Source organism: Oppia nitens, unplaced genomic scaffold (assembly GCF_028296485.1).
Source record: "Oppia nitens isolate AA-2021 unplaced genomic scaffold, nextdenovo-longstitch-racon4-pilon3 scaffold1_pilon_pilon_pilon, whole genome shotgun sequence".
NCBI classification, from domain to species: Eukaryota; Metazoa; Arthropoda; class Arachnida; order Sarcoptiformes; family Oppiidae; genus Oppia; species Oppia nitens.
In genome coordinates this window covers 11,310,194-11,454,372 of record NW_026533199.1, presented here as the reverse complement: position 1 = coordinate 11,454,372, position 144,179 = coordinate 11,310,194, and the positions used below count along the sequence as shown (strand labels likewise).

Below are 144,179 nucleotides of genomic sequence, written 5' to 3'. Positions count from 1 at the left end.
ACGATATTTACATATATAAACAACGTTCACTTAAGAATAATAATCTAATTAAAAAATGAATTTAATTGTTGTAAAACTTAACAATATTTAGTAATAAACATTAAATGTTACTTATATCAAAATTAGTTATATGAGGTATTATATAATTTCAATAAAACTTAATTTTTGTATTTAGAAATTGTGCTAAAGTAATTTATCTGTAAACTACAAAATTTTAAACAAATTTTAGAATTAAAATTGTTTTGATATTCTGTAGCATATATTGTCAGCAATTATTTTAAATTTAAAGTGTTTATTTTAGATTTTTTGCATTTTAAATCGATTTAGATATTTTTAATTTTTTTTAATTACGTCCTAACAATTCTAATTTTTTCAGCTATCCAGTGCATGAAAATAATAAAATTTGCTCAACTACAAAACTAAAATTTTAACAATATTCTTAAGAGATTTAAATTTTATGTTTGGGTGTCTTTAAAACCGTCTTTATTATTGAACACTCTTATATTTTATAATGAAATTTGTTAGTGTAAGTAATAGACTGATAATTAAGCTAATAAAAATTGTGTAGTTTGAATTTTTAATAATTTGATAGAATAATAAAAAATAATGTTAAACATTGATTTTCTAATACGAAAAAACCATTTTAACTTTGCCAATATATATATATATATATAGTATTCTTACATATAATTGCTAATTACTTGATGCATATAATTTATATATATATTATTGCATATAATTTTATAATCATATAATTGCTAACCTTATAATAGAAACACTACTATACTCTGTATATAAAGTAATAATAATAATAATAATAATATTTATTAGGATAGATAGTTTAGAAAACGATATGTAATATATAGTACGGTACACTACAATATACTTATAATATGATATGATATGACTTACCAAATCAGATCGGTAGCTGTAAGGGGTGAATTAGGATCGGCCACATGCAGGTAAACATTTTTGGCCTTATCAGACATTTTCATCAATTGCGGCAAAAAATTGTTGAGCAATCGAAATACTATTGCCACACCATGTAATAGTTTAGGTTGACTGCACAGTTTGCTAATATCGTGTATGCTTTTCAGTGTACTTAAACGCATAAATGTAACCAGGCCATAGTTGCGGGCAAATGCACGCTCAAGTAGGTCCAGTACGTACAGGTGATCGGATAGAAAGTTACTAATTAAGAAAATATATAGATGTTTATTATTATTGTTATCGTATGTATGTGTCTGTGTGTAGGTGTGTGAATGGATGCTGGAGTTTAGTGGTAATAATGAGATGGGTGGGTATGATTGTTTTAGTAATACATGTGTGATACTGTATTAATAAATTTGTGGGTGCGTGAGTGTGTGTGTGTATGTGTGTGGATAAGTGGGTGAGTAGTGTATTAGTGTATAGACTGTATGATAGCTAATGGCTTGTTGTTTATTGCATAGTCGATTTTATATAATATATATATTAATATTATTAATTAATTAAATACAGTATATATCTAATAATTAATAAGAAAATAGTAGTTTTTTGTGAATTATTTTTTTAACTAAAAATCCATATATTGTTTTCATTGTATAACACTTACTGACACCACGATTGTTGAACTTCGTCGACAGTGGACGGCAATCGGCCATCGGATGTAAAAAAACTTGTCATCGCGTAGTTGTCAAACTCGAGTAGGGCATCGACATCCAAGTCATTACCACCAAAACCTTGACCACTGTACTCCTCTATCTGACCCAAAACCAACTGTCCGATACATACTGAGACAACAACAAAAATAAGACAAAACAAAATGTTTAAATTAAAAAATATTAACTTTTTTTATAATTAATAAAATACAATATATTACATATATATTATTATAATTACATGATAAAATTATCAATGATAATTTAGACATTATTGTTTTTAAATGTTATATTAATATATTAAACAAACAAAAAATATATACTGTGTGTATATATATATATTGATATATAATTTAAACAATAATCAACTATTAAACTACTAACTAAAGAGTACTACACTTTCTAATTATTAATCACTATTTAACTGTAAATACTGTATAAAATAAAAATTTTATATTTAAAAAAAATGCAATTTAATACTAAAATTACTTAATAATTTAATTAAATTAAAAAAAACATATTATATATAAATACTTAATTTTTCTAATAGTTTAGATCGTATTACGGTCAGTCTAACCTTAAAATACTACAATTTTAAGTACATATAAATCAGGGTTAGGCAAGGTTTTGGATTTTAGGGGGGGGGTAGACCGGGGTAAAATTTACAAAATTCTCGAAAAATCTTGGGGTGGGGTATTGGGTATTGGGTATTGGGTGGGGTAAGATTTTTATTGCATTTTTTAACGGCAATTTTTTCAAAAATCCAAATTCAAGGGAGGGAGTCAAGAGAAAATTCCCGAATATTCTCATGTAAATTCGATAAAGTTCACATAAGTTCCAGTATAAATTTCCAGGAAAATAGGTAAAATTTCCAAAAATACAAAAAAATACTTAAAAATTAACAAAAACTTAAATTTTAACAAAAAATAAAATAATAATGTATTATTAATACTTAAAAATACTTGATAAAAGCATTAATGATACACTATGGTTTTTTTAAAATTAAAAACTTAAAAAAATTTCGCTGAAATTTTAGGGGGGATCAAAAAGTCTGGGTGGTAAAATCCCAAAATCTCGATATAGGGGGGGGTATTTTGTCCTTACCCCCTACCCCCTTACTTAACCCTGATATAAATGTAATATATTATATATATATAATATGTATATTATACCAAAAGTTAAATAATCTAATTTTTAGTTAAATATATTATTTAAATTAATTAACCGGAACATGAATTTTAGACTACATCTACATTAGAGGCAACTGTTGTAAAAAATTAATTAAAAAATTAATTAAAAAATTAATAATTATACATTTTTTTAATTAATTTGACTAAAAATTAGATTATTTAACTTTTGGTATAATATACATATTATATAAATTATATTTATTTGTACTTAAAATTGTTGTATTTTAAGGTTAAACTGACTGTAATACGATCTAAACTATTAGAAAAATTAAGTATTTATATATAATATGTTTTATTTATTATGTATTATTTATTTAAATTATTAATTATATATATTAAAAATAATAAAACAATCCAATACACACAACAGTATTTATAAATAAAATTTTAATAATAATAATCTTATTTTTAAAAATAATAATAATATATATTTATGTCTTTAATTAGCAATGTTTATTAAATGTAACAAAATTATATTTTTAAAATAATTTTTATTTAGATAGAGTTACTTATAGGTTAGTATTTTTTTGTTTGTTTGTTTATAAATTATTTTTCCTAAAAATTATTTAATATATTTATATATTAAATATGTCATAAAATGTTATTATTTTATACCTAAACAACCAAATATTTTATATGCTTTATCTAAAAAAAATAATTAATTTATATAATTAATAAATAAATATAGTTTATTTTATTTTTAAAAAATTATTTATTAAATTATTTAATTAGCAAACAATTTTAATCTATATCATACAATGTCATACAACCAACAAAATAATAATAATAATAAATCCAAGTTTTTTTTAATTAATTTAATGCCTATAAGTGGACACCTTATCAAAGGCCATAAGCAATGCCGTTATGTCGCTCCTGATTCCCAATGGATTGTCTGCCCGACGGCGCGGTAGTGGACAGTCGTTAAAGTTGGTGTCGATATGAAGTAAATGAACAATCAATTTGATGATGGGTAATTTTTGTTTGAACTTTCTTAACTGATCCAGCATAAATGCTTTTTGTATTGTTGGCGGCAATACGCCAAATATTTGAGCCATAAATTTTTTCATAAAGCTAAAATTATATAGATAAATATATTTAGTATATATATTTAAGAAAACTAATAGTTTGTTATTTTTAAGTGGGGGGGGGGGTTGGTTGGTGGGGGTATGTTGATTAGTAGATTAAAAAAGTTATTATAATATTTCAAACACCTAATACTGTAGATATCTCTAAATATAGTTTTTTAAAATTATTGTATATTAATTAAATTTTATTAAATTATATTAATATATTGTAATTACTATAAATGTTGAGCGTGTATATTGAGTTACTAGTGATGATAAAGTTTATGTAGGATAGAGATAGATATGATAGATAGATAGATAGAGATTTAATTATGGGACAGGTATGTACAGTAGATTTTATTTTTTTTACCAAACTAAATGTGTAGCCGTTAGTCCCGATCTGGGATCGACTACATGCAGGTAAGTGTTTTTGGCAATCGGACATATGGTCATCAATTGTGGTAAATACTTGTTGACAACCCGTAACACCATTGCTATCACTGGCAAAATCTGGCGATTGCGACACATGCGATGAACGTCACGTATTTTGCTAAACGATGACAACCGGAAAATATTGACCAGTGCTATGTTATGTTCAAATGCACGCTCCAGTAGGCCCAGTAGGTATAGATGTTTGGATAGGGCATTACTATATTTAGATGTTTTGAATATATACATATTTAAAAGCTGTATATATATTGAGTGTATGTGTGTGTGTGTTACACACTATAGCAAAAAGTTTATAATTATTATAGTATATAACTATTATTTTTTTTAAAAATACCAATATTTGTTATGACAATCACTTACCGACACCAATACTCTACAATTTCATCGGCAGTGTCCGGCAACTGGCCATCAGGTGTTAGACATGAATCAATAATATAGTCGTCAAACTCTCGCAGGGCTTTGACATCGTATTGTAGTTCATGGTATCCTCCCTGACCACAAACTAACTGTACGATACAAACTGCAAAAAATAATAATATTTATATATTTATATTTAATTAATTAAATTATGATTAAGTTAATATTTTCAATATATAATACATGTTAATATCAACAATGATAACTTGATAATCATTTTAGAATATTATTATTAATGTAATAGAAATTTTTTAAAGTATAATATAATAAATATAATAATATAAACACTATTGTACTTTTAAATTGAAAATTATTATCTTATCAATTATTATTTATATTTAAAAAAAATCAAATATGTTTTTTTTTGTTTGTGAATTATTTAATCAATTTTATTATGATATGTAATTTGTATTTAATTAAAATTGTTTTTGAAAAATGGCTGCTTCTTACATATGAAAATTACAATATAATTTATATATATATATTATTTTATTTTTTTAGATACAGTATTTATAATAATAAAAAATAATTAATAGAAAATTTATATATAGATTTTTTTTGTTTTAATTAATAACAACTAAAAATTAAATATTTATGATAAAAAATAAACTATATATACATATCAATCTTCGATACTATTATAATAAAGTATTTAATAAATTTTAGTTAATTTATTATTAGGATACAAACATTTAAAAATATAAAAAAATAGTTAATTAAATGTAAATTTAGTGCACTACTATTATTATTATTAAGTAGTACCTAACAATGTAGAATATTAATAATGATTAAAAAAATTAAAATAATAAGTCACGTAGTTTATAATAGTCGCAATGTATAGTATAAATAATTTGATCAAGTACAAGTAAAATATTTTTAACTATTTAGTTTATTAGTAATTTCAAAAAATTAAGCTACGTGATATATTAATTTTGATTAATATAATCCATATATTAATCTATGTGGACATTCAAGTATTATTATTATTAAAGTATTAACTGTAAAGTAAATAAATTGACTTCAATATACAGTATATATAATACATAAATATATATATTTAATTTTTCACGTATTTTATAAATACAGTAGAATTAGCTAATAATTTAATAAATATATTTTATGCATAATATTTATAATAACAAATTATTGTTAATATTCAGAGATTATAATACTTATCCTTATCTTAATTTCATTTTTAAGTACAAAATCAAATTATTAGATCAAAAGTGTTATCTAATTATTATTATTAGTATTATTAAACAACTTATTTAATAAACCAAAACTAAACTGTACACAAATTCTATAGTTTAGTATTTCAATATATTGTAAATTTATATATAAATTATAGTTTATTATAATTACCGACAATTTTAATTATATACATAGTATTTACATTATATATTTATAACAAACTGTGAATAATTTTTTAAACAAAAAATTTAATAATTATTTTATTTTTAAAAATTAATAATTAGATTTAGGATTGTATTTTCGTCTAAATTTAGTTTTTTTATCTAAAATAATTTAATATTGTTATTAAATGAGTATTTTAAGTTTATTTAGCAATGTTTATTAAATTGTAAAAAGTTTCACTTTTATTAACTTTATTAATCTAATGATAACAACAATATTATTTAGAAAAATAAATATTTAATATACAAATAAAATTGACATTATTTAGGGGAGTTTAAATTTTTGTAAACAGTAAACCTAATAATCCATAAAATATTTATTTAATCAATTAAACAAATATTTATAAAAATCTAAAGTTTTAAAGTAATAAATACAGATGAAATCATATGAAAACATTTAAATATTAAATTTTTAAATATTATAGATTATAAAGCATTACTATAAATAATAAACAACTGTATAAATAGATAATCACTTAATTAATCTTTTTTTTAAATACAAAATCTAACAAATAATTGATATTTATTTAAAATAGTTTTAAAATTATTATCATTTTCTAGACAATATTATTTTTATAAATAAATAAATATAAAAATTATTAATAATGCACACACCTGTGCACTTTTATTATTACACTATTATTATTATTATTTATTATCATTAATATTATTATTCTATGAGTATTATAATTTTATCTAACAATGATAATTGAAAAAAAATTACAGTAAACTTTAATTATTACACATATTGTGTAGTTATAAAATATCTGTAATAATTATAATATAGTTTACTTTCATATTATCAAATAATAATTTTTTTTATTGTTTTCTAAAAAATAACAATAATAATAATAACGCCATATTTTTTATGAAACCTATTTTTTTGACAATTAAATAAATTAGTTGTGAAATGCGTTATCTAAAAAATGTAGACATTTTTTCTGTACTAACTGTTCTGTTTGTTTTGATGCCATCGATGATGATGGCCAGTATGGACAGCGGCTCCGGTACCCGTTTGTGGAACTTTTTTCGTAAGGCATCGTTGAATTTTGTTAGAAATAATTTCAATCTGGACATGACATTTCCCAATACTAAATGGTGTGGCCCAGGCAATACTGCCCGATCCTATCACGATCTGGGTGAGGACAGGGAGACCGATAAGTGCTGCCGAGAGCACGATCACTGCGATATCAATGTCGATGCACTGGACACTGGTTGCGGCGGTGTAGCCAATAACGGACTGTTCACAATGTTAGTACAATTTATAAAAGTTTTTTTTTATTATATGTGTGTGTATTTAATTATTTAGAAAAATATAATAATAATATTATATTTCAATATTTTTTTTTGTGTAATCAGTTAAATAGCATTCATATTAATTATACTTAAGTATTATTAAATAATTATTAAATATTCTAATTTTATTTAGTATGCTATCCAATAATGATTTCAATAATAATAATATTCTTTATTTATTATATGATAATATTAATTATTATTATTATCATTTTATTTTTTCTGATAATTAAATCTTATATAACTATTATTACTATAGTTTTTTTATAAATAATCATAAAAAATATTAATTATTGTTTTTTACCTATTATTAAAATTATTTTTAAAAATCAATATTATAGAAGTGGTTGTCATTGCGATCGTAAGTTTCGCGACTGTCTGTCCCGAGTAAAGCCCATGGAGTCGCCGGCAGCCATTGCCATATTGCACCTGTATACTAGATTTGTACCAAGGTGCATACTAGTTCATCATGATAAATCAAAATGTACTATTGTTAATAGAAGTTTCTGATTGGTCATAATTGTACTACTAGTAGTGTATTATATGTTATTTATTTTTTAATTAATTTATTGTTTTTTTTAATTATGAAATTATTGTTTTTTTACTAAAATATATTATTAGTATGACTTTGTATGTTAAGGTGAAAGCGCGGCACAAATAAAACTGTAATAAAATTTAATTTGAATATTATTTTATTTTTATTTTAACTTTTTTAAAAAATACTATAAGTTTATTTGATATACCAGTAATATATCATATAAATCAATAGTTATAATATAATAGATTATTATTATTTTTAATAAACTTTTAATAATCAATTATTATTATTACTAAAATTGTATTATTATTTTAAAAACATATAATTAAACAATTGTATAATAATAAGAGTTAATTATTTGAAGATTTATTAGAAAAGTTTATTTTAATTATTATGATGTGACTTACTTTTATAAATTAATTTAAATTCAATTAACTTAATTATTATTATATATTTAATTATGTCAATTAGTTTAAGCATATGTTAGTTTATACTGTTTTGCATATTATTTAATTTGTTAAACTTATTATACTTTTAATTAAATTTTCTGGTTATACTAGTTCTTGATTGCATAAAAAAATTATAGTAAATTATATTAATTTTAAAAATTATTACAATTATTATTATTATTATTAATACAAGTGAAAAGTTTATGTGATTTTATCTCACTTCCTACTAATTTATTTATTTTATTAAATTAAATACATATATAATTTATTTATTATTTGCTTTTTATGAAAAAAAATCTAAATAATATACTATTATAAATATAAATACAGTAATTAATAAATAAAAAAATACAATATTATTTTCTTTTATATTTATTGACTATTGACATTATTATCTATTTTATCAATAAAAAAAATATATATATAATTTTATTTGAAATATTTGTTCACAAAAAAATAAACTTTTACTTTTTATTTGATTTGCAATACTATAGCATCAAATGTTTATAATATCGTAACATAATTTCAACATTGCCCTTGGGGCATTATATTAAACATACATAGAAAATGTATAGTTTTTTTTTTAAAAATTATTTATTTAAATATATATGAAAATTTTTAACGGGAACTTTGTGGTTAATTTTATTTTTTATATGTTTTTTTGTTTCAATGTGTACTTTCCAAACATTTATATTATTATAATTATATTTTCAAAATATTTTAATGTTTGAGTTTAAAGTGTGTGTGTATTTATGTGTAAATGAAAATATACTTTTTTTCCAACTAAATAATGATAACTAGCCCTCATATATAGTGTCATCAAGGCCAGTCTATCATCAAATATTTTTTTTTGTTTAAATTGATATCATAATATAATAATAATATATTATTGTTATTTAAATGATTATTTCAAACAATTACTATTGTAATTTATATATATATATATTGAATATCTATCAATAGTTTAAATATAAATTTCAATAGATATTTAAATAACAAAATAGTTTTTTTATATATATAAATATAAATGAATTATTATAATAACTAATAATATAATGTAGTATTTAATATTGTTTCAGTACTAAACTTCTATTAAATATAAAATAAAATTTTAATAAAAAATTATTTGACTATTATTTGATAGTTAATGTGTTATTTTTATAATAAACTGTAAATTTTGATTTTAAATATTACATTTACAATAAAAATTAAATATTTTATTAATAAGTTAATTAGTTAATAAAAATTAATATTTCTTAAAAATTATTTGTATTATTTTTCTGTAATGTCAAAAACATTAATAATAATATTTTTGCTTAATTTACTATTAATAATATTGCAAATTAATCAATGTGTTAGTGAAAATACTAGTAATAATGTTAATAATAATAATAATAATTTAGTAGTTAATAGTCCAACAATTAGTCGTGCAAAACGTTTTATCGGTTTTCCTACACGTGTTATGTTTCCCAATACCAAATGGTGCGGTCCGGGCAATACTGCCCGCAATTACAATGATTTGGGCTCAGATGCGGCTACCGATGCTTGTTGTCGTCAACACGACAACTGTAACCCTCCCGGTGTCCGATCCGGTCATCTCCAGTATTTGTGTCAATTGCCTAACACTCAGTTTCAGATGTAAGTTATATATAATTAACTTTTTATTTAATCAAATAATATTTATTTATTAATATTTTATAAAATATAAAACTATTTTTTTAGCTCTATTAAAAATTGTTAGAAAAAACTACTTAATTATTGTGATAACTAAATTACAAATTATATATATATAATAATTTGTAATAATTTTTTATATCATATAACTTTAGTTTATAAAGAAAATATTATATTTGTGTTTTTTCAAAATTTTCAAAATTTTTTTTGTGTTACTATCAAATAAGTAAAACTATTAGATTTTCGAAAAATTATAACAAATAATTATAATTTATTTTCATTAAACAAAAGTTGTTATTATAAAATAATATTTTAAATAAACATTTATATATTTTTATAATATTTATTATTAAATTTTCCAATAAATTAACATTTAAAACATTTAAAAAACATTTTTTGATTTTTTTTTGTAATAATAATTATAAAAATAATTTTTAAAATCAAATTTGTTTTATTAAACAGAAGCAGTTGTGACTGCGACCGTCAGTTTGGTCACTGTTTGTCCCGATTGGGCTCAAAATCGCTGACCGCAACACTTGTGGCCAAAATATACCGAACTTTTGTTACCAATTGTATCGCTTATAATCCATATACACAACAATGTCGGCTAATTGATAGAGTTTTTTAAAAATATAATTTTTAGAAAATAATTATTAAATTAATTTAAATCAGTAATTGTTTTTCATTATTTTAAAATATAAGTTAATCGAGTTTAATTAAAAATTTAGTTAAATTTATTAATCTACTTAATTAGTATATTAATTAAATAATGTAAAATTTAATTTAAAAAATTATAAATTATAAACTATTTTATAAAATCAAAAAGTGATATAATCTAATAATTTTGTAAATTAAAAATTAAATAAATAAATTTTAATAATAAAGTGTATTAGGTTACCTAATTTAGGTATTATGTAAATAATACAGTATAATATATATATATTTATTATATAATAAATTTAAAAAATAACTTTAATATTTTACTAAAATATTTATATGAAAACTAATAAACTATTAACAATAAAATTAATGCTTAAACATTAAGTAATATTTAATAAAATATCTAATATTAATAAAAGTCAAAATTAATTAATAATAACAATAATATACTAAACATTTTCCATATATTTTACATATAAGTTATTGGACTTTCTATTTTATAATTGAGCAATGTTAATTTATCGAAAACTATTTAAATTACTACTTACAATTTGCTAGTCATATTATTTAATAAATTGTGAAATAATAGACTATAAATTTTATTTTTTTAATAATCATTTTGTTAAAATTAATTTTTATTTGTAATTAAAATAGTCATAAAATATGTCTAAACTTTTTTTATATATATGTAAATATTTTTCTTTAATATTTTTTTTATTAATTTATTAACATTAATTTTGTAATTAAATTCAATCAAAAATCTTATTAAAATCATTTAATACAATACTATTAATACTTTATAATGTTTGTTACTGTTAGCCTAATTATATAGTATAACATAATAATTTAATTCAACTTAAAAACTAAAATAATATTTAATATAATTGATTCATTTTAATAAAAAATATTTTTTTTATATAAAACATTTATTAAATAAGATATTAATGCAAAATTATATTAATTACTTTTTAATTACTGTTATATTTTTAGCAAATACTATAAACTTAATGTTTATAATTAATATTTAATAAAGCCGATTTATTATTTTTAAAGTTTAGTTTTTTAAAATAATAAATCGGTTTTATTAGAATTTTGAAATAAATCAAATAATTTATAAGAAAAATTTCTATAAAAACATCTAAAATATATAGAATATATTGAATTTATTGTCAATATTTATTTCTTTAATTTATAATTATTTAATTATTATTATAGTACAACAAAAATAAATCTAATTAGATTTTAAATATAATATTTAAATTTTAATTAATTTTATTTAGTTATAATTACTGTACACATTTAAAATATTTACTAAATACTGTAAATTATAATATAAAATATTATTGTTAATCACTATATCTTAACAATAATTTAATTTAGTCAAAAAATATATGGCATATAATAATTATATAATATATAAAAGTTATCAACACTTATTAATCTAATGTATTTTTTTAATTAACTTTCTATTACTATTTTACATAAGTTATAAAATTATAACTATTTATTTTTATATTATTATAAAAATTAAATGTTTTTTTCATAAAATAAATAAACTGTACATTGTGACTTTAAATACAATTTTTATTAAATATATGTTTTATTATTTTTTTAAAACTAGACACAGCGCCGATTTTTATTTATATTAATAATATTATTAACTAAAATTAAAATTAGTACTAATAATTAGGCAATGCTTTTGTAATTTTAATATTTTTTGTTTTTAATAAATTTCAATAATTTACTATTAACCAATTGTATTCCTTATCATCAATAATAAAACCTATTTAATAAACATAATTTATACGTTATTTACATTAATTAACATATTATACAATTAATATTTATATATATATATATCAAAATAGATAAATACTTTTAATTAAAAACCATATAGTTATCATTTTGTTAATTGACTTATTAGTGTAAATTTGTAAACAAAAATATTACTATTATATAATTCATTACTTTTAAATTATAATTATATTATTTAAATATTTTATATTGAATTTTAAAAATAACTGTATAATTATAGCAATACTATTAAGTATGTAATAAGTATAATTATAATAAATTTAAATAAAAAATAACATTATTATAAGCTTTACATATTTTTTTCAGTAACAAACTGTAAACTTTGCTTTAAATATTATATTCATTAAATTTAACGTTTTATAATAATTTTAATACTTTTTATTAATTTTTTTTAATTGTACTAATAAAATACTGAAATAAAATTATTAATTTATAATTTATAATTGTATTAATGAAAATTGTACAAATAATGCTAATTACAATAGAAATATAATTGTTTATTTTTTAATGAAAAATTAAATAAGTTTGTGGTAATTATTATTAAATATTAGTTATTAGAAATATTTACTTTAAAAAATGTAAATTATATTACATACAAAAAAGTAAACTCGGTATTTATATTTTATTGATATTTAACATTGATATTTAACATTGATATTTAACATTGATATTTAACACTGATATATTACACTGATATCTAATAATTCAGTTATTGTCCTATATATAAGATAAAGTGATAATGCTAAATTGAAAATATTTGATTTAATTGTTTTTAATGTATAGTAAATGTTAACAAAATTATAAATTAAAATAAATTATTAATTGCTATGACTATATATTCTGTTAAATTAATTTTTATTTAGTTAATAATGGTATTTAGCTTACTATTAAGCTAAAAACAAATAAATTTTTTATAATTTAATTAATATTTACAAACTAATAATAAAAAATTATCAATATTAATAATTTCATTATACTTAAAGAATTGTATTTTTATTTCAAAAACAAATATTGTAAAAGTTTTTTCTTTAATATAAAATATTTATTAAAATGTTATTAAAAAACAATATATTATACGGAAATTCAATTCCTGTAATCAATTATAAAACTGTTGGACAATTGTGTTGGCATTGGCTTCAAAAATGGGATCCAAATCATGTTTGTTTGGTAAAAGTTTTAATTAATTAATTTTTATTTTAAAGTTATTTAAGCTATGAATGTCAAATAATTTTACTAACTAATTTAACTAATTAAACTAACTAAATAAAACTTAAACTAAAATTAAGAATTAATAAAAAAATTAATTCTATAAATATTAGATGAAAACTTTAAAGATTAAACCATACAATAGTTAACTATTAAAATACTTAATAAATATATAATAAATATTTATAATTATTAGATTATCATAAATATAAAAAATTAGTTTATATTATATTTATTTGTATAGTATAATAGAGCAAAAATATTTTTATTATTGTATTAATATAAATATTTTAATCAACAATATTATTAAAATTATTTTTTTTGTGTGTATATTATGTTAGACTATTAGGTCTAACAAAATATGTTTACATATAAATAAAAAATTTATCATAACTAATAATATCATATTTGTTACAATGAATTAATTTATTTAATTAATAATTTAGATACAATCTGATACTGATAAACAATTGACTATTAGACAACTAATTAAACAATCACAGAGTATAGCTGCAGCACTGGTACATGATATGGTTGGTCTCAATAGACACGATATTATTGCCATCAGTGGCACCAATACTATACAGCACTCTATAATGAGATTTGCCATACAATGGTTGGGCAATACGTTTGTGCCGTTAAGACAGGAATTCAATGATCAGAATGTTGTGGATGCCATCCGAACAGTAGGTGTTACTGTAATTATGACATCACTGGAAGATTTACATAAATTTCAACAATTATTTGACAATAATAATAATAATAATAATAATAATTATCAAAATGTTAGACATATTATTATATTTGATAACAATGAAGAAGAAAAATCAATAATAAATTTTGAATACAATAATTACATAACGTTTGAACAGTTACTTAGTAAAGGTAGTAGAAATCAAACACTGGCCCCACGTATACCATACTTTCCAATCGATCCTGAACTAGATATGTATTGTCTGATTTATACATCGGGTACAACTGGCCCACCGAAAATTGTTAGACTACCGCACCGGGAGTTTATCTATACAGGCAATGGTTGGGTAGAATGGGGTGTATTGTCCGATGAGTTTAAATATCCAACATTTTCCAGCAATATTACCGTATTGTTTACATTGCAATTTGGACACAAATCGGGTACCAGATCTATACTTTCAATGATAATGACTGGCGCCAAATGTGTATTGTTTAATAAACTGGATATCCATTTATTATGCAAATCTATTGCTAAATACCAGATAAACGTATTGCGTTTGAATCCACATTTGGCCGCACAGTTAGTCAATTATGATGATTGTTTGTTTGACAATTATGACTTGTCTAGTATTAAATTAATAATATCAACTAGTGCAAAACTAGATCCAAATGTTGTACAAACATTTTTCGATAAAATTGCCAATGTCAAATTAATTGAAAGTAATTTTTTTAAATAATTTTTATTTAATTTTATAATTATTATTTTTTTATAATTATTATTTTTATTTTTTTATAATTATTATTATTTTTATAATTATTTATTTTTATAGTCATCTTTTAATTTTTTTTATAACTATCTTTTTATTTATTTTTATAATTATCTAATTATCTATTTAATTATAATTATTAAACAATATAAAAATAACAATTGAATATAAAATATATGTGTTTTTTTGGTGATATTGTAACCAGGATACGGTTTGTCGGAATACGGTCCGATAACCATAAAGATAATACATTTTGGACAACAATACGAATCGGGTAATGTTGGCCAACCAGTACCGGGAACAGTACTCAAGATTGTTGGCATAGATGATACCAGTAAACCATTGGGACCCGAACAGGAGGGACAGATTTGTGTCAAAGGTCAACGATTATTTTGCGGCTATCTTAAGGATAAGGATCGGGAAAATGATGTTTTACCCGATAATGTTGGCGGCAATAATAAATGGTTTTGTACAGGCGATATTGGCTACTATACCGAAACGGGACAGTTATACCTGACGGGACGTTTAGCTGACTATTACCCTATTTATCATAACAACGTATTGTACAGAATTAGCGCCCAGACTATTGAATCATATTTGATAAGACATCCGACTATTGGCGCTGCGGTAGTAACCGGTGATGTCGACACCGACAGTGGTATTTGTAAACTATGGGTTTATATTCAACTAATTGATGAAAATGATAATCAATGTCAAAATCATGGTACCAGTGCTGCTGCTGTGGAAATTTGCCAATACATTAACGGTTAGTATACTATATATACATATCTTGAATCTATTATATTTTGTTTTAGTAGTTTGCAATAAATTTTTTTAAAATAACTATTTTATAATTTTTATTTTCGATATTATATTTTTCAGAAAAATTTTCGGCAATTAAATTGTCGACCAATGATATAATATTTGTTACGGATATCCGGCGTTCATGTGTCGGCAAAATTAACCGAAACTATTATAGACAACTAGCAAAACAAGTTTAACAATATATATATATATATATAATAACATTACTTATTATTAATTTGATTAAAAAAACAATAATGTTTAGTTCAGTTAAAGTTAAAATTTAGATATTTTTTAATAAAACCGCTAATTTATTATTTGCTTATATTTACAGTTTTTAAATACAAAATTATTTAATAATAATAAATTTAATAAAATATATTTTATTTGATTGCAACAAAAATATGCATAAAAATTCCATGTTAATTTTGATTTATAATACTGATTTACAATATTAAATTAATAATTAATATGCATGATAATAAAAAAAAGTTAACTTATTATTAAATATTATTATTGTCTAAATATTTATTCAAAAAATTAAAATTAATTATATTAAAAATTAATTAAGTTTGTGATAGATTTGTGATTATTAAACATTAGTTATTAGAAATATTCACTAAAAATAGTTAAAAATAGTACTAAAAAATATAAATTATATTACAAAAAAAAGTAAACTTGGTTTTTATATTTTATTGATATTTAACATTGATATTTAATTATAATGTTTTTGCCTTGTTATAAGATAAAATGGTAATGTTAAATTGACATATTTTATTTAATTATTTTTTTTAGTGTAATGTATAGTAAATGTATACAAACTTATAAATTAAAATAAATAATTTATTGCTATTTGAATGACTAGAGATATTTTATGTTAAATTAACAATTTTTATTTATACTGGTATTTAGCTTACTATTGAGCTAAAAACAAATAAATTTTAATAAATTTAATTAGTAATTACAAACTAAAAATTAAAAAATAAATATTAATAAATATTAAATAAATAATATTATTTTAATTTCAAAAAACAAATATTATAAAAGTTTTTTTTAATATAAAATATTTATTGAAATGTTAGTAAAAAACAATATATTATACGGAAATTTAATTCCTGAAATCAATTATAAAACTGTTGGACAATTGTGTTGGCATTGGCTTCAAAAATGGGATCCAAATCATGTTTGTTTGGTAAATATTTTAATTAATTAGTTAATTAATTAATTTTTATTTTTCAAAGTTATAAAATCTATGAATGTTAAATAATTACTAACTCAATAAAACTAAAATTAATAATAAAAAATTAATTCTATAAATATTAGATTAAAACTTTAATTAGATTAAACCATACAATAGTTTAACTATTAGAATAAAATAATAATTATTAGATTATCATAAATATAAAAATTTTTAATTTATATTTTAGTTATTTGTATAGTATTATAGAGTTAAATATTTTTTTTATATTATTGTATTGATATAATTATTTTAATAAACAATATTATTTTTTTTTAAATTTCCTGTTTATTATGTTAGACTATTAGGTCTAAAAAATATGTTTTTATTACAATTAATTAATTAAATTAATTAATTTAGATACAATCTGAAACTGGTAAACAGTTGACTATTGGACAACTAATTAAACAATCACAGAGTATAGCTGCAGCACTGGTAGATGATATGGTTGGTCTCATTAGACACGACATTATTGCCATCATTGGCAACAATACTATACAACATTCTGTAATGAGATTTGCCATACAATGGTTGGGCAATACGTTTGTGCCGTTAAAACAGGATTTCAATGATCAGGATATTGTTGATGCCATCCGATCAGTAGGTGTTACTGTAATTATGACATCACTGGAAGATTTACATAAATTTCATCTATTATTTGACACTAATATTAAGGCAAATTCAATTACCAGTGATAATAATAATAATAATAATAATAATAATCAAAATGTTAGACATATTATTATATTTGATAACAATGAAGAAAAATCAATAATAAACTTTGAATGCAATAATTACATAACGTTTGAACAGTTACTTAGTAAAGGTAGTAGAGATCAAACACTGGCCCCGAGTATACCATACTTTCCAATCGATCCTGAAATCGATATGTATTGTTTGGTTTATACATCGGGTACAACTGATCGACCGAAAATTATTAGACTACCGCACCGGGAGTTTATTTATACAGGCAATGGTTGGGTAGAATGGGGTGTATTGGATGATGAATTCAAATATCCAACATTTTCCAACAATATTACCGTATCGTTTACAATGCAATTTGGACACAAATCGGGTACCAGATCTATACTATCAATGGTAATGACTGGTGCCAAATGTGTATTGTATGACAAACTGGATATCCATTTATTGTGCAAATCTATTGGTAAATATCAGATAAACGTATTGCGTTTGTTTCCACATTTGGCCGCACAGTTAGCCAATGGTGACAATGATTGCGATGATTTGTTTAACAAATATGACTTGTCTAGTATTAAATTAATAATATCAACTAGTGCAAAACTAGATCCAAATGTTGTACAAACATTTTTCGATAAAATTACCAATGTCAAATTAATTGAAAGTAATTTTGTAATAATTTTATTTATTTTTATAATTATTATTTTTTTATAATTATTATTTTTTTATAATTATTATTTTTTATAATTATTATTTTTTATAGTTATTATTTTTTTATAATTATTATTTTTTTATAATTATTATTTTTTATAATTATCTTTTTATATATTTAATTATAATTATTAAACAATTCAATATAATAGATAAATGTATTTTTTTTTGTTATATTGTAATATAGGATACGGTATGTCGGAATACGGTCCAATAACATCAAAGACAACACATTGTGGACAACAATACGAATCGGGTAATGTTGGCCAACCAGTACCGGGAACAGTACTCAAGATTGTTGGTATAGATGATAACCGTAAACCATTGGGTCCCGAACAGGAGGGACAGATTTGTGTCAAAGGTCAACGACTGTTTGCCGGCTATCTTAAGGATGAGGATCGGGAAAATTGTTTACCGATTAATACCGGCGTCAATAATAAATGGTTTTGTACGGGAGATATTGGCTACTATACCGAAACGGGACAGTTATTTCTAACGGGACGTATAGCTGATTTTATCCCTATTTATCATAACAATGTATTGAACAGAATTAGCGCACAGACTATTGAATCATATTTGATAAGACATCCGACTATTGGCGCTGCAGTAGTAACCGGTGGTGATGTCGACACCAGTGGTATTTGTAAACTATGTGTTTATATTCAACTAATTGAGTCTAAACTACGTTATGATAATCAATGTCAAAATCATGGTATCAGTGCTGCTGCTGATGAAATTTGCCAATACATTAACGGTTAGTATAATATCTATCTATATATATATATATATATATGATATCTTGAATCTATTATATTTTGTTTTTAGTAGTTTACAATAATTTTTTTTAAATAACTATTTTATAATTTTTATTTTTTTTATATATATATAATTTTATGATATTATATTTTTCAGAAAAATTTTCGGCAATTAAATTGTCGACCAATAATATAGTATTTGTTACGAATATCCGGCGTACATGTGTCGGCAAAATTAACCGAAACTATTATAAACAACTAGCAAAACAAGTCTAACAATATATATATATATATATAATAACATTATTTTTAATTAATTTGATTAAAAAACTATCCTGCTAAAATCGTCTAAATTTAAAAGTTAGATATTTTTCAAAAAACCGCTAATTTATTATTTGCTTATATTTACAGTTTTAAATAAATAATTATTTAATAAAATATATATTTATTTGTTTGTGACAAAAATATGCATAAAAATTCAATGTTAATAATTTTGATTTGTAATAAATGATTTACAATATTAAATTAATTATTAATATGCTTAATAATAATAATAATTAACATTATTATTAAATATTGTTATTGTCTAATTATTTATTTAAATAAATAAAATTTATTAAAATAAAAATGTATTTTACTTTTTTGTTAATTTGTTAAAGATAAAATAATGTTATAATTTATCTTTTTTCTAAATAATTATTTCTTATATTGTTTTATTGACTAACTCAAATAAAAACTAAGATAAAAACTATAATAAATTACTTTATAAAACTTAACATTAATAAAATATTTATATAAAATAATTAGTTAAAATGCAATTCATGTTTTATAAAGTGATTATTTTTTTTAGACAATTTGTTTGAATATAAAATTTATTAATAATAACATTTAAACAAAAAAATATTTTCCAACTTTAATTTCTAAAGTGATTGAATAATTATCATTTTAAAAATAATCAATGTCATTTTTTATTCAAATATTTATTCAATTAAAGAATTTATTCAATAATTATTTTTTCTAAATGACAAAATAATCATTTCATAATAATTTTCAATTTAGTTTAATTTAGATTTCAAATATCTTATATGTATTTATACCATATGTTATATACTAATTTCTAATATAGATATCGTATAATAACTTTACTTAAAAACATGAGCTTATAGTTTACATTAAAATAACTTAAAAATCAATGTATACGTCATATAAAAAAATATATTTCCAAATATACTTACAAAAATTCATATTAAACATTAAATGCTAACTAAAAAAAACTTAAGTAATATCTAAATTAATAAATACGAGTTAGTGTGAAATAATAAAACTAATCAACAAAAATAATGCTAATTATAAATAAAATATTTTAGTTAATTTTATTAATTTTTTAATAATAATTTTTATGATATTAAAGCTGTTTTGAGTAAGTAAAAAAAATAATTTGTGTGAAAACTAATTATTATTAACGAAAAATTTTTAATATTAATATATTATTTATATAATATAATATTAATATAATACAGTTTAGTAACTATGAATATTTACATTATTATTAACAATACTATACAATGTTTTATAATATGATATAATTAGTAAATTTAAAAAATAAACCTAATTTTAAATTATCAATAGAATATAAATCTATATAAATATGATTTTATAGATTAAAATATTAATTTTAAGTAATTTTAATTTAAGTATATTATAAAACATATTATTTTAAAAAATTACTAAAAAGTGTAATTTTTATAAATGCTTATATTATAAGATAAAAATCTTCACAACTTTGAATATACAAACTATTTTAAAACAGTATATTATTTTTTACTAAATTGAGATACTTTTAAAATAAGAAAAATTATTAGTTATAATTTTTTTTAATTTGCATATCTTTTTCATTTAATTAATATGTTTTATTAATTGGTTTTTAAAAAAAATTATATATCAGTTAAAAAACATATTTTTATTTTAAATTCTTCTAATATTTTACGTCAATATAATCAACAACAAAAAAAAATAAAAACATATTTTACATAAAACATATAGATATTGGGTACTTATTTTTTTATTAGTTAGTTAGTGTTATATCCGACTTTTAAACAGTTAAACAAACCAACAATAAGGTATTACATAATAATACTGTTTAAGCATAAGTTTTAAAAAATCATATTTAAAAAAAAAGATTTATTTATAAATGTTTTTTATCAGATAATAATTGATAATACAGTCTATGTTTTCAATAATGATGACAAGCAATAGTAGTTCAATGTCTACTACTGGTGCTACTAATCATCAGCGTTTGTTTATATTGTGGGCACTGGTAGTCATAATTATCTATCTGAGCTGTTTGACTACTATGTGTTCAACTAAACCCGACTGTTCTGAATGTATTGGAGTTGACTAGTATTTTAATAATAATTTGTTTGTTTGTTTGTTTGTTAATTGTTTGCCAAATTATATATATATAGATGTTTAGTATACGATATTTATAATTATATACTGTTTTAATATATATATATATATATATATATATAAATTTATATAATTAAAAATTAAAATTGTGCAAAAATATTAAATTTAATTATTAAAAAAATTGTATATTTTGTTTATAAATTAAATTTAAAGTTTTTTGAATTGATTAATTTTCAGAAATGTTTTAATTTTAATTAATAATAATTTGTTTTTTTCTATTCACAAATATATAATTTGTAGAAAATTGTAATTCACAGCAATATTGTCACAATTATCACTTATAAACTATTATGTATATATAAATTTATATATTCAATAACAATATTGATAAAATGATTAAATATTTTAATTATAATAATTTTTAAATACTAATTAGCATTATTATTTTAAATAAAAAACATTTAATATTGCAAATATAATTTAAATAATTCTTTGAATTTTCGCATTAATTTATACCAAAAAAATAAAAATAATAATTTTATTTTTCAATTTTTTAATAATAAAAATAAATTAAACACTATTATTGTAAAAATATATATAATTAGTTGAAAAATATATAAAGAGAAACTAAAATATAAAAATATAAGTACAAATAATAAAATATTTAAAATAATTTTTAAAAAAAATTAAAATATTACTAATTAAAAGTTATTTTGTCATCTGATGTTCACTATTACAATATAACTTAGCATTGAAATAAATTTCACACTAAATAAGTTTAACATAATTATTTAACCATAAATATTTATTTAATATATACATAAAGTTTTCAAAAAACAATTTTTTGTATAATATTGTTATCTAATGTATTTCTATAGTAAAATATAACTATAATAACATAATAAGTTTAACTATAATTTTCAGTGTTAACAATAACAATTTGATTTAAAGCCAACATTTTCATATTAATATATTAATTTATAATTGCAAAGATATTATGAAAAAATAATTTATAAATAGTTTAAACTGTGTCATTAAAATAGTATTAAATTTTGATAAATATTTTACCAAAATACTGTATACATTATACAGTAAATATATATATATATATATATATATATAAATTACACAATTTTTAAATTTATTACATAATAAACATTTAAATTTATGAAATATTTGTATTAATATATATATATAATATCGGAAGCATTATAAATAAAAACTTTTATTATTAGTAATACTATAGTTGTGTTTATAAAAAAAATAATAATAACCTACTAATCACATTAACAATAAAATAATTATAATAATGATTTTTTGACATGTAGTGATTTATTTATTGTACAAAAATATTAATAGTAAAAGTTATTATTATTATTATTATGGTTTCCTGTCTAATATATGTTTTAGCATTATTGTTAAAAAATATTTTAAATAATAGGTAAGATTTTTTTTAGTGATATATTATGCTAAATATTTTATGTGTATTTTGTTGTCAAAATAAAAAGGGAAGGGATGTTATGGTTTGTATAGTTTGAGAGAGAAATCTATTGAAACAAACTTTTGAATAAAATAAAATATTTATATATATATATATACTGTATATATTAGTGGAACTAATTTTTATTTTTTTTATTTGAATACAATATAATTTTTAGAAAACTTATGTATATATATACAGTATAGTATATATATAATAATAGCAAAAAAATAATAATATAACAGTTAGCTATTAACATCATTAACAATAATAATATATTTAATACTTTATCATAGTATCACAAAATATTATTTTTTTGTCACACAATTTTCATTTCTAACAGTTTATTAATAATAATAATAACTAAAAATAGTAATAATTATGTGCTATATGTGTGGGGGAGTTGTTAACTTCACTATTAATTTACATACCAATCAAACTGATTAACTGTTCAAATATTTTAACATAACAGCAATCTATAGTTTTATAAAAAAAACCATAAATCAAAGTAAAATAATTTATTATTTTTTATTAACAACTTTTTCTATCAATTAATTAATAAAAATTAGTTTTTTATTTAAAATAAAATTATATAATATCCTAAATAAATTGAATAACAATAATATTATACTAATTATAACGTAATATATATATATATATATATTCATATTTATTGTGATTTTACTTAATGTGATATAAACTTAAAGTTTTATTTTTTATATACTTTTAAAAAAAATAAAATTTATATAGATTAAATAAATAAAACTTTTAAATTTAATAATAATAATGTGCAAAATGTTAAAACTATTTAACACATTATCAACAACAACGACAACAACAATGAGCACCTGTATTATGACCACATCAATGTTGGCTATTATAACTATATCGTTGTTAATCCATACCACCGAAACTCAGGTAGCACTGGATCCAGGTGCTCAATTTTTCAATCCCGGTCCAGCCGGTGCAGCCATGTTTAACCGATTTCCCGGCTCACCAGTCGGCAGTCAACTGTATAGCGGCCACCAGTTGTCACCGCTCGGTTCGCTGGCATTCAGTGTTGGCCGCGGCTGTGATTTCCGTTTGGAAAACGACGGCGACTATCAAAAGTGTCGTCAGGAAGCCATTGTCGACTGGGGCGGCACTACCTATACGGACAGGCAGATCAAATATTTGTGCTGTTATACCTGGGATGTTCTAGACTGTATGGAAACGGCTGTCCAGTACAGGTGCGCTCCCGGTGCCGACTACGACATGGAAGACCATTTCCGTAACTTTGCCATACGTAAGACAGAGTTGCGCAACTCTCTGGAAAGATACCAGTGTGTCGACTATCCCTATCGGTCCATATACTGTCACTTTTATTGGTGGGTAATCCTAATTATTTGTATCGTCGTATTGCTGGTAATGTTGGCCGTAGCAGCCATTTGCTATCGATTGGTTAGGAAATCTAGGGGACAGTCAGCCCAGTCGATGAAGACAACCGATGTTAAGGTTCACAGATAATTAGATTATTATGTTTTTAAACTATATTATGTTTGTTTGTATTAAATATATATATACTGTATATATATTGCTAGATGTTTTCTAACACAAAAAAACCTAGATGATTAACAGTCACATTTTCAAAAAAATAAATATTTAAGTTTATTTAATATATTAAATAATAGATTAACAAGTTATAGTAAAATTGTTAGTATAAAAAATTAGTCTGTCTATACTATAGACTCTATACTATTGAATTAGCAATTTTATTATACAATTAGTATATTATTGATATTAATTTTAAAATTTTATCGCTTTTTCATACAATAATATTCACAAAAAACTGTAAAAATAATTATTTTTTATAATTTCAATTCTTTATTTTTAATATATATATATTATTTAGTAACTAATAGTCACTCATAACTTTAATTTTTATTTATCTGCTAGTTTATATTCATATATAAAATTAATCATATTTTATCATTGATAATTAATTATATATTATTTTACTCTACATTTATTTAATTATTAATTAATTGATTTTATAATAACATTTTTTTTGTTTATTTGTTTAATTAATTCACTAATCAATATAATTATTACTATTAATGCCATTCATTACTACCTCTAGCTCTTAATCTCTATCTATTTGATTAATTAGTTTTTATTTGTGTATCAATTAGTAATAAATATATTATTTTGTTTCATTTTTTTGATGGATGACTTTGATAGTCAAAAAATATGTTTTGTTTTTTATATTATTTAATTAATAATATATATAAAATAACAAAATATATTTAATTAAATAATATTATATCTGCATATTATTTACTATATTATTAATTATGATGATCTGGATAATTTTATTATGATACTACTATTACTCCAATATTTACTAATAACCTATTTAATTATTTATTTTATTTAATCAGCATGATAATTTTTAATTATTATTAATATAGCTAACATATCACATTTAATTTACATATTAATCCTATTATATTTTAGTAGCATTATATCAGCCGGCCTTCAATCTAGAGATAAACCATTTAAAAACAATTTCTATAAAAACAAAATTTTAAAAAAATGTTTCACAGCTAAAAAAAATGGGCCTCAAAATTATCCAGGTCAGATATAATTAAAAATTTTATTCATTTTATTTCATTTATTATTATTATTATTATATTTTTTAATTGTTATATTAAGATTTTTAAATATTATTTTTTTAGTTAATGTTTTTTTTGTATTTTTCTCTTTTTTTTATCTATTTTTATGTAAACCATTATCTAAACCGTAATACCAACAAACAAAAATCACCTTGTTGTTTTTGTTGAAATAAAAATTATTATAATGCTAATTCATTATATTTATATAAAAAAAACCTAAAGGAGCAAGCACAGTTAAATGACGCCTTCGATGAGTTTAGATATAAAGATATATTTTGCTATTCAATACATTCATATCATCATTAAAAATAAAATATCTATTTTTTTATTAAAAAAAATAACTAGCCTGTTAAATTTATTTATAATATTAATTTAAATTGTTTGTATATGCTGAAAAATTAATTAAAAATTATTGTTATAGATTTTTTTTTATTAATCTAATAATAAAATGTTATTATACTCTGTATACATACACTAACTTGTAAAACAATCTTAATTTTTCTGTTTTATATTATTATTATTATTATATAAATATATTGAATTTTTTTGTAATATTAAAATTTTAATAAAGTTTATTAAAATAAACTCATTTATATGTGTTTTTATTTAATTTTAAAAATCAACTTTATTTATTATTATTATAATAGAAAAAATCAATAAATAATTTAATAATATATTTTTGATTATTATTACCATAATTTGCAATTTTAAAAAAACTATTTATTAAATAAATAAATTTTTAAAGACAATAAGTGACATTAAATTTTATATAAAAAAAAGTATTTTTGTTTTGTTTTTTCTCTAAATTTTTTAAATAAAAAAAATATTAATAATAACATATGTAGGCAATAATAATAAAAAACTACTTAAATTTTTAAATAAATTAAATAATCATTATAATAATAATATACTTAATTATCAATTTACTTTATTACATAGTACTACTATACTACTTATAATTATAATAATAAAAAAACAACAACAAATAAACATTTTGTTGTATAATATAGTAATCAATCGATTAATTACTTTATTTTTAATAATCAATTTATAAAAACAAAATCAACTAATTATTGTATTTGCCGTATGTATATGTGAGTGTGTGTGTATGTCTAATGTTGTTATATTTGGGGGGCGGGAGGGCGCATATTTGGGTGGGTAGGCTTATGTAGATATATATATATATATATTTTAATTCATTAACTAACTCATTAACAAATTTTTTTTTTCAAAGCGCCCACAGAGAGTAGGGATCTTAGATAAGCTCTCAAAAAAACAACATTAACAACAACACAGCAAATATATAACAACAACAACAAGAATATCAATATCAACAACAAATTTAATAATAGCAATGATTTTTCCATTTTCATGTCTGTGTAGTAAATCTATAGACCAGACACTGGTAGAGAGGGAGTGGGAGAAGTTGGGTGTGAGTGTAGGCCAGGTATGATGTGTGTGTGTGTGTGTGTGTGTGTGTGTGATATATGAAGCGATGTTTTTTTGTTGTTGTTTTTGAATGCAATGATAATATTAATAATGGCTTATGAAATGATGAGATATATATATGTAATCATTAACTATCATTGGATCCATTGTTGTTGGTATCGTCCATAACATTGTGAAGGTGTTGTTGTTGTTGTTGAAGTAGTAGTAGAGGTGACGATACCACCTGTGCTGCCGATACAGCTAAGGTCGGCGGTGTTGACGGCGACGACAATGAGGTGATGGCAGTCTCGCTATTACTGTTGTTGTTGTTGTTTACCATCGAATGCTTAACCACTGATGGCTGAGGCGATAGTGTTGTGGGTGTCGTCGATGTCGTCGTAGACAATGAGTTGTTAGTATTATTACTACTATTTGAGTTGTTGTTACTATTGTTGTTGTTGTTGTTGATGATGGCGGCGGCGGTATTAATCTCAATGATACTGTTGCTATCATCGCACGAGTATTGATCAGTACTACAACCACTACCACTACCGCCGCTACTACTAGTGTTGTTGGTGTCATACTTTTGGCGTTTGGTTATCTCCCGTAACCTATACTCGCAAGCGCTGTTCAATTGGTCAATATCTTTGGGTGCACCCTATCATTGATTATTTAAAAAAAAACAAATAGATATTAATTAATTAAAAAACTTAAGGGAACCGGCAGTAGTGTTCAAACTAGTCATACTTTTATGAGATAAATGCCATCGACATTAGTAAATCGTAAGCACTGTTCGTTGGACATATCAAATCGCATACCAGAGACCAGGTGTGCATTTAGTATGACCCGCAGCGCACCGGATGTTCGCATAACTATTGATAATAAAAGAAAATAAATTTATAAAAAATATATTTTTTTAAAAAATGGTCGACTAATCGATTAGATACCGATCCGCGAGCACAGGCGTTCATCTTTGATAGTGTCGTTCAGCCGCAAACAACCGCGTCCTCGTTCGCGCCACTGGTCAGTAGCGGTCTCCCAGGCGTACAATCGACAGTGCATTTGTAGTACGTTTTGTTCATCTGAATTGTTGATAATTTTTGAAAATACCATTTAAACTATCTGTTAATAACCACTCATATATATATACATACCTTCCTCTCCGGTTTTTACTTCAAATTTACGTTTATTATCGCCACTATTATCGGAACTATTACTGGCAGCCGTAGCCGACAAATCAAGTGCTCCATCACTAGTGGTCTTAATAACTGTAAAAGCACTGTTGGTTGCGAGACCACCGGCTGCACCGCCACCAATGTCACCGTTAAGTTCATTTGAGTCGGATTTAAGACGTTTGGTATCACTTTCAGAGCCGGTATTATCGTCAGCCTTATCATCACTCTTGTGCTTTCTATCACTACTTGAAGCGGCGTTATTGTTGGCCACAAAAACGGCCCGTTCGGCCAAATTCTCACCGAATATAAAGCCTCCCTGACTATTACTGTTATTACTGTTACTGTCGTCGACATCAATACCACTGCTGCTACTACCGGCAGCTGCAACGGCAACTGTTGCGATCACCGCAGCGGCCGTACCGCTAACTCCCGGTGAGGCAGCGGCTGATACCATATCACTACTACTGGAGCTGACAAACGATGATATCGTTGTTGTTGTTGTGCTAGCCGTAGACGCTGTCGAAGCTGCCGCCGCCGCTGCATTGGCTAATGCCGTAGCGGCCAATGATGAAAAAGATGCCGGTTCGTCGCCGCCATTGTGCGACGTAGTATCGGCACCGCATCTGACAATTGACTCGTTGGTCAACAATCGTGTTGACGGACGGAGTATATCCTCTTTCGATAGCGAAACAAACGAAATCGACGCTTTGGTCGGCTCTTTGGCCGAACCTTCTTTGGCTTCGTTGCGATTGGTTGATGAGTCAGCAAAACGCAGCACCGATGGCCTCAACACTGACTTCGACAATGTTGTTGTTGTCGATGACGTCGTCGATGTCGTTATTTTAGTTGTCAATGACTGGAAGGCACTCGTTGTCGAAGACAGTGTACTGTTAGCAGTGGCCCCAAATCGGCTCTCGGCTAATATACTGCCGCCGCCACCATTGTTGCCGCCACTACTACTAGTACTACTACCGATACCGACTGTACCGCCTGTAGAGGCCGTAGTCTGCGAACTGGTGCAAAATGTAGCGCTAAAATAGTTGTTAGCATTGGTTGCCGACGACGATGACGACGACGACGAAGTCGATAGACTACTGGTCACTGACGGTATAGCCGTTGGCGGCAACGATATTGTCGGCACTGGCGGTGTTGTTATTATAGTCGGTGTCGTCGTAGCCGATGATGAGGAACCACTGTTACTAATACTACTACTGCTACTACTCGATAGTCCCAGTCTGGCCGGCGCTAAAATCACCGACGTTGTCCTGCTGTCCTGCGATTGTTGGCCACCATCACTGGTCATAGTATTACTACTCTCCGAACTGTTCGATGATGTAGTACTGACCACTAGCGCTGCTGATGATGACGACGAGTCGCGAGTAGCCGACGATACCGGCGACGTTTGTATAACACTGGCCGCTACCGAACCGCTTGATACTGGACTTGTCGCATGAATACTAAACGGATTGTCCGGTGGCCTTTGCGGGAACGGGTGCTGCTGCTGTTGTCCAACCGGTGACGATGTTGTTGTCGTTGTACTACTATTACCGGTGGCCACCAAAGCCTGTTGTGTTGATGTTGTAGTACTGCTGTTGTTATTGTTGGCGTCCATCGCTACTCCCGTCGGTGTTTAGATATGTTGTCACTTATCTTGTTATGTGTTTTGCTATTTTGTTTGTCAATCAATCAATCAATTGGCGACCACTTTGTGTGTCCACTCATATACAGTATATATCCAAATGTTTTTAGCGGTGTTTTGTAATGTTTGTGTTGTTTTGTTATTATTATTATTATTATTAATATTATTGTTTGTTGTGTTATATAAAATGTGCGACAAAATGGCGGACAATATATATATACAGTAGAGTACAGTGTGTTGTGTTTATCGCTTATAATATACTGTATTAAATAATAGTGTATTTGAATGCAAAATATACTGTAATAATACTAATAAAAAACAATTGACTAGTGATTATGCAGTAAAATATTGAGTCATAAATTACGTCCAGAAAAAAAGTTTTATTTTATTAATTATTATTATTATTATCTTTAAAAAAAATTAAAAAATTATTAAATATTATATATAAAACAAAAATTTTTTGGTATATTTTTTGTTAAAAGTTTTTTTTTTTAATTTATACAATTAGTACACAAATTTTATATACAAATTACTAATCATACAAACTAATTATAATTTGTAATTTAATTAAATAATAATATTGTTATAACATTTTAATTACAGTATATTTAATATTTTGTAAAATTATTATATTATAATAGTTAGATTAAAGTTTAGTTAAGATAATAATCATTTTTTAAAAAACTGTAAATTACTATTAATATTTGATAATTTATATATAAATTAAAATTATAATTATAAAATTAGCATTTACAAGATAAAAAATTTTAATACTATTTAATAATAATTATTATTTAATTAAATACAACTTTAATATTAAAAAAATAAAAAAAATATTCTAATATAAATTGTAAAATAAAATAATAAAATTTATTAAATAAAAATAAACAAAAATAAAATACTAATTAATTAAAACTACTAATTTATAAGTAATGAAATAATTTATTCATTAAATTAATTATTAATTATTTTATTTAAAAAACAGGTAAATATTTTAAATATATATACAAAAAAATACATTAATAAATTTGATACAAATAAACATGTACACTTTTTAATTATATACAATGTATAATTAAATTAATTAAAAACTTTGAACGTAGGCACTATTCTAATTGATGTTGATTTTTTATTATGTTTTTTATTATTTTCCATTGCACAACAATTACCAAGATTATTATTATTATTATCAACATTATCATAATGTAGTAATTTACTTGAATTATTATTAACTAGACGTTCGCAAATTTCCGGTAACTTTCCGATACTATTTTCCTGTTGAATTCGTTCAGATATTTTGCCCAACTTTTTCTGTAATTGTTTATCATTGATTAGACACTCGATAGCATTGAACAGTTCATATTCGTTGCACAGGTAGGCATCCAATTTGATACCATAGCCTTTCTCGTGAACCCGCTGTGCATTATCGTACTGATCGCCAAACAGTGGCAATACTATCATTGGTTTACCAAAATAAAATGTTTCCGTTACGGTATTATTGCCGCCGTGCGTAATGACCAAATCGACCAATGGTAGTACTTGGGTTTGCGGTACCGATGACTGACCCCACATATTTCCCGGTAGATCGTAGTCGTCATGTTTGGGTCCTTTCGATACGATATACCGGTGTCGAGTACGGCCCAGTATAGCCAATAGACGTTTCATGTTTTCAACATCGGCTGCACCCATAGATCCCATAGAAAAGTATATCAATTTTCCCGATTTGTTTTTCATCAGTTGCTCCGGTATTTCAAACTTGTTGTTAGAGTCCACCGATTGTTCGGTGCGCTTAAGATTGTCAAATCTGTACCATTTCGGTGGCAATTCCCGGGCCAATAGATAGTCTAACTCTACGGGATAGCCATAAATGTTCAAATAGGGTGATCCGCGCATAAACTTATATTTTTGTAGTGGCGGTAAACCATGGGATATAATATAGTCGTTGTAGTCGCTCCACGATTCGTATATTATATCGCAAATGGCCTGTCTATGTGTCTCCCATTCCCTACGTATAGAGACACTAGTGGCAATAGATGGTAAACCTAATTAATAAATAACAAAAAATTTATTATTATTAAATAGTTAATTATATATAAGTTACAGTACATACCTAAGCCGGGTGGCGGTAGCCGCTGTTCATCCAGGGCTGCCATCAGCGGATTAAAACTACACGTATGTATCCACGGTATACCTGACTTGACTACTGCCGGCATTTCCAGCACCTGATCCAGTATTATAAGATCCGGTTCAAGAGTTGGCAATAGTTTTTCAATAATGGGATTCAATTGACGCATTTGGCTCATGATTGTTGGGTAGAGAGCTTTTGACAAGTTTTTCAATGTCTCAATAGCATCGGTAGCCGCAATACCACCGGAGCCGACAAATATCGACGACCAGTACTTAGCCGGGTCTTCATCGGCAGGTTTTTCCTGTTGTTGTTGTTGTTGTAATATAATCTCTTCGATGCCATAGTTGACAAGTCGACCCGTCCATTGGCTACCGATGGCAAACAGTGCCCGATGTCCGGCACCGATAAGTACCTGTGCAATGCCTACGGCAGCGTTTACGTGGCCGACGGCCTCCACGGGTATGAATAACACTTTAAGTGATTGCTTTGTCATTGCTTTACAATTAATTTTTAAAAATAACTTTTAAGTAAATAAAATGTTAGAGAAATAAAATCACTTTTTTTTATTGTTGTTGAATAGTATTGAAAATTTATTTATAAATCTTAAGTTAATATTTCTTAGTTTAATTACATTCAAAATATTTGATTGTGATTTTTTCATAAAAATTTTTAAGAGCCGACTGTCCTTTAAATATAAGGTTTTTTCTCCCCTTCAATGATAAATATCTGCATTGATTACAATGTCATTAAGCAATAATTGAATTGTTGTATTATATTTGCTGATAAAAACTTTTTTTAAAAACTAAGACTAAAGTGACGTAATATTAACATTGGATATGATATGATTGACTTTTTAATAAAAAATAAAAATTAATATTAATATATACAGTATATTAGGTTCATTTACAGTATAATGTTGATAAAAAATAGGCCTAAATTGATCATAAGTTAACTAATGTGTGTAAATGTACTTTTAATTATATATCTAATATGATCAAGTACACTTTATACCATATATATATATACCAGTTTTTATCCCCAATGCACTTAAAGATAATAAATTATTTTCAGTTTATTTTAATATAGTTTGCATTTTTTGGGAACATTTTTGCATCATTCATACAATACTGTATTTAAGTTAATCTAACAAAAAAATTGTCTATACAAAATGTACAAGATAAAATATGAAAGTAGCAGGCGCGGTTAAGGAAATTTTTGAAATTAATATTTTAATTGATATATTTTAATATATAATACAATTTTACACATATATATTAAATTTTAGATCAATCGGATCAATATTTTTATAGTTATTAAATAAAATAATTTTTGATTATAATGGGAGGTATACAAGAAAAATCAAACTTTGAACCCCCAAAAAACACCCGTCCCTGGGATCAATTGTCATGAAATTTTTTTTGGTGACATTATAATTATCAATAGATGTTTTTAGGAAAGTGTGGATCTGCTCCGCAAACATAATCTTAAAATTATCAATAATTAAATTATATATATTGAGCCGGTCGGGGAGTTTAAAATTTATAAAAATTATGTAACATCACATGACAAATTAAATGATACAAAAATTAGTTTAAAATATGTGATTTAACTGCAATATGTCAATAATAATTACCAAAATATAAATTATTAATTTTATTAATTATTTTTTTGATAAAAATGATTTTTAATAATTTAATGTTATATTTTTAAAAATTATTATACTTATATATTAATTATTTTTAAATTAGTTTTTAATTGTACAAAGGTGAGCCATATTAAATTATCAAAAATCATTTTTATCAAAAAAATAATTAATAAAATTAATAATTTATATTTTGGTAATTATTATTGATATATTGCAGTTAAATCACATATCTTAAACTAATTTTTGTATCATTTAATTTGTCATGTGATGTTACATAATTTTTATAAATTTTAAACTCCCCGACCGGCTCAATATATATAATTTAATTATTGATAATTTTAAGATTATGTTTGCGGAGCAGATCCACACTTTCCTAAAAACATCTATTGATAATTATAATGTCACCAAAAAAATTTCATGACAATTGATCCCAGGGACGGGTGTTTTTTGGGGGTTCAAAGTTTGATTTTTCTTGTATACCTCCCATTATAATCAAAAATTATTTTATTTAATAACTATAAAAATATTGATCCGATTGATCTAAAATTTAATATATACTGTATGTGTAAAATTGTATTATATATTAAAATATATCAATTAAAATATTAATTTCAAAAATTTCCTTAACCGCGCCTGCTACTTTGTTTTAATTAAATAAAAATAAATTTATTGATAAAATTTGTCATCTAATAAACTTATTATTATTAGTATTATTGAAAAAATCATTTTTTATGCATTTATACTATCAATATATAGTATGTTTAAGATAATATTAATACTAATAACTTTTTATTTGATTAAATTAAATATGGTCAATTATCAAGGACAGTTAGTTGCTTAGAAAAAACTAAAAAAATAAAATAAAACTGCACTTATTATTAGGACAGTGCGTTTTTTTGAAAAATAAATATCAGTGTTGCACTAAATGTTTATATTGTAAATAATTATTGAGTGTAGTTTATTTTTGGTGTTTTTTTTTATTAATAATAAATCAATTAAGTAATTATTATTTATTTTATATTTTAATTGATAAATGTTAAGTGCTTTAATAAAGTGCACATTTCTAAATAAACAATAATTAATATTAAAAAAAACTTGAAAAGTTTTGTTTATTGAAATCTATAATGGCTTTTTGAGTCTGTCTGTGTGTGTGTGTAGCATTTCATTTTGCGAATTTTGAAATTCTGACTTCAGATTCGGTTAGAGGACTACTAATAATGTATTGAAAAGTTACATCAAAATTTTGATATCTCTTCGGGAACATAGACAAAATGGCGGCCAAAGTAAAGAAAATTTTAAGAAATTTTTTTTTAAGTATAGATTTGAATAAAGCATCAAAAACAAGCATAAAAATATACAATAAAATTTTGATATCTCTTTGGGAACATAGAGAAAATGGCGGCCTAATTAAAAAAAAAATAGGTGAAAATTTTAACGTTTAGAATTGTATAGAGCATCAAAAATAATAAATTATTGATCAAAATTATTTTTTTTCAAAAATGGCGGCAAAAGTATAAAAAATTTTAGGTAAAAATTTTAACGTTTAGAATTGAATAGATTATCAAAAATAAGATATTATAAATCAAAATTATTAATTTTTAAAAAGTAAGATTATAGTCAAAGATATTTTGTCATACTGAGTCACTTGATATCCTGAATGACTATAGTTGAGTATATTTTGTTATACCGAGTCATTTGATGCCGTACATGACTAAAGTTGAGTTTATTTTGTCACACTGAGTTATTTGATATCAAACATGACATTTAATTTATGTATATTTGACGTTTTTAGATTTTTATATGTTACTTTATAGCCGCTATAATTATACAAACTAATGGTTTTCAATGATATTCAAGTTTTTTTCTGAAAATGCTTTCTAGCATTCTTAACTGGTTTTTTATGTAATTATAAACAATTCAATATAAACTTAAAATTATTTTTTTGTTAAAAATAATTAATTTTATTTATTCTAATGGATAATGAATTATATTATAGAAAAAACATTTAAAAATTACAATTTATAATAATAAAAAAGCGCAATAAATATTTTAATAAAATTTAAAATAAGAATAAATAAAATTTTATTAAAAAAGTTAATATTAAATATATAAATGAATCAATTAGAGAAAATAAAACATAATTATAAATATTATTATTATTAAACAATATTAAATAATATTAAACAAAATAAAAATTATTAATAATTTAAAATATTAATTTTGTTTTTTAGTTACTGTCTTTTAAAAAATTAATTAAAGTAATTTAGTCTAAAAATAATCTATTATAAATTTTTATTATAAATAATTATTTTGTTAAGTATTTATTACAAATGTACATTAATACAAATATGTATAAAATGCTTAAACTGTATTTTAATTTATTTATTTTAATAAAATATTTTGATTAAATAGATAATTTAGAAACTGTAATCTATACTTATCTTAATTAATTTTTGTATTACTTATAAACTAACTAATATAATTATTTTAATATATTTAATTTAAAATTTAGTATAAACAACTATATGTATTTTATTATTTGTTTATTAAAATAATATAAAAATCTAAATTTATAAATTCATTAATTGCAATTAGCTATAGAATAATTATACCTTAGTTAATTTTAATTAATAAAATTAAAATTAATTATAAAATAATATTATTAAAAATTTTGTAGAAAGTATAGATAATTATTATTAATACAATAAATTAATATTTTTTCATAATAATTGTGTAACTTTTAAGCGCATATAATACTATCAATTTCAGCATAAGTATTTCACTTGTATTAATTAATTTTTATTATAATTTTATCTAAATTTATTAAACTGAATAAATAATAGATATGATTATAATTCTATAAATAAATAAAATAATACTAAAACAATTATATTCTATAATTATTATTATTTAATAACCAAAAAATTAGTTAAAAATTAAGAAATAGCTATAAAATTTCTTTTGAAATTAAAAATTAATTAGAGTTATATATTAATAAAATATGCAATATAAAAATAATTAAAATATATATATATTATAGAAATAATTAAATCAAATATTTGATAACAAAAAATATCTATATTACTTTACAAGATTATATGAGTATTTATAATATATATATATATATAAAACATATATTATTAGTATTAAATAATAGTGAGATTTTATAATCACTAAATGTCAATAAAAAAAAGATTAATTCAAGTGCTATGTTTACAATTATAATTGTTAAAACATACTGTATTAAATTTGTGTATAAAATAAAAGAAAAATTTTACTAAAATTATAAAATCAGAAATTGTATAAATGGCTGAAAAAAACTATTGGGACGATAATGATGTTAAGGCAAGTAATGACAGTTCCATTAGTCAACCGATTGATTCTGAATGGATTATAATGATTTATCGCCGGAGCAAATGGCCGCTTATGAAAGTGAATATGAATTGGCAATTGAAAAGCAAACACTTTTGTTTGGTCAACAGTTACAACAATGCGAGGTTATTGTGGATGCTGTCTATCAAGTGGCCGATTATGTACCAGAATTTAAAACTAAAGAACAAAGCGATTTCTGGAAGAACATAGTAATTATATTTTTTGAAATATTTTAATTTTAAAATTTATTTATAAAGAATTTAATTTTATATATTTAATATTATTCATTTAAAATATATATTTCTGCATAGGTAATACCTAACCTTACTGATATATTAAAAGATGAATTGTTTGCACGATCAACAATTCAAACAAGTTTTTTGGCAATTAATAAATTGATTGGTAACATACAAAATGGATATGCTATTGTTAAGGCTAGTAAAGGTAAAAAATAAGTTATTTTTATTATATAAATATAATATTTTAAATTAATTTTACTGAATAAAATTATAGGTAGCAAACCAGCTATAAATATAGCTAAAAAATATATTATGGAAGCGTTAAAACAATTGGAAGAGTGTATAGATAATGTAAAAAATTTAAAATCAAATGCTATAATTGCTTTTGGCAAACAAACAACAGAAATATTTAATATTATTGGACCCGAAGCAGCAAAATTCATGAAACAAAAAGCTACTAAAATAAAAGCAATTAAGAAACTTTTTGAAGAAAAAAATAAGCTAATTGATAATATTGCTCAATTAAGAGGTAAAAAGTCTATATATTTAAAATTTAATATATTAATACATTAATTTACATAAATCATTTAATATATTATTTATAATAGGAAATATGTATAAATATAAACAACTTATCGATGCTACAGATAATTATGTAAAAAATTTGAAATTAGAACAACAAGAGATTAAAAGTAACTTAAAAGATATTAATAAATTAAAAGATTTAATCGAAACTACTATTAAAAATATACCAGAAACAATTGATGCTCCCACAGAAATGACAAATTATGTAAATATTTTTGGTTTAAAATTGTGGGAAAGAAAATTCAAAACTTTTATTAAGGTATAAAAAATTTTATTGAAATATATTTTTTGCTTAATTAATTTAATATAATTATTTTATTTAAAAAATATATTTATAAATAAATAATTTTTTTTAAATCAATCAGGAAGCAAATCCACATAAAGATTCTGATAAACAATATTATCAAAATGTTATAAGCGTATTGGCTGATCAAATTAAAGACAATAAAAAAAAAGATTACAATCATATAGTTAATGAATTAGAAAATAAAAAGGCTGATTATAGCAAACAATTGGAGACTACTGAATTTAATCTAGATAAATTGTCAGTAGATTTACCGGGACAAGTTGAAAAAATTAACATTGAAATTAATAAATTGTACAATGAAATTGAAGATTTAGAAAAAGATTCACTGGAAGCCTATACTAAGTATGGTCTAAAGGGAAGTGCATTTGTAGAATGCTTGATTAAAGTACGTACAGTTAGCAAATGTATTAACGAGGAAGCGTCAATTTATTTGCCATTGGAAAACATTTTAACAAGTAATTATTTTTTATAATTTTAAATTATATGCAGTAAACTGTCTAATAGATCTAATAGTTAAATTGTTAATTATTCATATACATAATTCAAACGTATAGATAATTTTTAGTAATAAGTATTATTTAAAATTTTAATATAAATTCAATTATTTTATACTTTTTTAATTATTAAGGAATACAATTGTTTGTCAAAATGCACATTGATTATTTATGTGAAAGCGAAACAAAATATGATATCTTTATTGCCGGACAAATGTTGATACGAAAGGTTGAGTTTCTGTCTCATTATAATGTAATGGCTGTCGAATCGTTTTCGCCGTCGCATAAAAAATATAAACAACAATTGGATAATAAATTACAAAAACAATTAACTAATTAATTAGAATATTATTAAAAAAGTTATTTTTATTATTTTGTAAAATTTTAAAATAACTTAAAAATTAATTATATATTAATTCTATAAGAATTGATTGTTATTTCTATTTTTTTAAGTATTAAGACATTTATAATTTTAAACACACATTTAACTAAGTATTTGTTAAATTTTACTGTATTTATATTATATCTTTTAAAAAGCTTATTTCATATGTTAATATAATAAAAATGTTAACAAATAATTTAGAAATATTTTCTATATAATTTTGATTTATAAATATTTCATTTAATATTAAATAAGACTTTAATAATTTATTAATATTGAATTACTTTGTTAATTTAACTAGTAAACTTTATAAATTTGAACCGCCATACATAATACCGTCATCGATGACCAAATTATCAACTATTTGAACGCTTCAATAATAACCGGATCTAAAACATCGGTCATTATTTTTTGTGTCGTCTATCAAACCGGGACTACAAAAAATATATAGATAGTTTTTACATCAAAAATCATACTATTAATATCAAAAATATTAATAATAAATGATTTAAATATATTGTAAAAAATGTTTAACTACTTAATTGTATTGACGTGAACATTGGGTGCCAACTTCAGTGCCAATTCCCGGGTCATCATATCTATGCCTATTTTTGAGACATCGTAGGCCAATGAGTTTTGTTGATAAATAACAATTTTTAAAAAATAATTTATTTGAAAATGGTTGAGTCTTATCCGCCTACCCCTGCCTACCCTGCCTACCCCTAACTTTTTTGCCTACTATTAACATTTCTGCCTACCCCTGCCTACCCCTGCCTACCCCTAACTTTTTTGCCTACCATTAACATTTCTGCCTACCCCTGCCTACCCCTAACTTTTTTGCCTACCATTAACATTTCTGCCTACCCCTGCCTACCCCTAACTTTTTTGCCTACCATTAACATTTCTGCCTACCCCTGCCTACCCCTAACTTTTTTGCCTACCATTAACATTTCTGCCTACCACTGCCTACCCCTAACTTTTTTGCCTACCCCTGCATACCCTTAACATATTTTGCCTACACTTGCCTACCTTTTCCTACTAATAATATTTTTGTTTAACTTAAACTTACTATTAATACTTAAAATAATATAATAGAAAATATTTTTATTTTATGCATAATTTAATAATATTAGTTTATAATTAAATATAAATAAATAATAATAAAAATATATAATTACTTAATTAAAATTACTTGTTTATTATTAAAATAATTATATATTTTTTTATTATTTTATGTTTAATTATATTTATTATAATTATATAAACTTATATTATTAAAAATTTTGCATAAAATAAAAATATTTTCTATTATATTATTTTAAGTATTAATAGTAAGTTTAAGTTAAACAAAAATATTATTAGTAGGAAAAGGTAGGCAAGTGTAGGCAAAATATGTTAAGGGTATGCAGGGGTAGGCAAGAAAGTTAGGGGTAGGCAAGAGTAGGCAGGGGTAGGCAGAAATGTTAGGGGTAGGCAGGGGTAGGCAAAATATGTTAGGGGTAGGCAGGGGTAGGCAAAAATATTTGGGGTAGGCAGGGGTAGGCAAAAATATTTGGGGTAGGCAAGGGTAGGCAAGGCAAGCAGGGGTAGGCGGATAAGACCCAACCTTTGAAAATATTTTCTATATTATTATTCTGTCACAACAGTTAAACTTAAATTATTATTATTTTATTAATACTTTAAAATATAATATTTAATAATTTAAGACAATTTTATTTAATAATTACCGTAACCATTGATGCAATACTGGAAATATTAATAATAGTTTTTTGTAGATACTGTGCCGACAAATGATTAACTGGACATATAATACCCGCATTGTTAACCAAACCATTTGTTTGTTATAAATATATTATATAATATCTATATTACTATATAAATAAATAAGAAATATTTTTATAAACTGTTTTAGTTTTAATATTAGTTTGAATAAATTTTTTTTTTATATTTCAATATATTATAATATAAATTATTAAGTAATTGAATATCATTGCCGATTGTAGAAAATAGTCAAAAAACATAATACAACAATTAAGTCGACAATTGATAGCTGTTTTGATTGAATTCGTGATTATTTTTATTTTTATCAATTATCTTGTTTAACAACTTGAGATAAGCAAAGATAAGAAAGTTTATAGTAAATTTCTCATGAATAAATTTCAATAGAACTTTAACTTTGTTGTTGTTGTTATACTATATATCTATTGTTATTTTATAATTATATTAAAGATATATAACACTATACATACAATATAATGTTATTTAATGCACAATAAACTATTATACAAATATTATATAATAATTCATCTTTTTATTATATCATAGTTTAATCTAATTAAATTAATTAATTTTTTAGTTTTTTTTAAATTAAAATACTAATACTAATATTTAATTATTATTTGTAATACCAGTGCATATACTCCCTTTGCAATTACTTAATTAAAAATGTTAACATTATATATTATTCATTAATAATAGAATTTTGTTTCATTTTAAAAAAAATATTACAAATAATAAAAACAATAAATAAATAAAATATTTTATTATTTTTTATTTTAGTTAAAACATATTTATATTATTGATAAGATAATTTTCTATGTAAATGAAAAAAGACAATAAATTATTAGGAAATATATTTTATTTGGGTATTATTATATTAAATTTAGACTGATTAGTTTTTTTTAGTTAAATAATAAATTGATAAAATTTGACATATTAAAATAACTGATTGTGTGAAATGTTTTTAAATAAAATCTTAATAATTTGTTTAATAACTTTGAAATACAAATAAAATTTTAATATAACAAAATATAAATTTTAAAAGATTTAAATAAAATCTATAAAATTTTTAACTTTTTTTACTTATTAATTCATCAAATAATTAATAAAAATTCAAAATTTATAGTAATCTATAGAATAGTTTTTTTTTTAAAATAATTATTACTTTTGTGAAACTAATAAAAAATATTATTTTTATTGAAGTAATAGAAACGTAAAAATTTATTTAAGTTAATTTACTGATAATTAATTTAGTTATTTAATTAATTAATAAAGAAATTTTTTCGTTTCTATGTAATATTAGATTATATAATAATTGTTTTAAAAAAAAACAGCAAATAATAGGCTGTAAATCAAGTTATATTTGTATTTTATTTATTAAGTTTTTAAATTTTATTATTTTGCTTGTAATATAAAAACACTATGCATGTATAATTGAATTATCAGTAAACATTTTTAAAAATTATAATTTATAAAGTTTTTTCTTTTATTATTATATAAAGAAATATATTTAGATTACTTAACATTTCAAAAAAAACTATATTCTCATTATATAATATAATTTATACTAAAAAAATAAAAAAAAATAAAATTAATTAAAAAATAATGTCTGATGACTTTGACTATTGGGATGACAATGACGATGAAGATTCTGGATCTACTAATAATGATAACTCAGTTATACTGCAACCTATGTCTGGCAAAGAGCTACAGGAGTTGTCTCCCGACAAAATGGCCGCCTATGAGGGCAACTACGAGTCGGCTATTATGAAAGAGACCGTTAATTTTGGTCGTCAACTAAAACAATGCGAATCTATTGTTACCGCTGCCTATCAAGTGGCCGATTATGTGCCGGAAATTAAAAATGAAGAACAAACCAAATTCTGGAAACAAACTGTAATTATTAAAAAAAACAATTTTTTCCTATTTATTATTAATTTCATTATATAACAATTTTTTCTATTTATAAGTCTAATAATTAATATATCTATAATTTTTTAATTAATTAATTAATTTACAAAAAATTATTGTAATAACTATTTTTTTAAATATAAATATATACCGTAAGTTGACAAAACTAATTTAAGTAGTTTGCAAACTATTACTCTATTAGTGTAATATATAGTAAATTAATAAAGAATTTATAGGTAAGTAATAGGGATTTAATAGTGAATTTATAGGGAATTTACAGGGAATTTACTTAAGTTTGAAAAAATAGTCGGTTAAAATTCCAATTAAAAATTGTTCACCCCACCCTACACTCCAATCAAACTTTTTCGAGATTTTTGCTATTTATCCCCCCCTATACCGCCCCTGAAATCAAAACCTTTTGAATAAAATATATATATAAATTTATAAATTATTATTAAAAATAATTAATAATATTTTATTTGACACCCTTTTTTTGTTGCTTACAGATTATTCCCATTTTGGTGGACAGCCTTAAACAGGATGTATTGGCCCGATCGGCAATAACAACCAGTTTTGCAGCCGTACGCGATCTGTCTATTACTATACAAAAGGCCTACGAGATTGTTAAGTCTAGCAAAGGTATGAACAATATATATATTTATAACAAAGTTTTTTTTTATAATTTTAAATAATAATTTTTATTCTATTTAATCATAAAATTAAAAAAACTTTAGTTAACATATAATTTTAATTATATTTATAATAAAAGGCAGTCAGACAGCCATAACAATTGCCCAGAAAAACATACCGAAAGCATTGAACCGTTTGAACGATTGTATAGAAAGGGCCCAACAGTTGGACTCGAGTGCTATCACTATATTCGGTGAACAGACAACTGAAATCTTTAATATCATTGGTCCGGAAGCGGCAAAGTTTGCGGAAGAAAAAGCTAAAAAACAACATCAGATTAATAAGTATTTTGAGGAAAAAAATAATTTGATTCATCCGATTGCACAGTTAAATGGTTAGTACGATATTTTTAAGTTTTTTTTCTTGATTTTAGTAAATAATTCTATAGTACTGTATTATTATTATTATTATTATTTCATATTAATTTTCATTAAAAACTTTGTTGTTGTTATTGTTTATGATTTAAAAATCAGGTGATATTGAAAAATATAATCATCTAATCAATGCAACCAACAAATACTTGGGTCGGGTTGAGTCGGAATTGGTTGAAACTAAACGCCGTACTGAGGAAATGTATCGATTGAAAAGGGATGCCCAGGAGTCCATCAAAAATATACCGGACACTTATAAAGTAGCCAAAGAACACACTAAATCAACTAGTTTTTTAAACATTAATATTTGTTCACAAACATCAATGATTCTTGTTGATGTAAGTTTTTTACTTTAATTTTTTTTAATAAAAAAAGAGACTATTATTTAATAAGAAGATTATATTAGAGCTTAGAATAAGTTAGTTTACATTTATTTTGTTTATTTTTTTTGAATTATTTTTTGAATTATTTTTTGAATTATTTTTTGAATTATTTTTTGAATTATATTTTGAATTATTTTTTGAATTATTTTTTGAATTATTATTTTGAACTATAGGAACATTATCCGCATAAAGAATCCGATTTGAAACACTATGAAAATGCTATCCGCGTTCACGCCGACCAACTAAAAGTTAATCAGGACATCGAAACGGGTAAACAGTTAGCTATGGAAAAACTATCCAAATATAAGGCCGACTATGAAAAACAATTGAATGAAGCGGTTATACAATTGCAACAATTGAACGCAGATTTGCCAAATCAAGCGGAAAAAATTGATAAACAAATTAATAAGTTGTACGAAGAAATTGATGACATAGATAGGGATGCATTGGAAGCGTACAGTAAGTATGGACTACAGGGCAATACATTAGTAGACTGTCTGATAAGTGTCCGAACATTTGCAAAATCTATTAAACCGGGAGCGTCGGCATATTCGCCCCTATACTCTATATTAACTGGTAATTTATATTATATATTTTATACTATTTATAAAATTATATATATATATATATTTATATATAATTTATATCTAAATTATATATTATTTTTTTAAATTTTTAAAAATACAATTAGATTCTAATACTTAATATTCTAAATTAAAATATTAGTATAAATAATATTATTATTATTATTGTACATTAGCTATTCAGTAGTTTTAATTTAAAAAAAAAATTAAAATAAAAATAAGCATTTTATTATCAGTAATTAAATCTATTGTATATATATATCTAAATTAGTACTAATATTTTAAATTAAAATATTAGTATAAATCTTATTATTATGTATATTAGTTATTCAGTAGTATTAATTATTTTAAAAAATAAAAATAAAATAAAAATAACCCCCCCCCCTTACTTAACCGTGATCTAAATTATATATTATTTTTTAGATTTTTAAAAATATAATTAGATTTTAATACTTAATATTCTAAATTAAAGTAATACTATAAATATCATTATTATTGTACATTAGTTATTCAGTAGTATTAATTTAAAAAAACATAAAATAAAAATAAGCATTTTATTATTTAGGAATTAAATCAATAGTTGAATCGTATGTTGACTATTTGAGCATGGGCACAAAAAAATATGAAATATTTATGGCTGGCGAAATGTTGATGCGCCAGGTTGAATTTCTATCAGAATATAATGTTATGGCTATCGACACGTTTGCACCGTCCGATCAATACAAGGAACAATCAAAAGGTTTGGATGACAAAATGAACCTGGCTATTACTGAAACCTAGATAATTAATCTAAATATATATATCTATGGTTTAAACCTAAAAATTAGAGTATACTTATACTTATATTATAATTATTCAAGTTTTTAACTTTATATAATAAAGTAAAAATAATATATTGTGTAATTTTATTATATACAAATTACAATAAAATATAATTTTGATATTTATTTTATTATTCAAATGTCCAATGTAACTATATATATATATTCTATATAAATAATTTAAATGACAATTAAAAAATTTGCTAGCTAACATTTAATGGACAAGGCTAATTTTTGACATATTAAAATTAATTTGTTTCCAAAAATATCAATTAATTTGCAACAATTATAAATTATTAGCAGTTAATATTAACTTTAAATTGGTGTTTTAATTAGTCATTTGTAATATTTAACAATAAGACTTAAACTAAGTAATTTACAACTTAAAAAATATTTTTTAGGGTTTTATTTTATTACATAATTAGTTAAATGAACAAAATTTTAGTTTTAATTAAATATCTTTTTAAATATTATATATTTATTTAATATAAATATATATATATATAATTATTGTCTATTCACATTGTTCAATTTGCCAACAACGTTTTTTTTGTGATACACTGTAATTGATTTTCGTACATTGTTTGAATAATTTAGCAAATATTGTGCATGGTCAATTAACATTTTTTGACCAATCAAAACATCAGATAACAATTGACTGGTTAACATTTCGACTGGACATTTGATTTCGTATCTAATTTCTTAATAAGCAACAAAAAAAATAATTAAAAAAAGATTATTAAAAATTAATATATTGATCTAAATACTGATATTTTAAATATATATATATAAAATTAATTAATCAAAAAATAATTGACAAGTATACAGTAATCTATAAATATATATATTAATTTTTGTTTTATTAATTAATCTAAAATTTTACAATTATAAAAATTACAGTTTTCAAAAATAAAATTGCAAATTAACTATGCAGTTAATATTATGTATGTTTATATATTGTGCAAATAGTTTGGCAATACCGGCACCGATACCACTACTGGAACCGGTAGTCGAAAATTTCGATCACATTGTCCATAGTTTGTGGCAATTATTGAAATAAATGTGTAGACAATAACTTTGGACAACATTTTTAATATTATTATTATTGATATTTAAATAATTTTAAAATAGTATTAGAATATAAGTTTTAATTATATTTTGTATTTATATTTTAGTAGTTAACTAATATAATAACTTGTTTAGCTTTTATACAAGTTTATTTTGCTTTATAACCTTGAACAATTATTTTAGTATAATTGCGCTTGATAACTTACTGTTAACAATAATATAATGTTAATCTAACTTTTTACTATAGTTTTTAATAATTCAATTTAGTACAGCTGGACTTGATAATAACTAAGTATCCAATTTGTAATTTATTAAATTAAATAAATAACAATAGTTATTATTTTGAAAAATTAGTTATTTAATTCAAATTTTAGAAATGTTTTGATAAAATGTTATAATAATTACAAAAACAGAATAAAAATATGTTTTTAATTTAAAAAATAACTAATATATCTATTTTTTATTATTTAATAATAAATATAAAACTTTTGTTTTAATTACTAATTTATAACATAATTGTTAATGTAATTACAGTAATTAAAAACATTCATAACTTTAGATATTTATTTTTTATTCACTAATATCTAATATGATACGTTGTATTTAAAAAAAAATAATAAAATTTATAAAACTAAATAAGTAATTTAAAAGTGTAAATAAATAAATTATTTTATTTTAAATAAATATATTGATCTAGATTTATTATTTTTTAATTAAATAATAAGTATAATCTAATATTTATAAAATCAATATTATTATTTAATACAAAGTTTAATAATCTAGTTTTCATAACAATATCAATAATAATATTCTAATCAATTATGCAATTGTTAGATATTAGCATAAATTAGGTTTTTCATTAATTAAAATTTAATTTGGTATTAATTTAAAAAAATAGTTTTTTATATAAAATTCCTATTTTGACTATTAAAATATTACTACATAAATAATGTAATTAATTATTTTTAGTATATTTTTTGCAAAACAAAATTAAAACGATTTCACTGTTTAATTGCATTATAAATAAATATTAATAAAATATATTAGTAATTGATAATTATTTGATATTTTTTTTTAAAAAAAATTACGCATCTATTACGCAAACATATACATTACATTATATAAAAATATAAATCAATTTATAACTATAACTATTTTTTATTAGATTAAAATTAAAACAAAATTTTTTATCAATAATAGTTAATTCTTTGATAATTATTATTATTTTTAAATTTTAATGAAATTATTTATTTTAATGAATTATTATACAAAATAATAAGATTAAATAATACTATAAATCACAAGTCTATTATTATTTTATAAAATATCTAAAATTGTGATATTTTATTTAAACTAAAAAAATTTTAAAATAACTTTTTATTTTATTTAATAAACAGTTTTAAAATAATATGAATATTAATAATTTATTTTTTTTAAAACTACAAGGTCATAAATTATTAGAAAAAATTAATAATTTATACATAGATTAGAGTAGTTTGTATAAATTGATTAGTTTTTTTATATTTTAGGATTTGTCAGGAAATAACAAATAAGAAAGTTATATAACATTTTATATTTTAACTATAAATGAGCATAACTTTTAAACGGATAATTATATGTAAACTTTTATTTTACAAAAATATTAATAATACCAAAATTGTTAATATGATATATAAATTACAATTCAATAACATTTAATAAAAATATAAAATTGAAATATAAGATTATAAATTCATTTTTATAAATGTTACCCTTGAGTTACCAATAATATTATTTATCAAATAGTATGCTCTCAGTCCAAGAAATAAACATATAGTGAGATACTAATGGTAACTTTGAGGGTAAAAATGTAAAAAAAAATAATATTTATTATTGATTTAGTGTTTTTATTTAAAAAATGTCTGATTCTACATATCTTTCTAACAAAAATTGCAATATATGTAATGTATTATAAGACTAGATAATGTTAAAAAATATAAATATTAGACGTGTCAATAATAATTTATTGTAAGTAATTCAAGATATTTATCAAACAATAAACAACATATTAATATATTGATAATATATTTCCTGATACATTCAGTTTATTTTAATTGTATTTATATTTAATAATTAATTATTTTATCACTTATATTTATGTATTTCTATTTTAATTTTTGTAAATAAATGATTTTAGATTTTATGTAAAATAATTTTAAGTAATAATTTGTTACATCACAAAATAATCTCAATTTCTTTTCTTGACAAAACCAAAGGTTTATTTAAGTTATGATATTATACTAAAATAATTTATTATTATTATTAAATAATATTTTAACAATATAAATTTATAATACTTTTAATAATAGTTACTAAGTAGTATTATCAATATTTATCTATTTATTTTATAAATGAAAAAACTAATATATTATTATTAAATATCTATTAAGTATATTAAGTAGTTTATATAAATGATTATTATTATTTTCTAATTTAAGTGTTTAACATTAAGTCATTGCAATTTACTAAATATATAACAAATTATCAAAAGATTATATTATCAATAAATTATAATAAAAACCAGTTAAGAATGCTAGAAAGCATTATTAGAAAAAAAAACTTTGACGACATAAATTATTATCTTCGCAAATTAATTGTCAGTTGACTTTAGTCATTTAGTAAAATGACAAAATAAACTTAACTTTAGTCATGTAGGGTATCAAATGATTCAGTATGACAAAATATACTCAACTTTAATCATGTAGGGTATCGAATGACTCGGTATGACATAATAAACCAAACTTTAGTCATGTGCGGTATTAAATGATTAAGTATAACAAAATAAACAGCTAAAATCATACTTTGCCGCCATTTTTGAAAAAATAAAATAATAATTCTGATATATTATATCTTATTTTTGATGCTCTAAACAATTCTAAACGTTAAAATTGTTACCTAAAATTTTTTACTTTGGCCGCCATTTTCTCTGTTTCTGAAGAGATATCAAAATTTTAAGGCATATTTCTTATGCTTATTTTTGATGCTTTATTCAAATCTATTCTTAAAATTTTTTGTACTTTGGCCGCCATTTTGTCTATGTTCCCGAAGATATATCAAAATTTTAATACAACTTTTCAATAGATTATTAGTAGTCCTCTAACCGAATCTGAAGTCAGAATTTCAAAATTCGCAAAATGAAATGCTACACACAGACAGACAGACTCAAAAAGCCATTATAGATTTCAGTAAACAAAACTTTTCAAGTTTTTTTTGAACAAAACTTTTCAAGTTTTTTTTGAAAATAATTGATATAAAAGTTATAGTATCTTAAAAACACAAAATTATTTCTTAACATTTCAAGTGTAAAATGTTAAAAACGATTTAAAACAATATACTATTATAAGTAACTTAAAAACTAACAAAAAAAAATATTATAAATTATAAAGTATTATACGGTATATAATAACAATAAAAATAGATAAAAAATGTCCGATGACTATGACTATTATGGCGACAACGATAACGATAGTACTGGCGATTTAGCCATCGATACTATATCAGAGGTACCGATGCCTATGTCTGGCAAAGAACTACAAGAGCTGACTCCCGACAAAATGGCCGCCTATGAAGACAACTACGAGTTGGCCATTAGGAAACAGACTGTAAATTTTGGTCATCAACTGCAACATTGCGAAACTATTGTTACCGCTGCCTATAAAGTGGCCGATTATGTGCCGGAAATTAAAAATGCCGAACAAAGCAAGTTCTGGAAAGAAACTGTAATTATTATTAATTAAAACAATTTGCTATTTATTATTAATTAATTTATAGTTATAATTAGTTATATAGTTAGTTATTTATAGTTATAGTTAGTTATATAGTTAGTTATTTGTAATAATAGTTTGTTATATAGTTAGTTATATTGTTAGTTATTTATAGTTATAGTTAGTTATATAGTTAATTATTTATAGTTAGTTATTTATAGTTTTAAATTTAATTTAAAAAAATGTATAATAAAATACTTACTATTATTATTTGATTAGCTTATTCCTATTTTGGTGGACAGCCTAAAACAGGATGTATTGGCCCGATCGACAATAACGGCTAGTTTTGCAGCCGTACGCGACTTAACTATTACTATACAGAAAGCCTACGAGATTGTTAAGGCTAGCAAAGGTATTATAATTATATTAATATATATGAAACTATTATAATATATATTTATATATAACTGTTATATATTAACAGGCAGTCAGACAGCCATAGCAATTGCCCAGAAAAACATACCGAAAGCATTGAACCGTTTGGACGATTGTATCGAAAGGGCTAATAAATTAGATTCAAATGCTATCACTATATTCGGTGAACAGACAACTGAAATCTTTAAGATCATTGGTCCGGAAGCGGCAAAGTTTATGGAAAATAAGGTCATAAAACAACAACAAATTAAAAAATATTTTGAAGATAAAAATAATTTAATTTATCCAATCGCACAGTTAAATGGTAAGTGTCTATAAAAGTTATATATATGTGTTTATATAGGTGTGTGTGTGTGTGTGTGACTGGGTATTTAATTTTTTTATCAAATAATTCGATGATAAACTTAAAATATTGATTAAATGTTTTAATTATATTAAAAAGTTTTAAATATAATAATCGTAATATTTACTGTTAATCAAGTTAATTATTTACAGTATGAACATATAGTACTTGAATAATTAAAAAAAATATATTAATCTATTTTAACATAACAGGCGTTTCATTCAATCAATCATTTAATCAATGCTAACAACAAATACTTATAATAATTAAATTTTTATTTAATTGTTACTGTAATTATACATTATATAAAAGTAATCAAATTAATAGTTAATACAGTATTTTATTTAAATTTTTTTTTTTAAATAAACTTTTAGGCGATATTGAAAAATATAATCATCTAATCAATGCAACCAACAAATACTTGGGTCGGGTTGAGTCGGAATTGGATGAAACTAAACGCCGTACTGAGGAAATGTATCGATTGAAAAGGGATGCCCAGGAGTCCATCAAAAATATACCGGACACTATTAAAGTTGCTAAACAACAAACTGAATCATTTAGTTTTTGGGGTATAAGATGGTGGTCAGAAACTAAAACTAAATATGTTGATGTATGTTTTCAAAATAGGTTTTTATGAAATTAAAATTTAATTGTTAATTTTTTTTTGCTTTTTATAAAACTTCTTTAAAAACTATTATTATATATTTTGTTTTATAGTTTTATTATTAAGTTTAGTATAAATTAGTTTACAATTATGTTGTTTTTTGTTGAATTATTAGAATTTACATTCAAAAAAAAATCTTCAATATAAGTATTATAAGTTTTATTATTTTGAATTTGAATATAATTATTACTATAAATTATTATAAATATTAATAATAATAAAATATTATAATTAATTATTATTTTGAACTATAGGAACATAATCCGCATAAAGAGTCCGATTTGAAACACTATGAAAATGCTGTCCGCGTTCACGCCGATCAAGTAAAGGCTAACCAGTCCGTAGAAACCGGTAAACAGTTGGCAATGGAAAAACTGTCCGCAGATAAGGCCAACTATGAGAGACAATTAAAGGAAACAGTTATAAAATTGCAAGATTTGAATAAACAATTACCAATTCAAGTGGAAAATATTGATAAACAAATTAATAAATTGTATAAAGAGATCGATGATATAGATAGGGATGCGTTGGAAGCGTACAGTAAGTATGGACTACAGGGCAATACATTAGTAGACTGTTTGATAAGTGTCCGAACATTTGCTAAAGCTATTAAACCTGGAGCGTCGGCATATTCGCCCCTATACTCTATATTAACCGGTAATTTATATTATAATATTTAAATAATATTAAATATAATTTATATCTACATTATATATTATTTTTTAGATTTTGAAAAAATATAATTAGATTCTAATATTTAATATTCTAAATTAAAGTAGTACTATAAATATTATTATTATTATTATTGTATATTAGTTATTCAGTAGTATTATTTTTTTCAAAAAAAAATAATACAAAAATAAGCATTTTATTTTCAGGAATTAAATCGATTGTATATATATATCTAAATTATATACTATTTTTTTAGATTTTTAAAAATATAATTAGATTTTAATAATTAACATATAAACTAAACTATTACTATAAATATTATTATTATTATGTATATTAGTTATTCAGTAGTATTAATTTTTTTAAAAAAAACATAAAATAAAAATAAGTATTTTATTTTTTTAGGAATTAAATCGATAGTTGAATCCTATGTTGACTATTTGAGCATGGGCACAAAAAAATATGAAATATTTATGGCTGGCGAAATGTTGATGCGCCAGGTTGAATTTCTATCACAATATAATGTTATGGCTATTGATATATTTGCACCGTCCGATCAATACAAGGAACAATCAAAAGGTTTGGACAGCAAAATGAATCTGGCTATTACTGAAACCTAGATGATTTATCAATATATATATATATATATGGTTTAAAACTAAAAATTAGAGTATACTTATATTACAATTATTCAAGTTTTAATTTTATGTAATAAAATAAAAATAATATATTGTGTAATTTTATTATATATAAATACCAATAAAATATTTTTAGATATTTTGATTTGATATTTATTTTATTATTCAAATGTCCAATGTAACTGTATATATCATATATATATATATATATATTCAATATATAGTTATATTATAGATTCAATATAATATATAGTCTATATAAATAATTTAAAAGATGATTGAAAAAATTGCTGGCTAATATTTAATGAACTAGGCTAATTTTTTTGACATATTAAAATTTATTTGTTTTCAAAATACTCCATTAGTTTGCAACAATTATAAATTATTAGCAGTTAATATCAAAAATAACTTGAAATTAATGTTTCAATTAGTTATTTATAACAATTGAGAAGATACTAACTAAATAATTTACAACTAATAAATTATAAACTATTTTTGGGGGGTTTAATGTATTACATAATTAGTTAAATGAACAAAATTTTTAGTTTTAATTAAATATCTTTTTAAATATTATATATTTATTTAATATAAGTATATATATATATATATATAATTATAAGTATTGTTTATTGACATTGTTCAATTTGCCAACAACGTTTTTTATGATACACTGTAATTGATTTTCGTACATTGTTTGAATAATTTAGCAAATATGGTGCATGGTCAATTAACATTTTTTGACCAATCAAAACATCAGATAACAATAGACTGGTTAACATTTCGACTGGACATTCAATTTCGGATCTAATTTCTTAATAATCAACAAAAAAAATATTTAAAAATCTATTATATTTTAATATTTTTAAAAATATATATATACTGTATTACCTGACAATATTGATCTGATTGTTGCATAAACTGGTGTAGTGTTGTGTATTGTTCGGCAAAATAAACGTAAAGCTACTAAAAAATCAATCAATAATTTCCCGTTTAGTCCAATATGTGTTTCAATATAATTGCTTCGATGTCTAATTTTAGCTAGTTCATTTTGTGCCAATTGTATTTGTTCCGTATTTATACAAATATTATTGTCAATAGATTTGACCATGGTATCCAATTGTGCCAATGTTCTATTATAATCAGATTTATCATGTTCAATTTCTAATAAACAATTAGCTAGACTATCTAGTATGTTATTGCGATCACATTTTTTGTTAGTCAAAATCATTTCATTAATTTGCATACGAATTTGTAGTCTATTATTATTATTATTTGTGAAACATTTCTGTAAATTTCTTTGTAAGTTTCTGTTCAACAATGATTTCGTACGACAAAGTTCTCGAATATTTTGCTTATTAAAAATTAGCTGAGCATTTAAATTGTCAATTTGATTAGTTAACTTTTTAATATTTTTATCTAATAAAATTAGCTTATCTATAGAAAAATATAAAATAATAAATTAACATATTATTTATTTTTTAAAAAAAAATTTATGATAATAACTAAATTATTTAAATCAAAATTACCTTGTTGATTTTGTAAATCTAATGCTAACTGATGCTGTTTAAATTGACATTGTTCAATTTCAATTTCTAGCTGCGCTTTTCGATCAATATACAGTGCAGCATCGGGACCGATAATTTCAAATAAACTTTCCGTAAATTCCGTAAACATTACAAACGCTTTAGATTCTAATTTTTCTGTATCATCTAGCAACATTATAAGTCTATGTAAATCATCGGGTATAATATTACGAACAATTTTAATATTTTCTACAAAAATTTCAATAAAAAAATAATAATAATATCTAAAATTTTGTAATTTTTTAAAATAATAAATACCTTGATTGTATTGTAAAATACTATTAGCTTTAATGATATTAGTTGATAGTTTACTAACAATAGTAAAACCTTTACGTATTATTTGTCTAGCTTGAGCTTCATGATATAATGTTTGATTTACCATGTTTATTATCTAGTAATTAGAAAAAAAATTATTAATTAAATTTAGTATTTTAAAAAATCATTTTATAATTTTTTTCAATGTATACTAACATTGTTCCAAAATATTGTTTGTTGATGATTTTGAAATTTAGCTGGCACATAATTTGCAATATTATTAGCACATTGGACAACAGTGTTTAAATATTTAATTGAATTGTTTAAATTTTTTTCATCATTACTTAAACTATATTTATTATTTAATGACATATTTAAAAAATAAATAAATCTAAATTTTATTAATTTATAATACAAAATATCTAAAAAAATACAATATATTTTATAATTTATAAATAATTATATTTATTAAATTAATGAATTTAGTACAAAATTAATTAAAAATAAAATATTTCAATTTAATTTATTTGACTGAGTATTTTATTATTTTTAACATTAACTGATAATTAAGTATAATATTACTGTACATATAATATAATTATGAACATAACAACATTTGATAATAACTATGGTTATTAAAAAACAATTTTTTATTTACAGTTAAATAATATTTTTTAATGTCAATAGTGTAATGCATAATATTGTTTACAATAATTTATTATTTTAAGTACAATGTTTGAAAAATATGATATAGTATTACTGTATATTTATTTTACTATTAATTTGGTGTATATTTTGAAATACATTTGACATTTTATTATAAACAGTACATTAATATTAATTAATAATATTAAAAGTAATTGTAATAATAATATTGTTAGCAAAAAATGTCAGTTAAATTATAAGTTAAAGTTTTGTTTCCATATAAATTTAAATACTACTTAAATATATACACAAAGATTATTAAATTAAACAAAAATAAATAATTAAAAAATATGCTAGTTTATGAATTAGTAAAAAATACATAATATAATAATATAAGATATTATTAAAAAAATAAATTTTTGACTAAAAATATTTAATTATTTAAAAACTGATAGTTTTTAAAAAAAGACATTTGTTTAAAATCATTGTCCATTTTTTGTTAATTATTTATCTCATTAATAGTAATTGGATTGCATTATTATTATTTATTTATAAAATATAGAAATATAAACTATCAGTTATGTTATTATATAAAATAATAAATTTATATTTAAAAAAATAGACAATATTAAGTTACAATAATATATATATACTGTATTGACGTGAAATGAGTTTCAATTTAGTTATTAGAAAGAAAGAAAGAGAGAGAGAGAGAATTAAAATTAAAATATGAGAATATCATGTAAAACAATATTTTCTAATTTAAAATAGTATAAAAACATTTTTTTGAAAATAACAATAATAAACAATATTAATATAATTAAACCGACAAAACTTTATATAAATAAAATAATAATACATATAAATACTGTAGTATTAATATAGAGTAGAAAAATAATTTTTATTAAAATTTCAAACGTTAGTTGGATATCATATAATACTGTAATTGTATTATAAGTCATATTGATATTTGATAAAATTCATTATATATACAGTATATTCTAAATTTATAGATAAATTATTAAAAATATATTTTAATATAAATTATTAGAATTGTTTTTTATTATTATAAACTAATGGCCGATAAAAGCTATGACTATTGGGATGATAATGATGACGATAGCACTTATAGTTTGGACGATAGCTCAGAGATACCGCAGCCAATGTCCAGCAAAGAGCTACATGAGCTGTCACCCGATAAAATGGCCGCCAATGAGAAGAACAACGAGTCGGCTATTATCAAACAGACCATTAATTTTGGTCATCAACTGAAACAATGTGAGGCCATTGTTAGTGCCGCCTATCGAGTGGCCGATTATGTGCCGGAAATCAAAAATGCCGAACAAAGCAAGTTCTGGAAAGAAACTGTAATTATTATTATTAAAAAAAAACAATTTGCTATTTATTATTAGTTTTAATTAAGAAGTATTTTTATTTATTTAAAGTATTAATAAGTATATAAAATATTTCTATTAATTAATTTAATATAAATTTTTTAAAAAAAATACCGTAATATTAATGATAAACTATTATTTTTTTTATATAAAAATAGATTATTCCTATTTTGGTGGACAGTTTGAAACAGGATGTATTGGCCCGATCGGTAATAACATCTAGTTTTGCAGCCGTACGCGATCTAACCATTACTATACAAAAAGTGTACGAAATTGTTAAGTTTAGCAAAGGTATGTACAGTATATATATATATGATATATATATATATGTATATGTATATGTATATACAGTATATATATATTAAACTCAATCAACTGTATAATTAATAATTATAGGCAGTCAGGCAGCCATAGCGGTCGCCAAGAAAAATATACCGCAAGCCTTAAGCCGATTGAACCAATGTATCGAAAGGGCTAAACAATTGGACTCAAATGCCATCAATATATTCGGTGAACAGACAACTAAAATCTTTCATATCATTGGTCCGGAAGCGGCAAAGTTTGCGGAAGAAAAGGCCAAAAAACAACATGAAATTAATAAATATTTTGACGATAAAAACAAATTAATTTATCCAATCGCACAGTTAACTGGTAAGTCTATGTTTTTTTTGTTGATTAAATTTTTAATTTATAACTAATAGTATACTTAATAAATTATAATAATTAAATTTTTATTAATTGTTACTGTAAATTATAAATTTTATAAAAGTAATCAAATTAATAACTAGATATACTATACAATATATATAAATTTGATACTCTATAAAATTTACATACAGTATTTTATATAAATTTTTAAAAAAAAAATAAACTATTAGGTGATATTGAAAAATATAATCATCTAATCAATGCAACCAACAAATACTTGGGTCGGGTTGAGTCGGAATTGGATGAAACTAAACGCCGTACTGAGGAAATGTATCGATTGAAAAGGGAGGCCCAGGAGTCCATACAAAACATACCGGACACTATTATTGTGCCCGAACAACAAACTGAATCAAAAAGTTTTTTGGGTATAAAATGGTGGTCAAAAACATCAACAATATATGTTGAAGTAATTAATTTTTTTAAAAAAAATTTTAAACTAAAATAACTTAATAAAATAGCTGTATTAAAATAGTTTTGAAAATATATATATATATTTTAATTTATATAATTACATGTTGTAGTTAACTTTTAGTATACGTATAAATTATGATAAAATTGTCAAATTAATGAAATTTTTTAATTTTTTTATAAATATTTTTATCTAAATTAACACAAGGATTCAAATCCTCACAAACATTCAGATTTAAGACACTATGAAAATGCTGTCCGCGTTCACGCCGACCAACTAAAGGCTAACCAATCCGTAGAAACCGGTAAACAATTAGCTATGGAAAGACTGTCCGCAGATAAAGCCAATTATGAGAAGCAATTGATGGCAAGTTGTAAACAATTGCAACAATTGAACGCAGATTTACCAAAACAAACGGATAGTATTAACAAACAAATCAATAAGTTATACGAAGAAATCGATGATTTAGATAGAGATGCGTTTGAAGCGTACAGTAAGTATGGACTACAGGGCAACACATTAGTAGACTGTTTGATAAATGTGCGAACATTTGCCAAATCTATTAAACCGGGAGCGACAGCATATTCACCGCTACACTCCATACTAACCGGTAAAATATCATATTATTAGTAATATTAATAAATAATAAAATAATATTTTTAAAAAAAGTTATTAAACAGTGTAGAATATACATCATATAAATGTTATGTATTTATTATTAATCTGAAATTATTTTTAATATCTTATTATTCAACTACATATCACCCACTGTATAGCAACTAATGACTATAGTAATTATATTATGCTTAAATTATATTTTTAAAATTTTTTATAATTAAATTATAGTAATAATAATAATAATATATGAAATTTTTTTAGCAATACTGTATTAATTAACTAATAATTAAAAAAAAATTATTTTATATTTTTTTCAGCAATTAAGGCGATTGTCGAAACTTATGTCGATTTTTTAGGGTCGGGTGAAGAAAAATATGAAATATTTATGGCAGGTCAATTATTGATGCGCCAGGTCGAATTTCTATCCAATTATAATTTATTGGCTATCGATACGTTTGCACCGTCCGATCAATACAATAGACAGTCGCAAGGTTTAGATGGTAAAATAACCATGGCCATTATGGCACCTCCCAAATAATAATTATTATTAATTAAATAATAATATGTCTATAAAAAAATGTATTTAAACTGTATAACAACAATTATACAGTTTATTTTCAACAACAAAAAAACTAACTACTTAATAATATTGTTAATTATAAAATTAAGTATTGTAACTTTTTATTAAAAAAAATTTATCATAAAATATTCAAGTATTAATTAAATAATAATTAAGTATTTTTCTATAAATAAAAATTTTGATCTACATCCTATTTTCTATTATTTGAATTATAAAGCAATTAATTTAAATTAATAATAAAATTATATATAATAATAAATTATCAATTTACAATTATACTAAAAAAACTAATGCTTATAAATGTTTTGATAATAAAATTAATTGATTACGAATTGATTTTATTAGAATATTTAATTTGAAATTTATTTATTTATTTGAAAAATAATTTAAAAATAGAATTTATTTTTTATATATTATAAATCAATTGTCAATGTGTATGTTGACTAATTGATTGTAGGCAAACATAAACATGAATTAGTAAATACCAATTAAATATATATCAATTACAAATTTAAAATTTTGCAAATTATTATTTGTTTTTATAATCAAATATATAAGATTTTTTTACAATATATTTTTCAAAAAAATAATTATTATATTTATTGTATTAAATTGAAAATAACTTTAAACAAATATATTGTTAATAAAAATCTTATTCGTTTATTTTAATTATTGATTTAAATAATATGAAAGTTTATGAATTAATAAGAAAAATCGAAACAAAAATACATATATCTATAAAAAAATATGAAATTATGAAAAAAACATTTAATTATATTTATTTTTTAGAAAAAAATTTAAATATTTATTTATTGTAAACATACTTTAAATGCATTTATCGGAGTCATAGCAAATAGGTTTCCACACATGAAGCCAATTATTTGTCTATTATTTTCAATACTTTCTATAAATAATTCTAACTATAATTTTAAAAAAAATATATGTTAAATATAAATATATAGATTAAATAATTAAATAAAATACTAATGAAAAGTATAATTTTTATAAACAATAAATTATTCAATATTTATAAATAAAAAACAATTTAGAAATTTGGAAATAAAAATCAATAAATTAATAATGAAAAAAATTATTAGCTATATTAATATTACCTTAATTTTATTATTAATACTAATATGATTGCTAAACATTATCTTGATCATTAATCTATTAAATAGCAACTGGGACAGTTTTACTTGATTGATAACTGATTTGGACATTGTATTGATCATAATTAAAAAACTTATGGCCGTAAATGCAATCATACTAATAGGTATTATTGAAAAATCTAGTTTACTATACATTACTTCGTGAAATGAAAACAATAGGAACGGTATATAAGTAAAGATTAACGAAACGAATATTTGTTTCCAAAATTTATTATAATTGTTAATCATATGAAATAATTGAAAATATTTTCGGTAAACTTTCCAAATATTTTTTTCCGATTTAAATAATGAATTATTTTTGGATAAATATTTTGCAAATTTTTTATTTAAATAAGACACACATATTCTACTATATAGACATATAATAATAAAATAAACTGATGTATAATGTGTTATAATTATCATATAATAAATAAAATGATTGAACACTAAAGCGGATAATATTTCAGATATAATTACAAAATTTTTCCAATCAAAAAATATAATCATTATTATCAAAGTTATAATTAGAAAACTATATTTAATATAATAGGTTGATAGTTGCATAAATTTATATGATAATCTAGCACGATTAAATAGATTATTTATAGCATGGTTGTTTTTCATAAATAAATTATTAGTAGTTAGATCACCATGCAGCACATCAATCACCTGGAGCCATTTGCAAATGGATACAGGTGCTCGTAGAAATACTAGACAATAACCAGCTGAGCATAGGGTGCATACAAATGCAACAATTTCTAAATATATAGTTATGCCACCAATATATGGTATTAAATCCAAATAGTACCATGGTATATAGCCAAGTTTATTTATGGTATAAATATTTACTAAATATCTAGTTGTTAAAATTAATATATAGATAAATGTTCGGGTACATTTTGATCTAGCTAATTTGTTGTCATCATAATTATTGCGATGTCGATATAAATAAAATTTATTGAATGGATTTAAAATATTTTTAATAATCATTTTCAACTGATAATATTTTAATTTTTGTTATAAGTTATCGTTTTTAATATGATATATTTTTATTAAACTTTATGAGTAAAAAATATATTTTCAATATAATTATTTACTTACGTAGATCATATAGTATTTTAAATAACTATTTTAAATAAAATATAAGTTAATTATTCATCAAATAATACTTGCAATGCCTGTAAATTATCTGATAGTATAATTAATATAATATTAGTTAAATAGTATAAATATGAGTTCAATAATAATAATATTAAATAATATAACAATTATATTTTATTAAGTATATTAATATAATTTTAATTGTATTTATTTTGCACCTACTTTAATTATCATTATCATTATTAATAGTGCAATATATTTATTGTAAATAATTAACTAATTAATAAGCTAAAAATAATAATTTTTTCTATTAATTATTTTTTAATTTTAATATAATATTAATTGAAATTCCTAATTTAACCTAATTGTATAACAATTTATTTATGTGATATTATTCAGTTAATATTATTTATAAATAATACTAACATTTATTATAATTATTTTTATTTTAAAACTTATTTTTCATAATAACAAATATGTTTATTAAAAATTTATTAAATGGATTTCAAAAATATTATTTATATAGACAATATGATACTATTGATAATTATAATAAAACTTTAGCTAAACAAAAATGTACTAGAACATTTATTTATGTCATATTAAGTTTACTTAGATATTTAGTCAATATATATCAAATAAATAAACTAGGTTATGTACCATGGTACTATTTTGATTTGGTCCAATACATTGGCGGCATAATTATACATTTACAAGTTTGTGCATTTGTTATCAGTTTAGGTGCCAGCGGTTATTGTCTAGTATTTTTACAAGCACCTGTAGCTAGTTGTAAATGGCTCCGGGTTATTGATGTACTACACGGCAATTTAGGTGTTAATTATTTATCTATAAAAAATCACCAAGCTATTGACAAATTATTTCGACACGCTAATCTGGCTTATAAATTTATCAGGCTATCCCATTATTATATTAAATATAGTTTTCTAGCAATTACCATGTTGATTTTACTAATATTTTTTGATTGGAAAAATTTACTAATATCTGGTTTATTATCCGCACTATTGTTCAATCATTTTGTTCAGTATATGATAAATATAACACACTATACGACACTGTATTTTCTAATTATATGTCTATACAGTAGAATATCTATACAGTATTTAAATCGGAAATTTATAAAATATTTGATCAATAATTCAGAGTTAATGTCGACTAAAAATGTTTGTAAAATTTATCGAAAATATTCACAATTATTTCATATGATTAACAATTATAATTTATTTTGGAAACAAATATTTCTATCGTTAATCTATACATACATACCGTTTCTATTGTTTGCATTTCATGAAGTAATGTATAGTAAACTAGATTTTTCAATAGTACCCATTACTATGATTGCATTTACGGCCATATCATTTTTGATCATGATCAATTCAGTATCCAAATCGGTAATCAATCAAGTTAAATTATCTGAACTATTATTTCATAGATTAATGGCTAAAATTGTCTTGCTCAATTTTAGTATTAATACTCAAATTAAGGTAAGTGTTGCTAAATAATTATTTGTATAATTTTTTTGTGTGTATTTATATATATATATATATATTTAGTAAATTGTTTGCAAAAGTATTTATTAGTTAAATAAAAATAAGTGTTATGATTTTATTTTTATAAATTATGATTTATTTGTATTGTTATATATATATTTATAGTTACAAACAATTATTGAACGCATCAAAAATAATAAACAAGTTATTGGCTATACGTGTGGTAATCTGTTTGCAATGACACCAATCAATGCGTTTAAAGTAATTTTATTAAAATAAAAAAATTGCATTTAAAAAATCTAATTTTATATAATTTATTTTATATATTTTTATTTTATATTAATTAGATATATGTATTTTTGGTCAGATTTTTCTTGTTGATACATAAGTTTTCACATATTTGGATTGAAAATCATAATTAATATTTTTAAGTAATATTAATTTACAAAAATTAACTTATTCATATTTTTTAAAAATCAAATTAATTAATTTTTTATTAATAAAACTTTTTATATAAATTAAATAAATAAATTTAATAAGCTAAAAATTCTATAGTTTAACATGTATTCCATTGCATTAAATTAATGTACAATTTTAATTACTTTTTTAATATTATAATACAATTTATTTTATAATATGATTAAAATTTAAAGCATACTATCAATAAACTATTGTTTATATTTTATATAACAATATATTAATAGAAATAATAATAATTTAATCGTTTTTTTATTTTAGTTTTTAATTGACAAAATAATTTAAAATTAATATATTATAAAAAATATATAACTAATTTTTTAACAAACTGTAAACTATGTATTTTAGAAATACTAAGTTTAAATTATTTTTATAAAATATTTTAATTAGAAATTGAAAGAATACTATAAAATAATTTATAGAAATTGTTACAAATTAATTATTATTAAAAAAATTAATCAATTAAACTTATTTTATTTTTAGTAAAATTATTATTAGTAAAATATATTAAAAGTTATTTTTTAACTATCTAATTAATTATATAAACAATAATTTTTACAAATATATATATATATATATTATTAAATTTATGAATGATTACCATAAATTTTATTAAAGTCAAAATTACTATTACGTGATATTTATATAAAATAGTTAAATTAACTAAATTAATTTTTGACAGTTTTCATAAAAATAATAGCTATTTTATTTAAGCCCAATTAAATTTATAACAATAACATAATTTATTAAACTTGAAAATTATTACAAAAACAGTATATCTAACAATATTTAAAATTCGTAAAATTAATTGTTCGTAAAAAAATTATTAAATATTTTATTAAATCCGATGCATAGTTATTTTATTTGTCATATTTGTTATTAGATTTTTAGTATTAACAATAATAAATATATTTATTTGTTGTAACTATCATTAAAATTATTTTTTTTTAAATTATGTATGAAATTATACGGCAAGTTGTTTACAACACAATCATTATATCATTGACTATATCACTGACCAGTTGTCACTATTTGGGATTTACTGATCCAAAAATACCGGTCAGTATCGGTCTCGACGACGACTGTCTACGAGACCTAACCAACAGTTCCGACTACACGGCCTCTATGGATGAACTACAGTTGGATTGGCTTACAGATGATCAGTCGGCCCATCATAAGTACGAGTGTTGTTACAATTGGGAGGCACTGGACATACAGGAAAAGTTTGTCAAAGATATTTGTGGTATATATTTATTATTATAATTAAAAAAAAAATTATTATTTAAATGTATTTTAAAAATTATTATAATAGAAAACCTAAGTCAATAATGTATAGTAAAATATATATATATTTAATTTTAATAATTAATTAAAATATATTATATGCTATTAGGATAACATTATGAAATTATATTTAATATTATTAATAAACAATCATAAATACAATAGTAATAATAATAATTACAATTATAATATAAATAATTTTTTTAAAGTACATATTTTACTACAGTATAATAAATAAATTAATATTTAAAAAATTAAAATAGATGGTAACTCTACTAGTACATTTGGTGAGCTGAAAATCAAGTGGATTGAAAAAGTTGAACAGGATCATTGTGGCAATTTGAAATACAGCCAGGTTATGTGTCGACTACCTTGGTGGTTGTATGCAATGTTGGCAGTTATTATTACTATTATTGTTGCAGTTGTCGGACTAATTATCTATTTTCGTGTTATTGCCAAAAATAAATAATCAATTTAGCCAGATATTATTGTTTAGAAATACATTTTAATTTAAATGTTTTTATCTAGATTAATTTTTTTTAATAAATAATTATATTGATAACAAAAATATTATAGTTAGAAATTAAATATTTAAAACAATTAATAAAATATAACGTAAAACTATATTATATATTTAAATTTTTATTATAAACTTAATTATAATAATTTTTTTTAAGTTAGAGTTTTTCAATTATTGTATTTTTTGTTTTATCATTGTAAATTTTATAAATAAAAATTAAAAATATATAATGAGTAATACTAAAAATTTATTAATTAAAAAACAATAATTTCAAAAAAAATATTTATATTAATATTAATAAAATATTATTTACTTTACAATAACTTTTAAGCACCACAATTATTTTTGTATATTTTAAAATACAATACAATATATAGTGTATAATATATATTATATACTTTATATCATATAAATTATATAATATTGTTTGTTGTTATCAAAACTAATTAAATTTAATATACATAGAAATAATTAATTTTATCATAAAATGACATGAGTTTGAAACAAACTATATCATAGATTAGTTTAATTAACTTTAAGTTTAAGTGCAAAAATATTATATTTTTAAATAGATGTTAACAATTACAATATACAGGTATATACTGTACTGTATTGTATATGAATAAGTACAGTACAAAAATAAATAAATATTATAAATAAACATTTAATTATAATTAGATAAAATGTTTCTATTAATTATTGCATTAAATTAGATATATATTTTTTGTTAAATATTGTAGTTAATATACTTTTATCATATGATGATAATATTGGTATAATTGATTGTGAATGAACTAGAAATTAGACCCCAACACAAATAGTGTATAAGTACATACATATACAATATAATTAATATATATACTATATATACAGTATACATAAAATTTTACACATACACACAAAATGCACTAAATAAACTGTATTAAAGTATATAAAATAATTTATCATATATTTCGATATAAAATACTATTATAATGTAAATATTATTGTGAAATAATTACTAAACAAAATAATTGTATATAAATTTTAATTATTAAGGACATTATATTATTCACAACACTAATAAAATGCATTAAAACTATATAATTTTATATACAATAATTATCATAATATTTAGTGAATCATTATTAGTGATAAAAAAATACTAGTATTATGTATATATTATTGAGCGATAATTATTATAAAAAATAACTTTATATAAATTTTAGTTATTAAGGACATTATATTGACAATAGTGTACCAAAATATTTTAAGATCAGTGAAATTTATATAAAAAGACAAAATTTATTATTAGAAAATTATTAGTAAACAATTAGTTTAGTTTATTAACTAACAGTAATATTATTAGTAAATATTGTTAATTAATTTAATTAATATATAACAGCAAAAAAATGACTAAACAAAAAACGGCATTAATTTCAATGTTTGCCGCAGTCGGTCACGTCAACGCTTGTGTAGCAGTGGGACAGCGGCTATTGGACAGCGGTATCTATCGGGTAGTATTTGCCATCAGTGAACATATGAAAGGTAAACTGGAGGCGTATGGTTTCGAGGAGGCGCTCATCGCTGAAGATAAACCCCAACATAAAGATGCGGCAAAATTTTTAGCTAACATTTTGCTTAGTAGTGGTATACTTAAGGATCAGACACCGTTAGAAATGTTAAAATATCGTAAATCGGATCCAATGAATAGAGTCGAGTTGTATAAGAAGTTGGATAATGATATTGTTTCAGTGATCAGTGATGTCAAACCCGATGTCATTTTGATGGACCATTTTTTCTGTGTCCCATCAGTCGAGTTGTCCGGCATACCAGTGGTTTGGATATGGAGTGGTATACCATTGTTTTTGAATGATGATGAGCGACTACCACCCGGTGCTTCAGGTATATATATAGTTATATAATTTACAAATTGTATATTATATTTATTAATAAATAATATTATTATTTATGAAAATGTTTTTATAGGTTATTCAGTTAATGGCAATAGAGATGAATGGAAAGTCTATAGAAAATTGATGAATAATGCAAACATGAGTTTATGGAATCAATGGAACAACTATATCGTTTCGAGAGGCTGTCCACCGCTCAGGGATAACAGTTTTTCGACAACTCATAAATGGCTTACAATCTATGGCTATCCAAAAGAGTTAGACTATACAGATATTGCACCGATGGCTAAAAATTACATACAATTTGATAATCTTATGCGACATGAAAACAATAGTATTGAAAAATTTGAAATACCAGAACAATTGAAGGATAAACCGGGAAAACTTATATACTTTTCGATGGGATCTATGGGTGCCGTGAATGTAGAAAATATGAAACGTTTGTGCGCTATATTAGCTAAATCTAAACATAGATTTATTGTATCAAAAGGACCCAAACATGACGAATACGATCTGCCGGACAATATGTGGGGTCAGTCAACACTACCACAGGTATCGGTGTTGCCATTAGTCGATTTGGTCATAACTCACGGCGGAAACAATACGACTACCGAAACGTTTAGTTACGGCAAACCTATGATTGTGTTACCACTGTTTGCCGATCAGTTCGATAACGCACAGAGACTTCAGGACAAGGGTTTAGGTATCCGTTTGAATGCATATAAGTGTACGGATGAGGAACTGTTGACTGCCATTGAAAAGCTATTGAATGACAACGAGTTGAACGAAAAGTTGCAGAAAATTTCAAAACGAATCCAATCTGAGGATAATTTACAAAATTTTCCCAAAATTCTGGATAATTATCTAAAAGATCCGACGATTTATTTACAATAATTACTAATTGGTTAAAACTTTAGTATTTAATACCTTAACTTTCATTAATTATGTTTTATTTATCTTTATTTTATTTTTTTTTAATTTAATATTCTTATTATACGGAAACTAATTATTTTAAAAATTATAAAATATTTTACAAATATGTACTAAAAAAAATAAAATCAATAAATAAATTTTAATAGTTATAAATATTAATTATATTTAGTTTTATTAGTTTTTTACCACTATTTGACAATTAGTTTTGATATTGTATAGAGAGTTCAAAAAAATATAAAAACCAATTCAATCGGATAATAGTTTAGAAAATATTTTTTTAAAAAAATAAATTCTTTGAAAAATATTTGATATACTGTATACTAATAAAAAATACTAATAAAATATACTAAATATTTATTAATAATTTTCTAATAATAAAGTTTGCCTATTTATATAAATTAATTAAATATATTAATATTTGGTACACTATTGTCAATAATATCAAAATAGACAATAAGTGAAAATAACTGATAAAAAAATAATTTCTGTATAGATAAAAATAAATAATATTTTTAAAAATATTTTTTTTTAATTTTGGTACTTTATTAAAATTAAATGAAAGTAATTTAGCTAATAATTACATAAGAAGTTATTAAAATTATAAAATATTAAATACTAAAGATTTAAACAATTAATAATTATTGTAAATAAATTGACGGATCTTTTAGATAATTATCCAGAATTTTGGGAAAATATTGTAAATTATCCTCAGATTGGATTCGTTTTGATATTTTCCGCAACTTTTCATTTAACTCGTTGTCATTCAATAGTTTTTCAATGGCAGTTAACATTTCCTCATCCGTACACTTATATGTATTTAAACGGATACCTAAACCCAGATCCTGTAGTCTCTGTGCATTATCAAACTGATCGTAAAACAGTGGTAATACAATCATAGGTTTGCCATAATTAAACGTTTCGGTAATAGTATTGTTTCCGCCGTGAGTTATGACCAAATCGACTAACGGCAACACCGATACCTGTGGCACTGTTGACTGACCCCACATGTTGTCTGGAAGGTCGTACTCGTCATGTTTGGGTCCTTTTGAAACAATAAATCTATGTTTAGATTTAGCTAATATAGTGCACAAACGTTTCATATTTTCCACATTCACGGCACCCATAGATCCCATCGAAAAGTATATAAGTTTTCCCGGTTTATCCTTCAATTGTTCTGGTATTTCAAATTTTTCAATATTATTGTTTTCACGTCGCATAAGATTATCAAATTGTATGTAATTTTTAGCCATCGGTACAATATCTGTATAATCTATTTCTTTTGGATAGCCATAGACTGTAAGCCATTTATGTGCGGTTATAAAACTGTTATCCCTGAGCGGTGGACAGCCTTTCAAAACAATATAATCATTCCATTCATTCCAAGCACTAATGTTTGCTTCATATTTCAATTCTCGATACACTTTCCATTCATCTCTATTGCCATTAACTGAATAACCTATAAAAACAATATACAACTTATATAAATATTATAATATGATTACTAATCAATTTGTTTAACACACAAACATACCAGAAGCACCGGGAGGTAGCCGCTCATCATCATCATTCAGAAACAATGGTATACTACTCCACACCCAAACCAATGGTATGCCCGATAGTTCAACTGATGGGACACAGAATAAATGATCAATTAGTATGACATCGGGTTTGACATCACTGATCACTTGTTCCATATCCTTATCCAACTTCTTATACAACTGAACCAAATCTACTGGACCTTTACGGCTATGTTTCAACATTTCAATCGGTGTCTGATCCGTAAGCATACCCATCTCTAGCAGTTTTTTAGCAAAACATTTTACCGGATCCACAACTTCGGGTATGTCCTCCGGGATGAGCGCCTCCTCAAAACTATAGGCCTTCAGTTTGCCCTTCAATAGTTCGCTGATGGCAAACACTACCCGATAGTTACCGCTGTCCAGTAGTCGTTGTCCGACTGCTACACAAGCGTTGACGTGACCGACGCCGGCGTTTACCGAAACTAATGCCGTTTTTTGTTTAGTCATTTTTTTATTAAAAAAGGTATTAATTAAATAATTAAGTTAATACTTATTAAAAAAAGTCACTGTTTGATATTTTTTTTAATAATTAAACTAATAATAAAAATTTGTCTTTAAATATAAAATTAAATATAAGTGTACTGATAATTTATTAATAAATTATTATGTAATTATGACTTAGCAACTAATAAATTTTGAAAAGTATGAAAAAATTAAATTTCATCGCAAAAATAATTAATAAATAATTAAGTTAATACTTATTGTAAAAAATATCAATGTTTTATAATTTTAACTACTATAGTTTAATAAACTAATAATAAAATTTTCTTTTTATATATAAAATAAATAAATATACGTGTAATATAATAATTTATTGATAAAAAAATAATGTAATTATGATTAGAAGGAAAATAATAATTTAAAAAATAATAAAATATTTACAAAAAAAATGTTTTTGAATATATATTTTTTTAGTTAAAACATTAAACATTTATTTGTCTATATTTTATAATATTTAAATTATATAAATTATATGATTGAAAAATATATAAATTTCTGTAAAATTCTGCAATTTTCTCTCTTTAACTGACATTTTCTGCTAATAATATTTTAATCTGTATTTTTGTCAAAACTAATACAAGCAATACATTAGAAATAATTAATATATCGTAAAATTTATAATTAAATGAAGATAAAATAGTTTAATTTATTATTTTAATATTAGTTAACAATTAATAATATATATAGTAAGTGGTTAAGTACTAAAAGTAATTACAGTATATTGATATAAAATAGTTTATTTTGTGTAGTATTGAGATAATTACTAAACAAATATCTATTTATTAGGATCATTGAATTTGAGGATAATTTACAACATATAATAATATAATAATTTATATAATATATATGTTATGTTATAACTTTGAAACTTAGTTTTTAATAATTAATTTATATTTAGTAATATGAGATTGACAAAATAACTTATTTAAATTTATTTATGATATTTTTTTGTAAATTAATTTTTATTTATTTATTAGTAATTGTTATTCTATTATTTGTTAGTATAATAAATTATAAATATATGCACTGTATAATAGTAATAACAATAATAATTATTATTTAATATATAAAACTATTTATAAAAAAATATATAATTATTATTTACATATAAATTTTTAAATATAAAATAAATTATATTTTATATTATATTCAATATAATAGTTATATCATATAAATTATATAAATTTTTGTAAAATTCTGCATTTTTCTGTCTTTAACTGATATTTTCTGTTAATAATATTTATTATTAAACTGTATTTTTGGTATTAAATACATAAAAATAATTATTATAAATAAACATTTATTTATAACTTAATATATAGAAATTTTTGCTAATTATTGCATTATACAACATATTAAATATTTTCCAATATTAATTTACTAATTATTTATCATATGATAATTTGTGATATTGAACTAATAAAATAAACCTAAACTACACATAAATAAAAGTACATACATATTGAATATATATACAAACATATTTACATAAACAGTTATACATAACATACAAATGCACTAAAAAAATTGCACTAAAGTATAGTACATATTAGTAATAATTACTTAATGAAATCAATATTTTTGTTTCATTTATAAACGTACCATATTTACGGTTGAAAATTAATGCAAAAATATATAGTTTTACATTTGTTTTATGATTAGTACTATTTATATTTATTAGAGTTATAAGTTATAAAGTGGTTTAACATTTAAAAATTATTATAGTGTATAGTATACACTGTATACAGTATACCGGTATAAATTGATAAAAAATAGTTTATATTGTGTGTTATTGTGATAATGTACTAAACAAATAAATATCTTTATATAAATTTTGGTTACTAACTTATATTGATAATTACATTATACTTTATCAATATATTATTAGTACACGTATTTTTGATTTTATATATAAAGAGAAATTTTTATTATAAGTTTATTAAAATAAATAATAATTAAAATATTATTTTAAAACAGTGATATTTTTTAAAAATAATTATTAACTTAATTATTTAATTAATACATTTTTTATAAAAATGACTAAACAAAAAACGGCATTAGTTTCGGTAATCGCCGGCGTCGGTCACGTCAACGCTTGTGTAGCAGTAGGACAGCGACTACTTGATAGCGGTAACTATCGGGTAGTGTTTGCCATCAGTGAACAATTGAAAGGCAAACTGGAGGCGTATGGTTTCGAGGAGGCGCTCATCGCTGAAGACAAACCCGAAGCTAAAGATGTGGATCCGGCAAAATATTTTGCTAAAAAACTGTTGGAGAGCGGTATGCTTACGGATCAGACACCGTTGGAAATGTTGAAACATCGGAAAAAAGGACCAATAGATAGAGTCCAGTTGTATAAGAAGTTGGATAAGGATATGGAAACAGTGATCAGTGATGTCAAACCCGATGTCATACTAATTGATCACTTTTTCTGTATCCCATCAGTCGAGTTGTCGGGCATACCATTGGTTTGGATATGGAGTGGTATACCATTGTTTTTGAATGATGATGAACGACTACCTCCCGGTGCTTCAGGTATGTTAGTGTGTGTGTGTTAAACAAATTGATTAGTAATCATAGTATAATATTTATTTTAGTTGTATATTGTATTTATTAATTTATTATTAATTTAATTAATTTTTATAGGTTATTCAGTTAATGGCAATAGAGATGAATGGAAAGTGTATCGAGAATTGAAATATGAAACAAACATTAGTACATGGAATGAATGGAACGACTATATCGTTTCGAAAGGCTGTCCACCGCTCAGGGATAACAGTTTTACGACCGCACATAAATCGCTTACAGTCTATGGCTATCCAAAAGAAATAGATTATACAGATATCGTACCGATGGCTAAAAATTACATACAATTTGATAATCTTATGCGACGTGAAAACAATAATATTGAAAAATTTGAAATACCAGAACAATTGAAGGATAAACCGGGAAAACTTATATACTTTTCGATGGGATCTATGGGTGCCGTGAATGTGGAAAATATGAAACGTTTGTGCACTATATTAGCTAAATCTAAACACAGATTTATTGTATCAAAAGGACCCAAACATGACGAGTACGACCTTCCAGACAATATGTGGGGTCAGTCAACAGTGCCACAGGTATCGGTGTTGTCATTAGTCGATTTGGTCATAACTCACGGCGGAAACAATACTATTACCGAAACGTTTAGTTACGGTAAACCTATGATTGTGTTACCACTGTTTGCCGATCAGTTCGATAACGCACAGAGACTTCAGGACAAGGGTTTAGGTATCCGTTTAAATACATATAAGTGTACGGATGAGGAACTGTTGACTGCCATTGAAAAGCTATTGAATGACAACGAGTTGAATGAAAAGTTGCAGAAAATATCAAAACGAATCCAATCTGAGGATAATTTACAAAATTTTCCCAAAATTCTGGATAATTATCTAAAAGATCCGACAATTTATTTACAATAATTAGTATTTTATATATTCTTTTATATATATAATGTTTTATAATTTTAAAAACTTCTTATGTAATTATTAGATAAATTAATTTCATTTAATTTTAATAAAATACCAAAATTAAAAAAAAAATATTTTTAAAAATATCATTAATTTTTGTCTAAACAGTAATACATACACACATTTTTTTGCAGTTATTTTCACTTATAGTCTATTTTTGTATTATTGACAATTAAAACAAATATTTTTTTATTAGTAATTTCTAATTATTTGTTTAGTACATTATCACAATAACACACAATATAAACTATTTTTTTTTAATCAATTTATACCGGTATATACACTGTAATAATTTAATAACTGTAAACCACTTAATAGCTCATGACTCTAATCAATAAAATAGTACTAATCATAAAACAAATGTAAAACTATATAATTTTGCATTAATTTTGTACCGTAAATATGGTACGTTTATAAATAAAACTATATATTAACTAAACTATAATATTTATATAAGTGATATCATTAAGTAATTATTACTGTATGTACTATACTTTAGTACAATTTTTTAGTGCATTTATGTATATGTATATCTGTTTATGTAAATATATCTGTATTTATATTCAATATGTATGTAATTTATATATTAATATATGTGTGTTTTAGGTTTATTTTATTAGTTCAATCACAATTATCATATGATAAATAAATAGTAAATTATTATTGAAAGATATTTAATATGTAGTATAATGCAATAATTAGCAGAAATTTCTATATATATATAAGTTATAAGTTTTGTAAATTATCCTCAAATTGAATAATCCTAATAAATAGATATTTGTTTAGTAATTATCTCAATACTACAAAAAATAAACTATTTTATATCAATATACTGTAATTACTTTTAGTACTTAACCACATACTATATATATATTATTAATTGTTAACTAATATTAAAATAATAAATTAAACTATTTTATCTTCATTTAATGATAAATTTTACGATATATTAATTATTTCTAATGTATTACTTGTATTAGTTTTGACTAAAATACAGATTAAAATATTATTAGCTGAAAATGTAAGTTAAAGACAGAAAAATGCTGAATATTATAGAAATTTATATAATTTTAAATTATATAATATATATGATATAACTATTATAAAAATATAGTCAAATAAATGTTTAATTTTTAATCATAAAATATATATATATAAAACAATTTTTTTATAAATATTTTATTATTTTTAAAATTATTATTTTCCTTTTAATAAGTATATAAAGTTTATAAACCTTTTTTAAAAATATAATATTATTATAAAAGTTTGATTAAAATTCTAATAAATATGTAAACATACAATCAATAAAAGTTAAGGTATTAAATACTAAAGGTTTAAAGCAATTAATAGCAATTAATATATAAATAGGTTTACCGTAACTAAACGTTTCGGTAATAGTATTGTTTCCGCCGTGAGTTATGACCAAATCGACTAATGGCAACACCGATACCTGTGGTACTGATGGCTGACCCCACAGGTTATCGGGCAGATCGTACTCATAATGTTTGGGTTCTTAATTATATCAATTATTTTATAAACAGTACTGAAATAATTAACTATTAAAAAACTTTTGTTGTTGTTGTAATCAACTAATATTATTAACTAAATTATAAATACATTTTATTTATATAAAATATCATAAATGCTCTGCTTTAATAAGCAATGGTCAAAAATGTTTTAATTATTTTAGCATTTTTATATATTTTCTTAGAATAAAATATTTTTAATTCAAATCTTAAGAAAACAAATGATTTTAATATTTAATTTATTAAATAATTAATTATAATAAACTGTAATGTCATACAAATTTAGCGTTATATATAAAGCGTTTTTTTGTGATAAAATTTAATTTTTTCATACTCTCCGAAATTTTATTTGCTAATTTATAATTACATTATACTTTATCAATATATTATTAGTACACGTATTTTTATTAATTTTATTTATAAAAAGAAATTTTTATTATTAGTTTATTAAAATATTATTATAAAACAGTGATAATTTTTTTTAATAAGTATTAATTTAATTATTTAATTTATACCATTTTTTTTTTAAAAAATGACTAAACAAAAAACGGTATTAGTTTCGCTAATCGTCGGCGTCGGTCACGCCAACGCTTGCGTAGCAGTCGGACAGCGACTACTGGACACTAGCGGTAACTATCGGGTAGTATTTGCCATCAGTGAACAATTGAAAGGCAAACTGGAAGCGTATGGTTTCGAGGAGGTGCTCATCCCGGAGGATGATAAAGATGTGGATCCAGTAGAATATTTTGCTAAAAAAATGCTTGAGATGGGTATGCTTACGGATCAGATACCGTTAGAAATGTTAAAACATCGCAGTAAAGCACAATTAGATAGAGTCCAGTTGTATAAGAAGTTGGATAAGGATATGGAAACAGTGATCAGTGATGTCAAACCCGATGTCATACTAATTGATCACTTTTTCTGTCTCCCATCAGTTGAACTGTCGGGCATACCATTGGTTTGGGTGTGGAGTGGTATACCATTGTTTCTGAATGATGATAATGATAAACGACTACCTCCCGGTAATAGTTTAGAAAAATTTCCACAAATTCTTGATAACTATCTAAAAGATCCGTCAATTTATTTCCAGTAATTATTATTTAATATATTCTTTTATATATATAATGTTTTATAATTTTAATGACTTCTTATTTAATTATTAGATAAATTACTTTCATTTAATTTTAATAAATTTCAAGATTTAAAAAACATATTTTTAGAAATATCATTTATTTTTCACTAAACAATAATACATAAACAGATTATTTTTGCGGTTATTTTCACTAATAGTCTATTTTTGTATTATTAAAATTAAAAAAAAACAAATTATTTTTTATTAGTAATTTATAATTATATTTATTTTTAGTCATACATTGTTTGTATTATTATCAAAGAAATTTAGTGTATATGATTCAATGAATAATAACTAAAAATCTATTATAAATATGATTTTTATTATATTTTTTATTAATTTTATGAAATTTTAATTAAATTTTATTTTTTGAATGTAATATATTACATAATACATATTATATATAGACTAATTGATTTACATAAATAATAAAAATAAATTATTCAAATGAATCTTTTGTTTATTTAGTTTACTTAAAAATATGACATTTTATAAAAATTTATTTTATTTTTTTATACAAATTCAATACAATTAAATTTTTTTAAATATTTAAACAAATTTCTATTTAAATCTAAAATAGATATATTATACAATTCAAATAATAATAATAATAACTAATAATAAAATAATATTTTAATATTTTAATAATAAAAACTTGAATGAAATAGTATTTTAATAATAGTTACAATTAAATAAAATATTAATAATATTATAATCAATTTTAATATAAAAAACTAATAAAATTATAATAAATTAATTATCTAAATAGTTTTGCCAGCAGTTTATAAACTTTGAATACATAAAACATATAACGCAAAACTGCCAACGAATTAATTGTATATAAATTAGCACAATATATACCAATGGGTCGACCGGTTAGATGATCGATAAATCCATTGATAATTAGTCGATCCCTGAGCGCCATAACTGGCTGACGTCTGGCTATATAACCGTACATTGGTTTCAATGGCCGATGAGCCAGTTTACCACTGGCGGTTACTATCCAAACACCAAATAGACCTATAATAATATTTAATAGTATCCAGGCAACTAATAGATTACGATACAGTGGACTAGCCGGATAATTTAGAACTCTATAGAAACATATGATAACCTGATTGAAAAATAGATACATAAGCAATAGAACTAGTATACCCAGATAACTATTGATAACTGTAACCGTATTGGATAGATACTGGTGCTCGCGTATGGATTTCATTAGTAGACTAATAATAAATAAATTATTTTTCAATGTAAATGCCTTATGAAGTTTGCTATTGCATTCAATCAATTTCAATACAATAAAGCCACCGGTTATCAAAATTATATATACTATATAGATGCCCAGTGCCAATATATGCCAGACGCTCAGGGCAACAATTATCGACCAAAATATTACTGCCAGTGCTAATTGATTATTATAGTAATCACCTAATTGATTTGCTAATTGAATAATAGACCGTGATAACCATAAATGTAAACCAGTAAATACAATAGTATAAAAATAATGAACCCAATAGATTATCATAATATACAGATCAAAATAGCTAACATATAGATTGCGCCAACCAACTAACGGATATCTATAGGTGCCCAATTTGATCATTGAGCATAGTTGCCAAAAACGTAACGATACTGTTTGACAACGATTCAAATCATAGTACAACATGTTGGCAATTACTAGGAAAATAAATCCCAAATAAATTGCAAAAATAATTGCCAATAGGTTTGTCTGGTCAATAAAATGTGTAAAATCCATCAGCAGTGTCAGCACCGGTTGGTTATTGCCGTCGACAAAACTGATGGCCACAAATCTAGCTATACTAACGGCAACAACCAGTTTCAGGGCCACGGCTATACAGATACGTGTTTGATTCAGGCCAGTTAGGCTATTACCCAGACAGTAGTCTAATTGTTGGTCAATTGATTCAAAAACAGTTATGTAATTGATCTGGATGAATTTTTCAAATCCATTCCTAAATAGTTTATGCAAATCCGATCCGATTAGCAATAGTTTTGTGTATAGTATTGTATAATATGCCATAAATATTGATGCAATAAATCTAATCAATAGTATTATTAAATCGGGAATCAATGTTAGTAAACGTTTAATTAATGTGAAAATTATTTTCAATAAATTCATGTTTAGTTTCTTATTTGAGTTCAAAGTTAAAACTATTAAAAAATTATTAAATGAACTAAAATATTTTAATAGATTTTTTTAAAAATTTTAAATAAATATAATTTTTAAAATAAAATTCTAATTAAGAAAATTTATGTAAATATTCAAATAGTAAGTATTTTTATTTTTAATACATAGAATTAAAAATTAATATTAATTTCTAAATAGTTTTAATAAAAAAATATTTGTTTTACTAAATGAAAATTTAGTTATTTATATATATATATATATATATATATATATATATATTTAAAATTAAGTTATTTTATTTAATTAAATAGAATATTAGATAAAACTAAGATATTTTTTATGAATAATGTTTTTCAAAAAAATATATTTTTTCATTTTATAAATAGACATTCAAATACCAAAAAAATTTAAAATAAATTTTATAATAAAAATAATAAAAAATAATATTAATTAATAATTTAAAATTAAATATTTGAATACTTGAATTTTGAATATTTTAATTTTTTCTTAATTTTGAAATTAAATATTTTTTTTAATAATATTCATTTTAATAAATTATAATAAATAAAAAAATTGTATTCTATTTATTTTTATACTAATTATAATTAATTATATTCAAATTTTAAATTTATTTATACTTTTATAGCATTGTATATATTATATGTTATATATTTTTTTGAAATTTATCATTTATTTAGAAAATATAAAAACTAATTACATAATCACATATATTGTACAGGAGATAGTATACAAAATATTGTCATACTGTCCCCATATACTGTATAATATACCTTATTATCAAAATGTACTAACATTTTTAGATTATAATATATATCATATTTAGCACAAAATACTGTATGTATTATTGAGATAACAATAAAAAAATATTGTTATATATAATAATTATTATTATGGCAAAAATAAAATAACTAAATGTGTACTTCAATTATATGACAATTAAATAGTACAGTATATAAAGAGACTGAATTTATAGAAATAAATTATAAATAAATTTTATTTTTACAAAAAAAAATATCAAACATTTTTTATAAAATCAAACACTAATTGTTTTATTTTTTATTTAATTAGTTAATTAATTTTTACTACTAATAATAATTAATATAATGTCTAAACAAAAAACAGCATTGTTTTGTGTGTTGGCCGGTGTCGGTCACATAAATGCCAGTATAGCTGTTGGTCAGCGGCTAATGGCCAGTGGCCACTATCGGGTAGTGTTTGCCATCAGTGAGCTATGGAAAGGTAAGCTCGTGGCTCAGGGTTTCGAAGAGATAATCATTGAAGAAATAATAATGACTATTGAAAACAATGACAAAACTAAGGACACGGATCCGGCAAAATATTTTGCTAACAAAGCACTGGAAAGCGGTTTGTTTACCGATCAGACACCGTTGGAAATGTTGAAACGGGAGATAAAAATGATTGATAAAGTTTGGATGTATAAGAAATTAGAGACTTATGGATCCAGTGATCAGGGATGTCAAACCGGATGTCATACTATACGAACATTTTTGTTGTGTGCCATCAGTAGAGCTGTCTGGTGTACCAGTGGTTTAGGTATTCAGTGGTATACCCATGTTTTTCGATGACGATCATAGACGACCTCCAGCTGGATCAGGTAGACATGTCTATGTTTGTGTCAATCATCCATCAATTAATCCTAATAGTAATACGGAGAAAAATACTGTTGTACTGTATATAACAATCAGTGACACAAATTATTATTAGTTTTCAAAAAAAAAATATTAATTCAATTATAAATAATAAATACTTTTATTTTTATATATATATAACAATGATTTAGGTTTGTCTAGTTTTGGCATATATAAATACCTGAGCAATTGAGAGATAAACCGGGAAAACTTATATACTTTTCATTGGGTTCTATGGGTGCCGTGAATGTGGAAAATATGAAACGTTTGTGCACTATATTAGCTAAATCCCGACACAGGTTTATTGTATCGAAAGGACCCAAACATGACGAGTACGATCTGCCCGATAACATGTGGGGACAGTCATCGGTACCACAGATACAAGTGTTGCCATTAGTCGATTTGGTCATAACTCACGGCGGAAATAATACGACTACCGAAACGTTTAGTTTCGGTAAACCTATGATTGTGTTACCACTGGCTGCCGATCAGTTCGATAACGCACAGAGACTTCAGGACAAGGGTTTCGGTATCCGTTTGGATACATATAAGTGTACGGATGAGGAACTGTTGACTGCCATTGAAAAGCTATTGAATGACAACGAGTTGATCGAAAAGTTGCAGAAAATATCACAACGAATACAATCGGATAATAGTTTAGAAAAATTTCCACAAATTCTTGATAACTATTTGAAAGATCCGTCAATTTATTTACAATAATTATTGTTTGTCTAAATAATTTTTATTTTATATATTTTAATTTTAATAGAATTGATTTAGTAATACTTATTTGAATATATATAGAGTTAAAAATAATTATTAAATAAATAAAACAATATTATTGCGTATAAATAAAAATTCAATATTTCAAATAAATATTAGTCTTTTTATTTTATAAATTTTTAAAAATATTTAATTATAAATTAGCAACAACAAAAATAAAAATTAATTATTTATTAGACATTTACATTTATTTAAGTATTGTATGATATTGAATATAAATTAATATAAACAATTATAAGTTAATAACATTTAATTATTAATTTATTAATATTTTTTTTAGTAATTATCAGTTATTTATAATTTACAACAAAATAAACACATAATCACAAACACATACAGTATGACATATTGTCCTCATATACAATAATAATCTTATATGTATATCAAACTGTACTTATATATACAGTTGATCTGTGATTATTATATAACATATTTAGCACAAAATATATGTTATTAAGATAAAAAAAACTGTACTTACTTTACTATATAATTTTGATATTATTAATAATAATAATTAATTAAAACATTATAAATGCACTTCATTAGTAACTATACAGTAGTATAAAAAATAATTCATAGACTCTAATCAATTAATGATATAATATTAACTTAAGTTTAATTTTTGTATAAAATGTACTAAAATAACAAAATCAATGTGATTTAAATGTAAATGTTAATATAATGTAATTTATTATAGTAGTTTTTTAAAAATAAATTTTTAATATTTTTCATTCAAAATATTTTAAGTGCAGTTTGTTTGAAAACATATAAATATAAATAAATTTTGTAATTGAGAAATTAAACTATTGTTTTTTTTTAAAAAAAGTTATTTAATTTATTTAGAAAAAATTAATTAATATAATAGTCTTTTTTATTAATGAATAAAACCCAGAAAACAGCATTATTTTCGGTGTTGGCCGGTGTCGGTCATGTCAATGCCTGTATAGCACTGGGACAGCGGCTACTGGACAGCGGCAACTATCGGGTAGTGTTTGCCGTCAACGAGCAATGGAAAGGTAAACTACTGGTGTATGGCTTCGAGGAGATCATTGCAGAGGTTGACAAACCCGATGATAGTGATGATGACGATAATAATAAAAAAAATAGTAATCCGGCCAAACATTTTGCCAGTAGACTCTTGGACACGGGTTTGTTTGAGGACAAGTCACCGGTGGAAGTGTTGATAACAGTAGAAACAAAAATATTGAATAAATTAGATCCGGTTAAACATTTAGACAAACAATTGGAAACAGTTATCCAAGATATCAAACCCGATGTCATACTATTGGATCAGTTTTATTGTTTGCCATCAGCCGAGTTGTCTGGTATACCATTGGTATGGATATGGAGTGCCGGTCCATTGTTTATCAATGATGACGATAGACTACCGCCCTCTCAATCAGGTAATTAATTTTTTACAACAAAAAGTATATATATATATATCTATTTTACATATTTTACATTACATACAGTAAATTATAAGCTAACTGTATTTGTATATTTGATAATAATTTTTGTTTTTAATTTAGTAAAACATTTTTTTTGTAACTTATTTAAAAGGTTATTCATGTACTAGTGATGAAAAACTATGGCAAGAGTTTAGAAAAATTAAATATAATTTGATTGAAGAAAAATGGAAAGAATGGAATGATTACATCATATCGAGAGGTTGTCTACCATTGCTCAGGGATCACGACTTAACCACACAACACAAATGGCCGACAATATATGGTTTTCCGAAAGAGCTGGACTATACTGATATCGTGCCGTTACGTAAAAATTACATACCGTTTGATAATCTTATGCGCCGTGAAGTAAATATTGAAAAATTTGAAATACCAGAGCAATTGCGAGACAAACCGGGAAAACTCATATACTTTTCGTTGGGATCTATGGGCGCCGTTAATGTCGATAATATGAAACGATTAGTCGCTATATTAGCTAAATCAATGCATAGATTTATTGTATCGAAAGGACCGTTAGGTGATGAGTACGAACTGCCGGACAACATGTGGGGTCAGTCAACAGTGCCACAGGTATCAGTGTTGCCGTTAGTCGATTTGGTCATAACTCACGGCGGAAACAATACGACTACCGAAACGTTTAATTACGGAAAACCTATGATTGTGTTACCACTGTTTGCCGATCAGTTCGATAACGCACAGAGAGTTCAGGATCTGGGTTTAGGTATCCGTTTGAATGCCTATAAGTGTACGGATGAGGAACTGTTGACTGCCATTGAAAAGCTATTGAATGACAACGAGTTGAATGAAAAGTTGCAGAAAATATCACAACGAATCCAATCGGATAATAGTTTAGACAAATTTCCACAAATTATTGATAACTATTTGAAAGATCCGTCAATTTATTTATAATAATTTTTACTTAATCTTATTGCTACTGATATTTAAAAACATTATACAATATATACAGTTATTTTAATTGATAATATTTTTATATACGCTGTTATAAATGTGGATTTTTAATTGAATTAAAGAACATTTTAGTCAAGAATAATATAATTTTTAACATTATTTATTAATTAATAATTTCAATTCACAATCTATTTTATAATGTTTATAATAAATACTTTATTTTAGTAGATTTTTTTTTTGATAAGTTGCATTAAATTGTATTATAACTCAATTAAAGATATTATAGTCTATTTTTAATATGATTTATAAAAATAAACAAAACTTATAACTAGCATTATACATTATTAATATTTTCATAATTTTATAATCAATAATAATATTAAACTTTTTATCATTTTTATTTATAAACCTTATAATATAATCTACAGCTTTATTTACTATAGTATTAATTCAATCTTTTTATAGATAAAATTCACTCAAATTACTAAATTATTACTGAATTATTATTATTAGTTATTTTAAGTTTTATATCATATTTATATTAAAAATTTATAACTATGTTGTTTTATATATATTTTTTTGTTTTTTTTGAAAATATATTTATATAATAAAAGCTGATAAAACATTAATGTGATTCAACTGTATTTTCAGTTTATTTTAGGATTTTTATTAATAACTACCATTGAAAATATTTTAAGTGCAATTTTTTAAATATATTTTGAAGTACAGTTTATTTGAAAACATTGATTGATTGAGAAATTAAATTATAAAAAAAATTAATAATAATTTAATAGTTTTTTAGATGAATAAAACACGAAAAACAGCATTATTTTCGGTGATAGCCGGTGTCGGCCATATGAACGCCAGTATAGCGATTGGACAGAGACTACTGGACAGTGGACACTATCGGGTTGTATTTGTCATAAATTTTCACGATCTATGGAAAGATAAACTACAGGTGTATGGTTTCGAGGAGGTAATCATCGGAGAGGCGGCTGACAAACCCAATGATACTAAAGGTACGGATCCGACCAAACGTGCGGCCAAACTGTTAGAGTTGGGTTTGTTTGAGGACAAGTCGCCACTGGATATGATGATTACATCAGAAACTAATATATTGAATAGATTGGAAGCAATTAAACAGTTAGACCAACAATTGGAAACAGTTATCCAAGATATCAAACCCGATATCATACTAATGGATCAGTTTTTTTGTTTGCCATCAGCGGAGTTGTCTGGTATACCATTGGTATGGATATGGAGTGCCAGTCCATTGTTTCTTAATGATGATGACCATAGACTACAACCTGCCAGTTCAGGTATATTATAATATTTTTTAGATATAACCCGAATTAAAATTTTTTTTTTATAAATAATTAATATTGAATTTTTTGTGTATATATATATGTATATAAAGGATATTCATGTAATAGTGATAAAAAACAATGGATTGAATTCAGAAAAATTAGATACAATATAATCAATGATAAATGGAAAGAATGGAATGATTACATCATATCGAGAGGCTGTCCGCCGCTCAGGGATAACGAGTTTATCACACAATACAAGTGGCCGACAATATATGGTTTTCCGAAAGAGCTGGACTATACTGATATCGTGCCGTTACGTAAAAATTACATACAGTTTGATAATCTTATGCGCCGTGAAGTAAATGTTGACAAATTTGAAATACCAGAGCAATTAAGAGATAAACCGGGAAAACTCATATACTTTTCGTTTGGATCTATGGGCGCCGTTAATGTCGATAATATGAAACGATTAGTCGCTATATTAGCAAAATCTCGGCACAGATTTATTGTATCGAAAGGATTTAGATATGAAGAGTACGAACTGCCCGATAATATGTGGGGTCAGTCAACGGTACCGCAGATATCGGTGTTGCCGTTAGTCGATTTGGTCATAACTCACGGCGGAAACAATACTACTGCCGAAACGTTTAGTTACGGCAAACCTATGATTGTGTTACCACTGTTTGCCGATCAGTTCGAAAACGCACAGAGAGTTGAGGACAAGGGTTTCGGTATCCGTTTGAATGCCTATAAGTGTACGGATGAGGAACTGTTGACTGCTATTGAAAAGCTATTGAATGACAACGAGTTGAATGAAAAGTTGCAGAAAATATCACAACGAATACAATCTGAGGATAGTTTACAAACATTACCACAAATTATTGATAACTATTTGAAAGATCCGTCAATTTATTTATAAAAACATTTTTTTGATTATAAATTACTTATAATTCAATTATTTATTATTAAATATATTTTATATGACTATATTTTAATATTTTTTTAAAATTTTTATCATACAATCTGTTAATATTAAACAAAAGTTTAAAAATTAATTTAGGGATTGTTCTACATATCTTATATTACTTTAATTTATTTTTTAAATAAAACATTATATTATTAAGTAAATTATTTTTACAGTTTTTACTTTATAATGTTTATACTAATAACCTAACTATTCACTAATATATACAATAGTATAATGTTATATTTATATTTATATGATATTAGAGATAAGTACACATATTATAATATATATTATATTATATAAGCGTAAATGATATTTTATATAAATTTATATTTTATTTTTTTTACTTATCTATAATTATTAAATTAATCATTTTCAAAAAAATATTATCATTTAATTTAGTTTTAATATCGGTTGTTTTTATTAATACTGTATACTGTTCAATATATTATATTTAGAGTATACAAAAAATAATTTATTTAAATAACACAATTTTTTTTACTTTTTACAATTTATTTTAATATAAAAAATTACAAAATATTAAATATATAAATTCATATAAATTAAATTAAAACAATTAAAACATCAAAAAACACAAGAATATTATATAACAATTTTCCTTATTTTTTATATTTATTGTTGTTGGCAACTATAGAAAATTTATATTTCAATATTATTGTGCAATTATTTGAATAGCATTATATTTATTAAAATGTTTTTTCCCCCACTTTTTCACACATATTCAATGTACTCTATTGGTTGATCACACTATCTATATGTTTAAGTTTTATACTAAATAATATATCATAATATATAAACATTTAAATTATAGTTTAGTTAGTGTAACAAAAATAAAATAACAGTAAAACTTAGTTTTATTAAAGTTATAGCAAAAAAAATATTATTAAATCAAATGACTAAACAAAAAACGGCATTATTTTCGGTGATGGCCGGTGTCGGTCACATTAACGCCAGTGTAGCAGTTGGACAGCAACTACAAGATAGTGGACACTATCGGGTAGTGTTTGCCGTCAGTGAACTATGGAAAGGTAGACTACAGGAGTATGGTTTCGAGGAAGTGATCATCAAAGAGGACAAACCACCAGATAATCATAATATAGTTGTAGATCCGGCCAAATATATTGCCGATAAACTATTGGATAGCGGTTTGTTAGAAGATATGTCGACACTGGAAATGATTAAAAACAAAGATACGTCAACAATGAGAAGATTAGAGTTGACTAAAAAATTGGACATTCAATTGGAAACTATTATCCAAGATATTAAACCCGATGTCATACTATTGGATCAGTTTTATTGTTTGCCATCAGCAGAGTTGTCTGGTATACCATTGGTATGGATATGGAGTGCCAGTCCATTGTTTATCAATAATGACGATAGACTACCGCCCTCTCAATCAGGTATTAATTTTTTACAACAAAAAAATATATATATATCTATATTAAAAATTTTATATTAAAAAGTAGATTATAAATAAATTATAGTATATGATTGATATGATGTATTTAATATATTTTTGTTTTTAAAATTACATTTTAAACTTTTTTTTAATAGCAATTTACTAAAACATTTGTTTCTTTTTTGTTACTTATATTTTAAAAGGATATTCATGTAATAGCAATAGAGATCAATGGTTTGAATTCAGAGATATTAAATATAAGATAATTGAAGATCGATGGCAAGTATGGAAAGACTACATTATATCGAGATCATGTCCACCACCGCTGCTCAGGGATCATAGTTTTACTACACAACACAAGTGGCCAACAATTTATGGTTTTCCAAAAGAGTTGGACTATACGGATGTCGTACCGTTGCGTAAAAATTACATACAGTTTGATAATCTTATGCGACGTGAAATCATCAATAGTGAAAAATTTGAAATACCAGAGCAATTAAGGGACAAACCGGGAAAACTTATATATTTTTCGTTGGGATCTATGGGTGCCGTGAATGTGGAAAATATGAAACGTTTGTGCACTATATTAGCTAAATCTAGGCATAGATTTATTGTATCGAAAGGACCCAAACATGACGAATACGATCTGCCGGATAACATGTGGGGACAGTCATCGGTACCTCAGATATCGGTGTTGCCATTAGTCGATTTGGTCATAACTCACGGCGGAAACAATACTATTACCGAAACGTTTAGTTACGGTAAACCTATGATTGTGTTACCACTGTTTGCCGATCAGTTCGATAACGCACAGAGAGTGGAGGACAAGGGTTTCGGTATCCGTTTGAATGCTTATAAGTGTACGGATGAGGAACTGTTGACTGCCATTGAAAAGCTATTGAATGACAACGAGTTGAACATAAAATTGCAAAAAATATCACAACGAATACAATCGGATAATAGTTTACATAAATTACCGCAAATTATTGATAACTATTTGAATGATACATCAATTTATTTACAATAATTATAATAATTACTAACTATTATTTTTTATGATTAATGTTTTTATGAAAATATAATATGAGTTTTTATTTTAAAAATTAGAAATACTAGAATTTATAATTATTTATTTAAATAATAAAATTTTTAAAATATTTCAAATACTTTTACATTGTATTTTTAATTTAACTTATATATTGTTAAATAGATTTTTTTTGTATATGTTATCTTTTAAAAATAATTTTCTAGTTTTATTTAATTATACATTAACTCTAACATTAAGCACCTGGTGTTATTAAGTACAATACAAAATAAGTAATAACTGATAAATTTATATATTTGATTTATTTAATAAGTAATATAGTTTTTAAATACTTAAGTGCAATTTTTTTTATCTTTATTTGTATCACATATTTATAATACTTATGATATATTAGTCTATATATATAAATTTATACAATGTATTTATATTGGATATATTAATTTAACAAAATAGCACTTATGCATATGTTAATATTGTTATTGATTTATTATAATTTTTTTAGCACAAAATGTGTATTATTGTGATAATTATTATTTATCAATAGATAAATTTGATATATACTGTATATATTGAACTATATATTAAACTTATTATAACTAAAATTATTAAAAAAAATTGAAATGCTATTTTGAATGACATAACGAGTTGAATGAAAAATTGCTGAAAATATCACAACAAATACAATCGGATTTATTTATTAATATTTTTTAAAAATAATTATTATTTATTCAACATAAACAATAACTAGAAAAATAAATAATATTTAAAAATAATATTTAAAAAGTAATTATTTTTATAGGAATCAAAATATAATTATTGAAATTTTTTTATTTCTCTATTAAAAGAAATATAGAGAGGAATTTCTATTTAAAAATTTCAATAAATAATATTTATTTTTTTAAAAAAAAAACTTTTCATTTTATTTGATGACTTATATTTAAAAATATTGTAAACTGCTTATTTGAAATGCAATAACTTGTTATTAAATTTTTATTATCATATTATAATTTACATGTACTTTATATTATACTATTATTAATGTATATGTAGTTTAAAATACCGGTATATTATAATTATTATGTATTTGTATCAATTTATTTTAAACATTACTGTATAAAATTGACTACATATTTAAACAGTGGCAAAATAAACAACTTAATTATTATTATTATTATTAATGCCTTTCATGGGTTTTTTCCGTTAACCATATTTTTTATCGATAATATTAAAATATATTTATTTATTTATTTTAAAGATATTACGTTATACACTGTATAATAAAATAATTTTATTTTTTTGTATTAGTTTTTTTTCATTGTGAATCTCATATATTTGTATATATAATAATATTTATATTTGTAAATTATGTATAAATTAATATTATGGTCAGTCATATACATGTTTGTATTATTTACATTTTGTTTTATTATTGTTAGCACCAGTGGTGGTGATGGTGGTGGTGGTGGTGGTGGTCATCATAAGTACCCGGCGGCTATGAATTTTACAAAAATACTTGTTAATGTTGGTCTATCTGACCATTGTATCAGTGGACTGGCCAACAGTACCGACTATAATGATATTTACACAAGTCTATCACTGGACTGGACTACTCAGGAAGTATTGGCCCAAAATAAATACCAGTGCTGTTACTATTGGGAAGTACTGGACGTACAGCACAAGTTTGTCAACGAATTATGTGGTATTTATATAACAATAACAACAATGAAATTTTTTTCAATAATAATTATATCAATTAAGTTAATTAATTAATTTTATTATTCAAAAAAAAAGATCAAAATTCTACTGAAAAATTTAGCATGCTGAAAACCGATTTGATTGGCAAAATTCAACAAGGTCGATGCAATAAATTTCCATACAATAATGTTTTATGTAGAAAACCTGCCTGGTTTACTTTTCTATTTGTTTTATGTACTATTATCTTAATAATTGTTGTCGCAATATTTGCCTACAAACGTGTATATAAAGGCAATTAAAAATTTAGAAAAAATTAAAAAATAAAATAGTGATAAATATATTTTTCGTTAGTTTTTATTAAAAAAAAGTTTTTAAAAAATATTTATTATTAATTTTTAAATAATTATTAGAATATTTATTTATTTTTTTAAATATTGTTGTTTTAATTTACAAACAAAAAAAACATATTAGAAAAACATATAATAATTGTTTGTGTATTTATTTTAGAAATATAATTAAAATACAATATAATTTTTAATATATAGTTTACTTACTATTATTGCAAGTAGTTGTGTGACATGTCATTTAACTTGTAAACAAACATTAATTGTAATTATTATTGAAAAATATATTATTATTAGTATTTAAAAAAAATTATAAAAATATGTTTTAATTAATATTTATTAATTTTATATAATTTCAAAAAAATGTAACATATTTAAACAAAATTAATGTAAATGTGTAGAAATTTTCCAAAACAGTTACTATATATTTGTTAACACATACACACACATACATTGCATTATTTATTTATTTTTCTTAATTTTAGATCATATGATTGAAAACATTTGATAACTTTTTTTTTATCTAATTAGTAAAATAAAGATAACATACATTTACTAATAGATAACTTTAGCATTTAATTTTTTTCAACATTATTTATTTTTATTTTTTTTAGTTACAAGGTTTTTTGTTATTGAAATAAAATTATTATTATTATTATTATGAATAATTATTTTTTTTAAAGGAAAAAAACTAAATATAGCAGCAAAAAAAATATTATTAATAATAATAATATAAAATATAATTAATTCAACAAATAAAAATCTACCAAATATTTTCTAAATAATATCTCAATGACACATTCAACAACAAAAATTATTTAATATATTAAAAATTAATTTTATATATACAGTACACTGTGTTTAGTCTATTGAAAACTTTATTACAGTTTTATGTTGTTTTTGTGCGTCATTTATGTCGCACATTGTATATAAAAATTATTTTATTTTTGTGATAATATTATTATTATATATATTATTGCAACTGCGCTAGTATATAATATTTACAAACAGGATCTTTATTATCATTTAGTATTACAGTATTATTATTATTATTATTTGTTTATTTATTGATTTGCACATTTGTATTATTATTATTATTACAATTACATTTGAAATAATTTATATTAAAAAAAATAATATTCAGGGAAAAAAATATGTCCTCAAAAATACTTATAAAACTATAACTTATTATACACATTGTGTGTATAACTAAACCAACTAAAATAGTGCAACTAAATAATATTTCCCAATAAAATAATATAATATATCATTATATGCTAATTATATTTATATAATTATCATTTTTTTCAAAAAAATAATGATATAATGTTATTAATTAATGTTAAAAAAATAAATTTTATAATATAATATAATTATTTCATTTTAAATAATAATAAAAAAAACAATTATAAAAATTGTATGCTATTATCATCATATAATTGTGCCAAACGTTTGTTAAGCCGCCGCCACCACCACCACCAGTGCACCTCTACTACTGGTCATCGACCGATACCAACACTCAGACAAAAGCTACCTCAGCGTAACAACCGTCACCCGTATATATACACACCCACTACTATCATAAGCAGCTGCCAATTGCCACCAGTGGTGGACATATCATCATCATTAGCCTCGCCAACACCTGAGCCCATAATAACTACAACTGAAGACAGTATGCTAGAGCTGACCACTGATACCCGACTGCCGGAACAGTTGGACACACTGTTCGATACACTCGATACTCGTCTTGCAGTCGATTGTCCCGAATTGGCCACAGTATTACACGAACTACGACAGGGAACCGATGAGGTGCTGACCTATGTTCACGAATATGACTTTCGCGATGTCGAGGCCAACGGTTTTCGATCGTACGTTCGACTGGTTCTACGTTTTCTTCAGGTCACTCATGAGACCCGCGACTTGCGGCTAATGTCGACACATTTGCTGCCAGTGGCCATTGTCTTGCGTACAGGTCTTGGTCTTTGTAAACGATTCCGCGGGACATCCGATGACAACCTGTTTGGATCGTCGGCCGACGACTTTCCCTATTTGTTGGACGTATTTGCCGAAATGCGGCCCCAGTTGGACGTCGTCTACGATGCTTACGCTAACTTTTGGTTGTGCGCATCCATGAAACGAGCGCTGAATGGTTTTACAGCATTGATGGCCATTGTAGCGGCTGGTGATCCCCGATTGGCTGCCCGATTGCTGGTGGACAGTCGTATGCGGGCACAAGCGGTCGCACATATTGCACAAAACGCTACGGTAGAGGTTAGTAATAGTAACAGACATTATATTTAACACGCGTTTTGCGCGTGATTTCCATAGACTAGTTGACTCACTCACAATATATGTCAAAAAAAAGTTTGTTAAAGGTTTTTGGGGTCTCACCGAAACACCGTTAGCCCGATCAGCGCTGCCATTGTTGGCCAAAACACCACCGCTAGCTCGTGAAGTCTATGTCCCGCCACAAACTCGGTGGTCAGTATCGCCAGTCGAGGCCTGTGTTTTACGTAATGATGACGACGACGCCGACAGCACATCACACGCCAACCGACGACCACTCATACGATGCCGACTACTGTGCGGTTCGGAACAGCCGTCAGGCGATGCACTTGTACTACACATACACGGCGGCGGTTTCGTGTCGCAGACACCCGATTCTCATGAAGTATATCTACGCCAATGGGCCGTACAGTTAGCACCCGTTCCCATACTGTCAGTCGACTACACACTGTCGCCCGAAGCCAAATACCCGATAGCATTGCAACAGTTGCTCGACGTTTACCTGTGGCTAACATCTACCGATGCGGCGGTTGCCGAACTGGGTATCAAACCACGTCGTGTAGTCATATGTGGCGATTCGGCCGGCGGTAACCTATCGTTGGCGACCTGTCTGGCCATTCACGACGCATGGAAACAGGACGCCCATATTGTCCGGCCGCGCGGTATTGTCTGTTTCTATACGCCGCTGCTGTTGCAAACACGGGCCTCACCGTCACGACTGTTCACAGCAGTGGACACACTGTTACCATTGGGCGTACTGTTGGCCTGTCTTGAAGCTTACGCACCCGATATCAATGGCCAGAACAACAACAACCCGTCGACAGTCAATGACGACGACGAAGACGAGTTTGAGTTTGTAACGGTCGATGATGTACCGCCGCTGGACAGCGACCACACAAAACTGCCACACGATTGGCCGCCACGCTCGACGCCGTGGTCACGTATGCGCCGTACCTTTCGGCACGTGCGCGGTCCTGATAACGTTGCGACCAGTTCACCGCGACCCTGGTATCGCCAACCTAGACCTCAAGTGTTGAACAAATTGACTCGTCTGAATGCTGCCACTGAAAATCCGTTTGTATCGCCACTGTTGGCCGAACCCGACTTTACCGATGTTGCACTCTATTTGGTAGCACTGGCCTACGATGCCTGTCTCGACGACAGCGTCCAAATGGCCAAAAAATGGAAAGGTATGTCTAGAGAACGAATATTTTAAATACCTATACAGTATATGACACTGTATATTGAATTTTTGTTTAATAACCTACTGTTCCTCTTATTTTTATTCCTCTAATAATCGTTAGGTGCCATCAATCTGGACGTATTGGATGACTTGCCGCACGGTTTTCTAAATTTTGTTTCAGTGTCCGCCGAAAGCCGGCGCGGGTCCGACCTGTGTGTCGATCGCGTGCGACAGGCGCTCACTTAAGAGGCCCGGCGCGCGCGTGTGTGTGTGTGGTTATGCTATTTATCTCCATACACCAGCTAATTACTTACTTAACTGCCCCCTACTCAGGGGGCCCCATCCAACCCCCCCCCCCCCAATCATATACTCACTAGTTTCTAGTCTTTATTTGATGACTTTATTTCTCATGGACTCTTAAAATGGCTTTAATCTAACTGTCCTTTAATTATCAATTTATATATGTTTGACAATCAATATAATTGCCTATTATTTTTCATACCCCTCCCCCCAAAAAAATAATAATTTAATTATTGACTTTAAATATAAATATTTATATTGAATATATATTAATATATTCATATATTTGCTAATTATTATATAAAGTAATTAATATTATAAAATATTTATTAATTAAATTATAATTATTATTATTTTTGAAAAAAATCATAAACTTAAAAAAATTATGTGGTTTGACTACAGTAATATGTTTATTTTTTATTTTGTTTTTTTATTGTGCAACTTATAATTGATAAAATATTTTTGTATAAAAATATTTTGATGCCATTGATGATTAAAATATTATTATAATAATAATTTAATCAAATTATTACTATTATATTGTATAAGATATTTTTTAATTTATATATTATCTACTTATTATTGATAACTGTTATAATGTGTATAAATGTTTTGTATATTTATTTTTTGGCAATTATTGTTCAGAGTATTGTTAATAATTATTTCAAAGTTGAAAATTCAAAAAAAATATATTTAATATGTTTGTAACTAAAAAAACTATTACGTAATTTAAATGTTAATTATAATATAAATAACTTATGGATAAAATATTATTTATTATATTCAATTGTAAAAGACAATTGATTATTTTATAATGATAAATTTAAAATAAATATTATTATAACTTATAAAAAAATTGTTTCAATTATCTTTTTTTTATAAAACAAAATAAAATTGATTAATATTTATCTAAATTATATATATATATATATATTTAAAAGTTTATTGTAATGTTAAAAAATAAAAGTATTTATTGCACAATTAATTAAGTTATACAATTATAAAATTATTTTTATATATTATTAAAAATTATTAAAACATTTCATAAGCATAAACTAATTTATAGCTGACTGATAACTTTATTTAATTATTAAATTAATTATTATTAACATTTACAGTCTTATATGCATTTTTAATAAATAATATTACATACATTAACATACAGTTAATTTTGATTTTTAGTTAAATTTAAATAAAATTTTATTAGAAATATTTTTATATATTTATTAATGTCATTTGGATAAAAATAATTAAAATTAACTATTTTTACTATTTTTAAATGTGAATATTTTTTTAACTTTTATAATATTACTAATATTATTATGAATTTAACTTTATTAATTTCTAGATTTTTTAAAAATTGATGTTATTATTTAATAATTATCAGACATATAAGTATAAAATTATTTAACAAAAAAAATATTTTAACTTTTTTTTAATAAAGTCTTATCTATTATTTATAATATTTAATTTTAGACTTTACTTTATTCTAATTTTTTTTATTATATTATAAAATAAACAGTGAGTCTAATAAACAAATATTAAACAAAATATATTATTATAAATAATTTTTTTAATCTAATTTTTTAGATTATAAATTAGTTTATACTGTATTAAAACTACTGTATGTACAGTATAAACTAGTTTTAGTGAATAAATTGTATATTTTATTGATAACCTTGATAATGTTTCAATTTTATGTATTATAAACGATATATATATTAAATATTTTACGTCATTTTGACATTTAATAAATATTTATCTAATAATTACAAAAACAATAGTTAATTAAAAAACATGTAATATTAATATTATTTTTTTTAAAAAAAACTGTATAAGTGAATAATAATTATTTCAAATATTTCAATTTTAAATTTATTTTTTTTTTGAAAGACATTAATTGCAAAAAATAAAATGATAATAATAAAATATTATATATATTTTTCAATAAATATTTATAACAACAATACTATTAATTAATACTAAACTATTGAATAACTTATTTTTTTTATATAAAAAAGTGATTTTTAATATAAAAATATAATAATTAATATTTTATTTTGTTATAACATACCATATGGGGAAAAGCCTAAAAATACTGGTCGTACCCATTCAGGGTGTGGGTCACGTAAACGCTTGTCTCGGTGTCGCACAGGTGCTCATCGATGCCGGCCATCGGGTAATGTTTACCGTTCATCAGGACTGGTGCGGCAAACTCAAGCCATACGGTATCGAAGAGATTGTAGTTTCTTCCGATACCGACACCGATGAGGACAACCCTAATAACAATACTAGTAATAACAGTGACAACAATAATCTGTTATCCATTGGTGGTCTGCCGTCGGGCGACAGTCTTCAGAGTCATGCCGAAGGTTTGCTAAAAGTCGGTAATATTAGCGGACTATTGCCGCTGGAAAAGGCCAGTCGTACGGGACCTAAGGTCCGAATGTGGATGAAACGGGCCATACATGTTGACCAACAGCTCGAACGACTCATACCGGAGCTCAGGCCAGATCTGATAGTTTTGGACCAATTTCTACAGATACCGGCCGTCGACCGGTCGGGTATACCGTGTGTCTGGTCGTGGAGTACTAATCCGGTAAAGATTATCGACAACGACGGCCAGTTGCCTCCGTGTGGCTCAGGTATGTGAGTCTATTTGTTTTAAAAAAATATATATTTTAATGTTAGTTTAAAAAAACTGTAAAATTTTTCATAAATTTTTATTTTTACAAATAATTTTATTTATTAAAAATATAAATAGCTTTTCACATGTCTTTATCCTTTTTTAATATACTATTATAAACTATTTATCTATAGTTTATAATAATTTTTACTTATTTTTATTTTATTACATAATTTATAAATTATTTATGAATTAACTGAAATTAAAAAACAAATATATATATTAATAATTATTATTATTTATTGAAAAAAATTGAAAAATACTAAACTACAGTTATAATTGTAATTAAAAAAAATTAAATAAATAATTATATTCTGATTTCTCTAAAATAATTTTATTTAAATAATAATTCTAATAACTATTAATAATTAATTTCTAAATAAATATATATTAAACTTTAAGGTCTATCAGCTTATGGCGATAAAAATCAATGGCGAGAGTATCGGGAAGTCAGAGATAATGCCGCACATAATGTATGGCAAGAGTTTAACAACTATATCGTTGGCCGGGGCTGTCAGCCACTGGACACCAATTGTTTGGCTAATACATCCAATTGTCTGAACATTTATGGCTATCCACTAGAGTTAGACTATCTGGATGTTAGACCATTGCCTAAAAACTATATCCGATTTGATAATCTGATGAGATATGATCAGCACATGCAGTTTGAACTACCGGAGCAACTGCTGGACAAACCGGGAAAATTGATATACTTTTCGTTGGGATCTATGGGTGCAGTGGATGTTATTAATATGAAACGATTGGTGGCTATATTAGCCAAATCTCAGCACAGGTTTATTGTATCGAAAGGACCCAAACATTATGAGTACGATCTGCCGGATAACATGTGGGGTCAGTCATCGGTACCGCAGATACAAGTGTTGCCGTTAGTCGATTTGGTCATAACTCACGGCGGAAACAATACTATTAGCGAAACGTTTTTCTACGGCAAACCAGTGATTGTATTACCACTGTTTGGCGATCAGTACGATAACGGCCAGAGAGTCGATGAGTTGGGTTACGGACGTCGGCTGAATGCATACAACTGTACGGATCGGGAACTGTTGACAGCCATTGATAGCATATTAAATGATAACGAGTTGAACGATAAGTTGCAGAAAATATCGCAACGAATCCAATCGGATAATAGTTTAGAAAAATTACCGAAAATTATTGAAGATTTTATTGAAAATCCTACTAAATATTTGGATATTAATAATTAGTTTTATTAAGAGTAAAATTATATATTATTTTTTTATAGATAGTTTTGTTACAATATATTAAATATTATATGAATTATGATATTTTTTATGAAATAATTTTAATAAATAATTTTTGAATTTAAATTAATTTAATAAAATCATTGATCATAATATTTTTCAAAAAATTATAGCAACAATGTCATTTATTATTGTTTTTAAATTATTTGTATTTATATAATTTAAATAAATACTTTAATTTATGAATAAAATATTTAATTAATTTTGACATTACTTCTATTTGAACATTTAAGATTTGATATTATAAAATAAATATTATATTTACTATTTATTATCAAAAACAGTATTTACACTAATAATTACTTAATTAACTAATATATATATCTAGAATTTTATAAAATAATAAAAATTTAACAAAAATAAAAATATTATTTTCTATTTTTAATATATATATATAAAATAGTTTTATATTATATTATTGAAATTGCTAATAATATTTAATTAGTTAATTTAATTATACATATATGATATTTCTAGCATTCATGTAAAAATTAATATAAATAACAGCTCTTTTACTTTATTAGTTGACAAACAAACACACACATCAAACAACTCAACATATGATAACATTGATATCAAAATCATAGAAATATATATATATATATATATATATGATATTAATAGTAGAGTAGTTACAGGATTTTTTTTTGGGTAAAATTAGTTATATTTATCTAACATTGAGACCGGATTTCTAATATATATATATATTGTATAACATATATATTATTATATATTACGATATATATAACAACATATTGTCTCCAATATTTTTGTCATAAAAATGTTTTATATTAATTGAAAGCTTATATCCAAAAAACATCAAATAATACTGTATATAAACAAAAATTCATATTAGTTATTTATAAATCTATAGTTTTACTTATAAAATATATAATAATAATAATAATAATAATAATAATAATAATAATAATAATAATAATAATAATAATAATAATAATAATAATAATAATAATAATATAAACAAAATTGATATTAAGTACAAAATTTTATAATAAATATTTCTATTTTATTTTAACAATATATAGACATAACTATAAATATTTTATGAGTTATTTAGGATATAAATAAATGTTTTTTTTATTTTGTTTTTTTCAAAATAGTATATATAAAAACACTATATATTTCAATCATTTATTTTTTGCAAAAAATCTATAAAATAAAAATTGAAATTAATAGATCAATTTGTAATATGATATAATAAAATAATCTAAATTGGTAACAAATTTATTGTTTAATGTATTTAATTATAGTTATTTTATAAAATTAAATTTAAATATGTACGTCTATTGAATATTTATCTATTATTTTGTGACCACAGTTATGGCCAAAAACAACAAAAAAAACTATGAAATAAATACCTGAAATGATATATTATATTAACATTTTTTTGTTAGTTTTTATTTTGAGCTAATGGTCCGAAAATTTTTTTTTGACAAAATTTTTTATTTGAGTGCCACTATTATTATATAACAAAAAATTCAATATATACAGTAGTATACATATATATATATATATATATATATATATATAGTTTATACTGTATATAAATTTACAGTATATGGCATTCACAAAAAAAATACTTAACCGTTAACTATCTGAATGAATCATTTTATTTTATTTTAGTCTCTTTTTTTCTCAGTAACCACACATTATGGCTTTATATAATATCTACAATATAAGTAATACATTATTAAACTATACATATATACTATAAATCTATATATATAGTTTATAAATCTGTCTATCTATTTATTAAGTATAACTTCAATATAAAATTATAAATAATAGTGTTTAATGGTAAAAATGTGTCGACCAAAAAAAATGTAACATTTTTTTAACAAAATCTATTATATATATTATATTTGTAGTTTAGTAATGGATAGTAAATTATAGTCTCTCTCTTTAATATAACTTAATTTATATTAAATAATAAAAAAATAATAAAAATAATAATGTAAATTAAAATTAACTATATTATAACTAAATTTTAAAACTAGCGAATTTATAATTAATTTAAATAAATTATTTATTATTATATTTGTCTTAATGAAAATATTGTTATAATATAATTTTAAATTATATAAAAAATCATAACATTGTTTATATACATATATAATACTATTAGTTAAATTATTAATAGTTAGAATAATACATATTATATATAAATATTAAAAAATTAATTTTATTATATATATATTTGAAATTTTATTAATTAAACTATATGCTTTATTTATGTTTATAGAAATTAATAAATAGCTAATAAAATAATTTTAATTTATTTAAATAATATATAATTTAAATACAGTATCAAAAAATTTTTAATTTAAAAAAATGTGTTATTCATTGCAGACTTTAGACTTTTAAAAGTTTTAGTTCAGTAAGCCTTTAGTGTACGTATAAAAACAAAACAAATTTATTATAAATACAAAATACAAATAATAACAAATTTAAGGTTAAATATAATTTGTTATATTATAGATCGTAAATTATATATATATATATATATTGAAGCGCAAGCTCTGGGGTCTCACAGTATTCAGAATCCCTTTCCTCTCAATCTATATTATATATATATAAATACTGTATATATATTATATTATATATATTTCTATTTTCTTTATAAGTCATATATATATATTGTTAATGTATTGTATTGTATAGTATATATATAAACAGTTATATACAGTATTTTGTATGTAAAAAAAATCAATTCAAAGCGTTAGTCATATACAGTATAACACACACACACACACACACACACACAYACACATACATACATACATACATACAGTAACTGTTAGTTATAGTATTCAATCGTTTTGGACAGTCGACACACACCAGTATTACTTTATATATTGTATATATGTATATATATATAGAGAGCACAACCCTAACAATTTTTGGCCTATTGTTTAGCCTTTGTCTATCGTCTATATATATGTATATATGTTTGTGAATGTGAAAATGTTATACACATAATCATCATAATCATGAGCACCGTTAGCACAGTTACAGCACTAGTAGTTTTGATGCTCTCAACACATCTCGCACAACAAACTTTAACTTTTCCTCCTTTTAACTGTTAATTACAACACATTTATTAGTCGACACACTATTTAGTGTCTGTACTGTTGTTATACGATAATACTGTATGTGCCGGACATTGAATAAACTACTGGTTCAGTACTACTACTACTACTTATCCAAAAACTGTATGTCTAGTGTTGTTGTTAACTATTTTACTATGTTATTAATACCTCACTGATATGTGTGACACACACACACACACACACACACACACACACTCATTGACATACTATACTATACTAGTGTTACAAACACCCAGTTGTGTGCACAAAGCACCGGTCGATTTGTTGCCTAAACTTCCCTAAAGAATATTCTGTATTATAATTATTATTTATATTTCTAGGATTTTTTTTATCGTTGCATTTATTGTGACAAAAGTTGTTATTCATTGAGACTCTCTTTTTCCATATATTCTGTATGTTTATTATCAGTGTCTATAATATTACTGTATATACACTGTATATAAACTGCTGCTATTTGTTTGTACACTTCAAGTGTTTTTCTAATGTCAACGATTTATTATTATTATTATTATATGATAATAAAATGCTATTCATTAATATGATATTAAAATACTAATAGTTTTTTGTGTGTTTATTATTATATACTGTAGTATTATATATATATATACAGTACAAGTGTTATGCTATCATCAGTGCTTTCGTTTGGAAATAACTATACAAACAATATATATATATATATATGAATATCATTATACAGTAATATATTATTTATTATAATACTGTATATTATTGTTTATAATAAAATAAAATATTTTATTATTTTTAATCAAATATTTACTGTATATTATATGCTATTGAATTGTTTAAAACAATTAATGCCAGTGAATTTCAATTGTTAAACTATAAAATAAAAATTTTATAATTAATTATTTTGTTTATTATTATTGTTATTGTCATCTAATTTATTATATGTGTGTGTATTAAATAACACATAAAATTTATTAAAAAAATCACTATTATGTTGTTAAAAACACACACAATATTGTGAATAATAATAAAATTAAATTAGATAATAATGTAAATATTTGTAATAATAAATTAATATAGTGCATTTAAAAAATTCAAAGTGCTAACTTTTTATATAAATAAATATATATATATATATATTAATAAATTATTAAATAAAAAATTATGAAATTAAATATAATTATTGCTTTTACTATAAATATTACACAACTGTCCAAAATAATTAATTGTCAAAGTGGTAGCAATAATAATGGTCAGTAAAATTTAATTAATTAATTTTATCAATAATATTAAAAAGTTTTTATATATATACTTTATATAAATAGTATTAAAAATTAAATTAAATAATTAATTTTAAGTAATTATATTATGATAAATTTATATATTAAAAATAATGTATTGATATATATATAGTGCCTTAAATATTATTTATCTTAAACACTCTAAATTTATACTAATAATAATTTATTCATATATTTATGAATATTAATTAATTATTATACAGTTTATCAAATTTGTAATTAATTATATTATTAGAACAGCGATAATTCTAAAAATTGTGATTAAACAAAAAAAAAATTTTAGTAATATTAATTAATTGATTAATTGTATTTTAAAAAAATTATTATAATTATTATTATCAAGGTACAATTGATTTTTCATTTCGCTATAATGATGAACGACGACTACTGGACTATTTGATGACAAACTATGACAACACTATTAGACCGGTTCTCAATGCCAGCGATCCAGTGATCATACGTTTGGGCATTACATTGACACAGATATTTGATCTGGTAGATTTTTATTAAAAACAATTTATTTAATTAATTAATAATTTAATTATTTTTAATAATTTTCTGTTTTAAATTAATTAAGTTTAATACAGTTTAATAAATTAATATTTTTTTATAATTATTGTTTTTTTTAAATATAATTATTGTTTTATTAATATAATTATTGTTTTTTTATTATAATTATTTTTTTTAAATATAATTATTGTTTTTTAAAATATAATTATTGTTTTTTAATATAATTATTGTTTTTTTGAAAATATAATTATTGTTTTTTAAATATAATAATTTTTCTCTAACATCAAGGATGAAAAAAATCAAGTGCTAACTACAAACGTTTGGTTAGATCAGGTAATTAATTAAACAAAATTTTATTATATTTTAAATTTGAGAGAAAAAATATTTTTTAACAATTAAATAAATTAACAACATTTTATATATAAAGAAAATAAAAATATTTTAATTAAATAATTAAACTTTTTGGTTAATATTGTAATATACACTATTCAATGATTTTAATTAAAGATTTATTATATATAAAATATGCCAAATAAAAGAATATTCATTTAAATATAATGTTTGTAATTAAAAAATTTAATTTAAATATTAATTTAATTTTGTTATCCATTTATTTAGTAGATTTCATAATAAAGGATAGTATATAAACAAATTGTTTTCAAAAAACACTTATATAATTTTATTTTTGTTTAAAATTAATTTACTGTAAAATTTTCAATTTGAACGATTCAAATAAATTAATAAAACAATAAGATTTTAAGTTTATCATTTAATGTTTTGTTTTTAATTAAATTAAAATAAATGCAAATAAAGTTAGATTTAACATCAAATAAATTATAAATATTATAGTATTATTAAAAAAAATAATATCAAACTGTCAAATTAAAAAAAATAATGTATTAAAAAATTAATTTTATAATTAAAAATAAATTATTTTACCAGAAACAATATATATATATATATATATATATAATTTGATCATATATCATAATAAATATAATAACAAATAGTTTAATAACAATTTTTTAAAAATATTTTAAATTTACTATATTAAACAGTATATATTTGTATAGCAATTATATATTTTTTAAAATTCAATTTCAAGTTTAATAATAAATCATATATAGTTCAATACAAAATAAATTGATCACATATAGTCTAACACACACACATACACACACACACACACAACTATATTTGTATTAAATCACAAAAAAATATTATTAGTATAATTTTTATAATAAAATATATTTGCCTATTGTTTTGCTGCCACTGATGTTATTTTAGTCAATAGTTTTTTTCTGTGGCCACAAATCACATAACAAAACAACACAATTATATTATTTTGTGTTTTCTCTCGCATTTTTCCTATTATTGTTAATAGTATTATACAGAAGTTTAAGCCATACATGTATTCAATAGACAGGATATACGGTATATATATATATATACTGTATAAGTTATACGTATAAAACATATCTATAAATATATATACAATATATATATTTATTAAGATATTGATATCATCTTTCATCATATTATATATATATATATATATATATATATATACTGTATATTACAATATTGTTTATTTCTCGGTCTCAATAACTGAAATTAATACTATTATTACTATTATTATTATTATTATTATTTATAGGAATGGATCGATGAGTTCCTCGCATGGAATTCCTCATCGTTTGGTGGGTTAACCAAAATCCGTATCCCCTGTGAAAAGATATGGAGACCCGATATTGTACTCTATAATAGGTTTGCTTTTTTTATATACAGTATTTTATTTTATAAACAGTATATAAAGTATTAATATATATAAAAAAAACTATTGATAATATAGCAACAATATATCTATAGTATAGTATAAGTATAGTTTAAATAAAATCTTATTTTGAAATATTATTTTATTAAAATAGATTTAATAAATAAATTGATAGATTTTCTAGATTTTTTTGCTGTTGTTGTAAATATTTAAAATTATATTAAATATTATTTTTTTTATTTAAAAATTCAATTATATTTTTTATTACCTTATTTTGTATTATTATTAAAATTGTATATCAGCATAATATTTAATAAAAACTATCAAATGAATATTATTGATTTTATTATTATTTTTACAAAAACTTATTTTTTAAAAAATACATATTATTTAAAATAAAATTATTGAAATTATTTTTTTCGTGTTATTTGTAGTATTATTTTTAGTAATAGTTTACATGTAAATAATTATTGAACTTTAATATATATATATATATATAGAGAGAGAGAGAGAGAGATTTAATATTGATTTTTTAAAATAAGTATTTAAATCAAGTTCACAAAATTTATTTTAGATTATGATACTAATCTATATTATTTTAAACTATAAATATATTTTTATATAAATAAAACTCTGATTTGAATAAATTATATATATATTTATTAAATGTTAAAAATAGACTATTCTATTATAAAATTTTTTTTTTATAAAATATAAATTTTCCTAAAAAATAAGCAAATAATACTTTTATCTATTTATTTATTTATTTTTTTCTCGCAAGCATTCAATCAAGTAGCAATTTGACTAAATAAATATTTTATTTATATTTTTTTATCAAATATTTTATTAAAATATTTTTTTTCGAAAGTCCAAAATACTTATACAGTATATATCACACATATTTATATTTATATATATATATCAAAAATAGATACAGTCTATCACATTAGCCATTCAAAAAAATAAAATAAAAACTAAATAAATTTACATCACTCTAAATATAATGTATATTTAAACACAATTTTCACATATATTAATATATTTTTGCAATACTCTTATATAATATTAATATTATATCTCTTTATATATATATATATATATATACAGTATATATCAATATATATATATATATATATCTTTCACTTTCTTTTTTTCTAAAATGATTGTATCATTTATGATGACTGATAGCTTGGGTGACAGTAAATGCCATTTCCACTCAAATATAATATAGTTTTTATCTAAACTATATTTATAAGTATATCTATTATATTTATCGTATCAAGGTTATATTATATGTAACTATATATATATATAGCAATCTAGATAGAGTATAGTTATCATTAGTAATATTAATATAGAGATAAATAAAGAAAATAAATATATATAACACAAACACACAAACAAATATTTATTTATAAAATTGCAATTTTCTAGAGTTTTATTAACAAACAAACAAAAAAAAGTAATTTTATTATTATTTTATTAATACTATTATAAGTACAGTCTATAGAGTATTTCCAATCAAATTATTTCGACACTAAATCTTATTATAAATATATCAACAGTTTTTTTTAATACTATAAATGCGTTTATTTTTAAATTATATTTTTAAAAATAAATATTATGTATAATTTTTACACTGGTCACATTTTTTCAATAGAAATTATGGTTGATTAAATAAATCAATTTAAATTAGGAATTGGTTGAGTTAGATTAGATGGATATTAGTATATATATATATATTTGTTTATTTTATTAATAAATACTGTATTAAATTTATATATATAAATAAAAAGCAAAATATTATATTGTCAATTATGATATACAATAGATAGGAAATAAATCTTCAAAAAATAAGTTTTTTCTATCTATATATCTGTATAATACTGTATAGTATTATTATTATTATTATTATTATTATTATTAGTAAACACTATATTTTATGATATATTTTGTTTTTTTTTGTGTATAGTTTTGTTTTATGTGTAACTTTGTGTTTAAGTTTTTTTTCGGTGTTATTTAGTTTTTTTCATTTACTTATTTATTATTATTATTATTATTATTATTATTATTATTATTACAAATGCTTTGAATGGCTTTGTACACAATATTTTTTGGTTAAATATATATTAATTCTCTGTTTATATATAAAGTGTATATATTTTTTTGTGTGTATACAAAATATTTTCAATTGAATGCTCTTTCAGTCAATTATTAGTTGTTATAAACCGCTACAATATATTACTATAATACGACTTTAGCTAAAAATCAGTTATTTTTTTTGTTTGTTATACAAATACTTTTATATATATATATATATATATATATATATATATATATATATACAGAATATTCACTAATAATTTTTGACATTTATATAGTTAAGTATAAATGTGTGTATGATTTTGATTTTAATATAATTGTTTTGATTGTGTATTAAAATTTTATTAAATTAATCATTAAAATTATATTATAGATTTTATATACTAATAATATCATATAAATATTAAATTAATTATACCTGAGTCCAACCCATATATATATATATTAAACTTTAAAAATATAATAATAACTTAAATATACAATTTCAAGTTATTTTAAATATTTTTATTTAAATTTAAATACTATTTGTTTATATAAATAAAATACAAAACAACATTTTTTTAATAAAAATAAATTTTCAAGTTTACATTTGTTAATTTTAATTATTGCTATAATATTATAATACTATAAAATTTTTAAATAATAAAAATAATATTTTTTTAGTTACAAAATATAAGAATCTAATGAAAAAATCGATTCAATTAAATACAAAACAAAAATCACAATTCACTTGGATTTGCATTAAATAAAAGCCAATTATTTGATGCCATTATTATAGACATTGGGATAAAAAAAATAATAGTAAAAACACACTATTTTGCTCACAAGTCAGCAATAATTCTATACATATAAACGTCAATTGAAATATCATTAAATTGTTAGTTATATTATGAGTTTTTAGTGTTTGTATTGATTTTTGTTTTGTTAAATAAAAAATAAAATATTTTTAAAAAAAACTTTTTGTTTGAATCAATCAGCTAAATATAAAACATAAATATATATTATGTATATATATATAGAAAAAATATTTTTAACAAAAAAATGATATTTCTATTTAAAAATTATGAATATGTAGCAATTTATAAACTAATGATAATAATAATAATAATAATTCATTGAGATTTTTATTTATAGTAATTGTCAAATCAATAACATTTTATTATTATAGACTAGTGAATACTATATAAATAAAATATATAAACATATATGCAATAGAAATAATAATAAAAAATAAATATAATAGACATGTTCACTTTTATAAATAATGATAATTATATCTCATTATCTTTTTTATTATTATTATTTAGTGCTAGTAATTGACGTAGATACTTTTATTTATTTATTTACTATTATATATTTATATATTCAATGTATAGTATATTTATCTGCTATTTATATCATTATAAAAAATACTGCAAATAAATCATTTAATGTATATTTTATTTGTTTGTTTTGTTTGTAGCGCTGATGACTATACGCAGGGCTATATGAACTCACGCGCCATCATAGAGCCCAGTGGTAACGTGTTTTGGCCGCCGCCCACCAAATTCCGTAGCACGTGTCAGGTAGATGTCACGTACTTTCCGTTTGACGATCAAACGTGCAAGCTCAAATTAGGTTCATGGATTTACGATGGTTTACAGGTTTGAATTAAAATTATTATTACTATTATTATTATTATTATTATTATTAAATTCATATATAAATATATAATAAACATAATTGATTATAATAATAATCAAAATCAATAGTTTTAAAATTAGAGTTATTTAAAAATAATTGTCAAGTAATTACTACATGTTTTTTTAGAAATATTTTTTTATAGTCTAAAATTGACATAACTTTTAATTGAGATTAGATATTAATTGATTAATGTTATAAATTTTTAAAAAATAATTAGCATTTCTATTATCAAACAAATTCATATCAATAAACAAATATTTATAATAATAATAAATAGTAATTAAAAATAATTATAATTTTTACTTGTTTATTTCTAATTAAAAAATTACATATAAAATAAACTATAATTTTAAAGTTTTAATATAATAAAAATTTAATTTATCGTTTTTGAATCAAACTAGTATGTAATTTATTATTAGATAATAATTTATAATTTATTTTAATATTTATTTTACAGTTTTGAACTAATAATAAAAATAAAAATTAAAAATAATTAGATTTTTTAAAAATCAAAACTGTAAAATAAATACTAAAACAATTACTAAATTATTATCTAATTATAAATTATTAAAATAGAAATTAAAAATGGATTCAAGATTTTATTTTTATTAGTAAAAATATGCATTTTAGGATAAAAATTATATTATTTAATTTAAATTTATATATATGTAATAAATATTGTAATTAATAAAAATAAGATTATTGATAAATTTGATTATTTTATAATTAGAAGTATTAAAAATTATTATTTTTAAAAAAAAACTTTTAATTTTAATCTAAAATAAAGGTAGATGTACTAAATAGGACAGGTGAAATTGATATGAGTAACTATGTACCAAACGGGGAATGGGATCTACTGGAGGCTACCATTCAGCGCAATGTTGTCCGCTACCCGTGCTGTCCGGAACCGTTTCCCGATGTGACCATAACGTTGACCATACGGCGCAAAATATTGTACTATACCTACAATGTTATACTTCCCTGTATGATGCTATCGGTGCTCACACTACTAGTATTTTGTATACCTCCCGATTCGGGCGAAAAAATAGCACTCGGAGTAACCGTATTGTTGGCCTTTTCGGTGTTTATGTTAGCCATATCGGAAAAATTACCCGAAACTTCCGAATCTATACCATTATTAGGTAATTATAATTACATAATTTTATTAACTTTAGTTTCACTTTCAAGTCTAATAGATTCAAGTCTAATAGTACTAATACATTAATAAAACAACATTATACATTAAAATTATAAACGTATAATTTACAGTTTTTTTCAAAATTTTTGTTTGTTATTTAAAAATAAAATACAATTTAATTAATTAGTTTTTTAAAAAAATAAATGTTATATTATATGATAATTTATTTAAATATAAATGGTAGATAAAACTAAAAAAACGAATCCATAGTTAAGTCTAAATTATAAAAAGTTTAGTATTATTATGTAAATTATTTAAATATTTGATAATATTACTGTTTTTAAATTAATATTAAAATAAATTGTGACATCTAAATATATCAAACTATAGATTATATTATATTAATAAATGATTCATTAATATCTATGATGAAAAATTATAATTAAAAATAATATGTGAATAATTTTATAATTATATACAATTAATATTTATATATTAATTAATTATAACAAAATAATTGTCATAATTTGATATTGAAATAAAATTTTAAAAATTTAATTTATAGTTTATTTTGACTAAATTTAAGTAATATTTTTAAAAATAAATATTAAACTAGAAGTTGAAAACCAAAATTGACTTTTAAAATTTGAACTCTAAAACATAAAATTTAATTAAATTAAATTTATTATTAATATTATTATTATATTTAAAAACAAATTTGTTAATAAAATGTACTAATTTATGACTTTTGATGTTTTTGTGATAATAATAAAATATTAATAGATTTTTACTTTTATATTAGGTATATATTTAACAGTAGTTATGGCCATTACATCCGTATCGGTAATAATGACGGTAATTGTGCTTAACTTTCACTATCGCGGACCAGTTAAACGCAAAATACCCGATTGGATCAAATATATTACTAAACTATCAAACAATGACTTAAGTGAACAATTAAATAATCAGTCGGTAATTAAAAAAAACTGTTAAAAATTATTTTATTTAATAATACAATTGTTAATAGATTAGTAAAATTATTAATTAATAGATAAAAATCGGATAATGAGAAAATATTTTTGAAAATTTATTTATTAAAAAAATTAAAGATAAAAATTTAAAGAAAATAATATATAATAATATATATTTTATAATGTTTTTTTTTCTAAAAAAATATACTTTATAAAATCTTATAGTTATGTGAATAATTATTTTTTTACTTTTTTTAATTAATAATTTATAATTTTTTGAGACACTATAATAGTAATATAAAATTAATTAATAGTTTACAATATTTCTAATAAAAATTATATATTAATAATTTAAATTATAGTTTTATTTTTAAATTAATTTATTATTATTATTATTTTTTCTAATTTTAGGATATGAAAAATAGCTCAACAATTAATGATAACAATGTCTATCAACAAAAACAACAACAAACTAATTATAGATTACATACACCTCAACAACAACACCAACAACAACAACAACAACAACGAGACGAGTCATTACATGCCAACAATGTTTGGTACAGTAGTAGTAGTCATCGCAATCTGTCGTCACCGATACCACAACCACCACCGCTGACAACATTGATCGACACATACGGTCATCGATACGCACAGAGTAGCGAATCGTTGATCAATATTGAAGACAACTATAAACTATTGTTAAACATTAGTCGTACAAAATCGTGTACACGTTTGCTAAATAATTATAACAACACAACCACCACTACAGCCACTGCCAACACTACAGCTACCGGTGCTGGAAAAACACCAGTAATTAGTGATAATCATCATCATCAGCAGCAACAACAACACCAACAACACGTATGCTGTTGCTCCGGTAGTAGTTGTTGTTGTTGTTGTAGTGATGGTGACAACAAAACTGCTTGTCAACAACATCGACGACATCATTGTGCCAATTATGATAAGCTGATGACTGCTCACGAAGATCTAATCGATACAATGTGTCGGTATATGCTATGGAAAAGTGAACTGAAAGCTGGGGACAGTGCGGTAATACACGAGTGGCGACTATTGGCACTGTTTGTCGATCGCATACTATTCTGGATATTCTTTATCATAACGTTTTGTTCATCCGTTATGTTTCTGGTAGTCATTCCTATACAACAACGAGGCTTTCCTTACTTTACTATTTAAAAAAATAAATAAATAAAACAAATAAAACAAAATGTTTTTTTAATATATATATATATATACAGTATATATACACACATAATACAAATATTTGACAGTATATTTAATTATGTGTAGATTATATTATAGATATTTAATCTATTTATTTAATATATCGAATAATTATATTATAAAAACAAATTGAATTTAACAACAAAAAACATTTACAACATATATATATACACACATTAAATACTTTAACAGTATTTTAATTTATGTGAATACAGTCTCTCTCTCTCTCTCTCTCTCTCTCTCTCTCTCTCTCTCTCTATCATATTGTTGACACATACAAAAAAATCAAACAATAGAAATACTAACATAAAGATAATATCATCTATTGATTATATATCTATGACAGATACTCATATATATAAAAAATATTATATATATATTTATAAAGTTCATAGAAATTTATATAAAAAATAAATTTTAGTCACACAAAAAAAACTATTTGTAATCTAAAATTAACTATTTTTTACAAACTATTTGTGTACATTATATACAAAATATAGTATATATATAACGTATGATAACACCACTTGTATGTTAAAAATAAAATAAAATGATATATTATGTTACAATCTATTTTTTGTGTTGTTGTTAATGTTGTTAATACAACACATAAAATTATAGTATAAAACTATTTTATTGATTTTTTATCTTAACTTAATATTTAGTTAAAAAGATAATAGTTTTATTTGAATAATTATATGTTTACATTATAGTATTATATATCTAAATTGTTTATTTATTTAATAATTAAAAGTAATCAATAACAATGCAATCAACGAATTTAATTATTTATTTTTGAAAATTTTTAAAAATTAATTATAATGCATGTTAAATAAAAATAAATAAAATAATATTAATTAACTACTAAAAATTAAAATAATTTTCTCAAATAATATATTTATTAATAAATTTATTAGTATATATATATATATATACTAATATAGTTAACTATGTTATATTATTAATTACAAAATGTAATTAAAACTTTGTCCATAAAAACATATTTTTATAATAATATATATTCTGCTTAGTTTATTAAATGTTATTTATAATATAAGCTTATTGTTTGTATATATATTGCTAAATAAATGTAAAAAATGTTTATATAATAAATATATATAAATAGTATATATATATATTGTAAGTTATCTTTATATACATAGCTAAATGTTGAGTAAATAAATTTTATTTCAAAGATAAAATATGTTTATTATTTTTTAATTAAAATGTATAAAATTTTAGTTATATATTTTTTTATTAGATTTCAATATTGTATTCAAACAATTATATCAAGTATATAACATATATATATAAATTTGTAATTAACTATTTTTAGATTTTATGATTTTACTTAATAAAACTAAATTAGCCTTTTTTTTACTAAACTAATAATATGTATTATTATAATTTATTTTGTTTTTGTTTTTTTTGTTTGTCTAAAAGTGATTGATTATAATATGGTAATTCAAACTGAAAATAAATCTAATAAATCCATTAATACTATATTAACATAAGTTTTGGCAAAATAAAAATTATACAACACAAACTTATCAAGGCAAAAATCATTGATCATATATAAATATATAAATTCATATCAACATTTAATAATATATGAGAAAAAATGTAATACATATTCAATATATATGTATAGATTTTTTGTTGTTGTTGTATTGAATAGTATTTAATCTTAATTTACTTAAATAAAACTTATATATATATTGATAGTAAGATACTATATATAGTGTACAGTATAGTATAAACCATATTTGATTTATTAATATTAAATAGTTACTTAAAATAGTATCATTTGGTTAAATTTATCAAAAACAAAATTATCATTGAGTAAAATATTAATATTTATAGTTTTTTTTAATTATTATTAATTATAAATGTAACTTATCTATTTATTTTATTAGCAATTGGGTTTTAAAAATATATATATATATAATCTAAAACTACAATTATATTTAAATAAATATTATATTATTGATTAATTTTTCTAATAAAGATTATTACATTAATCATTATAAATCAAAATTTAAAAAAAAATATTAATAATTATAATTTAATATTTACTAAATATTATCATATTAACAAAAATTATTAGTTATTTTAGTATTATTACACAAGTTTAATTATTAATCAATTTTTTATTTTTTTTATCAAATAAAAATAAAACTAAATCAAAAATATTAGAGAATCTTTATCATAAATTATTTGTTTATTTAATTAAAAATATAATTAACTAATTACTACTAACCATTACTCACCGATATTATTATTAAATATATTTGTTATTAAAATCATTTATAAATACTATTAACAAATTTATTATAATATAAATTAATAGAATAATTAATTAATTAATTATAAAAATAAATAAAATTTTAGTTATTTTAGTTTATTTATAAATATTATAATTACTTATTAATTATATCATTTTATTAAAACTATATTAAAAAATAAAGTTATATTATCATATATTAATGTAAACAATCAGATAACTTTTATTAAATAAAATTTTATTATACAATATAATTTTTATTATTATTTAAAAAACATAGTTTATAAGTTAACAGTTATAAATAATATTTACTCGGATTTAATAATTAATTTAAAATAATAACAAGCAATAAAATATAACTTTTATTTAAAAATAATTAATAATTAAATAAATAATTATCTAATTTCATAATAAATGATTTCTAAATTTCATAGTTAATAACAATAAATCAATATATATATAATAACATTATCAAAGTTAATAGCAATTAATCAATCTATGAATCAATCAAACAATTAATAATAGTAAAAATAAACAATTTACATATTACATCAATTATAATAATTATATCATATAAATTTTATGTTATCACAAAAAAAATTCATAAATTTATTATTAATATAATTTATAGATATATAGAAAAATCATATCTACATTATTTTACTTTACATTATTTACATTTTTTTATTCAGTAATAATAATAATATAATTACATTGGATTACATTATTATAATTAAAATGATAATATTATTTACAGTTAAATACAATATATATGTTTTCTCTCTCTCTCTATCTCTCTCTCTCTCTCTCTCTCTCTCTCTCTCTCTCTCTATGTATACGTATAGAATGGAAAGCCTCGTTGTTGTATAGGAATGACTATCAGAAACATAACGGATGAACAAAACGTTATGATAAAGAATATCCAGAATAGTATGCGATCGACAAACAGTGCCAATAGTCGCCACTCGTGTATTACCGCACTGTCCCCGGCTTTCAGTTCACTTTTCCATAGCATATACCGACACATTGTGTCGATCAGTTCCTCGTGAGCTGTCATCAACTTATCATAATTGGCACAATGATGTTGTTGTTTTTGTTGGCAATCATTATCACAACTAGATGTACACTTATGTGATTTTGGATTACTACCCGATCGTTGTTGTTGAGCACCGATAGGTGTATTGGCCGTAGCTGTAGGTGTTGTACCTGAGCTGCTGTTGTTGTTATTGATTGTTTGAATATTATTATTGGCTAATCGATTGCAAGATTTTGTACGATTCATATGTAGAAATAGTTTATAATTGTCTTCAATATTAGTCAACGATTCGCTACTCTGTGCGTATCGATGGCCATACGTATCGATCAGTGGTATCGGGTTTGTCGGTAGACAACTGTTCCCGATATTGTTATACAATGGTTGATCTCGTTGTTGTTGTTGTTGTAGTAAATGTTGTTGTTGTTGACATAGTTGTCTATATTTTAGATGCTGTTCCAGTAGATCACCCGACTGCTGATCATCTGGCTGTACATTGTGTGATAAATTAAAAAATGTATTGTTTGTGGCAACACCTCCGATACCGCCCCCACCACCACCACCACCAGCACCCATTGCATATTTGTTGGTTATACTCTTTAAAACATTTAAAAAAAATTATATTAAATTATAGTTTAATACATAAATTATATCTTTGAAACAAACCAAGCCTATAAAAACTAATTATAATAAATATTTAATATTTTTTTACTAATTTGTATATAAATTTACAGTTTTTTTTATATATATAAAAATATAAAATTATTATGAACTAATCTGATTAAAAAAAAATTCAATTTATATATAAATTGAATTATAATACAACTTCTATTTACTTATTATTCAAAATTACAGTTTTACAAATATATATTATAATTTTTTATAATATTATTGTTTAAATCAATAAAATTTGATATTTTATTAATACTTGTAATTAAAACTAATAATTATATATTTAAAAAAATTAAATAAATTATTAAAATTAGTAAATTACCATGTATGGAAAATAATGTTTTAATGTACTATTAGATAATGTGCTAATTGTTTTGAGCCACCTTGGTAATCTACGACGTTGTGGTCCACGATAATGAAAATTTAGTACAATTACTGTCATTATAACCGATATCGATGTTATACTCATTACGACTGTTAAATATATACCTAAATAACAATAACAACAAAAATACAATTAAAAATATGAATATTTCGTTTGAACATATATTACAATATATTTTACTAATATAAATGTGCAATTATTTTATATGGTAATTATAAAAATAAAATGTTAGTTTTAATTATCATAATCTAAAGATATTTATTATATTTCTAAATATTGATATATAATATATAAAAATTAATGCTTTTGTAATTCAAAGAAATGAAAAAAAATTTAAGTTCAATCGGATAAATAATTTTAAAGTTACTAAATTAAATTAATTAATACATATAATATGAAACTTGACCTACCCCACCCCACCTACAAAAAAAGTTATCAAATTTATCAAATTTTTTTTAGTGATAGTATGGCAACTGAAAAACTGTAATTTTTATCAAATATTTAAATAATTTAGATTTAACATTTAAAAATATATATTATATAGATTATTACTATTATTCTTATTTATTCAAAATATAATTACTTATTAATTGTTATAAAAAAATAAATAATTTGTTTATTATGATAATCAAATTATTTTATAAATATTTAATTTAGATTAATATATTTTTATACTTAAAATCTTAAAATCTAATAATGTTAATTAAAAACTTTAAAATTGTTTTTATTTAATTATAAAATATGTATATTTAAAAAAACTGTAACTTAATCAATTAATTTATAAATTTATATGTTATTTTATTTAATTATACATATATTTAGATAGGAATTTGGAGGGATTAATTTTCTAATTATATTGAAAATTTCATTACCTAATAATGGTATAGATTCGGAAGTTTCCGGTAATTTTTCCGATATGGCTAACATAAACACCGAAAAGGCCAACAATACGGTTACTCCGAGTGCTATTTTTTCGCCCGAATCGGGAGGTATACAAAATACTAGTAGTGTGAGCACCGATAGCATCATACAGGGAAGTATAACATTGTAGGTATAGTACAATATTTTGCGCCGTATGGTCAACGTTATGGTCACATCGGGAAACGGTTCCGGACAACAGGAATAGTAGACAACATTGCGTTCAATGTTGGCCTCGAGTAGATCCCATTCCCCGTTAGGTATATAGTTAGACATGTCTACCTCAGCCGTCCTATTCAGTACATCAACCTATCATTTATTATTAAATGTAATAATTATTTAAATTACTTAAGTTTATTACATTACATTACTAACTAAATTATTTTATAAAATTTAATTTATATCTCTAATTTTCAATTAAAATTGATAATTTATTATATTTAAAAATAAGATCGTAAGACAATATTATATCAATATTTTTTCATTTCATAAAACTCAATTTAATAAATAATATTATTTTAACTTTAAATTAATAAATTATCTAACTTTACTATATTATCTATTAGTATTATTAAATAAATTAAAATATTTTTAAACATTTATAATTACAATAAATAAGTTGATATAAAGAAATATTTAGCTTTGAAAATAAGATTCAATACATTATTATTAAATTGTTTTTAAATTTCGATACATTTGTTAAACTATATTATTATTATTTATTATTATTAGAATTTTTTATAATTATAGTATACTTTACAAAAAAAATTAATTAATCATTAATTCATTCAATATAAGAAAATAATAATAATAATAACATTTTATTTTCTTAATTTTATCTTAATTTTATCTTAAAATATTTAAATAATTTAATGAAATTATATATTAATATATATATATATATACCTGTAGTCCATCATAAATCCATGAACCGAGTTTTAGTTTACATTTTTGATCGTCAAACGGAAAGTACGTGACATCTACCTGACACGTGCTACGGAATTTGGTGGGCGGCGGCCAAAACACGTTACCACTGGGCTCTATGATGGCGCGTGAGTTCATATAGCCTCGTGTATAATCGTCGGCACTTTGATATTTTTAAAAAATTATTATAAATAAATTTAATAATAATAATATACTGTAAATATTAATTAATATCTTATTTAAATTTTAAAAATTACTGTAAATTTATTAATAAGAAAAGTAATCTAATTATGTGTTAATAGTAAATACTAATCTAAATGATTAATCTCTAAAATATTATGAGTTTTATGATATAATCAATTTAAATAAATAAATGAAAATTTATTTGTAAATATTATAAATTAAATCAAATCCTATCAAAAATTTGTAAATTTGTCATTTGTAATGTAAATAATAAATTATTTATATTATTTGTTTGTTTTACATTAATATTTTATTTATTTACAAATAATTTGTTAAAAATAAATATATTAATCTAAATAAACAAAACATGTTTTTATATATAAACCTAATAAATGTTGTTTATTTGTCAATAAATTAATTTTATCATATTTATTGTACAATTAATTGTCGCAATAAAATTAATAAATATAAAATGATTTTCTTGTTTTTTCTTGTATTAATTTTATAGATACAGTATATTACTGTACTGTACTTCAATCAATAAATATATATATATACTGTATATATAAAAAATAAAAATTATTAGACACATATAATTTGTAAATAAATTGCTTTCCAATTAATATACAGTATATATATATATTCTATATCATTGATGTACAAAATTATTGGTATTATAATAATATTATTTTATTATAGTTACTATATTTAGCTTATTAATTTATATTGCAATGTAATCATATATAAAGAATAATTTATTTTGATGAAAATATTTTTTTTTAATAAATCGATTGACTTTTTTACTCTCTCTCTCTCTCTCTCTCTCTCTCTCTCACTAATAAATATGATTTTTTAATACAAAATATTGGTCAATATATCATATTTTTAAGGCTTAACAAATAGCCACATAAACATAGACATACACAGAAAGAGAGAGAGAGAGAGAGAGAGAGAGAGAGAGAGAGAGAGAGAGAGAGAGAGAGAGAGAGAGAGAGAGTCTATTTCAAACATTCAAAATCAATAACTACTACATTATACTAACAGTAGGACTATCCATAGATATACTCTCCTATCGATATACACTTTAACCTTACTTTCAATACATTTAAATTAAATTGATATATCGTTTGTATATAAATAATTGGGTTTAAGGGTTGAGATGCAGAGATTTTTTTTGTTGGTGTATGTGTTTGTGTGTAGCAAATAATATTGTATAATATTAAGCTGTATATAACTTATAAGTGTATTATATATATATATTGTATATAAATTGATGACATTTTTTTTGTTGCTTTTTTTATATTCCCAAATCATTTATAAACTCACTTACGCTATGTTTAGTTGATTTTCAATGAGTTAGTAAGTGAGTGAATGGGAGAGAGAGAGAGAGAGAGAGAGAGAGAGAGAGAGAGAGAGAGAGAGAGAGAGAGAGAGTAAATGATTAATTTCTTGTGGATTTAATTATACAGCCCTTTAACTATACTTTTAATACTTATGTATGCTTTGAATGTTTGCTTCAATTGAATTGTGAGTCTGTATATATATATATATGTGTGTGTATGTGTGTATGTCTATGTATGTATGTATGTTTGTAAATAATATTTCAAGTTTAAAACTTTGCAAACGGATTAATTGCTAAATTAATGAAACATTTTTTTCTATTTGTATTGTCTGTGAAATTATTAATAGATTTAAACTGATTTTTTTTGGCTAATTTATAAAAATCTAATATATATCATGCATAATAATAATAATCAATTATATGTGAGTTAACAATAAATATAAATTGGTATTTACTATATATATATATATATATACACAGTATTATAGTATAATAAAAATTATCGGACAATAAATATAATGATACCGAAAGTGATTGTTAAGTAAAAATTTGTTTTACTTTTACAGTGTATTTACTGTACAAAACAAATCCATTAGTGTATTATTAATTTAATTTAATAGCAAATAGTTATATTAAAATATATAAACTTTTATTTTGTGATTTATTTATTAAAAATCAAAAGTAAACTTTGATAATTAATTCTGAGATTTTTAATATTATTATTATTTTTTTGTTTATCTACTATTATTAAACATATTATTATTAATTAGTGATATTAAAAATTTTCAAAAATATATTTAATTTTAAGAAAAACAAATAAAATTAACATTTAATGTTAATAATACTTAAAAAATAAATAATTTAGACAAATATTTCTTAGAGTAATTAAAATAAATTAAAATTATTTTGAAAATTCTAGTTAATCTAAAACTAAAATCTTAATAATTTAAATTATAAATTTTTATTAATTGACATTTTGATAAAACTAAACAATAACAAATATAATAAAAACATAAATTTTAATGTTTTATATGAAAAATTTTATTATAATTTTTATAAAAGTTTCAATTTTTTTATATTAAATTTAATCTATTTTTTGTATTTACTAATTAATTATACTATATATTAATTAAAATATTTTTACCTCAAAAAATATATGTTTTTAATCAATCCTATTGTTGTATAATTAAATAAACTATTATTATTATTATATTTTTATACTAACGTTATTAATTAAAAGTATATAATTAATAAACTGATTTAAATTATAAAATCTATATTACCAGAGTATATACAATAAAAACTATGTATTTATAAATTATTTATTTCTATTTTTTAGACAATAGCCTAAAGTATATATATATATATATATGTATAAAAACAAACAATCAAATAAATAGTAGGTAATAATATTTTGAATTTAAAATACAATTATTATGCATTATTTCTTATAATACATTTTAAATTTTATAAGAATATTCTATATATATATATATCTTCAAAATATTATTTTATTGTTTTCAATTTGATAGTAAAAATTGCAAATAATAATAGTTTTTATTATAAATATATATATATATATATTCTTCCAGAATATGAATTCCATAAAAGCTATGAACATATAATTTATGATAATCTAGTAAAAAGTTTTATTGAAAATAACAGTTACTGTATATAACTTTACTATAAAATTTAATATTATTATTATTATTAATATAATGCTGATGTATGTACTAATAGATTGTTACTAATATTTATTATAAATTTATATATATATTGTATTTAGAAATTTATTTACAATATTATTAAAATATAATAAATTTGTCTATTATTTTCTGTGAGTCAATAATAATAATAATAAAATAGATAATCTAACAATTTTATTGTTTAAAATAGATTTATTATCTGAAAAATATACAATTGAAAATTGTCCTATTCATTCATTTACTAAATATTATTTCAATAATATATATATTAGTACAATACACACATACATACACACACACATACACACATACATACATACACACATACATACATACATACATACATACACACACACACACACACACACACACACACACACACACACACACACACACACACACACACACACAAATAAACACACATATAAGCACACATACATACAAACACACACACAATGTAAAATTTATATACAACTCATTGCACAGGGATTAATAATAAGGATTGAACTATGCTTATATATATGTGTATATATTATATATCAGTTTATTATATACTTTATATATTTGATTATAGGTCACATTGATAAATAGTTGACCACTCAACTCATATAGCTTAAACTAACCGGTTGTCCACTACTACTACTACTACTGGCCCAGCAATATGTAAGTGTCAGTCAAGTCAATGGAGTCAATGTCTAACAAAAATAACAGTTGGAGCGGAAATCTCTCACTGTATTAATGATAACTTTATGGCCAATGATAGCAAAAAATATATATACAATATATATATAATCTAATGTTTGATATTATATTCAGTATATAAACTTATAAATAGAAATCTTAATAGACTGTGTATGTGTATGTGTATGTGTATGTGTATGTGTATGTGTATGTGTATGTGTATGTGTATGTGTATGTGTATGTGTATGTGTATGTGTATGTGTATGTGTATGTGTATGTGTATGTGTATGTGTTTTGTAATACTATTTTTTTTGTTAAAGTTATTATTTTTATATATTATGTTATTTCAAGTTTTTATTATTTTGGATAACTAATAATAAATGTAATAGTTATAATAGAAAAATCAACAACAAAAAATTGTAAATAAAATACACAAACAAAACATGTTTTTTCTATCTATAATATATATATATATATATATTATTATATATATATAGAAAATTGAGTGGAAAATGCCATTTAAACTCATGTAATCAGTCATTTGTCTAGTATATTAAAAAACAAAAAATTACAATCAAATTTTATTTTTATTTATTTAGTATAATAATAAAAATAAAATATGTTTTATTTTATTTTTGATTATTTCTATGCCATATAAATATTGAGAAATTTTTATTATTATTTCAATTCAAATAAATTGATCTGTATTTATTTATTTTAGTGTAATAATTTATTATCAATCTAAGTTAGTTGGATATAATTAATAAATTTGATACTAAATTAATCATATATAATTGATTATTGTTAAATGCTTATTTATAAATTAATATTTTATTTTTGTTGTAATCAAAAAATGTATATATTTATCATTTGTATAAATATATTTTATTTTATTAAAACAAATAATTAATAATATTTAATTTATATTACTTAAATTTTTTACTATGTTTATTGCTATTTACTATTAGACTATATTTTACAAATTTACAATAAAATTATTTAGATTTAAAGTTTCAGAATAATAATAATAATAAAACAATATTGAGAAATATTATTAAAAATAAAACAATAAATTTTAACATATTTAAAAAAATTATATATTGTCTTATATTATACTGTATATGAGTTAAACTTAAATTGATACATTGTATAAAAATAACATAAAATTTTATATTAAAATTATTTTTTTTGTAAATTATATTATTTCAAATAATAATATTTTTAGTTCTAAGAATTCTAAAATTTAAAATAAATGATAATTTTCAATAAAATACATAAAAATATAAACACTTATAAAATAGATAACCCGTGTCTTATAGAGAAAAAAATATTGTTTTATTATTTAAAAAAATATAATCCATTTCAATGCAAAATCTACGGATATTATCAGTAATACATAAAAATATTTCTATAGAAAATCTAAATCTTATCGATAATATAAATATGTATCATATATATATAACACTATAATTATTAAATTTTTTACACTATTTCAACATAATTTAAACAGAAATATTTTATTTAAAAATAATAGTTTTATGTTATATATATCTATATTAAGCATTATTTTATTTTTGTATTAAAAAAAATTATATTAAAATAAATTTTTAAAAAAGCAAACCTATTATAGAGTACAATATCGGGTCTCCATATCTTTTCACAGGGGATACGGATTTTGGTTAACCCACCAAACGATGAGGAATTCCATGCGAGGAACTCATCGATCCATTCCTTAAAATAAATAATTATTTTCAAAAAAAATATAATTTATTGTAATAAATATTATCAAAAAAAAATCTGTAAATTTATATGAATTTTAGTTATTTTACAGACAAAAAAACAAATAATTTGTTTAAATAAATTTTATTTTAATAATACTATATTTATTGCATTTTTTAGGTAAATAACAATCAAAAAAAAATTTTATTGTAATGTAATTATTATATTGTTGATTTTACTTTTATATATTTTAGACAATTTTTTTTAATTATATTTAATAAAAAAATATATATATAAACAAAAATTTTAAAAATAATTTTTTCAATTTGACAGTAACTTTAACAATACTAAACAATAATGATAATCTTAAATAATAATAATAAAACATCAGAAATCAATTTTTGTCAAATAAATCTCTGTTTATTCAATACATTTATTTTGACAAAAAATATAATAGATAAAAGCAATTTTAACTTTAATAGATTAGTAAAAATAAACAACTAAATTATAAACTAAATTATTGTGTAATAAAATTTTAAAAATTGTTACCAATATTTTCTTTGAAAAAAATATTATTGTTATTTAATGTTGCTATTAATAGATTTCAATTGACAAAAATGTAATATAAATTATTACGTTTTCATAAAAATAATACAGAAATATAATAATCTATTAATAGTTTAATAGTATATAGAAAATATATTAATAACTTATATTTTTATTTAAATATTTAATGATAAATATTTTCATTTGTAAATAAGAGTATTCAAAAATAGTTTTATTAATAATAAAAAATATATTATACTATATATATATTTATATATATCTATTACCTGATCTAACCAAACATTTGTGGTGAGAACTTGGTTTTTCTCATCCTAGAAATAAATAATATAATTAAAATAAATATTATTAAAAGTATTTTTATAGCATTAATTGAACATAAAATATATAAAATATTATTATTATTATTACTAAAATAAAATATATTAAATTTTTTGTTTTTTTCTGTATATTGTATAACTTATAAGATTTAAATATAAATATTTTATTCAAGATATGATGAATAACTTTTTGCTTTCAACTAATACCATATCATTGCATATTTTGCAATATGTTAAGTATATCTATAAATATTACAGTATATTATTTAGTATAATATATCATATTTATATTATTTTAATAATTTATATTGAGTACTTTCTAAATATTAATGTAATCAATATAAAACGTTTTAAAATGATAAAGTGTATTACTAAATTTAATATAATTTACATTAATATTTATTTTAAATATTGAAACTATTAATATTAATAATATTATTGTCACTAGTACTACTACTGATTATTTTAATATACTATATATTTATATTATTTTTATTTTAGTTGTTTTTTTGCAATACTAAATTATAAGCTATTAAATAATACTTAATATCAATTTTATTTTCATAGAAATAGTTTTTTTTTATAAATAAAACGAAATTTCTTAAAAAATATATATAATATTTTAATAAATAGTAATATGAAGTTTAAATTAAAACTAACAAAAAATAAATAAATTATATTAAAAATAAATATATATAAGGTTAACCTATGATAAAAATAAAAACATTTAGATTATATTAAAAACAGTTTTGTTGTTGTTGTTAAAAAATATATATTAAATTAAAAATTTATTGACACACTTACCAAATCAAAAATTTGTGTCAACGTAATACCCAATCGTATAATAACTGGTTGACTGGCGTTAAGCACTGGCCTAATATTGTTGTCGTAATTTGTCATCAAATAGTCAACAAGTCGTCGCTCATCATTTGTACGTAAATTTGATACATCTAATGTATCTAGGTAAATTTTAATATATATTTATTAAATTTATTTATTTTTTAATTTTAACAAAAAATCTAAATTTTATTATTTTTTTATTATAACTTTATTATTGAATAAATAATTTTAATATTAATACACTATATATATATATATATTCAATATTCTATTAATATATTTTTGCAAATAATGTTTATAATTAAAAAAATAAATAAATAATTATAGAATTTTATTTAAATCATATAAGTATTTTATTCATAAAAAACATGTTATATTAAATTATTATTTTTATTTTGAAATCAAATATATTCACTATTTAATACATAATATATAATAACCCATGAATTAATTAAAAACATTAAACATTATTTTATCGACAATTTTTGTTTTATGCTTAAAGTACTATAAGTTTTTGTATATATAATTATACAAACTATATAATTAATGTCTATAAATGTCTATTAGATTAAGCTTACCGTTAATAATGCAATTTGAAAAGTGTAATAAATTTCCATAGAAAAAAAATAAAAATAATTTTATTTTATCATACATTGTTATTAAGTTTATTAAATAAAAAAAACAATTTTTATGTCATTATTTTGTAAACATTATTTAAATTTTTTTTAATATATTTTAATATATTAATTAAAAATATATGATTTATTTAAAAATATTATTAACATTATTGTTGTTACTTTAAAAAAATGTTTAATACTGTAATTAATACTATTCACAATTACATATATATTTATTTTAAAAAAATATTTAAAACCATAATCTTAATAATAATTATTATTTATTAGTCATAATTATTTAATAATTTTTTTATTACATAACAGTCTAAATAATTTTATAATAAAAATTAACAACATTTTTAGTTGTATTTTATATAAACTAAATATATCTAAAGAATATTCTTGATTATAGTTATCAAACAAACAAACAAAAAACACAATTATTATAATTAATATAATATATATATATATATATATTTATTAGAGTATATTTGTGTTAACACAAAAATATACAGTTGACGTATCAATTGGTTATTTTTTTATTATTATTATTTGTTTGCAAAATGAAACAAACAAAAATCGGTTGAATTAAATATCGACCGGTGCATATCAATTGGGTTGACATATTAAATCATTGATCTACACTGGTATGGATGGACAGGGAGTCGAGACAGTCAGATCAGTGCACAGTTAGCATACAATATATTTCTACACAAATGAATAACAAATATCACAATATATATAAGTTTTTGTTTTCTATTATTTTATTTGACTGTCTAAACATTGCTGGGGCACATGTATGTACAGTATAAGTTTGTATAGATGAATAGTAGAGGTATAGGATATCTATAATAACACTAATAGTAGCAAAAAAAATATATATATATAACGACACGACGACACTAATCGGTAATCCAATTGCCGATATTTTGGGAGCTAAGATCGGTTGGAGAGAGAGAGAAATAGATAGAGGACAGGCATTCAAATGTGTCGTTTCCTATGTGTGCGTCAATAGGTCGTGTGTTATAAAACATGAATATTGTGTCAGCAGTATAAGTCACTCACACATAGAAAGCTCATGTATGCTAACAAACATGTGTATAGCAAAAGAGTGAGTGAGTGAGTGAGAGAGAGAGAGAGAGAGAGAGAGAGAGAGAGAGAGAGAGAGAGAGAGAGAGAGGACTGGTATGTGATGCACATACACATAGTCGCACAGACACACACACCAACTGTCTTGTTAAAAGTTAGTTGTTTGATGTCTAATCATATGTCCAAATAGATTATCCTCTGCCTGTATACACACTCACACACACATACTGTACACTCGTATACATAGAGATTGTGAATAATAAGGAAAATAAAATATATTATATAACAGCAACAAAATCAGTCACTATTTGACTGAATAGATAGCAAAAAAAAGTTTTGTTGATTTATATAGGAATTGATTTTCTCTCTCTCTCTCTCTCTCTCTCTCTCTCTCTCTCTCTCTCTCTCTCTCTCTCTCTCTCTCTCACTCACTCACTCACTCGCCCTACTGTTCAATTTGTGTGTCAATTTGCAGCATTGGCATAGAAAAAGTGCGAAATAGAGAGCAAAGTGAAAAAGTGAGAGCACTGGGAGGTAAAGGGATAAACCTTTTTTTACAGTACAGTATATGTATACTATGATAGAAAAATAGAGAGAGAGTTTAGTAATAGTTTAGACAAAATTTTATTTTTTTAAGAGATTGCGCTTCAAAAAAATACTATACAATATAATATACATACATTTTTTGTTACCTATATATATATATGAATATAGTAAATATATTTTTTATATACTGTATTACTATGATTATGTGATATAAAATATATTTACCCATTAATTTATTTATTTCACATTTTAATATTACTGTATATATTATTATACTTTAGGCTAAAACTATTTTGTTTAACTTATTATCTCTCTTTCTCTTTCTCTCTCTCACTCACTCACTATTTCTCATTTTTAATATTCATTCACTAACCCACTCACTCACTCACTTTCAAACATTCATTTACTCGTATATCTCACCCACTCATCTATAATTTGATGAAAAATCAGTTTTCTATTGTTGTTATAGTTAAGCATTTTATATTCAACTACTAGTACTGTAGTTTATTTGAGTAATGTTTGTATTTTATATATAATAAAATATTATGAATTTGAAAAAATTACTTTAAAATTATGTCACATTCAAAAAAATAGAGTTAAAATATATTTATATATATATATATATAAAGTTTGCTTATTTTTTACTTATGGTTTAAAAAAGTACAATATATATAATTATATGCAGTAAATATATATATATATATATACTGTATATATATATATGCAGACATTTATAGTAACTGTTTTTGTGCTTATATATATAAAAGTGTTTTTAATACATTTTTATACATAAAAAAATAAAATGAAAAAATCATTTTTGATGATTTATAAATATTTTACTCTTTTGTATAATACTGTGTGTTGTTGTTGTTGTTGTTATTATTTAGACAAACACTTGAAAACATACAATAGAGTTAAGGAAAGTATCAATATATTAGACATTATATATAATATAATATATATTTTTTATATTTTTGAAAATAAAAAATCTATTGTTAAGCATTTTTGTTTGCTATTTATTTTGTTTGTGTGTTTGTATTTGTGTGTTAAGTGTCCATTAAAATTGCAAAGATTTTCTATATATATATACAGTATATAAAAACTTTATAAAAATAGCTGTAGTTTTTTTAGTTGACTTTAAATTGATTATCAAAAGTTGAGGTTATAATAAAATAAAATTTTCAAATAATAATATATTATGAATATTGTCAACACTATGTAAGTACAGTATATATATTTATATATGTCATTAATGTCAGAAAATTTTATTTATTTTATATTAAAGTGTCATTATTTTGATAAAGTATATATATATATATATATATACTGTATTAGTAGTAAACTTATTTAAAATTTTGTCTATACATTGATTATTTTTTAAATAATTTAATAATATATTATTATTAATATAATAAACTACAGTATTTGTTGTTGTTATTATTATTACTATAAATATTATTAGTAAACAATGTTGATTAATTAAATAAATAATATTTTAAGTAATATAAGTTATAATTTATACTTCTTAAAGTTTATTAACTACAATATATAAATTAATTATTATTTAAATTACTAATTAAAAAAATCAAATTCATAAATATAAGAAAATAATTTAAAATTGTTGATAAATAAATATTTATAAAACATGCATAAAATTATTTAATTATTTTTGTAAAATTTAATTACTCTTGTTTTTAAAAAAATTTTGTAAAAATAACTGTCAATTAATTTTTATTGATTGTGATTTTTTTTGAATAAATGACACAATTATTATTATATAAATTAAAATACTAAAAAAAATTATTATCCAGGGCAACATAAATTAATTCAATTAAAATAAATCAGTCTTATAAGTAGCTCATTAATTATTTAGCCAGGCTAGATTATATAATACTGCATTATATATATATGCTTATAAATACACACTTACACACACACACTCATTCACTCATTTACTCACCCACTCAAACATACACACACACACACATATATATAACTATTGAAGCATCACTTGAAGCAATTATTAGTAAACTAGCTTACGGATGTATGATCAAATAAAATAATTCAATTATTATTATTATTACATAATCACTATTAATATATGGCATATAATTATAAAAATTATAAATGCAATGATAATAATTATAATAATAAATAATTAAATAAAATAATTTTAGTATAGTTTTATAAATCGATAATTGAAAGCAACAACAACTAACTACTACTACTACAACATCAATCAACTAAAAAATAATAATACATTTTATACTATATATAATATAAATAAATACTTTATATACTATTCAGTGTATAGACTGTGTTAATAAAATATCAGTACTTTTTTGTAGATACAGTAAAATCGCGATCAAAACAAACAGTTTGGTTGTACTGAATACAAGATGAGGCACTCAATTAATGTAATTATTGTAAATCGCAAACACAAACAATCTAAACATATATATATATATATATATATATATAATAGTTATATATAAATTATATATACTATTATATAATAATAATATATAACTATCTATATATATATATATACAGTATGCTGTAATACTGTAGATAAATACAATGTCAAAATCAATTTATCGATTAAATGCTAACAATAATAGAAATAATAATAATATAAACCAGTTTATTGGCAATAGTTTATAGATATTTTAGGCTTATTTGACAATCGGTTATCTGTATAGCGAGAGAGAGAGAGAGAGAGAGAGAGAGAGAGTCTATCAATAGATTAATATATTCAATATATATATTGGCATTTAATTTAATATTAATAATGATGCAAATATTTATAGCAAACAACTACAGTATTAATTTATTAATAGTAATACATTAATATCTGTATTATAATATACAAATGAATATGTATTGTCTATGTCGTTGATAAATCAAATTAAGTATCCAGGATTAATTTATTGTAGCATCATGGATTATTTACTAAATATATATACAAATAAATATAATATTACATAATATAATTGAATATATTTATAAATAATTCATTATAAATATTATTAAGCTTAAGCTTAAATATTATGATCTAATAAATAATAAAAGTTGTTTACAATTATCAATAATAATAATCAAGATAATAATAATAATAATAATAACCCGATATTTTTTATAATGTATTTTAATGGGGTCTATTTTTTATTTTTAAAAATATATGCGATTTTTAAAAAATACTATAATAAATTTATATATATATATATATATAAAAAAATATATAAATCTTATTTATTTACAAACAATTGGATCAACGTTCAAATAAAATAAATAAAATAAAATGTGTTACTACTAAAATGTTATTACACTACAATGTAATGTATTATTAAATTATTATACAGATAATTTAATAATACATTTGTACCAAATAAATAGATTATCAGTAAATATTATATTTAAAAAAGTAAATTTAATGTTAAATAGGGTAATAAATACATAAATATATTTACTATACCATATATTAATGTAATTTAATGATATTGTTTGTTTAATTAATAAAATATTATTATATAAATTCAATAAAATTAAATTTTATAATTAATATATAAAAAAATGTAGACTAAATTAATTTATAATTTAAACAATTTGCAAAGTTAAAGATTAAATTTTATCAAAAATTCAATTTATTTATTTTTTTAATTTATAAATAAACTAAATTTAGAATATAATTAATATTTTATTTTTTAAAAAAATAAACAATCATAAAACTATTAATTATTTATCACAATATTATTATTATACAAATACATGATCTTTATATACATAATAATACATTTTTTGTTTGCATATTTATTTAACTAGAAAAATGTAATTTCATGAGTATTTTTATTTTTTATACTATTGTTAATTTTAAGCAAAATGTGATTGTAATAAACAATAAAAATATACACACAATAATATAAGTAGACATAACATTATTTTTTAAATATTATTTTTTAGTATAACATTAAGATTATTTTTAATACATAATAAAATTTAATAAATAATTAGTTTGTATGTATAATAATAAACATACAATCGAAATATTAAACATTATTATTATTATTATTAATATGATACAATGATTAAATATTTATTTTTATTTAATTTATATAAATAACGTTATACTGTAAATAATTAAACATATATACATTGAATTAATTTATATAAATATAATTTTATTTAATAGACAAACATGTCTATACATTACATACCTTTAATGCCAACTAAAAAATAAAAGTTAAACATAAACATAAAAAATTAGTCACTACCTGTATATGATAAAAGCCATACATTTATATTATAAAACTAATATAAATATTTTTCATACCAATAATAATAATAATATCATTAATTAATGACCTTCATAAACTATAATGTAGGTATATTACCATAACTGTATTATGGCTATAATAATTGTGTATATATTGTGCTTATACATGGAAATATCAAATTATATGCAATTTTATTATTATTATTATTAGTATTAGTATAGCTTTATTATTAGCAATATGTTTGTAAACCTTAACTAATGAATATACTTTTATATATGTTTTTTTAGTAAACTATTTTTACAGATTTTTTTTTGTTTTTATTTATTTTCATTATGTTTTCATATAGTTTTATATTTAATTTTTTGTTATTATAAATCATGTTTTTCAATACTTTCTCACGTATTTTATTCAAAATATTCATATAAACTGTACAAACAGTTACAATAGGGAGTGTCCAACAAATAATTATAATATAAAGTTATAATAATTATTATTATTAATAATTTAAAAATAATATTATATCTGTTTAATAAGTGCGATTTTTTTAGTCAATTTGTGATTTTAATATCAACATAAATGTTATATATATACAGTATATATATATTATTTAATAAAATAATATAGTTTAATAATAAAAATATTAATTGATGAATTAACTTATCTAGTTTAAATAAGTTATTTAATTTTTTTTAAAAATAATAAAAAACATAAAAATGTTTTATAAAAATTATTTATTAGTTTTCATATTCATTAACATAATTTACATAAACTTTTTAATAAACTATACTAGTTGTGATGACAATAATAGTAATAATAATAATAATAATACGGGAGTCGTGAGCAGTAACGGGACATCAAGTATTATTATGACTGACCTATACTATCACGACATGCAAATCGAGGACACAGTACTAGTGGACAGTATTGACAGTCATTGCGAAAGTAAACTGATGTCAGACGACGACTATTACTGGTGTCGACAGTCAGCTCTGGCAGCTATTGTTAACAAAACTATCGGTTCAGAGGACATACACAGTACCGGTGAGCTCCGGGATGTCATCCGTCGGGGTCACTGTTGTCTCAATTGGCTACTAGTCGATTGTCTCAAGACATACATGTCCAGGGTTTGCACCGACGGTGACAATGACTTTCCAGTGTCGCGCAACCTATGGTTACAGATTGCCGACGAACTGCACAACTGTACCGGTCGTCGCCTACCGTACGGTAGTCGTCGCGACCAGTGTTTCGGGTTATACCCGCCGCCGCCACCGACAGCTATGAGACGTCTATTAACCAACAATTGGCGTATATTTTTGTGGGCAATATTCCTAACTGTAGTCGTATTTGTTATCATAATAGGAGTCAGATATCACAACAAACGTCGCCGATTAGTGGCCAGTGGTGTCCACTATTTTCGGCCATTAAGTCGAAGAGATCCCGATTACGATGACAATCAGGAATTGACACAAATAGCCAATTGTAAGCAAGTTTGGTGAATACATATACAGTTTGGAAATAATAAGTTTTATTTTTATTTTCAAAAAATTAGCTATTTTTTAACAAATTATTTTCTTTTATTTTTTTTTGTAAAAATTATATATATTTTTTAATTATTTTCATCTATATAATATTTATGTATTTTTTAAATAAATTATTTTCTAATAGCTTTACTGTATATATATATCACATGTTTTGCACAAGATAAATATTTGTAATTTTAATAGTTATAAATATATTTTTATCATTGTTTTGTAAATTTAATAACAACAAAAAAATATTGATTTCTTCTACACTAATATATTTTGACAATAATATTTATATAAATTAATAAATTTTAATTATTTACTTAATTTATAATAATTATTATTTTCCATAAATAAAACCTTGACATTTACAATTTACTAAAAAATTAAAAAATTTGTTGATTGATTGACATCAATATCTCATTAGCATATTTAACTTTTAGCACAATATATATATATTATATTATTTATATTTAAAATTTAAGAAAAATAAGTTTTATTGCTATTAGTGTACAGTAGTTCCCATTAAAATGATTTTTTTATATAAAAAAAGTTATATTTAAATTATACAATTGATGTTTAAGTGCTACTAGAGTACAATAATTTATATATATTTTTTATATCTATATAAAGTTTAATATATATATATAAATGACATTTTAAATGTATGACATATATTATTGAATTTTTAATAATAAAAAAATAATGATAATGATATTGTAAATGTTAAAACTTTTTTTTTTTATAAATGTTGACTCATTACTATACAAATTGTATTTAATTTATTAAATGTTTAATAATATTTTTATTATTTTATTTTTGTCAAATTTCATGGATAGGGTTAATCTATTTTTAAAGTTTGAATATTGAAAAAAAATTGATGCAAAGTGTTAGTAATTTATTTATTTTGATTTTATTGTTTTATTATGATAGTATAGAAATTCATTTACAAATAAACTATAAATACATTTATGAAACAAACAAACAAAAAAATAATTAAATTAAAAAATCAATATCTATTTGGATTTTATGTATACACTAAAAAATTTAAATATAGACTATTGAATAATTACTGTATATTACATTAGATACAAATACATTAAATAGAAATTATCTCAACTTTTTAATATATTTTTTTTGTTATTATTAAACTAAACTAATAAAAATTAAATAAATAAGATATTTATAATAAAAAAAACTAAAGTTATATATAATTAAAACATCACACACACACACACACATACAGACATAAAAAACATAAATTTAAACACATTATGGTTATAAAAGTTACAATTTTATAACAACTTTTTATTTTGTTTAGTATAATTTATTTATACTTGTATAACAACACTATATATATATATATATATATGACATTAATTAAATATCATATATACCGGTATACATATATGTGTCAATGATTATAATATAAGTAATATTGTATCAAATGAGTGATTGAGAGAGAGAGAGAGAGAGAGAGAGAGAGAGAGAGAGAGAGAGAGAGAGAGAGAGAGAGAGAGAGAGAGAGAGAGAGAGAGAGAGAGAGAGGGTAACAAATGTGTGATAGAGTTAAGAGTAATATTTATATATTTATTATATATTAACAAATGAAAACACACTTTTAAATACCGGTATACATGTATTAGATGTAACACCAAAATAAAAAATCAATTATAGAGATAACAATTTATATTTATAATCCCGGTTATGAAAAGCAACAAAAAAAACTAAAATGAAATAAAATAAAAAATCCTAATTTTTTTCTACTACTCTAACTCTACAACTTTAGTTGACTTACTTTTTTTTGAAAAAACATAATTATTTTGTTTATTCAAAGTTCGTGAGAGAGAGAGAGAGAGAGATCCAGATTTAAGAAAATATAAAAATTATTTTTTAATCAAATGTTTTATTATTATTATTAATAATACAAAGTTGTAGTAATGTTGTCTTGAATTTGAAACACTCAGTGAAAGTTATCCACTATTGATATACTTTTATACTTTTAATATTTTAATTGTTAAGTGTTTTAGTAATGTTTATTACTATTAAAATTTATTTAAAATAAATATATTTTCGACTATTATTTATTTATAATGTACTTTAGCAACAACAACATGGTATGTATTTTTTCTTATAAATAATAATATTTTTTTTGATATATATTTTCTTAAAATAAAAATCAATATTTTTGTATTAAATATTGTATTTTATATTTATACTTATATACCGGTACAATTTAATTGTTTATTTTGATTATTTTACATTTTTTCTAATATATAATATTTAAATACTAAATCATCTATTACATCTATTTATTAATTATTTAATTACTGAAAAATATATATTTTTCAATTGTTATTAGTTAGATATAGTCAACAAAAAAAATTTTAATTTAAGTTTAGTTTTATAATATTTTTATAAAGTAAATATAGCATGTTTTATAATTATTTCAATCAAACTTTAGTTAATTTAACATTAAATTTATAATTTAATGTTAATTTTATTATTAAATTTATAATTTAATGTTAATTTTATTATTAAATTTATAATTTAATGTTAATTTTATTATTAAATTTTAAATATAATAATATTTGTTCTAGGATAAATTATAAATTAATTTTTATTAAATAATTTAATTATAAAATTTTCTTTTTTTGTACTATTTTTTCGTTTAATTATATTAAGTGTTTTAAATGAATATTATTGAATAATATATCCAAAAGTTATCTAATAAAATCTTTGTTTTTATTTATTTTAAAAAAATTTAATTAATATACTAAAAATTATAAAGTTGATATTAACTTCAAGTTATAATTATTATATTGCTTATTTTAAAATCAATTTTTTATAGATTACACTTACTTAGTACTTAAATTCTAATAACAAATATTAATTATTTTTTTTGTATGATATATATAAAGTTATATATATTGTATAAAATAATTATTTGATTATTATATAAAAATATTGATAACTAATAATATTAGTTAAATATGATTTATTCGTAGATAGTTTTATAGTAGAAATAATTATTATTTAAAAATAATATAACCATAATAAACCATTTCTAATATTATTATTTAATATTTAATATTATATTATTTTCTACAATATATATTAAATTACAGTTATATAGAAAAATATTTTTAAAAATACCTTATTTGTAATTTTTTATTGTATAGTATTTTTATTATAAATAAATAAATTAGAAATGTATTTATATTTCTATATACATTTAAAATAATAATTGTGTTAAATGTATATTATTTATTAATATAACACAAAATAGTTTAAATAATAATCTAAATAGACATTACAATAAAATGTTATCAATTATTTATCAATTATTTATCAATAGTATCAATAGTAATAGTTAATGTAAAAAACATTATTTATTATACATTATGTATTATTATCTAAACAGTTATTATAAATTAGCTTTTAAATAATTAATAATAACTTAATAATAATACAAATAACATTTCCTTATATATATATAATACTTTAATTGTATTGTTGTCCAGATAATATCTAAAATAAGTCCATTAATATTGCTGCTAACACTGATACCTACAATATGGACAATGGATATAACATTGGATGTACAGCACGTGGGAACGGGAGGTGATTTATTAGCTAACAGTGCCAATCAACAACATCATAGCTCAGCAGTAGTAGTGCCAGTCAACAACAGGTTTAACACTATTAATCCTAACAGTGCCAACATTGAAGCTAACAGTCCTCATAAATCTCTGAGAGACAGTGATTATTATCAAACTAGGGATCAATCGCTGCAACAAATTATGACAAAACAAAAGCCGGATATAAGTCCAGTCCATAATCATCGCCGACATCATAGACAGCAATCAATTGATGATATCGTCACCGGTTTGGACTCAATTGATAATAGAGGACAACAACAACAATCTAAAGGTAATTAATTTTTTTGTTAATTTTTTTAGTATATGTAATAATTATTTATAAACATTATAGTATATAAAGTAATAATAAATAAAATTAAAAAAGTTTTTTTTTATATATTTTTCAATGGGTTTGTTGAATATATGTATGAGTTTTGGTTTTTTTAAAAATATAAATCATATTAAATATTTTATATATGATATAATGTTTTGCATAAAAATAAAAAAACAAAAAAAAATAATAAATTTTTATTGTTTTATTATAATTTATTAATATTAAATTTTATCTAGACATTTTTGTTTGTTTGTTTGTAAATAGCATAAAATTTATTTATATCATTATAACAAATCTAGTATTTAAATTTAAAAAAACAATAGTTTGATACTTTTACTTATTTATAAATGATATTTTGACCCATATTGATAATTTAATTTTTTATTTATTTTACTATATTTATGAAAAAAATTAATATAAATACTGCAATAATTTTTTTAGTATCAAATTATTATTTGTTATTAAACTATTTGATATAATCTATTTATTTTTCTCACAAAATCTCATTTTTTTTATTTGTTTACTACAGTTATTAATTGTTTCCCTTAATTTTATGTATTAAATAATACACTAATATTAAATAAAATAATTAATTTATGAACATATAATATCACTTTAATTTTAATTAATAATAACATATCAACAATTTTGTTTATATTCTATTTAATTAATTAAATTACTTAAAAAATAGAAAATAATTTTTATAATAATAATAATAATAATATTTTTGTTACCTATTTTTTGTAAAATTAATAATTAATTTATATAATAATCAAGATTACTTGATATAATTATTTAGAAAATTGAATAGTAATTATTCAACAATTATTTTATTTATTATTTCACTTTAGTTAATGCCACTTATGTTTTATTATTTTTAGTAGTTCTAATAATTAAAAAATAATATATATATAAAATTTATAATAAAAACTACTTTATTTATATTACTATTATAATAATTAAAAAAAATCAATAAAATTAACATAAAAATTAATGAATTATTTATAAACTCATTTTATAATTAATTGCACATTAATTATTTTCAGTAATACTCTATGGATATTGATTTAAAATTATTTAAAATAATCAAAAATAAATAATAAAACTATCAAATATTAGGAGCTAAGTTATAAAATTATTTTTTATTTATTTTATATAACAAAACAGTTTAAAAATTTTTAATTGATAATATTATTTTATAATATTATAAAAAACTAAATTATTTTTTTGTTGCAAATAATATATATGTATAATATTTGTTTGAAAAATTATAATTTAAATTAATAGTAAATATTTTTTTTAAAATACTATAGAATCACATAGAAAACTAGCTAATCGGTCGGGAAACGGACCGATAACATACTCGTCCATACGTCGACACAATTATGATAATAATATTAATAATAGACATGAACAACAACTACCGGTACCACCTCCTGAACGGGACAGTTATATACCCTATGCTTTTAGCAGCGAAACGGGACGGGACAGGCAAACGGATCAACAACAACAACTGTCCCGTAACAATGACCGACACCACGTACCGACACAACAACAACAACAACAGCACGGCATCGACATATTGTATGATCAGTCGCCTCCTGCTATCGATAGACAGAGAAGACCCACCGGAGCCGATGATAGTCTACAAAAAACAGGAATAAGTAGTACACAGGGAGGCGGCGGCGGTGGTCAACAACTGGCTAATCATAGTCCCTATCTTGAAGACTATATCAAACAGCTACAGATGCACAATAACAAACAGGATCATCGCCAGTTGCTGGTCAAACAGGTGCAAATTGAAGCACCGGATGGCAGGAATGGTGGTGGTCGTGGTGGCCATCATCAAGATATATCAATATTAGATCAGATGAAACCTTTACTCCGGGATCCGCGTATCTACGAGCGCCTAAGGGGTACACAGTTTGACAAAACAGTGCCAACAGTGCGCAACACTGGCATACAGTTGCCAGATGTTGAACGTCCGGCCCGGCCAGTGATCGATGAACATCAGCCGATTCTATTGCAACCAAAACAATCGGTACTTCAGTTGGATCGGCCACTGTTGGAGCAAACAGATCGCCTGCAAGAGCTCCGTCAGTCGCTCATACGGTTACCAGATTTGTCCGCACCAACGGTTAAGCATACCGGTGCTGATCCGATAGTAGTTCAAAATAATTATCCAGAGTTTATACCGACAGTTCAGCGACCAATTGCAGTGATAGCACCGGGCGAACCGGGTCGTCGACAGCAGTCAATACTGTTGTTGGAACCAAGGGAAACACCTACTGCTAAAAATAATGCCGACCAATCAAATCCTATACTGGCCAGACTACAGGAGCTGGCTATTGTACCACTGGTACCACATCAAAATCAAAAACAACAAAAACTGTCAGATGTTTTGCAGATACCTAAACAAACAACAACAACTACTACTACTACTACTACTGCATCTACTGGTGCACCGGTAGTACCTGAGCTACCTATTCGGTCAAAAAATAGTAATAATAATAATAATATCCAACACTTGAGTGCCGAACAAAGTTATATGAATCGTAACTATTATAATCAATACAACCATAACCAACCATCATCTGCTATAACACAGTTAGATACGGGAACTGGTAGTCATAGACAGCCACAGTTAGTACAACAGCATCTGATAATAGGTGGTAACAGTAATAATAATAATAATCGTGGTGACGGTAGAGCTCAGTATAATGACAGTCCCGTTAGACAACAAGTGGTCAATAGCTATAATGATGAAAACATATACAATCAGTCGCCACCACCACCACCATTGCCAGCACCTGATAATAGTCGACGCAAACAGGAGCTCAGGGGACAGTTGCTGAGGCAATTGGAGGACAGGGATCGGGCAGAAAAAGTGCACCGGGAGTCGGAACGGCGTCAGCGAGAGCTTATTGAAGAAGCCCGACGAACACAAGAGGAAAGAGACAAATTGGACGCCTATCGGCCCACACAGTCTATCGGTGGCGGAGACAGGGATACAACTTTAGGACCGGTATCTGATGATAGACATAACAATAAAAACAGTTTCAATGGACCGCAACAACAACAACAGCAACAATGGCCACAAACTGTGTTTATTAGAAACCAATTGGTCAACAATAATCGGCTCGGACCACAGGGACCGGTAGATGTTTTGCATAGCATACATACAGCACCAGCATCGGTAGCTCCCAATGTTGTGGAATCGACTACAACAACAGGACAACAATATCGAAATCAATACAATGAAAGACAACATAATCATGTTAAAGAAGATGTACCTCAAGTTACCTACGCTGATGAACCGGGACTGTCTACCAGTGCTGGTAATTTTGAACAACAACAACAACATCGGACACCGACACCGATAGTTATATCGGAGGAAGCACTGGCACAGGCAGAAAAAGTAGACGCACAGTATATCAAACAGCTTAAGGAGATATTGATGAGCAGTGGTGGTGGTAGTGGTGGCCGGGGAACAGGTGGTCATCAGGAATCGGCAACTAATGATGAGCCGCCAGTCATACCCGTTCTCGTCAATCAAGACAATGGTATACCGTTTGAGTCATTGCCATCATCGTCGTCATCATCGTCGTCGTCATCATCTGAGGAGATCACCGGTAGATATGAAAGACCGAGTGAATTGTCTAACGGATCACAGGACCAGTCGCAGAGCAGCAGCACCGGTAGGCCTAACAATAACTGGTGGAAAACACATGGATTTGCGGGACAAACTTAATTGCACTCAATTATAATTTACAACTTTAACTTATTATTTTTTTATCATTTATGAGCTGATTATATATTAATATTATTTTAATATTATTATATAATTATTTTAAAAATTAAATAATTAAATTTTTCGTATTCATTATAACAGTATATTTTGTTAAAAAAATGAAAAACTTATATTATATAATATTTATATTATTATATTATATTAATTATTAAATGTGTTGATAAATTTAAATTAAAAGATTGTATATTTTATAAAATTAGCTAATTCAGCTAATTATATATATATATATATATATATATATATATATTTTTAACAAAAAATAAAATAAAATAATTTTATAAAATCTTGTATTACATTTAATTAGGAATATAATTTTTTTAAAAATAAATTTATAATATATCGATACATTATATATAAATTAAATATACTTTACTTATTATAATATAAATTTATATAAATACTATTAAATAAAAACTTAAATATTTATTTAAACATTTTACAATAGATATAATATATATATATATCAGGGTTGCTAAAGATTTTCGATTTCAGTGGGAGGGAGGGGGTAAAGGGTGGGGTAAAACAGACAGACAGACAGAAATATAGAATTCAGATATTTATTTCTTTCAGAAGTTCGTGAAAATTAATTAATACATGTTTTGTGATATCTAATAATAATAATGTGTAATCTAATGGAAATATAAAATTGTGAAATATTTTAGATATAAACTTTATTTTTTTTAGAAAAACTAATAACTATTAATATTATAAAATTAAGTCATTAGCTTAATATATATACATAAAACTAAAAACTAGAAATTTGTATAAATTTTTAATTATGTTAAAAATTCTATAAAACGTATGATAACGAAATAATAAGTAATTTGACTTAAACTAATAAAATTATTTAAAAATTATAACAGATTATTTAAAACAACATAATGACAATCAATTTTTTTTGTTAGCAAATGCGATACAATCGATACGAATAATATTTTCAAAAAAGTTTTCAGTAAATAATATATTTTAAAAAAATAATTAAATTTTATGAATCTATATTAAAACAAATAGTAATTACTATTATTATTACTACTATTTTCTAATCGCTTAAAAATTCATGTCCTGCTCAACATGATAATTGCAAAATAATCATTTATTTTTATTTAATATTTAAAAAAAAAAAATTAAACCATTCTTTATTGAATGATTTGCTTAAATGATATTAACAATTATTACTTGTAATTGTAATAAAAATATTTTTAAATGATTTAGAAATATTTTAATGCAAAACTACTCAGACATGTAAATTACAAAATCATGATAATAGAAATTTTTTTCTTTTATAAAATTTTTATAATTATGAAATTACAAATATTATATAAAATATATATTCGTATATTAATATATAACTATTAAATATTAAAAATGCTAAATTTAAAAATATACATATCTTTATTAAAATTATAAATTATAGTAATTATTGAATAGTATTATTTAACATTATTAAAATTAAACATGTAAAATTGATGGCAAAACTAACATATTAAAAATTTTTTAACAAATTTTATTAAAAAAATAAAAACATACTACTATAAATTATCTATAAATATTTAAAAATAGTGTAAATAAATGGATAAATTTAATTCATATATTTTTTCATCTTTTGATTTATTAATATTAAAAATTAATTGATTTAAATTTTACTATATATTAAAATTGCTTTTGAAATTAAAATTAATTTTAATTATATTTATATTGTTAATCTTATTTTATTTAAGTTCAAAAGTATAATTTATAATAAATAAAATACTAAACTTAATAAAATTAATTTTAAAAATATTTAGAAATGTTAAACTAATTAATACTAATTAGTTATATTTAAATATTATTTAAATATATATATTTATATATAAAAAAAATAATAATAATAAAAAGTACAGCATTATTTATAATTACCAAAAAAACTAAATAATCGTTATAAAAAATTAAAGTTTTAATATATGTTATTTCATAGTTTTATAAAAAATTCACATCAATTGTAAAGAATTTTAATTGATTTTGTATTAGTTTTTTGAAAAAAAATCAAAATCATCATTTCTTAATAATTTATTTATACATTTTTCTTAAATAATTTTAAAAATTCACATAATTTTTTTCGAAAAAATGTGATGACATGTATGGTAACTGAATAATAAGTAATAGACTTTAATTTAGAAAATTAACAGTTAATTAAAAATTTGAAAACTTTAAAATATAATTTAAGTTAATAATTTGTTTATTATATACTATAGATTTTATGTTGATGTTTTTGTAGGTATTTAACAAAAATTATTAATTATTAATAAAATTTAATAAATTATAGAAATTAACTGTTTATATGGTAAATCTATATAACTATATGATTATACTATTTGAAAAAAATTGTATAAATATCGCTAAACTTAAGCTTATCAAACAATAACTAGTAAACTTGTAATAACTAAAAAAACTATTATTACTAATACCGCAATACGAGTAATTAAGTATAATATATTTTTTACTTATTTTTTACTTATAATTTTATTTTATATATATATATATATATATATTATTTATTTATTTAAAGTACAACAACTGCAACAATGAATTCAATATCAATGACCACATTCACAGTACTTGTTGTTATAAGCGTAAGCTTTTTGGTCAACAC

At 22.2% G+C, this 144,179-nt stretch overlaps 26 protein-coding genes across 26 annotated transcripts in view; 20 read left to right on the top strand and 6 right to left on the bottom strand.

The window, feature by feature from the left end:
* Window positions 1-1,942, bottom strand: part of LOC128952644 (uncharacterized) — a 5,799-nt gene extending 3,857 nt beyond the window's left edge. The window contains exons 1-3 of the mRNA XM_054298070.1: window positions 1,882-1,942; window positions 1,595-1,772; window positions 913-1,191 (exon numbers count right to left, since the gene is read on the bottom strand). Of these exons, the coding sequence (XP_054154045.1) occupies window positions 913-1,191; window positions 1,595-1,772; window positions 1,882-1,912 (488 nt within the window). The 5' untranslated portion in view covers window positions 1,913-1,942. The remainder of the gene's footprint in view (window positions 1-912; window positions 1,192-1,594; window positions 1,773-1,881) is intronic.
* A 1,617-nt stretch (window positions 1,943-3,559) lies between these two features.
* On the bottom strand, window positions 3,560-5,000 carry LOC128952645 (uncharacterized). Its single transcript, XM_054298072.1, has 4 exons — window positions 4,945-5,000; window positions 4,705-4,864; window positions 4,265-4,543; window positions 3,560-3,901 (listed from the first exon to the last, which is right to left on the bottom strand). The coding sequence occupies exons 1-4, from the start codon at window positions 4,976-4,978 to the stop codon at window positions 3,646-3,648; spliced, it is 729 nt and encodes a 242-aa protein (XP_054154047.1). The 5' UTR covers window positions 4,979-5,000; the 3' UTR covers window positions 3,560-3,645.
* Window positions 5,001-7,018: 2,018 nt separating this feature from the next.
* On the top strand, window positions 7,019-8,064 carry LOC128952647 (phospholipase A2 large subunit-like). The gene is made up of 2 exons (XM_054298074.1): window positions 7,019-7,424; window positions 7,811-8,064. The coding sequence occupies exons 1-2, from the start codon at window positions 7,084-7,086 to the stop codon at window positions 7,977-7,979; spliced, it is 510 nt and encodes a 169-aa protein (XP_054154049.1). The 5' UTR covers window positions 7,019-7,083; the 3' UTR covers window positions 7,980-8,064.
* Window positions 8,065-9,906: 1,842 nt separating this feature from the next.
* LOC128951485 (acidic phospholipase A2 PA4-like) lies at window positions 9,907-10,758 on the top strand. The gene is made up of 2 exons (XM_054296732.1): window positions 9,907-10,094; window positions 10,593-10,758. The coding sequence occupies exons 1-2, from the start codon at window positions 9,919-9,921 to the stop codon at window positions 10,756-10,758; spliced, it is 342 nt and encodes a 113-aa protein (XP_054152707.1). The 5' UTR covers window positions 9,907-9,918.
* A 13,427-nt stretch (window positions 10,759-24,185) lies between these two features.
* On the top strand, window positions 24,186-27,283 carry LOC128951484 (uncharacterized). Its single transcript, XM_054296731.1, has 3 exons — window positions 24,186-24,860; window positions 26,243-26,297; window positions 27,255-27,283. Exons 1-3 carry the CDS (start codon window positions 24,207-24,209, stop codon window positions 27,281-27,283), a joined length of 738 nt encoding a protein of 245 aa, XP_054152706.1. The 5' UTR covers window positions 24,186-24,206.
* LOC128952638 (uncharacterized) lies at window positions 27,166-30,507 on the bottom strand. The gene is made up of 4 exons (XM_054298061.1): window positions 28,603-30,507; window positions 28,396-28,530; window positions 28,196-28,320; window positions 27,166-28,106 (listed from the first exon to the last, which is right to left on the bottom strand). Exons 1-4 carry the CDS (start codon window positions 30,233-30,235, stop codon window positions 27,597-27,599), a joined length of 2,403 nt encoding a protein of 800 aa, XP_054154036.1. The 5' UTR covers window positions 30,236-30,507; the 3' UTR covers window positions 27,166-27,596.
* Window positions 30,508-31,342: 835 nt separating this feature from the next.
* On the bottom strand, window positions 31,343-32,883 carry LOC128951483 (NDP-glycosyltransferase YjiC-like). The gene is made up of 2 exons (XM_054296730.1): window positions 32,373-32,883; window positions 31,343-32,304 (listed from the first exon to the last, which is right to left on the bottom strand). The coding sequence occupies exons 1-2, from the start codon at window positions 32,881-32,883 to the stop codon at window positions 31,343-31,345; spliced, it is 1,473 nt and encodes a 490-aa protein (XP_054152705.1).
* Window positions 32,884-37,326: 4,443 nt separating this feature from the next.
* Window positions 37,327-38,196, top strand: LOC128951481 (uncharacterized). The gene is made up of 4 exons (XM_054296729.1): window positions 37,327-37,616; window positions 37,719-37,851; window positions 37,921-38,146; window positions 38,184-38,196. The coding sequence occupies exons 1-4, from the start codon at window positions 37,422-37,424 to the stop codon at window positions 38,194-38,196; spliced, it is 567 nt and encodes a 188-aa protein (XP_054152704.1). The 5' UTR covers window positions 37,327-37,421.
* Window positions 38,197-38,259: 63 nt separating this feature from the next.
* On the top strand, window positions 38,260-39,782 carry LOC128951480 (uncharacterized). The gene is made up of 4 exons (XM_054296728.1): window positions 38,260-38,490; window positions 38,597-38,993; window positions 39,167-39,302; window positions 39,716-39,782. The coding sequence occupies exons 1-4, from the start codon at window positions 38,260-38,262 to the stop codon at window positions 39,780-39,782; spliced, it is 831 nt and encodes a 276-aa protein (XP_054152703.1).
* A 3,016-nt stretch (window positions 39,783-42,798) lies between these two features.
* On the top strand, window positions 42,799-45,912 carry LOC128951479 (uncharacterized). Its single transcript, XM_054296727.1, has 6 exons — window positions 42,799-43,089; window positions 43,611-43,743; window positions 43,874-44,128; window positions 44,268-44,503; window positions 44,722-45,124; window positions 45,698-45,912. Exons 1-6 carry the CDS (start codon window positions 42,799-42,801, stop codon window positions 45,910-45,912), a joined length of 1,533 nt encoding a protein of 510 aa, XP_054152702.1.
* Window positions 45,913-50,383: 4,471 nt separating this feature from the next.
* On the top strand, window positions 50,384-53,498 carry LOC128951478 (uncharacterized). Its single transcript, XM_054296726.1, has 6 exons — window positions 50,384-50,779; window positions 51,044-51,176; window positions 51,249-51,503; window positions 51,917-52,152; window positions 52,461-52,863; window positions 53,284-53,498. The coding sequence occupies exons 1-6, from the start codon at window positions 50,486-50,488 to the stop codon at window positions 53,496-53,498; spliced, it is 1,536 nt and encodes a 511-aa protein (XP_054152701.1). The 5' UTR covers window positions 50,384-50,485.
* A 3,577-nt stretch (window positions 53,499-57,075) lies between these two features.
* LOC128951477 (uncharacterized) lies at window positions 57,076-59,666 on the top strand. Its single transcript, XM_054296725.1, has 6 exons — window positions 57,076-57,366; window positions 57,552-57,684; window positions 57,790-58,044; window positions 58,272-58,507; window positions 58,718-59,120; window positions 59,446-59,666. Exons 1-6 carry the CDS (start codon window positions 57,076-57,078, stop codon window positions 59,664-59,666), a joined length of 1,539 nt encoding a protein of 512 aa, XP_054152700.1.
* Window positions 59,667-64,899: 5,233 nt separating this feature from the next.
* On the top strand, window positions 64,900-65,707 carry LOC128951476 (uncharacterized). The gene is made up of 2 exons (XM_054296724.1): window positions 64,900-65,188; window positions 65,493-65,707. The coding sequence occupies exons 1-2, from the start codon at window positions 64,900-64,902 to the stop codon at window positions 65,696-65,698; spliced, it is 495 nt and encodes a 164-aa protein (XP_054152699.1). The 3' UTR covers window positions 65,699-65,707.
* A 1,433-nt stretch (window positions 65,708-67,140) lies between these two features.
* LOC128951475 (NDP-glycosyltransferase YjiC-like) lies at window positions 67,141-68,535 on the top strand. The gene is made up of 2 exons (XM_054296723.1): window positions 67,141-67,633; window positions 67,718-68,535. The coding sequence occupies exons 1-2, from the start codon at window positions 67,141-67,143 to the stop codon at window positions 68,533-68,535; spliced, it is 1,311 nt and encodes a 436-aa protein (XP_054152698.1).
* Window positions 68,536-68,561: 26 nt separating this feature from the next.
* Window positions 68,562-70,601, bottom strand: LOC128951474 (NDP-glycosyltransferase YjiC-like). Its single transcript, XM_054296721.1, has 3 exons — window positions 70,106-70,601; window positions 69,316-70,030; window positions 68,562-68,568 (listed from the first exon to the last, which is right to left on the bottom strand). Exons 1-3 carry the CDS (start codon window positions 70,599-70,601, stop codon window positions 68,562-68,564), a joined length of 1,218 nt encoding a protein of 405 aa, XP_054152696.1.
* A 2,083-nt stretch (window positions 70,602-72,684) lies between these two features.
* Window positions 72,685-74,101, top strand: LOC128951473 (NDP-glycosyltransferase YjiC-like; the record flags this gene model as incomplete). The annotated part of the gene is made up of 2 exons (XM_054296720.1): window positions 72,685-73,190; window positions 73,302-74,101. Coding segments are annotated over exons 1-2 (1,299 nt in total), but the record flags the coding sequence as incomplete, so codon positions are not given.
* Window positions 74,102-80,881: 6,780 nt separating this feature from the next.
* LOC128951472 (NDP-glycosyltransferase YjiC-like) lies at window positions 80,882-81,367 on the top strand. The gene has a single exon (XM_054296719.1). It carries the CDS (start codon window positions 80,882-80,884, stop codon window positions 81,365-81,367), a length of 486 nt encoding a protein of 161 aa, XP_054152694.1.
* Window positions 81,368-82,184: 817 nt separating this feature from the next.
* Window positions 82,185-83,866, top strand: LOC128952641 (NDP-glycosyltransferase YjiC-like). The gene is made up of 2 exons (XM_054298066.1): window positions 82,185-82,833; window positions 82,991-83,866. The coding sequence occupies exons 1-2, from the start codon at window positions 82,308-82,310 to the stop codon at window positions 83,803-83,805; spliced, it is 1,341 nt and encodes a 446-aa protein (XP_054154041.1). The 5' UTR covers window positions 82,185-82,307; the 3' UTR covers window positions 83,806-83,866.
* A 741-nt stretch (window positions 83,867-84,607) lies between these two features.
* LOC128951470 (uncharacterized) lies at window positions 84,608-86,034 on the top strand. Its single transcript, XM_054296718.1, has 2 exons — window positions 84,608-85,124; window positions 85,223-86,034. The coding sequence occupies exons 1-2, from the start codon at window positions 84,608-84,610 to the stop codon at window positions 86,032-86,034; spliced, it is 1,329 nt and encodes a 442-aa protein (XP_054152693.1).
* A 931-nt stretch (window positions 86,035-86,965) lies between these two features.
* On the top strand, window positions 86,966-88,529 carry LOC128951469 (NDP-glycosyltransferase YjiC-like). Its single transcript, XM_054296717.1, has 2 exons — window positions 86,966-87,503; window positions 87,706-88,529. Exons 1-2 carry the CDS (start codon window positions 86,996-86,998, stop codon window positions 88,527-88,529), a joined length of 1,332 nt encoding a protein of 443 aa, XP_054152692.1. The 5' UTR covers window positions 86,966-86,995.
* A 1,413-nt stretch (window positions 88,530-89,942) lies between these two features.
* On the top strand, window positions 89,943-90,541 carry LOC128951468 (uncharacterized). Its single transcript, XM_054296716.1, has 2 exons — window positions 89,943-90,246; window positions 90,339-90,541. Exons 1-2 carry the CDS (start codon window positions 89,946-89,948, stop codon window positions 90,539-90,541), a joined length of 504 nt encoding a protein of 167 aa, XP_054152691.1. The 5' UTR covers window positions 89,943-89,945.
* Window positions 90,542-91,987: 1,446 nt separating this feature from the next.
* LOC128952639 (hormone-sensitive lipase-like) lies at window positions 91,988-94,362 on the top strand. The gene is made up of 3 exons (XM_054298062.1): window positions 91,988-92,857; window positions 92,952-94,062; window positions 94,177-94,362. The coding sequence occupies exons 1-3, from the start codon at window positions 92,006-92,008 to the stop codon at window positions 94,299-94,301; spliced, it is 2,088 nt and encodes a 695-aa protein (XP_054154037.1). The 5' UTR covers window positions 91,988-92,005; the 3' UTR covers window positions 94,302-94,362.
* A 1,990-nt stretch (window positions 94,363-96,352) lies between these two features.
* LOC128951467 (NDP-glycosyltransferase YjiC-like) lies at window positions 96,353-98,264 on the top strand. Its single transcript, XM_054296715.1, has 2 exons — window positions 96,353-97,000; window positions 97,444-98,264. Exons 1-2 carry the CDS (start codon window positions 96,433-96,435, stop codon window positions 98,262-98,264), a joined length of 1,389 nt encoding a protein of 462 aa, XP_054152690.1. The 5' UTR covers window positions 96,353-96,432.
* A 3,068-nt stretch (window positions 98,265-101,332) lies between these two features.
* Window positions 101,333-112,096, top strand: LOC128951466 (neuronal acetylcholine receptor subunit alpha-10-like). Its single transcript, XM_054296714.1, has 8 exons — window positions 101,333-101,423; window positions 103,064-103,215; window positions 103,519-103,563; window positions 104,888-104,997; window positions 108,570-108,750; window positions 109,578-109,932; window positions 110,731-110,896; window positions 111,466-112,096. The coding sequence occupies exons 1-8, from the start codon at window positions 101,333-101,335 to the stop codon at window positions 112,094-112,096; spliced, it is 1,731 nt and encodes a 576-aa protein (XP_054152689.1).
* A 3,161-nt stretch (window positions 112,097-115,257) lies between these two features.
* On the bottom strand, window positions 115,258-128,366 carry LOC128951465 (neuronal acetylcholine receptor subunit alpha-10-like). Its single transcript, XM_054296713.1, has 8 exons — window positions 128,357-128,366; window positions 125,680-125,834; window positions 124,825-124,869; window positions 123,894-124,003; window positions 118,343-118,523; window positions 117,391-117,745; window positions 116,456-116,622; window positions 115,258-116,058 (listed from the first exon to the last, which is right to left on the bottom strand). Exons 1-8 carry the CDS (start codon window positions 128,364-128,366, stop codon window positions 115,258-115,260), a joined length of 1,824 nt encoding a protein of 607 aa, XP_054152688.1.
* A 7,494-nt stretch (window positions 128,367-135,860) lies between these two features.
* Window positions 135,861-141,490, top strand: LOC128951464 (myb-like protein P). Its single transcript, XM_054296712.1, has 3 exons — window positions 135,861-135,881; window positions 137,289-137,697; window positions 139,053-141,490. The coding sequence occupies exons 1-3, from the start codon at window positions 135,879-135,881 to the stop codon at window positions 141,488-141,490; spliced, it is 2,850 nt and encodes a 949-aa protein (XP_054152687.1). The 5' UTR covers window positions 135,861-135,878.
* Window positions 141,491-144,179: the final 2,689 nt, after the last annotated feature.

What these genes read in the sequence shown, in the direction of transcription:
- LOC128952645 (XM_054298072.1), bottom strand. Translation starts at nt 4,978, where the DNA reads ATGATTATCAAGTTATCATTGTTGATATTAACAT. An exon ending in ATTGTAGAGTATTGGTGTCG is followed by an intron (nt 4,544 to 4,704) that starts GTAAGTGATTGT and finishes ATCTAAATATAG; the next exon opens with TAATGCCCTATCCAAACATC. An exon ending in ACGGCTACACATTTAGTTTG is followed by an intron (nt 3,902 to 4,264) that starts GTAAAAAAAATA and finishes ATATAATTTTAG; the next exon opens with CTTTATGAAAAAATTTATGG.
- LOC128952647 (XM_054298074.1), top strand. Translation starts at nt 7,084, where the DNA reads ATGCGTTATCTAAAAAATGTAGACATTTTTTCTGTACTAACTGTTCTG. An exon ending in AATAACGGACTGTTCACAAT is followed by an intron (nt 7,425 to 7,810) that starts GTTAGTACAATT and finishes TCAATATTATAG; the next exon opens with AAGTGGTTGTCATTGCGATC.
- LOC128951485 (XM_054296732.1), top strand. Translation starts at nt 9,919, where the DNA reads ATGTTTCCCAATACCAAATGGTGCGGTCCGGGCAATACTGCCCGCAAT. An exon ending in CCTAACACTCAGTTTCAGAT is followed by an intron (nt 10,095 to 10,592) that starts GTAAGTTATATA and finishes TTTATTAAACAG; the next exon opens with AAGCAGTTGTGACTGCGACC.
- LOC128951484 (XM_054296731.1), top strand. Translation starts at nt 24,207, where the DNA reads ATGAGCACCTGTATTATGACCACATCAATGTTGGCTATTATAACTATA. An exon ending in TGAAGACAACCGATGTTAAG is followed by an intron (nt 24,861 to 26,242) that starts GTTCACAGATAA and finishes AAAAACCTAAAG; the next exon opens with GAGCAAGCACAGTTAAATGA. An exon ending in TAGATATAAAGATATATTTT is followed by an intron (nt 26,298 to 27,254) that starts GCTATTCAATAC and finishes TTTTTTTCAAAG; the next exon opens with CGCCCACAGAGAGTAGGGAT.
- LOC128952638 (XM_054298061.1), bottom strand. Translation starts at nt 30,235, where the DNA reads ATGGACGCCAACAATAACAACAGCAGTACTACAACATCAACACAACAG. An exon ending in AGTAAAAACCGGAGAGGAAG is followed by an intron (nt 28,531 to 28,602) that starts GTATGTATATAT and finishes TCAACAATTCAG; the next exon opens with ATGAACAAAACGTACTACAA. An exon ending in ACGCCTGTGCTCGCGGATCG is followed by an intron (nt 28,321 to 28,395) that starts GTATCTAATCGA and finishes TATTATCAATAG; the next exon opens with TTATGCGAACATCCGGTGCG.
- LOC128951483 (XM_054296730.1), bottom strand. Translation starts at nt 32,883, where the DNA reads ATGACAAAGCAATCACTTAAAGTGTTATTCATACCCGTGGAGGCCGTC. An exon ending in GCTACCGCCACCCGGCTTAG is followed by an intron (nt 32,305 to 32,372) that starts GTATGTACTGTA and finishes TTTATTAATTAG; the next exon opens with GTTTACCATCTATTGCCACT.
- LOC128951481 (XM_054296729.1), top strand. Translation starts at nt 37,422, where the DNA reads ATGGATTATAATGATTTATCGCCGGAGCAAATGGCCGCTTATGAAAGT. An exon ending in GCGATTTCTGGAAGAACATA is followed by an intron (nt 37,617 to 37,718) that starts GTAATTATATTT and finishes ATTTCTGCATAG; the next exon opens with GTAATACCTAACCTTACTGA. An exon ending in TATTGTTAAGGCTAGTAAAG is followed by an intron (nt 37,852 to 37,920) that starts GTAAAAAATAAG and finishes ATAAAATTATAG; the next exon opens with GTAGCAAACCAGCTATAAAT.
- LOC128951480 (XM_054296728.1), top strand. Translation starts at nt 38,260, where the DNA reads ATGTATAAATATAAACAACTTATCGATGCTACAGATAATTATGTAAAA. An exon ending in AATTCAAAACTTTTATTAAG is followed by an intron (nt 38,491 to 38,596) that starts GTATAAAAAATT and finishes TAAATCAATCAG; the next exon opens with GAAGCAAATCCACATAAAGA. An exon ending in ATTGGAAAACATTTTAACAA is followed by an intron (nt 38,994 to 39,166) that starts GTAATTATTTTT and finishes TTAATTATTAAG; the next exon opens with GAATACAATTGTTTGTCAAA.
- LOC128951479 (XM_054296727.1), top strand. Translation starts at nt 42,799, where the DNA reads ATGTCTGATGACTTTGACTATTGGGATGACAATGACGATGAAGATTCT. An exon ending in TCCGATTGCACAGTTAAATG is followed by an intron (nt 44,129 to 44,267) that starts GTTAGTACGATA and finishes TTTAAAAATCAG; the next exon opens with GTGATATTGAAAAATATAAT. An exon ending in CATCAATGATTCTTGTTGAT is followed by an intron (nt 44,504 to 44,721) that starts GTAAGTTTTTTA and finishes TTTGAACTATAG; the next exon opens with GAACATTATCCGCATAAAGA.
- LOC128951478 (XM_054296726.1), top strand. Translation starts at nt 50,486, where the DNA reads ATGTCCGATGACTATGACTATTATGGCGACAACGATAACGATAGTACT. An exon ending in GCAAGTTCTGGAAAGAAACT is followed by an intron (nt 50,780 to 51,043) that starts GTAATTATTATT and finishes TTATTTGATTAG; the next exon opens with CTTATTCCTATTTTGGTGGA. An exon ending in CTAAAACTAAATATGTTGAT is followed by an intron (nt 52,153 to 52,460) that starts GTATGTTTTCAA and finishes TTTGAACTATAG; the next exon opens with GAACATAATCCGCATAAAGA.
- LOC128951477 (XM_054296725.1), top strand. Translation starts at nt 57,076, where the DNA reads ATGGCCGATAAAAGCTATGACTATTGGGATGATAATGATGACGATAGC. An exon ending in GCAAGTTCTGGAAAGAAACT is followed by an intron (nt 57,367 to 57,551) that starts GTAATTATTATT and finishes ATATAAAAATAG; the next exon opens with ATTATTCCTATTTTGGTGGA. An exon ending in TCCAATCGCACAGTTAACTG is followed by an intron (nt 58,045 to 58,271) that starts GTAAGTCTATGT and finishes ATAAACTATTAG; the next exon opens with GTGATATTGAAAAATATAAT.
- LOC128951476 (XM_054296724.1), top strand. Translation starts at nt 64,900, where the DNA reads ATGTATGAAATTATACGGCAAGTTGTTTACAACACAATCATTATATCA. An exon ending in GTTTGTCAAAGATATTTGTG is followed by an intron (nt 65,189 to 65,492) that starts GTATATATTTAT and finishes AAATTAAAATAG; the next exon opens with ATGGTAACTCTACTAGTACA.
- LOC128951475 (XM_054296723.1), top strand. Translation starts at nt 67,141, where the DNA reads ATGACTAAACAAAAAACGGCATTAATTTCAATGTTTGCCGCAGTCGGT. An exon ending in ACTACCACCCGGTGCTTCAG is followed by an intron (nt 67,634 to 67,717) that starts GTATATATATAG and finishes ATGTTTTTATAG; the next exon opens with GTTATTCAGTTAATGGCAAT.
- LOC128951474 (XM_054296721.1), bottom strand. Translation starts at nt 70,601, where the DNA reads ATGACTAAACAAAAAACGGCATTAGTTTCGGTAAACGCCGGCGTCGGT. An exon ending in GCTACCTCCCGGTGCTTCTG is followed by an intron (nt 70,031 to 70,105) that starts GTATGTTTGTGT and finishes TTGTTTTTATAG; the next exon opens with GTTATTCAGTTAATGGCAAT.
- LOC128951472 (XM_054296719.1), top strand. Translation starts at nt 80,882, where the DNA reads ATGGGTGCCGTGAATGTGGAAAATATGAAACGTTTGTGCACTATATTA.
- LOC128952641 (XM_054298066.1), top strand. Translation starts at nt 82,308, where the DNA reads ATGAATAAAACCCAGAAAACAGCATTATTTTCGGTGTTGGCCGGTGTC. An exon ending in ACTACCGCCCTCTCAATCAG is followed by an intron (nt 82,834 to 82,990) that starts GTAATTAATTTT and finishes CTTATTTAAAAG; the next exon opens with GTTATTCATGTACTAGTGAT.
- LOC128951470 (XM_054296718.1), top strand. Translation starts at nt 84,608, where the DNA reads ATGAATAAAACACGAAAAACAGCATTATTTTCGGTGATAGCCGGTGTC. An exon ending in ACTACAACCTGCCAGTTCAG is followed by an intron (nt 85,125 to 85,222) that starts GTATATTATAAT and finishes ATGTATATAAAG; the next exon opens with GATATTCATGTAATAGTGAT.
- LOC128951469 (XM_054296717.1), top strand. Translation starts at nt 86,996, where the DNA reads ATGACTAAACAAAAAACGGCATTATTTTCGGTGATGGCCGGTGTCGGT. An exon ending in ACTACCGCCCTCTCAATCAG is followed by an intron (nt 87,504 to 87,705) that starts GTATTAATTTTT and finishes ATATTTTAAAAG; the next exon opens with GATATTCATGTAATAGCAAT.
- LOC128951468 (XM_054296716.1), top strand. Translation starts at nt 89,946, where the DNA reads ATGTTTGTATTATTTACATTTTGTTTTATTATTGTTAGCACCAGTGGT. An exon ending in GTTTGTCAACGAATTATGTG is followed by an intron (nt 90,247 to 90,338) that starts GTATTTATATAA and finishes TCAAAAAAAAAG; the next exon opens with ATCAAAATTCTACTGAAAAA.
- LOC128952639 (XM_054298062.1), top strand. Translation starts at nt 92,006, where the DNA reads ATGCTATTATCATCATATAATTGTGCCAAACGTTTGTTAAGCCGCCGC. An exon ending in CACAAAACGCTACGGTAGAG is followed by an intron (nt 92,858 to 92,951) that starts GTTAGTAATAGT and finishes GTCAAAAAAAAG; the next exon opens with TTTGTTAAAGGTTTTTGGGG. An exon ending in AATGGCCAAAAAATGGAAAG is followed by an intron (nt 94,063 to 94,176) that starts GTATGTCTAGAG and finishes AATAATCGTTAG; the next exon opens with GTGCCATCAATCTGGACGTA.
- LOC128951467 (XM_054296715.1), top strand. Translation starts at nt 96,433, where the DNA reads ATGGGGAAAAGCCTAAAAATACTGGTCGTACCCATTCAGGGTGTGGGT. An exon ending in GTTGCCTCCGTGTGGCTCAG is followed by an intron (nt 97,001 to 97,443) that starts GTATGTGAGTCT and finishes TTAAACTTTAAG; the next exon opens with GTCTATCAGCTTATGGCGAT.
- LOC128951466 (XM_054296714.1), top strand. Translation starts at nt 101,333, where the DNA reads ATGAGCACCGTTAGCACAGTTACAGCACTAGTAGTTTTGATGCTCTCA. An exon ending in CAAACGTTTGGTTAGATCAG is followed by an intron (nt 103,564 to 104,887) that starts GTAATTAATTAA and finishes TATTATTTATAG; the next exon opens with GAATGGATCGATGAGTTCCT. An exon ending in AGTGAACAATTAAATAATCA is followed by an intron (nt 110,897 to 111,465) that starts GTCGGTAATTAA and finishes TGTTTGGTACAG; the next exon opens with TAGTAGTAGTCATCGCAATC.
- LOC128951465 (XM_054296713.1), bottom strand. An exon ending in TGACACAAATTTTTGATTTG is followed by an intron (nt 124,870 to 125,679) that starts GTAAGTGTGTCA and finishes ATTTATTTCTAG; the next exon opens with GATGAGAAAAACCAAGTTCT. An exon ending in CGAATCTATACCATTATTAG is followed by an intron (nt 116,623 to 117,390) that starts GTAATGAAATTT and finishes ATTGTTATTTAG; the next exon opens with GTATATATTTAACAGTCGTA.
- LOC128951464 (XM_054296712.1), top strand. An exon ending in ACAACAACAACAATCTAAAG is followed by an intron (nt 137,698 to 139,052) that starts GTAATTAATTTT and finishes AAAATACTATAG; the next exon opens with AATCACATAGAAAACTAGCT.